A 141,257-nucleotide genomic window follows, 5' to 3' on the forward strand; every position below is an offset into this window, starting at 1 on the left:
TTCAGATACAATTTCTTCTCCAGCTGCTGGCCCTATCCAGAGAACAGCAGGACAGGAGTGACTATCGGCACCAAATTGCCTTTTAAAAGGATGGTGCCTTCAGATCAGAAGGGGCGTCTGCTGTCTGTACGGTGTACATATGTGCGTATGTATGTGCGTCCATGTAAGCGTGCAGGAGGCTGTATCAGGAGAGCTCAGAAGTGAAGCCAAGCAGAGAATCAGCTCAGGAAGCCCTTTGCACCTCTGATCCCTCATTGTTGACTGCGCTGCAGACACATTATGTGTGTTTACAGATGAAAAAGCAAAAATAAAACTGATGCCGGCTTTAAAATTCTGTTCAGCACAGCCTTCTGCACTGATCAAAATGTTTATAAACACAGAAGTTAATGTAATCAGCACTGCAGCAAATACACACCAGGTACACGGCGGAGACAGGAGTGTCAAATGTGCTCCCAGCTCAGAATGACAGGCCTCTGCTGTGGGCTCTTCATCAAACAAAAGCAGCTGAAAAAACCCACTGAGAAATGTTTTAAAGAGCAATTCCTCCCCCCCCCACTTCTTCCCTCTTTCCAATCCCCTCCGGTAATCGTAATTGTAAAAAATAATGTAAGATGTCCATTCCCGCCGAGCCTTTCAAATCGCAGGGCCTTGCCAGACCGTGTGTGTGCACAGAACCACTGGAAAGCGGCCGCTGCTGGGGAAGGGGAGCGGAGGCACAGTGGAGGAATTGGAGATCTCCAGTGTGGGGGAATTCCCGAGTGGCATTTCCTTCTCTGTGGCGGTGGTCCCCTGAGGGCTACCCGTCAGCCCAGACCCATTGTTCCTGAGGATGCGCTGTGCTCACCCCAGAGCAGACAGGAGCTGCTTTGACAAAGATTTGGCCAGAGCCACTTTGCCCTGACTGCATCCCAGCAACTGTTGAGCCCCAGGGAAGGATGTGTATCAGCTTGCCGGGGAAGACCCCGTCCAAAGGAGTTGTGCCATTGTAGAACCCTTACCAAACCCACCCCGTGTCCTCCTGCACATTGCCAAAACACCATGCTCAACCACGTTAGCCAGCGGGAAGGATTTTGGGAGGTGCGCCTGAAACGTCCTATTACAGCAGGTTGCTGCAGAGACGTTACCTCACATGTCAGCATCAGCAGAAAACTCTTGTGCTGGCTGAACAGCCAAAATGCTGGGCGGACAAAACAGAGCTCGACTACAAGCAAGCCTTTTTTTTTTTTTTTTCAGCCAAATGTTGTTTCATGCTTTAATTGCAATTTCAAGAACTATATTAGCATGACAACTTATGTAAGTGTCAGCCAAGTTACTACACCATTTCTAGTATCTGTGCCTAAAACAGATTTCACAGAGGTGTAGAGGAAGGGGCTTGTATAACTTTTGGATCTCTGTTCTGATGGCCAGTTGCCATCTAAAATGAGACTTCTACCATCCCGAAAAATCAAGAAGGGGTAAATATCACTTCTGTACATTATTAGGAGTGATTTTCCCTGGGGAATGGGGGATTCCTCACAGCCCAGTCCTGAAGCACCAGGTGGGTTGGTTTTTTCTCTCTTTCTAGTGGAATATGTTTATAGATCCATGAATGGGATTTCTGAGCCTCAGAGTGGTTCACGTGTTCCCGTACTAGGAGCGGAAAGGATGGGCAACCTTTGAAACCCCTGCCCTGTTATTGCAGGCACCATGGTATGTAAAGTAGTTAGGGCTCCTGCTTCCATCTCTCTGGCTGGGATGCGCTTCAGAAACTTTCTGCTGCGAGGGTTAGAAACAAGGAAACAATTGGCTAAGCCGGCTGATACAGCAAAGCAGAAGGCAGCCCCATCAGCCCCTCAGAGGACATGCAAACAGAGACCTCCCCAAATCAAAAAAATAAGTATGATGCAATTAAATATGTTACATATTATGATCTTCCTCCCCTAGAAATAACAAAACCTGCCAAACCAAAGTATTCTGCTCCTGCCTTTCCTGCTCATACAGAAGTCCCCTTGGGCTTCACGGAAATTTTGGACTCACAAAAAGCTGCAGAACAGGGGCCCCATGGCACTGTGTAATAAATCTAAGAAGTTAACAGCCAGAACTGTGCCAAATGTGATGGGTTTTGCTTTGCACAGGATCATGAAAATAATACATTTTGGCTCAATAAGTTAGGCCTGATGCACCAGGGCTGATGGTCTGCCGCTGCTGCTGCTGCTGCTGGATTTACATTTTCGTCTCAAATGTTTGAGTTGTGCCATTTGGGAGGCCAAGGCCCAAGGCTCTATCAAATCTCCCCATGTTCTTGAAGGGAAACCTTAATCATACCCCAGACGTAGCACTGAAATGTCACCTTGCTCAGATCAAGCTATGATTGACTCTGAGTTTTTCTTTCTGTGATTGATTTCAGCTTTGAGTTTGCAACAAGGAGGAACGGGGAGATTTCATGTGTTTGCCATGTCCATTCTGTGTCACCCGCAAGCCCCCAGGAACAGCGTTCCCCTTCCTGGCCCTCACAGCGAACAGCTCAGGCAACTTCAGTGTTTGCCAAACCATCACTGCTCCCCACAGCCCAGCAGTGCACCAAAGGGTTGCCAAGGGTGAGAGCAGACCTGCCCGGTGTACTGCATAGTCACACCTTTGGCTATTCGCTTTCCCTTCACAGAGGAAAACCTCTGGCTGCTGGGCCTGTGAAGGAAACCCCGAATGCGTGAAGTGAGGGTAACCATCCCGAGACGTCTTTGCCTGGGTTTGCAGAAAGCTTAAAGCAATAGTGCTGAGCTAGCCTGCCCCACACGTCGCAGCAGAGGCTAGCTCAGGTGCCGGCGGCAATACTTTAAAAGGGAGACGGGAGACTACCAATCACGCCGTGAAAAATGTAGGTCGGAACATCGTGTCATGTGGGGGACCCGATCACAACTTAGGGAGACCTGCCCAGGGGAGTAATGCCTCATTGGAGGTATCTCTTTAATGGAGATGGGAAAAGAAATAATGAGATTTTATGGATTAAAGGTGAAACTATCCAGATAAACACTCCAAGGACAGGAAAACCAACCACTGAAACGACTGTTGCAAGGATGCCAGGAGCTCTCCATCGCTTGCCTGTCCACGAGAACAGAGGGTTGCACTCCTAAGCTCCGGCCTGCAACTTTACAGAAGAGGCAGGATGCCGAAATCACTGGGGCGAGTTCAGCAGCCTTTGCTCCACAAGCAGGATGTCCAGAGGAATCCCAGTGGTCTTAAAGTCTCTGAATCTATTAATTAAACCTCATTACTGCGTAATAACTTTTGTTATTTTGGAACAAACCTTGTATCTAGCTAATCCGCTTTGTTACAGAGCTGCCCATCCTTCCCTCGAACAGGAATTAACTTCTAAAGGAATTAAAAGGAGGAGGAGACTGCTGAAGGGGTCCTTAGAGGTATCTTTTTATAGCTGCTGGCTGCCCCCCCCTTCCCTTCTCCACTATGTGTGGTATCCTTCCCCACTGATTCTGTCCTTTTCTGCTTGCCAGGCATTGATTTGTTCCTGTGTTGTTCTAATGGAGCTTGAAATCAACGTGACTTTGTTGTTGGTTGTTGTCATTGTTGTTCACATCTTTGTTTGGAGTTCAGCATCCTTGTTGAGGCCAGGGCAGCTCAGGAGCTGGCATTAGCAGGCTAAATACCTCCTTAGCAAAAGAGCCACAAAGGCTGCCTCTGTGTCCACATAATAAGGGCCGTTACAAAGCAGAGCAAACCAGTGCCTCCCTCCTCCAGTGCATCGGCCCTTGTGCCGATCCTCAATCCCCTCGCTTATCAGCGCACGCGGAACGTGCCCAGGACGAGCTCCCTCTTTCAGTAGGCCCCGTGAAGACGTTGTGTATTACTTAGGATCTACACGCAAAAGCATTTATGAGCGTAAATCTGGATTCCGTACGATAGCGATGTGCATTTCGCCCGCCGTTTATGTAAGGTGTTTTTATACGTGGGACCGATAGCCGGATAGGTAGCCTGCTGTCTGCCAGCAGCCACGGCCCAGGCGTTCCACCATCTCGAAGGGAATTCAGAAAACAAGCCTCAGGTCCGCAAAGCCTGGGTGCTGAGGCGCAGCCGGCGAGCACCTTAGGAGACCCACAGAGAGGCGCCCCGATTGTCCCCCGCCAGGACGCCGGACGCTCGCCGAACAAAAGGCAGCTGCCGCCAGCAGCCAGCCGGAGGGGAGAAGAGGCGAGGGGCGAGGCGGGGGCACCCCGGCCACCCGCGCCCCTCCCGCGAGCCCAGGCGGGCAGCCCCCGGAGCCAGGCGCAGCCCCGGGGAGCGGCGATCCCCGCCGTGGCGGGGCGGCTGCCCGAGAGCGGCCCGCGGCGGCGCCGAGGGGGCGGGCGGCGGCGGCGGCGGCGCCCCGGGCTGCGGGGCAGGCAAAGAGTTAACGCTGCGCCCTCCTTCCGCTGTGCACTGACATCACGCAGGAGAGGGCGAGCGCCGCCGCCGCCCCGCCCGGGAGTGTGTGCGTGTGTGCGTGTGCGAGCGGGCGGCCGTGCCTTTGCAGCCCGGGCAGCCCGCGCCCCCCGCCCCGCGGCCGGCCCGGCCCCGCGCCCCCCGCCCGGCCATGGAGCGCCGCAGCCGGCTCGCCGCCGCCGCCTGAGCGCCGCCTGAGCGCCGCCGGGCTCCCGGCGTCCCGGGAAGCGGAGGGCAGGCAGCGGGCGGGGGCTGCCGAGCCCCGCCGCCGGAGCCACGGGACCGCCGCGCTGCGAGCGGCGGCAGCAGCAGCCCGCGGAGGGCTCTCCCTCGCTTTTCTTTATTTGTTTTTCCTCCCCCCCCTCCCCGTTTCTTTTTTCTCTCCTTTTTTTTTAAGTATATTTTTCCCCTCCCCTTCTCACTCGCCCGGCTCTGCGGACGTGCTCGCTCCCGGGGGAAAGCACCGGCGCTGCCCCGACGCCCGCAGCGGCCGGAGCGCCCCACGCCCGCGGAGAGGGGCCCCGCGCCCTGCCGACTCCCCGGGCCCCTGCGGATGTGCGAAGCTCTCCTCCGGCCGCCCGTCCTCCCGCCGGCCTGCCTGCTGGGCGCAGCACCTCTTTGTCCTCCGGCACCTACATTTTTAAATTTTTTTTAAATTTTTTTTTTTTTTTTTAAAGCAGACCTGAACATCACCGGGGGCGGGGAGGGTGGGGGGCCCCAGCCACGCTGCCAGACCGACCCCTGCCCATTTCTTCTAAGGAACTCTCATGGCTTCACAGCTGCAGACAAGTTGCCGTGCATCTTGGTGGACTATCGGAGTTTGCATCCTGGCGGCCGCGCTCCTACCAGGTGAGCCGCTGCCGGCCGGTCCCCCCGGGAGGCGGTGGGCTCTGCCGGGGCGCTGCGGGGGTCGGGGTAGCCCCGGAGGAGGGCTGCGGGGTGCCCATGGGGGAAAGGGGTGCGGGAAGTGCTGCGGAGCGGCGGCGAAGGATGGGATCGGCTTTTTGGGGTGCGCGCCCGGGTCTGGAGCAGGTGTGGAAGCATCTGCGTGAGGGTGGGAGAGAGTCGGGGCCGATTTCGTCTCTGGCTTGGAGAGGAACAACACGATCGTTTGTTTTGGAAGCAGCTGCAGGCAGTGGGCTCCGGAGTCCTGGGAGCTGAGGCGGTTTGTTTGCTTTTTGGATCGAGCAACGTCTAGCGAGGCATAGCAGCCAGGCTTCCCGGGGAAGGGAGCCACAAGGCTGGGTAACGAGCACAGATGTTTCGGAAGGAGAGATGGAAGGTTTCAGCTGTCTAGCACCCCCGAAATCCCCACTCCCCTCAACGCACACGCTTCCCACGGGCTCTTTTGCGGAGAGGCTGGATTGTTCCCAGGCTTCAGACCTTCCTTTCGCTGCTTTTGCACTTGGGTGCCTGATGGCATCTGATCCATCCCTTTGGTTCTGATCCACCCCTGGAAAGGAGGAGATGGGCAAAGATTTGGATCGACTTCTCCCCCGCTCGTTCGACCTGCCCTGGCGGCTGCAGAACAGCCTGTGTGTCCCCACCTCAGGGCTTGGTCCTGCCCTGGGCTCTAGCACAGTCCTTAGAAGCGGAAGAGTGACCCACTTTGTGAAGTGCCCTGGGGGGGACCGTTTTATTCTGCTCCAGTGCAGAATGGGTTAATGCCATCCTGGAGGGCTTTCCAGAGTCGGCTGTCTCGGAGACATGGAAGGGGGACCAGCAGTCTGGGTTTACAGCGCTTGTGAGGAACTGGGAAATGCAAACAGAACCGATTTTTGCCTTTTTGAGGCTAGGTGCCTGGTGGCTGGGTCTGGAGTGCGTGGCAGTGGGCACATGTGCCACCCCCGGGCTTGTGTCCAGCCTTCTGCAGGGGTAAGAGGCAGCCTGTGCCTGCAGAAGGAGTGGGATCTGCAGCTGGAGAGAAGTTGCGGTGAAGGCAGGGTGGAATTTGCCTCTGCTCCTCCTCTCATTGGGCTGGGGCAGCATCCTAGAAGAGCAGCCAGGCTGGCTGGGCTGTGACTCTGAGATGTGGCCGCAGTTAGCAAGGTCTGGGCCAAAGGACCGGCCGTCAGAGCAAATGCCAGGGCCCAGGGTTCTCTGGTGCTAGCAAAGACGGAGATGATACCATCCAGGGCGTGGGAGATCACCAGAGCGCAGTGACTGGATGGTCCAGCTAAAATGGATGAGGACAGAGGTGAAATGGGAGGGGGTGGGGGTCTAGAAACCAGGGAGACCGTGAGAGGGGAAAGGTTAACAGAGTGATGAGAAATCAGGTCTGGGTATATCTCTGTATTCCCAGGACAAAGGGATCTGCTGTGCATTGCAAAAAGAGGTGACTGAAGGGACAGCCTCAGGCTCCCTGCACTCCTCTGTGCTTCCAGGCAGGTGCCTGGCTGAGCTCTGGCTCCTCACGAGGAGTCTCAGAACTTTCCATGCCATTCCTCACCTGGTCTTCCCTCCTTCTCATCCCTTTACTGGGCAGCCCCATGCAGGAAACCCTCCCCACAACCCCCGGGAAAGACACCGGAGGTGGAGTAATGCTGTGGTGACTGCGCTGGGTAAACCAAAGAGGGTTTACGCTCCCCCAGTCCCTCTAGGAATTGCTTTCACCAAGGAGACACGCAGGCAGTGACCCTGGGGCAGCCTGGCATCTCACCTTCCCCTGTCAAGAGAGACTTTTTTCCCTACTTATTCTGTTTTTGGCTGTTCTTGAGGCATTGCTGCCAGCAGTCAGGCAATCTCCTCTCCTGCCACTCTGCAGTAGCCCGGTAGTTTGTCTTGCACTGTCCCGCTGACAGCTCTGCCAGGATAAGCCAGTGGTGCATTTAGTGGTGCCTTGCCAAGCAAGGGGTACGGCCAGCTCTGCAATGTTCCGGGAAGACAATCCTTCCCGACCCGTTCGTGATCACCGAGTACCCTGAAGCCTGTGTGGGCGAGACTCTCGGCTGGACCAGTTTAGTGGTGGATGCACCACATTTGCAGGAATGACTGATCCTATATTACGTATTCATTCATTCATTCGTTTCATTCATTTGTGCGCTTTTTTGTACTGTGGATGCATCCCAGAGCCGCAGGGAGGGCCCAGCACAATACTGTGCTAGGTGCTGCACAAAGCCACAGCAGTAGGGACTGACAGTCCTGGCTAAACCACAAGTCTGAATGCCGTACTGAGGCAGGTAGTTCCTCAGGTTCGCAGCGCATCGTGCCAAAATCAGCTGCGGGGATAGGTGTAACAAGCCATACGTAAGCTCTGAATGCAGACAAGCTTGCTTATCAAGGAGAAGGGGTGAGGGGAACTTGGGGTCCTTTATTATAAGTGATTTAGAAGCTGTGGACTTTGTTGGAAAATGTGGTTTGGTACCTAGCACCCAAGAAGGATGAGAGGAAGGCAGGAGACACTACCTGCTTTCTGGAGAACCTTCAGGCTCATCTGATCATTTTGTTCCCATCCACGTATACTCCCTTCCCCTTCTTGACAATGTTAGCTTTTTTTCTGATGAGGAAATAAAAGTTTCCTGCTGTAAAAGCTGTAAGGAGTCCCTTATAAAAATCTGCTTTACAAATTGTCTTTAATGTGATCGGCTCAATCGTCCAGAACGGATTCAGTTCGGGGTTCCTGCAGCTTTCCGTGAAAATCTGCCTGCCTGTCCATTTGGAACCGTTAGCCAGGTATCAACTCAGGCTACGGCATTAGGGCTTCAAGGTAATGGTATGAACAGGGCTTATTGAAAAGCCGTGGGGTACTGGGGAGGAGAGATCCTAGGCGGCTGATCTTCAGGGGTTAGGAACGCTTGCAGTTAAATTTATGCTTTACAAGTCTTTAACAATCTGTCTGTTTATCCCTGCCACGAAACTCGGTGCAGCTTGAGATGCAACCACGCAGAGCAGAGGCATTCATCTCGTGCTTGGTCCTGCGTCTGCAGATCTGGGCCTCTATTTCCAAATGCTCCCCTCTGTCTGGGGACAAATTCCTGTCTGCTATCACTGGGCTACCTCTCGGGCTCCGAGTCTTTCTTTGCGAAGTGCTTTGAGATCCTCAGCAGGGGAGAGCTGGAGACGCGTTTGAAGCTTTGACACAGGGTTTTTCCATCACGGCGCTTGAAAGCGGTATCGACTGAGCTGTAGTGACCTGGAGGCCTTAGGTCAAACCTAGCTGCAGCTGGAGGGAGGGGTCCTTTTTGGGGATGTACGACACCTCTCTGGAGTGCTGGAAATAGTCAAAGTGTGTCACTGCAGGGTCTGGTCCTTTTCGTACTCTACAGAGCTGCTTTAATGTCGCAAAGCAGCTTCCAAAAGACAAAAAGTTGCTGGAGTTTTGTTCGGCCTTTGGTTTGAGGTCTTAGTTGCTATTTTTTCTTTCCCCTACCTATCTCCTCCCAAAACTTAGAAACAACAACATCAAGCTATTTCAGGAAGCAAAAGTGTGTCTTTTGCTTATATTTTCTCTTTAAACCTCGCTTGTTGCAGTGGAACCGACCCGTCGAGTTTTAACCTGGTGTGAATTGATGAGCTCCCGTATGTGTCAGTGCGGGTGAGGCGGCAGGCCGTACTGAGAGCCAGCTCAGCCCACGAGCAGGAGGGTGTCTGCCCCGTGGCCAGAGCCAGGGGACGACCGCGGTTAATGCTATTTGCTCTCTGAACCGGCAGCGTTAATCAAGCAAGAGCTCCCAGCCCGGCGCACATGGAACCATTTGCAGAGAGACGCGCAGAAAAGCAGGGGCATTGCCGCATCCAGCAGCGCATCCAGCGCGAGGCAAACGCGCGCAGTTAACTGGTGGCCGACAAGGTGCCGATGCTGGCAGAGCCTGGCACATCTCTCCTCGCGTCGCCCCTCCTCCGGGCTGCAACTGTACCAGCCACAAAGCCAAGTTTACAGGGAGGCACCAGAAGGATCCTTTGGGCACCGCTCACACCTCAGCTGAATCACGGAGGAAACCAGAAGAGCCGGTTGTCGTGACCTGCTTCCCAGGCCTGTGTTTCCACCGGCATCCCTTGCCCTCTGCTAGCGCCGCTAAGGCTGGGGACAGCGGGAGCAGCCCATCACGGAGCAGCCCATCACGAGGCGGAGGGAGAGCAGCGAGTGGCCACCACTAGCCAAGGGAAGGCTCTTTCCCACCTCCGGTGCCCTGGGGCGTTACACAGCACCACCAGCAGACAGGCGTGTGGGGGAGATGGTGGGGCAGCACCAGGGGAAAAAGATCTTTTGGAAGAGCAGAAGTCAGGCTGCCTGTGAATGCTGCAGGGATGAGTTGGTAAGTCCTCAGATGGATGGCTACGGTCCTCAGGGCCTCTGGGAAAAGGTTTGCGTCTTGCAGCTTCATTGCTCGAGGTCGCGATGGCTCTCGCTTAGTCCTTTTCGCAGGCCAGCAAGGCGTATCGGTGCAAAAAGCAGAAACAAATGAGAGAGGGACAAAGGTACTCCAATCTGAGCAAGCCCTAGAGATCATCTTGTTTTTCAAATACGTCAGATGAAATCAGGGCAGCTCTGATGCAGGGTGAGCTGGTGCCGCCAGCCACTGGAGCTGGGACCCAGTTTGCATTTGAGACACCTATTGTGTTAATTACCAGAGCACAGCCATCCCAGCACAGAGAATTCAGAGCGCTGCAGTGAGGGTTCCCTAACCCACATTATTGTTTCAGGTGAAAATTTGTTTAACTAAGGAATGAAACCTCTCGTGATACATCCCCTTGCTTTCCTCCCGGCTGCCGTTGAGTCGCAGATTTCTCCCCTTCTCTGGGGCCGATGCAGCCATTCACGCAGGCCGGCATCACAAAAGCTGCGGCAGCTCTCTGCTCTGCAGCAATCCCAAGGCAGTTGAACAGCAGCTACTGGGCGTGAGAAGGGGAGAGACAGCTTCAGCCCCTTGCTGTTTTCCCAGCCCAGGAGGACGGGGGGTCCCAGGCTGGGGAGGCTGCTTGTGCCCTGCATGGCACAGGTCTGCAGCGGCTGGGGGCAGAGGGAATCTGGCCAGCGGTCTCTCATCCCTTCAGCATCTCTGTGGGGTGCTGGGGATGGATAGGAGGAACTGACCCGACTGGATGAACCATCCTTCTCTATTGCCCCACCGTAAAGCTGTCCCTGCAGGAGGTCTGTAATCCTCCTTTGACATTATTTGGTGTGATGCAGGAGGAAAGCCTTTCTAAGCACTATCCACCCAACTCTGCTTCTCTCCTCCACTCTGCTCCAGGCCTCCCTCGCTGGCTCTGAGCCAGTCCAGTTGGAGATTGGTGTACAACACTGCTCTCCATCTTCATTCGACCTACAGGTGGGCAGGGGGGAAGAGCTTAAGGAGAAGCAGGATCTGCGTGACTCCTCCCTGAAAGAAAACACAGGGATGGGGTTTTCCGTTCCCCGTCCCAGCCTGTTTGCCTTTCTAACTGCAGGAAATAGCAAAGTGCCTCCATCTGCTCCCGACCATGCAGGGATGCTGCAGAAGGACCTGCAAATCACATCACTGCCTCGAAGCAGCGGCAGGTACCAGATGGACCACCTGGCTATGAGACAGCAGGTGCTCCCAAGCCTGGTTAGTCAAGAGGACTCTGCCTCCATCTCTCTTCTCAGCAGTTCTCTCTCTACCTGGGAAAACCCAGTCATCAGACTGATTTTCAATCTATTTTTCCTTTCCTATGGAAGACCCGTTCCTCCCCCCCGTGCTAGAGCGAGGCATCCGGAGGCACGGGCAGGCGTGACAGAGGGTGCATGCAGCTTCGCAGCCAGTGGCTAGCATCCAGCGTTTCTGCTCTGGTGACAGGCGAGAGCAGTTCCCAGCACAAAGGCCGGTCTGTGCGGGAGATGAGGGGGCTGGAGCGGAGTGCCGTGTGGCAACCTGAGAGCAAAACCAGCCTTGTTCTCTGCGTGAGGCTGAAGACATGGGATCAGAACAGGCCGCTGCAGAGGAGGGTCTGTAGCCACATCGTGCGGCTCTAGGGGGCCACTGGATTCCAGCTGGCCTTATAGGTATCTACCTTTTGCACTGAGGATACCACACTTGGCAAAATCAGGCTTCGTTTCTTATCCCCTGGCAAGATGGGGATACTGCTTGAGAAGCTTATGCCCTGGACTGGGGGGAGACAGCTTGAGAAGCTTTTCACTGACCATTTTCACTGTCCCTAGGAACAGCCCAAGGGGGCAGTCTGGGGGCAGAGTTCTGGCTATGGGCTCAGGGTCTAATGGTAATGGGTAGAAGAGGCTGGTGGGACTCAAGAGCTCAAGCAGAGGCCTATAATTAGAGGCTTCTGTGCTGAGTGTCCTAACAAAGCCAGGGGTTACAAACAGTCCATGACGGGAAGAAATCATAGACCTAGGGGAGAGTTTAACGTGATGAACAGGGTTTACTTGGAGACACATACAGAGAGCTGGATAGTTCAGGAGAAAGGTCAGAGTTTCCGTCACTGTCTTCTCCAGGTTGCTGTGTAGAGCAGCTTGATACATGACGGTTATGGTGGCCTGTGCGAGGCACTGTGGCAGTCAGGGCAGGGGAGAGCGGCGAGGGAGGAATGAACCCTGCCACGTCCTTGAACAGTCCGAACAAATGAGCTAGCTGAGCTCAGAGTCCAGGGCCAGGAGAGTTATCAGCACGCCGTGAAGTCATAACTCACCCCTCACCCGAACCCATGGCCGTGATGGAGATGCCCCCTGTCTTGAAACATCTCCTCACCCTCCCCCAGGGCCGGGAGCAGAAATAAAGAGACTGTCCCGGTGTCGTGGCATGCTACAGCCCTAGCTTTCCTAGCTAACAGCTGGAGCTACCGCCGCTGCACCAGAGAGCGACGAGTGCTATATGCCCAGCAAAGCGAACGCTGGGGTGGCCAGGAGAAGGGTGCGCATTGAGCCGGCACATTAAACATCCGTGCGAAGCCTGCGGTCTGGAGCACGCTGGTTTCACTGGACAATTACGCTGCACCGAGCTAGGTCTACTTTTTTCTTAGGGAGAGGCATCTAATAGGCTTTACTCTCTGACTTTTCCTGGGCTAGATAATCAGCACTGAGACCCCTTGTAGGCACCTTGTAGGTAAGTACCTTGTAGGTAAGCCTAGAGTCCCGTTCCCACCAGGGCAGTTGTGCCAATGGCCTCCCTAGCCAAAACTAGGGGAAATGTTAAGGACGGATAATCAAAGTTGGTTTAGGGGCTGTAAGTGCACACAAGGAAAAGATGACCCCTGTTCCGAAGAGGTTGCAGCACACACTATTTCCTTGCTGCTCTTGCCTACATCACCTTACTCACTTAGCCAAGGCCTGTGTCATTTGAGAAGCGATGGTGTTTTAAGGGCTGGAATAGAAGGCAGCGACTAGTGATTTGATGGTGTACAGTGGAGATAACTGCACAAGCCGTTCATTACTAGGCCTGTTCACGCTCTTCCCCTTGCCAGCTGCACCGGCACAGCGGCTAGGGACCGAGCTGCAGGAAGGGGTATCTTCTGGGTGCGGGGGAGAACCAAAGCTGTGCCCATTTATGGTCATTAAGGATCAGGGATGTGTTGCATAGCAGCATCCTTGCCATGCTGTAATTTGTATCAGCTGCCACAGTTTCCATTGGATACGGGACCCCTCTTGGCTCTACAGGCAGTGCTGCTGGGTGCCGTTAGTCTGTGCGTTGCACCCCACAGCTGGACACGCTGGAGCTCTGTATATTTTACTCGGGAAGGATGAGTTCATTTTTGTGTACCAAGGGGCTGAGACCTAGGTGGTAGGTGCTGAAGAATGGGCAGTCTCAGACCAGCCCAGGATCCAAATCTACAGGACACCTATCGTCATGACTTCAAAGCCAAGTGCTGTGCTTGCGTCACATTAGTAAAGCACATGGTGTCTTACGAAAGGCTTTTAAAAAGGCTTCTTCCTTTTCTCTTCAAAGGGAAGGACACGCATGTGCACCAGCATGTAAATCAACACGCGTGTACCAGAGTGCCACTTCTGTCCCGGTGTTTGTCCCTGTGCAGGCATGTCTACCTGCTGCCAGCACTCCCCTCTCCTCGGGCCTGCATTGGGTTTCTCCTGCCTCCTGGGAGAAGCAGGGAGAGGAGAGCGGTGAGAGGGGACCTGCTGCTGTTGCTGGTGACCTCTGCAGCAGCCCCTCTTGCTGCCCAGTCCGGGTGGTGCGCAGGCGGGGATGCGAGACCTAGACCCTTAGGGCAGCAGCGATGCCCTCCTTGCTGCGGGGCATGAGGGCTGGGGCGGCTCTGAGCAGCTGCTGTGCGCCGAAATGGGGTAGAGGGCTCGCGGGGGAACAGGGAGAGGCCAGGGGCTCTGCGGGTGCAACTTTTACGAAGAGACTTTGCCTAGTGATGGGGCCGAGCTTGCCAAACCTATGTCATGTGCTTGGGTTCAGCAGGAACCCAGAGAAAGTGGGGGAGGGCTTACTGGGATCTCCTTGCAGAGGGAGTGATTACAGTGTGCTCTGATCTTTAGAGGCGGCTTGTTTGGGGATTTGCTTGATGTTCTGATGCCTAATGGGTGTGCTCATGTATCCCTTTGATACAAGCTGAATAGGAGCCTTTGGGGAGGATGACAGCAGTCCTGGTAAGGGGTGGGAGGGATGGGAGGGAGAGAGGCTTGCACAGAGCTTGTAAAAGGGGGAATGTTCTCAGTGCCCGAGGACCCTGGAGGGAATGAGGAGCAGGACTGAGTCTGGCAGGAGGAAGGCTGCAGTGGTTGCAGAGGAAGGCAGCGCTCTGGCAGTTTATCTTTGGGTCCTCTAGGACACCCCTGAGAGCAAGGCAGAGAACTCTCCCCTTGTTACACCTCCTGTTGCCATGCAGCGTCCTTCAACCTGTGATCAGTCAGCCGTTGACAAGATTTCCTAAATGACTGCCAAAGAAGGAGCCCAGCTCACTCCCCACCCCCCGCAGGAAAGGAAACAGTAACCAACTGGAGGAACAATCATAGAATCATAGAATGGTTTGGGTTGGAAGGTACCTCAAAGCCCACCTAGTCCCAACCCCCTGCCATGGGCAGGGACACCCTCCACTAGCCCAGGTTGCCCAAAGCCTCATCCAGCCTGGCCTGGAACACTGCCAGGGAGCCAGGGGCAGCCACGGCTTCTCTGGGCAACCTGTGCCAGGGCCTCACCACTCTGACAGTAAAGAATTTCTTTCTAACATCTAATCTAAATCGACCCTCCTTCAGCTTAAACCCATTACCCCTTGTCCTGTCACTCCACTCCCTGATAAACAGTCCCTCACCATCTTCCCTGTAGGCCCCTTCAGGTACTGGAAGGCCGCAATTAGATCTCCCCAGAGCCGCCTTTTCTCCAGGCTGAACAACCCCAACCCTCTCAGCCTGTCCTCACAGGAGAGGTGCTCCAGCCCTCTGATCAGCTTCGTGGCCTCCTCTGGACTCGCTCCAACAGCTCCATGTCTCTCCTGTACTGGGGCCCCCGGAGCTGGACGCAGTACTCCAGGTGGGGTCTCACCAGAGCGTCAAATGCCTTGCACAAGTCCAGGTAGATGAAGTCAGTTGCCCTTCCGTTATCCACGGACGCTGTAACCCCATCATAGAAGGTCACCAAGTTTGTCAGGCATGATTTGCCCCTAGTAAAGCTGTGTTGGCTGTCACCAATCACCGCCTTGTTTTCCATGTGCCTGAGCATAGTCTCCAGGAGGGTCTGCTCCATAATCTTGCCAGGCACGGAGGTGAGACTGACCGGCCTGTAGTTCCCTGGGTCTTCCTTTTTACCCTTCTTAAAAACGGGGGTTATGTTCCCCCTCTTCCAGTCGACGGGAACTTTGCCAGACTGCCAGGACTTCTCAAATATGATGGCGAGTGGCCTGGCCACTTCATCCGCCGGTTCCCTCAAGACCCACGGATGCAACTCATCAGGTCCCATGGACTTGCGCACCTTTAGGTTCCTTAGATATTCTCGAACCTGATCTTCTCCTACAGTGGGCGGTTCTGCATTCTCCCAGTCCCTGCCTTCTGTGCCCTGGGCAGTGTGGCTCAAGCATTTGCCAGTGAAGACTGAGGAAAAGAAGTCGTTGAGTATCTCAGCCTTCTCCATATCCTGGGTAACCAGTTCACCCATTTCATTCCGGAGGGGACCCACATATTCCCTCGTCCTCCTCTTATCACTGACATACCTATAGAAGTTTTTCTTGTTGTCCTTGACCTCCCTGGCCAGACTAATTTCTATCAGGGCTTTGGCTTTCCTAACCTGCTCCCTGGCTGCTCGGACAGCTTCTCTGTATTCTGCCCAGGTTACCTGTCCTTGCTTCCACCCTCTGTAGGCTTCCTTTTTTTGTTTGACTTTGCCCAGGAGCTCCTTGTTCATCCATGGGGGCCTCTTGGTGGTTTTACTTGACTTGCACTTTGTTGGGATGCATTGCTCCTGAGCTTGGAGGAGGTGACCCTTGAATATTAGCCAGCTGTCTTGGGCCCCTCTTCCTGCCAGGGCTTTGTCCCATGGTACTCTACCAAGCAGATCCCTGAAGAGGCCAAAGTCTGCTCTGCTGAAGTCCAGGGCAGTGAGCTTGCTGTGTGCCCTCCTCACTGCCCTAAGGATCTTGAACTCCACCATTTTGTGGTCACTGCAGCCAAGGCTGCCCTTGAGCTTCACGTCCCCTAGCATGAGAAAGGAAATTTGGCCTGGCTATCCTGCACAAGCCTATGCACGGATTTCCCTGCCCCAAAGCTCAGGTGGCCTTGCCACGCAGAACGTCTGGGGCGCGCTGTTCCAGCGGGCAAAGCACCACGTGAGGCTCTGCCCTGGCTCTAAGTCCAGGGCCACGTCCTTCAGCTGACATCCACGAGCAGGTCCCTGTGCCCCGGGTTCCCTTCCCTGCTGCGTTTGGTTACGTGCTCGGGCTCCTGGCCCAGCAAATCAGACTGCTGTTCCCGTGGGGGTGCTGCTGCGTAGGGCCATGTCGTCTCATCTCCTATGGGACATTATCCCAGACAGCAAGTAAGCAGGGACAGTTCAGAAGTCACCCCTCAGGACTCAGAGGAGCTGCTTTGCATTTGCTACTGATTCAGATGGGAACTGAACTAGCAATTTGCCAGTGAAAGAACCTTTATCCCCTGACTCCCCCCAGTTCTTCTGGGAGTTTGATTTCTCAGTTTACAACAGAAGGATGGTGGTAGGAAATGAATTCTCTGGGGCTAATATTTCCAGCTATCACGCTATAGAAGGAAAATTCTTTCTTTCTTTCTTGGCATAGCAGGAACAGACTTTCAAAAATGTACCCTGATTTTTAAATACCCTTTTCGCCTGTGGTGTAAATACTAAAACGTGGTTTTTTCCTCTCCCCTCTCTCCCGGAGTTTAAAAATATCGTTAGCCTGGGGAGGTGCATCTTTCAGTGAGATTTATAACGGCTGCTCTCAAGTGATGTGGAAAATGAGCCTCCCTCTGCCCCATCCAGCCTGGCACCTTCCAAGAATTTATTTCCTTTATTTGCGTGAGCCTAAGAATACTTAGAGGCTGCATCTCCGCCCAAGCACTCTAATTATTTAAGTTTTGTTTATGGCCAGTCTCTGGGGAGCTGAGTAGGTCCAGGCTGCCAATCCTTCCCTCGTCTGGGTAATTCAGCCCTGCATTACTGCTCTTTGATAACGATCAACAAATCACAGATGCTGTATCTATTGCCCGCTCTGTATCACCCCAGCTCTGTAAATTGGCCGAGCCTTTGATGGTGTTGTGAGAAAGACATGCGTGGCCTCTTGCTCGCAGGGCTGCTGCACATAGGCAGGAAGCAGCGAGCAAGATGTAGGCAAGGGTTTGTGAGTCAGTGCAGTGGGGAGCTTGCTGGGCCAGGGACTTCCGCACAGCACCTAGCACGGCAGGGATCCTGACCTAGCTGAAGCATTTAGGTGCTGTCTCAGCTTGTACTAGGGCTGAGCAAGAAGCAGGCAGATTCCTACGTGAGCACAAAGCTTTGGCTCAGTCCTGTCCAGCGACCCGAGTCCTGGTCAGTGCCCTGTGGCATGCCCGTGCCGAGCTGCCGCATTGCTTACCCTGTGATCCCCTGCTCACTTTTGTCTCTGGCAGCTGGTGGGAACCCCCTGCCGTGGGGGTGGCTGAGCACCACTGAGTAGGCAGGAGCCGGGGATGGCAGGAGGCAGCGAGGAGGAAGCACCCTTCCCGTGCGCCTGGGCTCGGTCGGTGCAGGCACCGCGTGGCTGGGGATGGAGGCTCCTTCCTCAGCACAGCCAGGCGAGGGTTTGGGCTCTGCTGCCGGCCAGTGCCCGCTCCGCAATCAAGCTGTGGCTGCCTCTGGTCGTAGCCTGGCTCTGCACCTCCTTCCCGCAGCACCTGCTCCGCCAGCACCCCTCGGTCTCCCTGCCGTGCCCAGCCAGGTCCCTGAGGCTGACTCTCCCATTAACCTGGTTGGCCTAAGGCAGGCCGGAGTTTCGGCAGCGAGGGGCTCTTTTCCCACCCCTGTGCCAAAGCTTCCCAGCCCCAGTCGGATCCACAGGAATCTGTAGTCTCTGGAGGCCGCGTGGTTGCCAGCGTCTCTGCTCCCGTCACGCTCCATGATAAAGAGAGAGCGAGAGAGATTTTGATTACATTATGACAAGCAACAGAGAGATGGAGTGAAAGCTGCAGTCTGCCTATTGTAATTCCAATTAGCAGGGGTAACGTGGCCAAAGCCTGACAGCCGTATTGATCCCAACTTTGCATGGGGAGAACCTATAATGCAGTTTTCAAAGGTTCCTGGGGCATGGGGCCGAGCACATGTACAGCTGTGGGGCAGGAGAAGAGAAGAAAGGCCTGTTTATAATGGAGAACATGAACAGCCAACTGCACCTCACCATCTGAAATGCCAGAGCCAGCTTGGTAGCTAAGCTCTCTCTAGGGCTGGATTTGCCTCAAAATCTGTGCTGCAAAATCGCCTTGAACCCCTTAGGACTTCTTTCTACCTGCACGATGAAGCAGGTCGTCTTGGTGCGCATGTGGAATGAGTTTGTCAAGACTCAGTTTCTTCTCTAGGCGGAATGTGCCCAAGTATAAAATAAACCAGGAGTGATCTCCCTGCTGGGGAACAAAAGCCCAGGGCTGCATGGGAAGTGGGGAGGAAGGAGGAAGGGGGAGTTTCCCTCTTGCACTTCAAGGCAGCTCCTCAAGGTCAGAGCTGAGGCACACTGGCAGAGACCGTGGGCAGGCTGTTCGTGCAGATGCTGTCTCAGCTGTACCCTTTCTGCGGCTAAGGGGAGGACTCCAATTTGCAGTTTTGCTGGTATTGATCTGAGACCTTTCACTGGCTCTAAACTCACTTTGGAAATAAAAGGCTAAAATCATTCTTTTTAGGTATGTATGTATTTTTTTTGTGTTCTTGACATCCCAACTGCTGCCATGCCTGTGGAGTACCTTACGGTACCTCACTGGAAATGGGAATATCTGCTGCCTCACGCTGACTTCTACCAGGCGTGAATCAGCTTTTACTTAAAGGGAAAGAATGGCCTGGAGGTGATGGCAAAGGCAGGCTGAGCTCAGAAGGGCTGGCATCATTTCTTGGCTTTGCCACAAGCTCCCTGGAATATCCTTGGCTAGCTCACTTCACCTCTGTGTGCCTTTCCTTGTCAAAAGCTGCCGGTGGCAGTCCCTCTCTTCTCTGCTCATATTGCCCTGTGTCTGCAGGGCGCCCTGCACAACTGATCTTGCCGACGTTACTCTATACAAGCAGAAGACCATTTGCAAAGCACAGGGAAAGACGACTCCCCTTTTTCTGGTCATTTTTCATAGCAGCCAGGAGCCGACAGCTCCTTGCCCGGTGATTTTAGAAGATGAGAAATTGTTTTGCATAGATCGATGTACAAATATTCTGTCAGTGCAAACACCGGACCCAGTTTCTTACTGCTCTGAGTGCGTGATGTGTGGCTTGAAATCATGGAAGTGGGTGAGCATGGTCCATTGGCTTCCCTGCCTGGTTTAATTCAAAGGCCTCTTGATTTCTCGCTCCACCAGTTTTGCATTTGGGTCACTTCTGGTTTCCAGTCACTATCTGGGGGGGGGGGGTTGCAGGTAGGTGAGAGGTGTGGGCTGGACAGCCCTTCCAGCCCAGGGCAGCTCCCACCCACACCCTGGCTCTTTGCTGGACAATGCACTGGGCAGGACACGTGACAGGGGTTCACGTTGTGCCCCGTCTTTGGTGGATTTGCTGTGAATGCTGAGTCAGGAAGGATGGCTGCATGCTGGGGACAGTAATGTAAGTCTTCAGATACCTGCAGTGTGTTTTGCTTTTGCCACTAATTTCCTAGGTGGCTGTGAGCAAGTTTCATAGCGCCTGAGCCGCCCCACCGTGGGATGCAGATCACAGAAATACCCTGCCTGTGCCATGAGCAAGCACTTGAAAAGCTCTGTGGTCCTTCCATAGGGGGGGCAGGTAGCAATGCAAACCCCGGCCCTGTGAGCCATCCAACTTGTTTCACGTGTGAGCCATCACATGGTACTGATTACAGTTGCCTCAGACGGCAGATGGATTTAAACAAGTGTCTTTGTGCTATAAAAGCTTTCTAGTCTATCTCCTGGGTAGATTACGATTTTAGCCATATGCAAGAGTCTCTGGTATTCCAAGGCTGGGGGAAACTTCCCTAGGAAGACATGTACCACAACAAGCCACTTCTTTTTGTCCCCAAAGGAGCTGCAAGATGCATTGAAGGAAGGAAAGGAGGTTCATATCCGAGCTCCCTGGAAGCTTGGAGCTGGGACACTGCAGCTCAGTATAAAAGCAAGGAAGCAGCAGGCCTAGCAACCGCATCCCCCTCCCTACCCCTCCCACCCCGACAAACCAGGCTGGGAGTGTTTCAGACTGAATGAGTTATTACAAAATCCTGGTCAGGAGAGAGCGAGAAATGGAGGGTTTAAAGTTCGATAATTGTTAATTATTACCCAAGCTTCCCATGAGACTTTCTGGGAAAAAGACATGCCTCTCTCTTGCAAAGGTGTTTCGTGGAACATTAGTCTCTGTCCTGGCCATGCCGAGTCCTTCCCTCTGCCTTCTTTCTGCCTCCAGTGGGATTAATAAAGAGCTGCTGGAGAACTTCTTATCTAGCAGCTGAACAATGTTTGTAATACAGGGAGGGGAGGCAGCTTTGATCCGGGAAAGAGAGCAGAGGGAAGAAAAAAGACGGGCTATCGGGGCAGGGGGAGGGCATGGGCCAGGCCGGGCTGTGCTGGCGCACGGGAAGCGGGCATGGCTGCTCCTGCGCCCGACCTGTTCTGCAGAGAAAAGATGTGGCTTTCCAGGGCTGGGGAAGAAAGGGCTGAACCCAGACACCAGCGGAAAAGAAAAATCTGGGAACCCCCTCTGAAGGAGAGGAAGCAAGAAAAGGGGTGCCGCGGACAACCCCGTCCACACCGGGAGGCTCTGCAGCCTCCCACGAGCTGCCGCCCCGGCACAGATCTCCCTGGCACAGATCTCCCTGGCAGGGTGTTGCTGCCCAGCAGCTCCTGCTCCCCTTCTCTCACCAGCAAAAGCGGCCGCATCCAAGCTGGCACGAGCGCTCTTGCCGGGCGGGAGCCCAGAGGCGAAGGGCCACACCTGAGAGGCAGGACGGGCTCTCGCTCTTCTCACGGGTGCGGGCTGGGAGCCGGTTGGGCCGGGCTGGGCCCCCGAGGCCGGTATCTCTGTGAGCGTGCCAGGGCCACGGGAAAGGCAGCAGCCTGGTGCGGGAGGGTTGGCGCAGGGAGAAGCGGCTGCTCTGAGGCAGGAGGGGGTTTAGCTCCCCGCAGCGCTCCGTGCAGCCTCCCAACACGCTCGCCTCACCGTGGGACCGCCCGCCTTCTGTCCCCAGCCTCTTCTGGCCCTCGAGCCCTGAAGAATGCGGCTTCCCAGGTGGGATGAAAGCTCCCCGGGACTCTGGGCAAGAAAAGCAGCTGTCTGGCCCCCACGGATCTGGGGACAGGGCTGCAAAACTCAGCCATGATCCGCGGGGACTGAACTTGTCTGGAGCTAAGGAAGTTGCGATAATGGTGGTAACAGCTCCAAAACCGGCTCTGGAGAGTTAATGTTGCTTTGGGTTTTTCAGGAGAAAATGGGCCTGAGCAGTTGAGACAGCCTGTGCTAGGAGCTAAAGTTTCTAAAGAAAAAGACACTTTTGTTTTTTCTTTTTTGCAACAATGTTCCTTGGCATCTTTAGCCCGTGTTTCCCCATACAGAGTCCTTTGCCTTTGCAGGTCCAGACAGCTTTGTAGGCTTTGAAGTGTAGTTTCACGCTTGTTGCTTTCCCCCAAAATGCAACCATTTAGAGGCTGACCACACCAAGCCGTATCAGGTTTGAAGTTCACTCTGCAAATCCGATGAGGAGAGGTCTGTGCCCCGGAGAAACACCCTCTTCTCTCTGGGTGCCTGGGACGTGCCTGGCTGCTTCCCTCCCGTACTCTCGAGGAGTCGTGGGTATCTCCAGGATGGCTTAGAAGTTGTTTGTCTGCTCCAAAGCCCCACACCACAGCCCCACGTGGACAGGCTTGGCAGTTAATCCTCGGGGAGATTAATGGCTGAGTTTTTATCCTCACCCACCCCAGTCCTCATCCCCCGTCTGCTCAGATGAATCCGTCTGGGAGACCCAGCAAGGCTGTGCCAGCTGAGCCCTGTGTCCGCTCACTTCACAGATGAAAAAGGGCTGGCCCCCGCGCTCGCCTGCTGTGCAGTCCCCGAGGTTTGCTAAAGGGGATGCTCCGGGGAGATGCTCCGGGTGTCTGAGAAAATGCGGCTCTTCCCATAGCCAGGGAAGTCCAGGTCACGGGACGGCGGGTCTCAGGAGGGTTCATGCCCCTCGGGAGGGGAGCACGCGTGTCCCTCCCTCCTGCGAGGCCACCCCGAAGGCGGCAGCAAGTCTACGAATGTCCCACCACGGCTAGAGACGAGGGAGAGGAGTGCGAGGGGGGTGACCTCCCTGTCCCCCCAGGTGTGTGGCTGGGGCCCGCTCCTGCCCAGCCCCGCGCCCCTGCGCCGCTCCCCCTCAAACCGGGACCATCTGTTCCTTTCGGCCCGTCGCCATGGCGACGGGGTGGCTTGAGATGGGGTTTCACCAGCGGCGGCTGGGGACGCTGGGAAAATAATGCAGGCCGCGAAAAGTCTTCCTTTTTTTCCTGGGCGGAAATGAAGGGGAGAGGGAGGGATCCTGCCAGTGGAGGCTGCGTCCCTTCCTTCTTCCCTGTGCCCGCGCACAGCTGTCCTGTCCCCAGGCTCCTCCTGCTCGCCCCCCTTTCCCTTCCCATCTCTCCCTTCCCCTCCAGTTTGAGTCTCCCGTGCGTGTACGCAGCAGCAAGATGGGCCGTGGCTGTGCAGGTGTGTGCTGGGAGGTGTCCTGCCTCTGCCGGCGTGGCGGCAGGCAGCGAGCCCGCAGGGTGCTGCAAGGAGGGGCTGCGGTGCCTCCCTGAGCAGCTGCGTTGGGCTCTGCCTCTTCCCCCAGCCCCGGTGCTGTTCCTGTCTAGCACCCATCGCCAGTAGGGATGCTGCTGGAGCACACTCGCTGACCCAGGGGAGAAGCTGTTGCAGTCACCGCAGCAGCGGCCGTGTCTGTGTCTCACCACTTCCCCACTTGCTGTCTGGGCTGGTGGCTCTCAGCTGGCGGGAGCTCAAGCTGAAGCCACCTGTGCAGTGCGGAGCACAAGGACGTTCAGGACGTCTGCTGGTGGGTGGCTTGGTTTGTGCTCGTGCTCAGCCCAGACAGTGGGAGCAGGAATTTGGGTTCCTGCTTGCTGGGCCGTGGTCGGGCCCCTCCTCTCCCAATGCAAAACTTGCGGTTGCATGGGCTGGTGGGCAAGTGTGGGCTAGCAAACAGGCTGAGATCTGCTGTTGGCAGCGCAGACACGACCTGGCCTCCTGCTCTGCCTCTGCCAGCTGAGCCCAGGCTCTGCAAGGAAGCTGGGCAGATCCCCTCGCCCTGCCCGTGTAAGCGACCAAGAGGAGGCTGCGGCAGTTCGGCTGTTGGTTTTAATGCAAAGAGTCGCTTGTCAGACCAGGTTACTCCCGGTCTTTCTCACTAAATAAGCCTGGAATGGAGAGAAAGCCTGGTGAAAATGGTGCCCTGCTGGTTGTGTACGTATGCCTGCGTGTGGGTATATTTCAAGTGGAGATGGCTTTAAAAAAGGAAACAAAAGAGGCAACAATAAATAACTATCTGCTTGCAGACAGTAAGATCTGGGCTAATCTGTGACAGATGAAACTGAAAGGAACGCAAAGTGACAGATTGACAGAAAGACAGACATGTTTTTGTGCTAGTTTAGCATCCTGATAGAAACAGAAGATAATTCAGGTCGCAGAGGACCTCAGGAGGTCATCTACCTGCCTAGTGAAGCGGATGGGTGTGCTAAACACCCTCTGTCAAGAACTCGATACCCCTTCACCTTGCGGCAGACGCACTAGGAGGCTGCTCTCGGTGGCGGGGCTTTGCAGGGCCGTGGCAGACAGGAGCTGCGAGCCCGAGCCCCGGGCGGTTCCTGCACGCTGATTGCAAACTGATAGTGATGGGGCCATGAGCAGCGTGGGCCCTGAGAGGGGCGGGGGTCAACAGGCAGCGAGTAAACCAGTAGCAAGCTGGGGGAAGCCTAAACCCAGAGCTCCTTTCGGGTATGATACTTGCTGGAAAGGCAGCCTGGGGTTTTCGATGATGAGGCTTTTTGTTTGTTTCTACTAAATCTAGGGAAACGGGATCGATGAAGCGAGTTATCACTGTATACCTTTGTGTTGGAGTCCCGCTGTGCTGGCTGCAGTCCCAGACGGGAGATTTTCCCATCTGTGGCTTTACCCCTGCACCGGACATGTCTCTGGACGTGTCCGCACCCAGAGCAGTAAGGCAATAGGAGGCATTTGGGGTGAGGGCCGAGTCTGCTGCCTTGAAGATAAACCTTGGTTTCCCAGTGAGAGCTGTGGGAAACTGAGTATCAGACCTGAGGCTTCGCTGACCCGTTCTGGGAGCCAAGAGCAGAAACCAGGGGCTCGGCGTGGCCCCTGTGAGTGCAGAGCTGGCTTAAAGTCACCTTTCTCTTCCCCTTGCATCCCAGATCTGAGTGCAGCCGGACTGAATGTCACCTGTTCCCTTGTGACTAGCGATTTACAAGCGCTCATCCTGCTGCTTGTTTGCAGAGCAAATGCCCTTTTCCTGTTGGCTCTGCCCTCCCTGCAGTGGGGAATCAGCATATTCTCATCTTGAAGCTTCTCCCAGATTTATGAGCTTGCTCTTCACCTTGAGAATAAGGCTCCCTTGCCCTGAGAAAGCTTTGAAACCCAAAACACCAATTGCTGACTTAAACAAACACCATTGATCCTCCAGCAAGTAAAATTCCTTCCTTTTTCCTTTTTAGGACACACGTTGTTGAGATTTTGTTGTTGTCCTCTCTGTATTTCTCTTTTTCTCTGGAGACATGAGTCCCAAACGGTTCTGTGCAAAATCAATGTGATGTGAAAAGAACTCATCGATAACACTTATGGGGGATATTGCCTCCTTTCCAGAGATCAACAAAAACCCCACAAAGAACTCCTCTCGGTTTCCTCTCCCCTTGAAAAGCAAGGTTCTTTAATTGGCTTTTAATCTGGGGAAGACAAGAGCTGTTTGCATTGAATTGGTAATAGGGGATAATATCTTACCCTGAGTGATGGGTTATTTGATCTCTGTGCGTCAGAAACCTGAGCGTATGTCTGTGAAATCAGGCGGGGAGGGATACCAGGGCTGGCTCAGGGCCCAAATAGGAGCACAGCTGCTTTTTTATTTTCAATAATAATTAGAAATAAGATGGGGAACAATCACCTTTTGTCCTGTTGCTCCAGGGCATCAAATGATACTAGGAACCCCGGGGAAAAGCCTTCAAAGACATGCATGGGGCGTACAAGGGCTGTGAACACTACCTAGCCACTTAATGGGACAACGTGGAGCCAGTGCTGCAGGCTGCCCCACCTCAGCCTGGCTTTATCGAGGCCTCCAAGGCTGCAAATACCTGCCTGAGCACATGCAGGGCAAGGAGGGCAGCTCCGCTCCCTGCAGCCCTTCAGCACTTGCTCAACGCTGAGCACGTGAGGAGCCCTTAGCAGAGGCAGCTGCACGGGTGCTTCAGGCCGTGGGCCAGCGCCGGAGAGCTGCTGGGGGTGCAGCCGTGAGCTGCCCACCGTCACGCTGCTGGTCGGTGCATGCCGGACAGTTTGGAAATGGCCCCCGTGCCCATGCTACAGCCCTGCTGGCTGGGAGGAGGAGGAGGAGGAGGAGGAGGAAAGGTGAAGGCTGTACTGTCCAGAGAAATGTGTGATCATTTTTTTAAAAGAGACAAACCTCTGTCACAGTGTGGACAGGTGTTTAACAGGGCTGCAAGAAACGGGCAGTTTTGGCATGGGGACATAGTTTTCACCTTGGTTCCCACCGGTGTCCTACGCTCGTGCCCTAGCTGTCGCTGCACAGGGCCAAGCAGTGCAGCCACAGCAGCCTCGTTGACCTCTGCGGCTGCAGGCTCACGGTGCTGGCCCAGCACCGCTCGGAGCAGCGGTCCCGCCATGGGGGCTGCCTCTTGCACACACTCACCTCCTCCTGCGTCTCTAAATGCCATTGTTGGGCCTCTGCTGGCCCCAGTCTGGGCTTTGAAAAGGGGATGAAAGGGGGATAAATCAGGCAGTCACCAGTTTACTCTCCCAAAGTGATATTAGCTCTGCAGGCATCGCAGCGGTTGCGTAGTGAGATCCGAAGTGAAGCTCACTGACGTCATTAGCCTATGGATCGGGCCTGTCGTCAGTTCACTCATGCGGCGCAGGGAGGAGCGGTAGGTGCCGGGAGGCGTGTGGCCTGGGAGAGCAATGCACCGACAGCGCCGGGTCCCTGCGCGCTGAGCCCAGTGAAACGTGCTCTTAAATGCCTCCTGGCTTCAAGCTGATTCAAACACACATGGGAAACTTGTTGATGTGCACGACACCGTTCATTCCTGGCTGGTTTTGTTTGTTTTGTTTTGTTTCTTGCTGCAGCTGCCTTTGGAGCAATAAATAGCTGTGGATCTTGCTTGTGGTCTGTGCAAAGTAGTTAATATTTAATCAGAGGTCTGAAGCTGGATTTGTTTGGTTGGCAAAACATAAAAATTGCTTTTTCTGTTTTTAGAGCTAGGCGGATAGGGCCAGACTTTCCAAAAAGCTCATGGTCAGCTTTTAATTAATCCATTATTTTAAGATTGTAGGACATTGGTCAGTGACAGGTTTTCTGAACACCACAGCTCCCAGCAAACCACCTTAATAAATGCCAAAGCATCTGAAAGGACTGGCACCCAGCATGCCCCTGGTGAGAAGTATTATTTATAGAAAAAGTCCTTCTGCCACATGCTAGCAAAGCGTTATCTGGATCCACTGCCTCGTCTCCTTTTCCTTCTTGTGGTTTTCCTCCAGGTCTGTTCACATGGTTGGATTCTGCTGCCCAGGACACGGGTAGCCGGTGAGGGGGATATCCTTCCCGCAGAAGGATTTAGATTTCTTAGGAAGTCTTCCCTCTGGCTTTGCTGGTGTTAGGGATCCAGAGCTTTTACAACTGTTAGTGTAGAAACCGTGCTGCGAACTCCTCAGGGAGAAGGGTTGAGCTTTGATTCCCCCATTAGCAATTCTTGCTGCCTGCAGAAACGTTTCCAGCAGGTACGTATGGTTGGAGTCCATGGCCAGGCTATCTGGAGCATTGCTCCACTTCTCTTCTTCTGACTCCTTCAGGCCCAAGTCAGAGAACAGAAGAGGCGCCCAGGCTTTTGAGGGGGCTATTGCCGAACCGGAGGGTGGCAGCTGTAACATTTAGAGAGAAGCGTTCAGGAACGCTCCTTGTCCAAAGCCTTGAACCTACTGGAGTACCAGAGGCAGGATACCGCTCACCAGCTGGTCTGCAGCATCCTGCCTCTCCTGGTTCCTGCGGAGTTTTTATTGCCCCTTTTGTCCTTTCATTTGGGAAAGACACTGGCACACCAGCCTTAGAAATTTGCCGTTCCCCCTCTTCGCCTCAAAGTACGCAGTCTCTTTCCAGGGAGAGCTGAGCGACCCCTGCCCGAACCGAGAGCCCGCCAGACCCCACAGCACTGTGTTAGCAGAGAGCTCAGTCCCTGCTTGATGGATCCTGTTGCTCTGCAGAGTGCAGCTCCCGACTTGGATCCCAATTGCTCCCATTCGCAACATTTCCGCGTTGACTTTGGATTGCTGTAGGAATTTGGCAATCCATGGAGTTCTCCAGTATATTTTGCAGTGCCAGGTCTTTGGATTATTATCCCTTGAGACTAAGCAGGGACATGGCCAAGATTTAGCCAGCTGGTGTTTTCATTGTGTAAGGAGGGCATTGCTTATGTGCGAGAAGGACCAAGCACCAGCATGTCAGCTCTATTGCCCGATGATCAGAACATCATGCCTGCTAAAACCCAGCGATTGGGTCATAGAGTCCAGCAGTCCACCTCCAGGGACCGGTGCCTTGTCAGGTCTTGTTTCTGAGGGTGCAGGCTTTTGCGTGCTGGCCTGTCGGTGGGCAGTTATGCAAAGGATAGAGAGACCTTGGTTCTGACCCCGTTGATCAAAACACTCTCTGCTGGGGCTGTAGCACAGGGCTGACTGAAGCGCAGCCACCTTTGTGAGCTGCCCGAGGGACACATCTTTGCCAATCTCACCTTGCACTGCCACGTTTGTCAGCGCACACGTGATGTTCAGTGCAGGATCCAGCCCGCAGCCCTTTCTGCACAAGCGCAAGGGGATGCAAGGGTTGCAGGATGGGGTTAATGCTCTGCCAAGGCATCCTTTGTTCTGGGCAGGCTGCTGAGGTTTGGAAACGGAGTGCTGAGAACTGAACACCACAAAATATATACGTCCGCACTTTATGATGCTGATTTTCAGTTTCAACAGCTGTTCCATTTGGAACGGATGAACATGCACTCCGGCTTAGTAGGAGTCAATTAAAAATAAACCGAGGGAGAAGGATCGGCGTTGGAGCCCAGCGACGCTCATCGGACATAAAAGTTGCATCCTTTCAAGCCTGGATTTTCGCTCCAATTTGCCACAGGCGGCAGGATCTCACTCGGAGCTCTCATTAGCATAGAAATGCTGTTGGTTGCTCTGAATTCCTGGCCCCGTCGCTTTGTTCCTGCTCATGGCAGGAGCAGTGATCGAACCGCCTCCCACCCCTCCGTCCCCTCCCCCTGCACACCCGGGGCCGGTGCACAGCTGGGCCGGGAATGGCTGGTCCAGCCGCCGCGCTCCCCTTCCCCCTGATGCTCTTTGTGCGAGAGGCCGGATCCAGGGGCGGTGGATTGCCTTCGCCTCCCGCCGTGTGACACTGCTGACCGGAGCGGGGAGGGGGGCTTTGGTGCCTGGCTACCCCGAGCGGATTAGACAGCAGACAGCAGACATCTGCAGGGAGCGGGGAGGGGGCAGGGAAGGGCTGCTGTCTTTTGTTGTTGCTTTTTCACCTTATGTGGCCAGAATATGGCCATCACCTGTGGCCATCCTTGGGGTTTTTTCCCGCTGCTTCCCCCGAAGCGAGGAGGAAGGGAGACTGGCTTAGCCCTGCATCTGCACAGGTGAGCATCCTGCTGTCTCAGGTGCACAGGAGAGGACCGCTTTGAGCAGGAGAGTTTGGTTATAGAAGGGACTCCTGTAATGTCCCTGCTCTTATTCCTGGTCTGGCCATGTATTTTTTGGCAGGAAACCTCACATCCTTCTGTCTGTGTTTTTGCCAGCAAGACATTGCAAGCAAGGTGGGGAAGTACAGGGTCATTCAGGGGATGTAAGATGGGGTGCGTGCCTTCCTGATGGAAAAGACCTGATGGCCCACAGTAGGATCTTAAGTGTCCTCCCCTTCCTGTTAGTGCTAAATGGATGCTCCACTTGAGCCTGTCTCTTTGCTGCGATGGGAAACGTGGACAGGTCCTTGCAGCATCAAACTGTCAGTGCCTCCTCCCCTGCAACAAATACGTCTGGGTTACCACCGCTTCTGTCTCATAGACTGGCCGTTCAGGAGGGCAGGGAGAGGGTGGGAGAGAGAAGAGGCCAAGCATCATTTTACAAAGGCTGGATTGAGCGTTGGGCCAAAATGCATCATCTTTAAGTGATGAGTCAGAAATCTGATCCGCAGGCAGTGTCAGTTTTCACCGAGGGGTGGTTTGCAAAGGGAGAAGAACAAAGGCAAGTGCTTTGTTTCGAAATTTGGGCAAGAAGTAGTGCTGCCAAGGAGGCTCTGGAGGAGGAGGAGAGAGGTTCGGCTGATGTTCCCCTTTGTGGCTTGTCGTTTGGGCTGTCCAGGGTAAGACCCATTAAGGAGGCCAGCAATTCATAAGTCACTTCTGAAAAGAATAGGCTCTCATGAAATGGGGTCTCCAGCTAGGCAGCCCCTTTAGAAAACGCAGGCCAAGGTCTCCTGAAGAAGTGTTTTGAGCAGTTGTCGGGTAAGTCGCTGAATGAGCAGAGCCCTTTCTCTAGTCCACGTCACTGAGAAAGGCTTGATTTCACTGGTGAAAGGGTCCTGCAAGACCTTGCTTTGACATCAAATGGGAATAAGGAGCTAATCATCCAGACTCCTTCACGTCCACGGAAATAAACAGGCACTTTCAGGGTAAGATTCATCCAGCCCAATGTAGATTTCTGATGCACACTGGGTGAATTATGCGGCAGAAATTTCTCTTCATTGACTCCGCAGTTAGTGCAGACAGCCAGCTAAGATGAAGATGTCTGCGCTGTGCAGCATGAGCTGTGTTTTTCCACGAGGGGGGCTGCTTGTTGTGCAGGCAGAGTTTCTACTCCTCTCACCTTTCTGTCACTGCAACTTTAGGAGCCATTTCAGTAGCTTGGCATCATTTTCTGGCGATGCTAAACAGCTTTACAGAGCGGAAGATGGCCACTTTCTTGGAGCCTCCTTCTCCCCTTCCCTGTCTCTCTCAATCATTCCTTGTGCCTTCCAACATTTTTTAGTAGAGTGTGTGGCAGGACGAGAAAACACAGGGATGGGAAATTAAATCTGGAGAATAAATGAGAGATTTATTAATTTATTAATATGACAGAACTAATTACTGTCTCTCCAGGATTCATCTCCTTGCCTGGGTTCCCACATGCCAGTGACTTGGTCCCAAGAGATGCATTAGTGTGACAGCGAGTCTGAGAAGAGCCTCCTGAGGGGAATGAAGAGCAAAATGCACAGCCTGGACAGGCAGGGCACGGTGGCATCCCGGCACTGAGGCTGGGTGTGCACAGAAAGCTGAGGGTAGGACAGGGCGGGAGTAAGTGGGCAGAAGCTAAGCCATTGTCTCCCTTTCAGCTGCTTGTGCTCACTGGGGATAATTCCTCTGGGACAAAAGCAGTGGTGTTGCAGGGGTCAGCCCAAGCCAAGGCTGCAAACGGCTGTCCGTACTGCAGGAGTTACTCTCCATTCGTCTAAAGGAGGAGTGGGCTGTGAAAGGTGAAGTCTCGTGAGTGCACCTGGCAACAGCTTCTGTGGTACTTTCAGCTGCTGGGAGGCCTTGCACTCCTGCTTGCACTTCTGCCCCTGTTAACGTGTTATTTAACACAAGTATGGGCAGAATCCTGCAGTCCCGCGGGATGCTAGAACGTGCTGATGAATCCCCTGGCTTCAGCCTCTGGCATTATCAATGAAAAAGCCACTTGTCCTCAATGCGTGCACTGAAAAATTCTTGGTTCATTTTATTCTTCGTCACCTTCAGCGTGTGAAGGCCTGGGACTCTATTTAAAATCTATTTGAACAACAGTCCAAAGGTTTCCCAGTGTCTTGGTGAGGTTTCGTAGGCTGTGTATGCAGTCAGTGACTTCTCTGCATCCCTCAAGATCTTTTGCTCTATTTCTACCTCTTTGTGAAAAACAAAGGCAGCGGATCGAGATCAGTTTTCAAACAAGCTCACTGCAAACTGCATACTTGGGCTTGATCCTTCCTCGGCAAGCAGTAGCAAACAAAGGTAGTGTGGGCTCTTTGCTGAATTGTGGCTAGAAACTACCGTCGTGGTGCTTCCAGTTGCTGGATGTCTTTGCGTTCGTGTTTATTAAGTGCAGATGTTTCAAGGCGGGGTCGCAGGGAGAAGTTTCTGCAGTGATACAGGGTCAAGTGAGCCTCCTCAGCTCTCCCCTTCCCACACACCTGACTCCCTGTACGCCATTGCTGAGTTTTGCTGCTCTAAATTTGCCAGGTTGCTCTTTCTGGCAGAGGAGAACAATGCTGTTGTGCGCAGAGGTGCCAGAAGGGCAGAACAAAAGACAGCATGGAGAGCGGGAGAAAAGAAAAAGAAAGAGATAGTGTAAGTCAGGTGCGTTTGTGCATGCTTCTGAGCCTGCCGCTCTGCTTCCCCTTCCTCCCGGGAAGACAGGGCTGAGAGACGGAGGGGGAGCTTCGCAGCCAGCTCTTTGCCGGCTGCCCTTGACACGCGAGAGGGAAATCACCGTGCTGGCAGGGACCCCAAGGCGAGCAGTTCCAGCACAGCTTGCCTCCCCCACACGCCATCCCCAGGAGAAGGCACGGATGCTGCCAGCAGGCCCTGGCACCACAGCTACGCTGAGCGGCTCCAAAGAAAGGCCCGGGCTTTCCTTGGTGCAATGCAGCCCTGGCTGAGAGCGTGCTGAAGCTGCGACCCTGCCTCTGGAAGGCCAGCTCTGGCTCCCAGAAACGGCTGGAGAGGAGCTGGAGCTCTGCTGCTTGGTACATCAGAGCGAAGCTGCAACACAGGTTGGAGTCAGCAAACAGAGGAGCCCAGCACCTCCTCCTTTTGCGCCAGGACCTCCTGGCTCTGCGAATGCTGATATTACCCAGTGTCTCCTTCATTGCAGACATCTGTTTGCAGGAGGCAGTGGTCCGGTGACAGTGGGACAATTTTAAATGCCTGTGTGTGATCACAGCTATGGTTGTCGGTGGGGGTTGCTCACCAAGCCACCCTGCACAGCAGTCTGCATCCCAACGGGACAGCGTGAGCCGTAGGAGCTTTTTGAAGTCTCTCCTTCGTGGGATATAAAATAACTCAGCTGCTGGCAGGTGGAAGGAGTTGAGCCCCACTTCTGCAGATATTGGACCTAGGTCCCGCCTTTCGACCGAAGGAAAGCGGTCGGTGTTAGCAGCAGGAAAGAATGGACAGTAAGTAACACGCCTTGAAGGGACAGTTCCTCCATGGTGTGGCAAGCCATGATCAGCTCCTGCCCTGGAGCACAAGGGCTGAAATGCTGTGTTCTCCTCCTGAGCTGTGGCTGAGGGCCTCACGGGTGGCCTGCCTCGCGGGGCAGGAGGAACACTACCCCACCTGCCCTCGTGGGAGGGCACCCTAGAAAGAGGCTGAGGCACAGCCGTTATGGCAGAAGCCACTTCCAGCCTCGCTCTTCCCTCCTTCGCCAGGCCGGGAAGCAGGAGGGCAGAGCAGGCTGCGGGAGCAGGACCCTAGGACCTGCCAGGGGAGCATCCCTGGGCAGGGCAGCTCTTGGTTTGTGGGAGTTCAGGGGATGAGGTGGACGTGGCCAGCGGGGACAATGCGGGGACAATGTGCTATTTGCATCGTGCCCAGAGCGAAAGGGGAAGCCTGTCTGTGAGTGTAACGTGCCTGCGAGCATAACTGTTGGCCAGCTCCCCCTGCATCTGTCAAATCATCCCCTTGCTTGGTTGAGGGGTGCCTCCTGTGGAGAGGATCCTCTCCGCGTGTGATCTGCACCAGGCATGGGTCCTGTGGGGCAAGACAGGCCCACCAGGCACCGCGGGGGCTTTGCTACCAGGGCGGTTGGTACAGATGAAGGTGCCATGCCTCCTGCCATGCTCCAGCCCAAGGCAGCTCCTGCACAAATGAGGTCAGGCCGGGAGCACTGGCCCTGCTCTCCTCCTGCTCTGCCCAGCTGCTTCGTGCTGAGCTGTGTCTCTAGGAAGGTTTCTCATTTATGGGCTGGGTTTCTCTTTTGGCTGCTTTGTTTACAGGGGAATAAATGACACAATCAGGCAGCCTGATCTTATGTGTTGGGAGGGAGGAGAGGGTTGATTCAGATCTTCATTGCTGCTGCAATCAGCTTAGCCGTTCCCAGGATGAGAGTCTGTAGAGATCAGCCTTGGTAGGGAGACCGAGACGCTGCTCTGCCTGCAGGGAGGGGAGTTTTTGTGCAAGCGTGACCGACCCCAGTGTCATGCTGCTGCTGTAGCCAGATCGCTTTCCCAGCCTTCCAGCCCTCTCCCTTCTCCCCACTGCAAGGCCATCACTGTGGACAGACACAAGCCAGCTCATAATATCCTCCCCTCCTGTTCTCCGTGCATTTGTGCTGGCTTGCTCCTTGTCCCGTGTTTCTGGGTGACATCCCTTCCTATACAGCTCCTGGCGCTCTGCCTCCCCCCATATCTCGCATCTAATGTCCTTATTTGCTCAGTTGTGCTGTGGTTGGAGGGGTAAAGCAGAGGGAACAGGCGCACTGCCTGCCCACCTGCACCTGCCAGCACCTGAACGCACACGGCTGACGAGCTGCCGTGGCAGCCGTAGCCGAACGTGAGATGAAGAAGGCAGGTAGGGAGCGAGCGTGGGAGAAAAGGGCCTGAGTATGAAATATTCCAAGTGGGGAAAATTGGCATGTTTGCTAATGCTCTAAAGAAGGAGGCAGCCTTTTCTCAAGCCCTGGGGCAGATGGGGAGGCAATAAAGAAGAAAAAAACCCACTAGAAACGAGAGCTGCCAAGCTGACGGCCCAAGCAAGCTGAAACCTGCCTGGTGAGGAGGCTTGTTCCAGAGTGGGAAGGGGCAGATTCCCAGTCAGGACTGGCTCTGCACAGTCCCTTTCTCATGATAATGGAGCCCAAGGTTTCCAGTAAAAACTGGGCTTTCAATAACTGGAGGGGAACTCTGCCCCCGACCCTTAACCTTGACTTCAGGCTGCTCCAAGCTCAAGGAAGCCTGCGAACCCTGTTTATGCCCAGTTTGAAACGCAAGTCCAGCCCAACAGTTTTTGTCTGCAGTTCACAACTCGCAGAGCTTAACTGGGTCCCGTCTGAAGCCACGCTAGGGCTAATTTACAATGACATTATAAAAGCAGGCTCATTCTAGCACCACGCCAGGACCTTTCACTTGTGCTCAACCATGAAGAGCCCACCAGAATAGGAAGGAGAGAGGAAACCTTTTTGGTGGATCCTGCTGTAGCAGCTGGATTTTTCCTCTACAGAGGACTCATGCAGTCCCGAATATCACCCCACCCCCAGGCTCCACTGACCCTTCCTCTGGTTCATATGCAGTATTTGCATCTGTCCTCCATTCTCACACCAGAGCAGCTGCGTTTATCCTGCCCACCTTTACTGAGGCTGGAGAAGGGGAGCGCAATGTTTTTTCTGCACTAAGCCATCCCTTGTCATTAGGGCTGGGAGCCAGGGTACATTCCTCAACAAGCCAGCACAGACCGCCCTCCCGACACGCGCACCTCTCCCTGCTTTGCACATCCCTGGGTTGATGATGGCCCTTGCCTGATGGGTCCCAAGCGACAGGGACTGATCCCATGGCCCTTCTGCTTTCCCGCTGATGTTTCTAACTCAAGCTGCATTTCTGGGGCAAGTCAGAGCAGGCAGCCCAGTTTCTGGTTGGACAGGCTTTTTTGTGCTCTGGGAGAAACGGAGAGGTTGGCTGCAGGCCGCAGCTGGGATGGGAGTTGCACGGTTGTGGCCTGGGAGAGGGGATGTGTTGCAACTTGCTGCCCATTGCTCCCCCTCTCCCTGGTTCCCTTGCAGGGTTTTGAACTTTGGAAATGTCTGCCTGCAGAAAGGGGTGTGAAATGGTGCCAGAGGGAAGCAAAGAAGGAAAAAGGGGAACAGCAGAAACAGGTGATTCTGTCTTACGGGCGTAAACTTGCTGGAGCCTGAGCACCGAGCGCCTGTTGAGGCTGTACGATTCGGAGGCATAGGAAAGACCAGCCATCCCCCATGAGCTGATGCTCCAGACTCTGGAATTAAATGGCTTGCAGTCTCCTGTCCCCTTGGGAAATGCCACCCCAGTGGTGTACCGCTCTGGTAGCTGAGGCAGGGCCGTGTGAATTCAGGAAGGTCCTCTGAGCTCCCAGGGCCCACACAGAGCCGGATCTCTGCCTTTGGGGTTTAGGCTCCAGTGGTGGAAGCCAGCCTCCCCCTTGCCTTGTGGCTGTACTTGCCGAGAGCTCTGTGCAACTTCAAGCCGTTTCACAGATAGCTGGACGTTTGATGGACAGCTTGCAAGAAAGGCAGAGGAGTATCATGGGTCACCTTGGACAAGTGGCTGAGGGACCTGGTTTCCCTCCATCATATGAATCAGCCATGAGACAGGGCAGTGCTCATGAGAAGGAATAGCGTTGCTTCCCTTTCCCTGCTTCCCTCTCTTCTATTCAGTCCCTTCTCCATTTTAAATGTTCGGAGTTTTTTCCCCAAACCCTTTCTCTTTCCATCCCTCTCCTCTCTCTACTATCTTTTTGTCTTTCTGTTTCAACCCCCTTCCTATGTGTCTGCAGGATGCCTCTGCCCAGACACAACAGATGCTGAAGGGCAAGACTGGAACTACTCTAGATGCAATCTCTATTTTGCTCAAGGATCATTAATTACCTTGATGATTAAATACAATTAAAGATTCGTAAGACCTTTCTGATATCAGAGCCTTTAGCAAGGGCAGCTTTTAGGAACCTTCAGCAACAGTAAAACAAAAGAGCAGGAGATAGACCAGTAAATCAGGGAATCCCAATTAAAATCCGTGCTTAGCTCATTAACCTAATTACACATTGTGTCGAGCTAGCCTCAGCTCCACTGAGGGGGAAGAGAGGCAGCGGTGGGGGCAGGCTAGTTACCCGTGTGTTAACTGTACTAGGTTGTTTACGTTAGATCTCTATTGTCTCTTTGGCTGAGAAAATGGCTTTTGTAGGGGTTTTCTAGCTGGGCTGTGGAAGTTCAAAAGCATTCGTGCGAAGCCCTGAAAGGCGGCATGTGTGCATGTAATACGGCGTGTATTTCCTCTTCCCCAAAACGTCCTTTCCACATGCACTCTGTAACCCGCTTGTCAGACGGCAGCTCCAGTGCTGGGCAGGAACCTTCCCACACCGGATCCGCCCTCATCCCTTACTCTTGGAGAGGCTCCGGTAGAGCTGGTGGAAGGGGGAGAGCTCCTGAATGGGATGATAATGGAGATGGGGTCTGTGAGAAAGGGGAAAAGGGAAGCGGTCGGTGCTGAGCACGGAGAATTCTTCAGCTGAGGCAGGCTCCTTTGCTGCAGAGTCAAGGCTGAAGCATGCTAGACCTCCGTGACTTGCGGGTTGCTCTGCATGAAGCCATCTGCTCTAGTTATCTGCCGTGGCACCAGACTTCCCTGTCCTTTCTCTCCTTCCCCTTTCTCACAGCACGGACACCAGGTTGCACAAAGGCCTCCCCTTTGCCCGTCCTGGGGTCTGGGTCTGAGATCCTGCTCCCAAAGCCTGGCACAGCCTAGCAGGCAGGGGTACCCCCACCCCCTCCGGAGCTTCTGCCGGTTATTGGGGCGGGAGGCAGAAGGCACGGTGTCTTGGGAGCACGTCTGTCCCACTGAGAAGGGGAAGAGAACAGGAACATTTGCAAGCCCTGTCTCTGCTGAATCCAGGTGACTCATGGATTTGTGGCTTTTCCACATGAAAGTCTGAGGGCTGGATCCTGCGGTGTGCAGCTGCATTCAGCGTGCTGTGCTGCCTACGTGTCTGTGTTCAAAGGCACGGGGAGGAGGCAGCAGGCCCCAGCATGTCCTGCCCATAACCAGTCGAATTTGGAAAAGCAAGTCAGAGCTCGAAGAGGTCAGGGTGCGGCTTCCCACGTGGCAGGGCAAGGGAAGCGGGAGCATACTGGGGACCCCGAGTCCCGTGGGACCCAGCTGTGACTTTCCTAGTACCTGCAGACGCAGAGGGAAGGGAAGGAGGCAGGGAGCCAAGAAGGCACGCTCTTCTCAGCAGAGCAGCTCCACATGGAGTCTATGCAGCAGAGCCGTTGTCAGCTGGGAGGGCACAGGTTTACCCTGGGGAACATCACTGGGTTCCCGGGATTGGCAGGGCTTGAACTGCCCTGCCGAGGGAAGTGCTTGGGAAGGAGGCAGGGGAAGAGCAGAGAGGGCAGTTAGGCACGTGCAGGAGTTTCGACGGAGGCACAGCACAGCTTGCCAAGCAGTATGTCACACACGGACTGTTTGATCTCCTGGTGGGGAACGCTGCCATAGCCTCAGGGGACTTCACACAGGGCCAGGGCGACCCAGCTGGCAGGCAAGCGGCCATCCCTGCACTGGGAAGAGCTGCTGTTCAGCACTGGCTCCCGTCTTAGTCTCTTGGGAAAGATCTGTTCCTTCCTATCCCTCTGCCCACATGTAAACACACCCAAACACCATTTTCTTTCACAGGAGTACGCTGTGGGCATGTGACGGATACGAGGGGACTGGAAGCCATGGGGAAGTACTGGGAGCTGGGTAGGTCTGGGTAGGCTAGGGACAGATGGACTCAGATAGGCAGATGGAGCCCAGAGATGCAAGCATCATGACAGAGCGAGTCCCTTTGCGCAGCTCAGTCCCGCGTTCTCGTTTAGTCCTAGGCTGAACCACGGTGAGGGTGTTTGGCCTGGCACCGATTTACTTGAGGACAGTGTGTATGAGAAAAAAACTTCCACAGCGGGTGCCAACCTGAACCGAGACTGCAGAGGCAGCCAGGAGTCATAAAGGTGATCAGAATCCTTTGAACTTCAAGAAAACAACAAATAGAAAACAGGTTGGGAAGTTCAGGATGTGGCTTGCTTTTTTTTTTTTTTTGCTTTTTTCTGATTAATTTGTCCTGACTTTGGAAAGAAAAAAAAAACCAAAAACCAAAAACCCGCTCTCTTAACAAGCTGTGTATCAGTTTTGTGGGGTTACTGTGCTAAATCTAAGTCCACTGCCCAGCAATGGCTGTTTGCGGGCACGACACATCCCGGAGGACACACTGATCTCCTGAAGCTCTAGGGCTCTGAGAAAGTGGGATCTGCCTCTCTGCAATGATAGGAATGGAAAAGCAACAACTTTAAACCCTGCTGAAGTCACGGTTCCTGGGATTTTGCGGGGCATGTTGTAATCCAGATGGGAGGTTTGCAGTTGCACTGCTCTGGGATCACAGGCATTGCCCCAAACCAAACAACGGACTCTAGGGTGCAGGAAAGAAGTTATCCCCATTGCCATAAAACTGCGGGCCAGCTCTCACAGAAGAATTTAATCTAGCAGAAGATCAGCAGGCAGCCTTCCTGAGACATCCCAGCCCCACTGGGACAGCAGGGCTTGCTTTACACATTGACCATTCTTTGGCTGGCGCTCTGCTTCCAGGTAATTAAAATGGCTTAACCCTGCGGCCCGAACAGCTGCCTGCAGATAACTTGTCTTTATGCCCAAGGGACCCTTACCTCATTGTCTGCTCCAGAGAACCCCTTAACTGCAAGGTATGTTTGGAGGATACAAGGATTTCATTACACAGTAGGAGAGTGAAGGCAGAAACTCAAATACCTTTTTCTGGGATCAGTCAGGGCAAAAGAAAGAAGGAGGGCGTGAGAGAAGAGAAGAAACGGGATGTGAAAGAGCAGAGAATTTGTAGATCTTACAATGGGAGAATTTGGAGGCTATTTCTCAGTTATGCCAAGTATATCTGGAGTATTCCCAGAGCAAACAATGCAATTACTTTAGATTCACACTATGCCAGTGAGTTGTCAGGCCTGAGGTTCAAACTCCCAAAGGGTCCTGTGCAGACTTGCATATAAGCTGTTATGCTTTCCTAAGGGATACAGAAGCTCTGAGAGAAAAGGCCACAATAACTTTTCTGAGGACAACTGTAAACTTCCTCTTCCTCTTGGGCTTCCTGTTGCTCCCCTGTTCAAGTTCCTTCACTTGAGGAGATCCACAGCAAAAAACCCCAGTCTTTCTTAATGCTTGTTGAGCTTGTGTAGTCCACAGGGTTGAAAATAGCCTCGGGGAGAACACCGGGCTGTCCTTTCAGGTTGCCTTCAGCCCTGGAAAGAGGCAGTTATTTTCCATTTCAGGGGTGTTATTTCTTTGCGATGGGATCTCTCCTGAGGCAGGTGTGCCTCCCCCTAAAAGCAGTCCCCTCATTTCCCTTTGGGGCACATCTTTCTTATCCTCTTGTGCCCTGTTTCCTCCATCTCATTGCCCGTGTGTTTTGCTGGGTCTGGGCACAGGGTGACTTCAGATGCAGAACCCATCACCTTTGCATTCTTGCACGGGTGATTCTAGTGTGGACTGATCTGCTCGCCACATTATTGATCTGTTGAGAGTTCAAGTCCAAAGACCTGTGTCCTATGACTGTCACGGATTTGGTGCTGTGACAGCATAAGAGAGATTCTCAAGTCTGGTGCCTTTCTAGAACTAGGAAGAAACTTAGCTTTTGGTTTAATTAATGATTCTTTTGTTTCATCCAACTTGCGGGTATACTGGCAAGGCACCGGTCTGTGTCTTGCAGCAGTATTCCCCTTACTTAGATCAACCAGACTGCTTTTAGCACAAGGCTGTACCATTTTCCAGTGCCTGAGCTTACTTTCAACGAGCGAGGTAATCTATTTCTGCATGGCACTGTGCTGTGCCAGGAGGACATCTCCTGCTCTGCTGTGTTCCCACAAGGCACCAACATGCCTTAAAAACGGTGTTCTTTCTGCCCACCTCCTCTCAGTTTCTACAGACAAGCCTCTGTTGCCAGACACAGCCCCTGAGACCTCTACTCTTAACTGAAGATTGACCCTTTGAACTCTTTAACCCCCACACTAATAGGAGTTAATGACGTTTATCTACATACTTATCTTTTTTTCCCGCTGCCTACTCCATTACTCCCCACACTGAAGTATCTGGGTACCTTACTGCCAGTAACGGTTTGTGGCATCCAGATGACTCTTTTTCCATGATAGGAGAATTACTGTTCAAACAAATTAAGAAGCTCCCTTTAATATCTTTTTCCTGGTTTCTTTTTCCTTTCTTTTTTTTTTTTTTTTTTTTTTTTGCATTCATTTAATACCCATGTAGTTATTTCTGGAAGTCTTTCTCCACTCTGGTCATTTTTTACAAAATTGGAGATGGACTTTTTGTCCTCTTTTCTCTTGCTGTTAGCTATTTATATCCTTCCATCCATCTTCTTAGGTAGTCAAGCATCCAGCTGTGTTATATCTGTCACCTTGGTACCTAAGCAACAAGTAAAGATGTTTCTTAACAGCTGTTAGCTCAAGCAATGGCTGCTCTAGAGCAGGGGTGGCGATCAAGTGACACTCGAGCTGCTGTGCAGCTTGTGAGCAATTCAGGCCCAGCTGCCATGCCCAGAAGTGGTGAAGCACCGAGGGGAGCCCTGGTCAGGCTTGTCTCATCTTTCTGTGGAGCACTGGGACCCCAGGGGAGGTGTTCTTGTCTCCGAAGGATTCATTCTGCACAGCTCCTCCTTCCCTTGCTCCCTCAGCTGTATGATGGTCCTCAGCTGTTCTGGGACCTGGCACGGTAGGTCAAGAAAGTCCATCGTATCTGACCTACTAGTCTCCCTTCTCCTGCCTCCGGTGTTTTGGCTCCAGAGCCATTTCCCCCCCATCCTCGGGTGCTTCCCTGATGGGGGACAAGGGCGGCTTCTGCGGGAGCCCTGGCTGCGCAGCGCTGTGGTACTGGGGAGCGTCCGTCCTCGGTCCAGCCCTCGGGGGAGGCGGCAGAAGAGGCTTGCTGCTGCGTGAAGCGGCAGGGTGCTGTCGTGAGGAAGGTAGGGGAGCTGGATGCGGGCTGACACGGGGGCACCGCTGAGCAGGAGCTCGCGCCTGGCGAGCCGGAGGCTCTCCGCAGCGTGCGGAGGAGCGGCTGGCTGCTGCGCGCAGTAGCCAAGCACTCGCTGACTATGCAGCCAGGTGCTGAGAGATCTTGCCCAGTTGTTTTCAGCTTTCCAAGGGGAAAATATAAAAGTTCTGCTGGAAACCTGAAGGACCCTTTCTTTTCTTCATTTTTCCTCCCACCAGGGGAGCTGGCTGACATTTTTTGGGTAGAGTTTGTCTTTAAAAATGTACAACGTTCTGCAGGAACTGTGTCCGTATTGTCGTGTCTGCTAAAATATGTAATAGTCTGGTTTGTGTTATCTCTCCTTCTTTTTTTTCCCCCTAATCTGAAAAGAACACGAGTTCTCTTAAATCGCCTCCCATGTAGTTGTTAGCAAGTGGGAAGTCACAAACAGCAGACGGAGGAGGAGGAGGTGGGCACACCAGGCAGGTGGAGGGTGGGAGAAAATCCGTCTGTCGGGAAGGAGGAAGAGACAGGGAGTCCAGAGGGACAGGCGCTGGAGCAGTCCCATCCCGGGCGACATCACGCGGCTCTGCGGGTTGGCCCGAGGCCCCCGAGAACTCCTAACCCAGGGACGGGGTGGGATGAGACTCTTGCAGAATGAGTCCAGATGGGCTGGAGCTCAGAGTGGGCTGTGGAAAATGAAGGTGGGGAGATTCACAGGCAGGCGGGAGGTGCTTTCTCTTTGGGTGTGAGAGCTGTTGGAAAGGTCAGCTGTGGAGATGACTAAAACACAGAATGGGCTTGCAAATGGGGATATTGGGCGTTTCAGAATGAGTTTTCCTTCTGCTTTGAAACAAACTGGCATTGGAAAATTTCCGTGGAAATGAAATTTCAAAAGAAATCTTTGGTCTGGCGTAATCCAAAATGTCCCGTTGCATTACAACCAAAGCATTTCATTCTCTTTTCAGTTCTGGTCAGTGTTTTGCCATATACCATTTAAAAGAAATGAGAGTCCAAAAGGAGGAGTGAGAAAAACTAAAACCACGAAAGAGGAAACATTCTGTTCCAAGGTTAGCGCAGACCATTTCAACCTTATGAAGGGCTTTTTTTTTTAATTGAATTTTGTCAAAATCAGCACGTTCCAGTGGATAGTTTTGACTTGGACTAAATGGCACTTTCCATCAGAAAAACATGCCATGTTGGAAAATTTTCCACTAGCTCTAGTTTTTTTTTCCACATGCTTTCCATTTTTGTGGCATTTTCGTCAGTCCCTGGTTTGAACTAGGATGAAGCACACAGAAGTCCCGAGAGAGCAGCTGACCTCCTGGTCTTTGAAGACCGGGATGACTCACGGGAGCTCTCCCCAGTGACACAGAGGAAAATACATCTTCCCTGCTGAGCAGTCTGCTGTTCTCGTCCACATAGCCAGCCTTTTGAACCCGGCTTATTGCTATGTAAGAAGGAAACAGGGAGCCTAGTGCTGATGCAGTTTCAACAAAACTCAATGAAATAACTATGAAAGTCAATGAAATATGTCAATTAAGGCCAACTGAGCTCTTTAACCCTCAATCTCTGGGCCTAGTTTCTCCGGCACGAGGCTGGAAATGGGATGTTGACTCCCGGCTTGCTCCATCCTGTCGACTGTTAATACATCTTTATGGGGAACTGATTGCTTTTTGGTTCTGGCTTGTCTCTCATGAACCTAGACTTCGGGAACAGTTAGGTTTAGAGCAAATATGTGATTCAAGCCTGCCATAGGCATTTAGGCCTGGTAGCTACCCGCAGCTGCTGTCACAGTTGTTGGTATCCCAGCCTTCCTGCTCAGGCATCCCCAGACTGGGGCAAAAAGTGAAACGTGCTGAGAGAGGCACTGAACAGCAGCAACCCGGTGTAGATGCTTGCTGTTGCATCCATCAGACTCGGGGTGATGCGTGGCGGAAATGCCTCCTGGGATGTGTGAAGGGACATCTTTGTACCTGGGCATAAGAGGCCCAATGAGTCACTCAGCACAGCGTGTCATTCCACCTCCCGAGTGACATTTCTCATCGAATTCCCCTGAGTGTTATATCACAACCCAGCTCCTCCCTGGGGCTACCGGGAAGCACAAAGCCACCTTGTTCGAGGAGGGGATAATAAGGCGTGGAGAAGCCCTTAGTTTCTCTTCCTGGAAGTTTGCTTGCCACCCTCCTTGCACTGCAATCACTAAGTATACACAACTTGTAAGTCTAAGTCCCCAGTTACCCCTGTTTGCCCCACCAAAAAGAGCAAGCTTTGCTCCCATTGAGAGGTGTCCAGTCGGAAATGCTATGTGGTCCCTATTTTGTAAACTCCTCCCTGTAGGACAAATCATCGTCTTTTTGCAGAAGTGCCTTTGAACTCCTGCTCCTTCTGACTTGCCCTCAGCTCCGGGCTCGATGCTGTCTGTCTTTACAGTGCAGCGAGCCGTTGCTGACTGCCCTCAGCCTTCTGGGCAGGTAAGAGTGGATATCACCGTGTTGGTCTCCCTTACCGTCCCCAGAAAAGCAAAGCCGTCGCCAGACAAGGCAGGGAGCGTGACCCCCTGTGGGAGGCCTCCCTGCCAGGCTCTGACCCTCACTCATTGCCTTCCTCCTCCCCCTTCAGATGTTCATGATTGGGGCTAGCACAGGCCGCCTGTAATGGGTGGTCTTGTCACTTGTTTACAGTCCTGAGCCTTACAAGCTCAGCAGGCTCCTCTGAGCCCCCACCTCTGCAGCCGTTTTGAAGCTCAGCAATCATTCCCGAGACAGCCTTGATGGAGGCCGTGACCTTAATAGATACGAGAGCTGCATCTCCATCCAGCATGGAGGCAATCTCTCTGCCAGCCGCCCTCCGCTCAACCCCACCAGCTGCCACGAGGCCCGGAGTAAAAGGGACTCCCGTGCACCCAAATCTGCCCTATTCGGGTCTCTCTCCTCGATGAGGTGGCATTGCTACTGAGCTGTAGCAGGCCATGCCAGATCTAAACGGGGCTAGGAGGATCACAGCCGCCACTGATCTGGCAAGAGAGATGGAGTGCAAGTCAGCTCCTCGGGGCAGTCGGGACTGGAATTGTGGAGCTGGCTTTGCTCAGAGGTTGAAAGGGACACTCACCGTCAGCCCCGGTGTCTCATCATTTCTGGCACGCTCTTAACACCAAATGTCATAGATTTGGTTGCAGCCAGTTTGCTCGTTGTTGAGAAAAACACGAGCCACATTTTGGGAACCTCTAGTCTAGCTGTTGACATGGATAATGTTTAGGTTTGCTTCCAGGCTCTGTCAACAGAATAGGTTTTCCACTTCATCTCCCTATGCCTCGGTTTCCTCAGCCATAAAAATGAGGGTGACCTTTTCTATTTGCCTGCGTGATGGGTGGGACTGTGAGGCCTTACCACAGATGCCTCCATACCTGCTTCCTTAGGTGAGAATTGTCACCTTAATATGCAGATACCCACATCTAAACCAAGCCATTCAAGTGAGATTGCCAGTGATTGCCTAGGTGGCCTTGGGCACATCTCTTTGTCATTCACCACCTCTGATTTCCCCATCCCTGAAAGCAGGGGTAATAATACTTTCCTGCCTCTCAGGGTGTTGGAGGATTAATTAGTTACTGTTTGAAAAGCCTTTTGAAGATGCAAAGCTTTCCATAAATATGCAGACTTATTCCTACAGATGGGGCCCAGGTAGGACTAAAGCTTGATGTCCGTCACTCTGCAGTGATCATAAATCCAGGATGAGGTGAAATTTGTAAAATTAGTTCCCTGCACAGGGACTCGATGGTAAGAAAGCTGAGCAGCAGCAGGCTGGAAATCAGGCAGGGCACTGAGTTTTGGTTATACGTACACACTGTTCTTCACAGCCTGTTGTTCATGGGCAGGAATCGTTAAACAACTCAGATGAAGTTGGGAGGTCTGAGTCTCTTCCACTTTCCTTCAGAAATATCTCTAGGGCAAGATAAAACATATTACAAGAGAAATCCCAGGCAGTCGGCCAGTGAAGGGTGTCTGTCCATTGCATCTGTCGGGAGCCATGTTTGCATTCATGTTGTTTGCAAAGATTTTTCCTAGTTGTCAGCTCTGACACGTCGTGAGCCGCCAGAACATATATCACATTTTTCTGGTCACAAAAAATTCTGTTTCTATCTTCAAACAAATTATAGTAGAACAGAGCATGGCATTCTCACTTGCAGAAGTAGAAAACATTTTTCTTTAACATAGATAGTGAAATATCAGCAATGTGTTATATACCAAAAGGGAGGAAAGACAAGAGGAAAGCAATACCACGGTCAGAAAGCTGTAATTGGTTAGCATGCATTTAAACTACAGGAAAGTAAGAGTTTTGAACTTCTCCACAAAAACTGCAGGCCTGGCCAATACCAGCATGGTTTGGCAGGTGTGCATTTTTCACCATGTCTTGGACAGAAGACCAGCGTTTGTATCTTTTGGTAATTTCCTGTGACCCGGCATCTACCTCTCTGATAAAAGAGGCTTGATTTGAGTGAAGACAGAGAGAATTGGGGTGGTGAGGCTGGTGGGGGCAGTCAAATTAGGGCTGCCAGCTATTAACCCCGGTGCTGAAGTCACACCTGAGTCAGCAGAGTTTCGGCTTTGTCGCGTTCCCATTGTGGAGGCGAGTGAGTCATCACCGTCCGAGCCCTGACAGCTCCCTGGTTTCCTGCTCCCGCTCTGAGCTGTCAGCCCAGGGAGGGAAGGAAGGATCTGATGTTCTCTCTTTCTGTGCCATCAAGTTTATTTTGGTTTTTATTGAATCTCTTCAGTCTCAAGTTCCTCCATTTCGGAAATGAGACTCTCTATGGGTTACTATCTTGATCCCCTCTTCACAGCTCTTCATTAAATGCCTCCTCCTTAGCACCTGGAGAGCTCTAATGGTGAGAATATTTAGCCCTGAACTAGGGCTCCTTGATCAACATCCACGGTGACGTGGACGCGGAAGTCCAAGAAAGAGGCAAGGCAGAGAAAATACTCATGCACATTTGGGGACTAAGCCCATCAAGATAAGGTCTCAGGACAGTCTCAGCTTAATTAGCTTTCCGCTGCTCAGTGCTTCAGCTTCTTTCCCCTCCTCCACACTTGATTTTCCAGCTGTACTGTTCTTTTCTGCCCTCGCTTCCCCACCCAACCACCAAATAAGCATTGGCTCTGAACATGGTCCCCTTTCTCAATCTTCCCTCTTGTTTACAAGTCAGAGTTGGTAAGCAAGAAGACCCTGGCTTTTTCCTTGCTGGCAGGCAATGAGATGACTCTTGAGAGAAGGGTCTTTGATTTGTTGTTCTTTATCCACCCTTGTCTTTGCCTGGCCAGCTGCCTGCTTTTTCTAGTGCCGAATTATGATCCTACACATGTTCACTGGTGCCTTCCAGAGGAACTAGTGGCTAGGGCTGGGAAGAGGCAAGCGAGTGGTCTCGGGTGTGGTGATGATGTTGGAGAAACGCAAGAGGGGTGGGCAAGTTTGTAAGGCTAAAATAGAGGGAGGGCAGGTCAGAGAAAAAAGCATTGTACACCAAGTTGAGAGGCAATCCTCTCCCAGCTTACAGAGATGGGTAGCAGGGGCAGAAGGGAGATGTGACTTAGCTCTAAGTCGTGCAAGGCCACAGGGGAAAGGAGATGAGAGTCTTCTGAAGCCAGGCACTGGACAGGTATGAGTAAGAGCACACAGTGGGAAAAGAGCTGAGGAAGGAGCTGGAGTAAAGTCCAGTCCAAAAGGCCTGGAGGGACAGGCTGCATCGACAGGAAAGTGGGCCAAGTACTGAGCACTGGTGCACGTCAGGTAGAGGCAAGGGGCAGTTTGGTTTGCTGCTCAGGTGTGTGGGAACTGGCAGCTCTTGCAGAAGGATTAGCTGACATGCTTACGGGGCGAGGCCGGGCAACAAGAGCTGGCTCCTCTGCGGTGACTGAGGAGCCTTTGTGCTTTGTTGCTGAGCATGGGGTTTCATAGCTTTATTGCAGGAAAGGCCTTTCCCAGTGCTGCGTCAGCTCTTTCAGCAGGAGCCCTGCTCTGCCAGCCTTCCTGCTTTTGCCATGGGGCACGTTCCTCTCCCCTTGACTTGGTGGGGGGTGAGGCAAAGCAGCTGTGTGAAAGTCAGCAAAGAGTGAAAGCTGGGAGCAAAGGTAGGCATGGTTATTCTCTTCCCACTCCTGGTTTGCCACCCTTTTCCTAGAGAACTAAAAAGTTGGCTGCAGCTGAGGCTGTTTGCAAGGTTGAAGCACACATGGCAAGACCTAGCGGTCTTGTCTAGTGTTCATCTCTGCTTTTCGCTGTCTGTCTGATCTGTGGCTGGTCTCACCCTGGTGTCTGCTTTTCTTTCATCTATTTCTATGAAGAACACATAGCACAAACATGGCCTTGCTCTCGTTTAGGGCCTTTGTGTGAATCCCAGTGGTGGCTCAATGAATAGACTTCCCAAACCTTAACAGAGAACCAGTGGAGCATCGATGGATCAGGCCCTTTTCATGCAAGTGGATCCTGAGGCTGCTTTGTGCTCTATTTATCTAAAGAGGAAATACTGCATAGGCAGGAGAAGGCAACCCTGCTTTATCCCAAAGGCATATCCACTCTCCTGTCCCAGCAGACAGCCAATGAAGGGCTGGCTAGAGACCTCACTCAATACAAGCTATTGACTGCTCCTCAGATAATAACATCTCTGCTGTTGCTACTATGTGCTGGTTCTGGATATGAACCAGTGACCTAGAGCAAAAGGCCCTGCGTTTCCCATTTGCAAGCCCAAGCCAAGCCTGTTCTTTCTTTTTTGAGAGGGATTTGGATGAGAGCCAGATGGGCCATTGTACACACTGCAGCTCCCATAAAGCTCCCCGCTCTCAGCTGGGAGAAGGGACGCTTGGGCTTGCAGTTTCTCTTGCTATGCCCCCACCCAATCACAATGTTATCTCAGGCCTTTCATGTGCAGCTATAATCTCGCCACACCTCTTACTCTCTCATCTTCTTTCTAAGGCCCCCTCCCCTTGTGTTGGAAACTCAGTCTTCCTCTTCTAATTCCTCTGGCACTGAAGCTCCACACTTAAGTGGGGCAGAACTGAATCAGTGCATGACAGAGAGACCTCCAGTGAAAGTCTGCTGCTGCAGGAAGTGCATGTTGGTGAGTCACTGGAGACCACTCCTTCACCGCAGTGGCTGCAAGCCATTGACTAAGTGGGGTGAGGCAGGCGCTGTGCTCTTTTGGAAGAGTAGCAGAGTACTGATTTGAATGCCTGGCAATCAATACAAAGTCCCTCTGGAAAGAGGAAAGGTGTTAACCCCAACACCTTGGCCAAGTGCCAGCTCAAACCTTTGGTTCTTGCCACCTGAAATTCCCTTGCTGGGATTCAGGAATCTTTCCCATTTCCCACCCTGCCTACCACACCTGTGGCGTTCCTTTGGGTTGTTGGAGCTGGCTGTGTTCTGCCCCACAAGGGCTGCATCTCGGACCTTGACTTCCACTTAAAAATAGGGAAGATTTGAAAGATTAATTCAGAAGTACCAGCAGAAAAATTTATAAATGCCACCAGCTAGAAAGTTTTGAGCTCCTATTCCATCCCATTTTTCCCCTCATGGAAAGTTCTTGGAGATCTCTTCCAAAGTCTCTGTGAGGCATACGAGACCATGTACAGGACATCATTGCCCATAGTCAAGGTGCAGTGCAAGGGGCTGTCTCAAAATCAGGTGCTTTGCGTAGGGTCTTTTGTAGGTTGCAGCATGATGCATTGTTTTGTCCTTTTGTAAGCTACTGTGACCTTGTCCACATCCCCTTCAGTTTAGTTCTAAGTGATGCAAAAACTATTAGGACTGATGCCTCTGACATTTGCATCAGCCATGATATTGCCACACCAAAGGGTGGCTCATCACACTTCTGCCAAGGGCTGTTTCAATGCCCTTGGGGTGAGATAAGTATCAGGGAACAGGAGGGAGAGAAATTGGTGAGAGGCTCAGCAGAGGCAAGGTTGTGCAAAGCAGTGTGGAGTTCACATGGTTCTTGACAAAGAGGCATTGATTGGAAGCTCGCTGTTGTGACAGAGCTCACTAGTGCCCGGAGATCATTTCCAGAGCTTTCTGTATGGGGGAGCAAGAACCAGATTTGCAAGTGTGGGAGCCTCAATGTAACAGCACCTCCCAGGCTTCTAGACGAGAGGGTTTTCAGGTTCGAGAGCCACCAGCTGCCACTGGTGCTCCCTAGTCTGCTCCCTCCCCAGCGCCCCTCACACCCAGGGAGTCCAGACCTTCCTTCCCAGCCCGCTGCCTGTGCCGCAGGGCATCGTGAGTTCTGCATAGTGCCCCCAAGGCCTTGCATGACCTAGTAAATATCTGGGTTTGGGATCGTGGGGAAGGGCTTCAACACAAACCACTTCAGAGGCCAAGGTGGAGGAGTAGGATCTCAGAGGTCTCCACTAATGAGGTCTTGGCACCAACATGTCTTTGGCACGCAGCTGGGCCTTTTTTACTGCTTTTGGTCCTCACAAAAAATAACGCCAAAAAACTAATGAGTAAAACGCAACTCGGCAAGCTTCAACCTATACAGCTAATCCTTCCTCGTGTGCTGGCTGTCCTCTGGGAGGTGTCAGAGTGGATTGGTGGGCACTGGGAGTTCTGGCATAGGAACTGCAAATGGCAGGATGTATCCCAAGCCTTTTCTCTGCCATACCGACCACACACATTCAGCAAAGAAAAAACAAGGCGAACCCCAGCACTGCACATGCACACGCACATCCTGCTTAATATGTTCAAGCCTCTCCAGAGGCCGATTAGTGATTTTATTTTCTCCTCCTCTCCCGGCCTCGCACGCTCATTGCTGTCAATTATCTATGCATTTGCCCTGATGAATTATTGAGTGTGTAGCAGGGTGAGGGAAGACCCGCCATCCCATCCTTGCAAACAAACGCTCCCCAGAGCATGACAGCAGCCAGTTTGCCCTCTGGCTTCTGCTTTAGGATGAGGAGCATGGGAAAGCTGATCCAGCAACTTGCAAAACCCCTTTACTCCATCTGTTCCCCTTCCTCACCATTCGTGATGAGGTGTGGGTGCTATTGCTGTGGTACGGAGCAGAGCAATGGGTGCGTTATTTTCCTGATGAGAGGCTTGGAGGAGCGGAACATAAAGAGGTTATCCTGTCTTGCAAAAGAGCCGTGAGTTATTCAGTCACCTGGAGAGGAAACACGATTTCCGCACAATGTTTGGGGTTTTTTGGGGTAGTTTTTGTTTGGTTTGTTTTGTTATTTCTTCTGCTGTTTTTTTCCCCTTTTTCCCCTGAAGCCTCTAGAAAGTTTGGAATGTGTTTTTGTTAAAGCTGCTACATGTAGAGGCCTGAATCCCAGCATTGGCAGCATTTTGTTGTTGGCAAGCAGTCCTCAGCTGGCACTGGCTTTTTCCCTAGCCAAAAGTATGACTCTTTGCAGCTGGGCAGAGGAGGGTTCTGCTGGACAGTTCTGGGGTTTGGTTCAGGGTCAGGTTTGTCAGCACCTAAGTCTGCTTTTTCTCCAGTTTGTGTCCAAGTACAGTCTGCACTGATGCATGGATCCCATGGCAGGTGTAGGGTAGAAGAGGGAGGCTAGAGCTGAGAATTGTTACTACCACTCAAGGTCAAGAAAAATCACTTGATTTTTAAAAGGGTCATTCATTAATTTGCAGAGAAATCATTCATTAATTTGCAGAGAAATCATAGTGTAAAGAAAGGGCATAGTAACGATGAAGTGAAGGATTGGATTGATCTCTCTCTTGTGATATATACCAAATTCTCTGCCAGGTTGGCTAACAATATCTTTATTTAAGGGGCACGTCTTAGGTGCCCATCCTTGGGGCAGTGGTGGCCTTTAGCCTGGCATAGTCTCCTGCGTGCCATGCTCCTTGTCCGCACACCTCAGTAGGGAGAGACCAGGCTTTCCCCCCAGCTGCCCTGCAAGGGCAACTCCGAGGAGAAGCCGGTGGCTTTCCGTCCTCTCCTCTCCTCTCCTCTCCTCTCCTCTCCTCTCCTCTCCTCTCCTCTCCTCTCCTCTCCTCTCCTCTCCTCTCCTCTCTCCGGGGTTCGCTCATCTCTCGCTTTTCTGGCACTGCGAGGAGGCACTGGGCCACGACTTGCTGCTGTCGTGAACGGGCCCTCTTTTATTGGGATGTGGAAAGCCTGGTTCAAAGGGAACCGCTGAGGCCTGTGGGGGGTCAGGGAGCTTGTGTGGGAGCGGAGCCAGCTGTGCCATCGCCCCAGCCCCGGGCAGGCTCTGCTTGGGGGCATGGGCCCTTCATGAAAGAGGTGGGGACCAGTGCTGATGAATCCGCTCTCCTCCAGCCTTGGGAGAACGAGGGAGTGCTGAGCACACCTACAGCCAGGCAGCCGTGAGATGGGCGGCAGGTTGTTCCCAGGGCCTTTGCTACATGATTGCTTTTGCTCTCCGGCAAGCTCCCACACGCTTTGCGAGGCTCTAAAGACTTCAGAGCCAGACTGCTTGGCAAAGCTGTTGCTCACCTCTGCAGGTGTGGGCAATTCTGCAAGAGGCGCTCTCACCTCCGGGGTAGAAGGAGCAGCGTATGCTGCAAACCATGTTGGAGACATCAGCCCCCCTCCCCATCCACCCATTTTTTCCTCAGATCCCAGCATAGCGTTATCTAAACCCAGCCCTGCTCTGCACCCGGTGCCCTCATTTCATCAGGAAGGCCGCGGGGTCCCACAGGGCACGGGACAGACTGGTGTCAGAAAAGTCTCGTCACTGTGTCTTGCTGCCTGGACATCCTTCTCCAGCAGGCCCGTGCCTCTGGTTGGCATGGAGAAACATGGTCCAGCTGTGACTTTATCAGAGCAGGAACATCCCTTTCCTCTGGTTTCTGGAGGGACATGCATGGCAAAAATGGCCCTGGCTACACTGGGAGGGGGAATGAGCAACCCTGCCGGCTCAGCTGACAGCCTCTGAGGACTGGACGGCTTCAAGCGTGCAGGCACATGAGGGCACCAGTGCTTTGCTGTGGCTGTAAGCAGTGCTGAAAAACACTCCTCGGCACCCAGCCGCAATGCTAGGGCGTGGGGCAAACCGGCGCTTGACTCAGGGAAGGGGGCAAGTTCACACAAAGCGCTAGAGACTTGAGTTTCAGTCTTAACTGCTGCTGACTCTGGTCAGCTGATGGCGTCTCATGGTTGGGCTGGATTGTTGAGGCTTGTCCTCAGGGTCGTAGGCTTGACGTGGAGGGAAGGAGAAGGAGAGAAAGACGAGGCTTAGATGAGATGTGGGGACTGAGATCAGGCTGAGTGCAGCAGGCATGGAGTGAGAGGAGTGTGCCCAGAGGATGGTAGAGGCGGTGGTTGTGGTTGAGAAGACTTCTGTCTGCCTGCACTTGTGTGTATGTGAAACCGCAGGAAGGAGACTCTTGCTCAGGTTCACGTGTAGAAGTCACAGGGCACATCTGCCAGGGGTCTGTGGGGGCTAAGACTGAGGAGTTTGTTTTGGCCTTGCACGAGGAGCCCATTCATCCTCTGGAAGAACGGGGTAAGGGAGACGTTTCAGAAATGCTCTGTCCTCCCCTCAGTTAGAAGATGCTGTCCTGTTTCTCTTGCTATGCATTTTTTTTCTTTCCCCAGCCTCTCTCTTTCATTACCCTTTCATGTTCCTCACTCTTTGTACATCTTTCTTTTCTTATTACCTCTTTCTTTCCTTTACTCTCAGTCTCCCAGAATACATCCAATTTCAGATTCTGCCAGAAGCAGTGAGCAAAACCTGCTTTTCTTGTTCTTACCACCTTGCTTCTCTATTGTATTTATCATATAAATACTGGATGTATAATTACCAGAGCATTATCTCTGAACATACAGATTAGGGAAAGACACAGTGGCAGCCAAAGATTAATTTCAGGGTTGGTCTGGTGGGAGACATTTTTCTCCAGCTGTCAGGAGAGGAATCAACAGAGACCCGATAGCAGTCATGAACACCAGCCACCACTTTTCCTAAGCACCTTTCATCTTCACTCCACAGAGTCAAGGTGGAAGGTTCCTAAATGCAGCCACTTGTGTGGTTAAAAAAAGGCCCCGGAAACAGTCTAGATCATGCAGGTAGATCATGCAAGGTGTATGGGCACAGCTATAAATCTGTTCTTGTATGGGAACTATTGCTACTCTGAACTCAGGGCTGAGCCTTTGCAGCTCATTTAATTACTGATGTATTTCCAGTAGGATTAAATGGATGTCTGAGTGTGTGTTAGCATATGTTAGGATATGCTATGCTGATAAATATCTGTGCCTTCATATGCCTCCAGATAGGCATGTTCTGTATATTTACAATAACTGATTTAGCGTCATACAAAGTTGAAGACAAAAGGAAGGAAAGTACTATTGATCCAGCCTTGTGCCTTTTGGTGATCACGAACCCTAGGTTTGCTGCAGAGCATTCGGGCTGGTCATAGTGAAGAGCGAACACCAGTTGTGGGAGGGAATGAATCTGCAGGAGCTGCAGGTGGATGCAGGTAGTTGCAGAAGGTACTGAGTGACTGTAGCCATAGACTGTATCGGCCATGCCAAGAAGCAAATGGAATAAATAAAGGAGTTCATGGGCCTGATGTCCAAGAATCATTCTTTTTCTCTCTTTCTCTGTCTGAGAAGTACACTTACGTTCATGTCTTTCCACTTTATTGCAGGGCTGCAAGCTCAGACTGTCTTAGTCAATGACACAGTCTCGGGGTTTATCGGGACAGACGTGGTCCTGCACTGCAGCTTCACCAATCCACTCCCCAATGTGAAGATCACACAGGTCACGTGGCAGAAAGCCACCAACATCTCCAAGCAGAATGTGGCCATCTACAACCCTGCCATGGGGGTCTCCATCCTCTCTCCGTACAAAGAGCGGGTGACTTTCCGGAATCCTTCCTTCAAAGATGGCACCATTCAGCTCTCTCGGCTAGAGCTGGAAGATGAGGGAGTTTACATCTGTGAGTTTGCTACCTTCCCAACTGGCAACCGGGAAAGTCAACTGAACCTCACTGTGCTGGGTAAGATACTGGACAAGCTTTGTAGTGTGAACCTTTGCCTCCAGTTAAACAGATCTGGAGGAACCCGAGACTCATGTCCTAGGAACTCAGGGTGAAGGCGAATCTTGGGTGTAAATTTGACCTATGATGATCTTTCAAGTTGACTGTAAAGAGGTAAAGAGCAGGGAACCCTGGGTAGGTGGTTCACTGAACTATCTCCGGAACGCCTCTTCCTCTTTCCAGGCCTCAGTTCCCCTGTCTTGTAGTGACCTGTTCCCTAAGGGAGTGGTCAGTTTTAATGAGCTGGTGGCTGTCAAGTGAACAGAGAGAAGAGGCAACAGAGAGACCCTAAGCACAAGTAGAGCTTGTCCATGGAGTTTAGGGTTGTGAGTGAACAGACCCCACCCAAGGTCTACATGATTCATTTGCTCTCCAGTTTTGGTTTCTCATTCTAACATAGGGTTGAAAACCTATGGCAGGAAAGGACTGACTTTCCAGTGTGAATCTGTGCATCTAGGGCACCTCAAATTCTTGCCCCAGAGTAGGTTGCTGGCAATTTGCAGCAGCTCTGGATTCACCACAAGGTCTGTCACAGGCTCAGTGGTGCTAGATGTCTCTTGGGTTGTAGTAGAGAGGATAGCATTGCTTTTCTAACCACCCTTTTGTACCCTTCTCTTCTCCTCCTCCTCCTTTTTGGCAATTTCTTGCAGCCAAGCCCACAAATCGGATGGAGGGCACCAAGCGGCCACTTATCGCTAAGTCTGGCAGGACAGAAAAGATCTTGGTAGCTACCTGTACCTCCTCTAATGGAAAGCCCCCCAGCACTGTCACCTGGGACACCAAGCTCAAAGGGGAAGCGGAGTTTCAGGAGATCCGGAATAGCAATGGCACTATCACAGTGATCAGCCGGTATCGGCTGGTGCCGAGCCGGGAGGCCCACCGGCAACAGCTCATGTGTGTGGTCAATTACCAGCTGGACCGCTTCACCGACAGCATGACCCTCAATGTGCAGTGTAAGTGAGCGCGGGCAGGGCTGGAGAGCAATGCTCTGTGGTCAGGCCCTGGGGTGGGTGATAAAGTGTGGCAAAAGAGGATTTTTCTGAAGGGAAGATGTTGGTCTGATGGAGGGGTCGAAGTGGGGAACTGCTCTCTTTTTCTGGAGAGTGAAATACTGAAGCGACCCCTTGGAATAATCATATGCTTTCCCTTTTTCACACCTTTCTCTCTCTGCTTCTCCTGTGTCTCTTCATTCTTCCCCTTCTCTCTCTCCTTCATTTACCCTCTCTCATATTCCTCGTCCCACCTTGCAATGTCTCTCCTTCTCCCGTCCCTGCCTCCTCATCTCTTCCTATTTCATTTTCTCCCCCTTCCTTTCCCATAACTCTTTCCTCTCCTTTTCCGTCTTTTTTTCTATCTTTTTCATCCCCCTGCAGATGAGCCAGAAGTCACTATTGAGGGCTTTGATGGCAACTGGTTTCTCAACCGGAAGGATGTGAAGCTGATATGCAAATCTGATGCCAACCCCCCAGCTCACACCTATGAATGGAAGCTGTAAGTGCCTACGGTGCTTCGCTCTCAGCAGCACATACGATCTTTGAGCAGGGCCAAGGAGCCTCCCTGCAAACCTCAGTCACCCTCGGGGAAATCGGGGCCCGGTCCCATTACCGTCAGTGGTGTCATGCCAAAGTAAAACCCGTGCGTGTGAGGAGAGAGTTGGACACTTGTAGTTGCTGGAGTTGTGCTCCTGCGGAATGCTTGGAGCTGATTCGGGTTCCCTGGCACAGCTCTGCCAGGAGGCCTTCATTGCACGGGGACTGGAACTTACTTCTTTATTTGCAAACCAGGGAAGCTGCTGTCTTCAGCCTTGGCCGTTCTGGCTCATCCCTTCCTGCGCTGGCCATCCTCTGAAGCTGAGTTTCTCAGGTCCAAAACAAGGCTTGCTGCTTTGCCAGCCCTGTCTAGAGGGCAGCCTGTGTTTTTGAGGCAGGCAGTGCAGTGTTTGAAGCAACTAGGGCAAGAGACTTGTTTTGGGTGGCTGGGCTTTATCGGAAGTTTCATATGGCCTATGGCCCCAGCCGACACAGCGGGGACTAGCATTTTACTTGAACCACACACAGCCATCTCGCCTTGCGACAGACAGAGGTTATCCCCTGTCTTTCAGCTGGGTCTTCGCCCAGCATCTTCCAGCCGAGACTCAGGAGGGAAGGGCAGTAAGGATCACACGCACCCCCTCTCCGCCGGGCCGGGATGGAGCTCGCTACCAGCTCAGTGCAGCCGTGGTATCCAGGGTAACTTCGTATTCCCGTTCCACTGGAATAATATTCTACCCTGGTGACACGTGGGGCAGCTGAGACACGACGAGGTCAGTAATTTGCCCAGCACCACTAAGTGCTTCGATAGCAGAGCTGGAAAAGGACCCCGGATTTCCCTTCCGTAAAGGGGCACAAGTAGCACAAAATTAATCTGCGTGCAAAAAAAACCTTTCCCTGGAATCAGCCCCAGCTATAAGCAGGAGCTCCCCTTCAGAGTACTCATCCCCATGTGACTGACATTAAACAGAAGCAATTCCTTGTCCTCCAGGGTTTCAGCTTTTGGCTGAACACACTAAAGGGACTGAAAAGTGAGCAAGGGGTGTCTGGGCAGTCAGGTGGGAATTGATGCAATCTGCGGTGGTTCTCTCTCCCTCTCTTTTCTATAAACACTCATGTAGCTTTAAAAAAGAGAGATCAAATGGATCCGTTCTTCCTTTCAGCTGGCATTTGTCGTCAGGAAAGAGGCTCTCAAAATGGCTTTGCAAGGAGCTAGGCATATTCTCTCTCATTTTGATTCCCAGATCAAACTGTTCACGGTGAAAGTCTGAAGAGGATTGTTTTTCTTGCCTTTTTGCTAGTTCTCGTCCTCAGCTCTCTCCCTCTGTTGGTTCTGCCAGTTCAAGTTAAACTCCAAGGGGGCTCTCTGGGTTCCTCACAGCATTGCCAGGAAAGTGTTCGAGGCAAAGATGCCCCTTGTGGCACTCGAGGCAGAAGAGATGCCAGTTTAGGCTATCTGTGTGTAGCAGGGCTGGCAAATTGCGCTGAAGCGAGCCTTGTGAGATGGAGCTGGGGACAGGAGGCAGATTTTCTCTCTGCTTTTGGGCAATTCATTGCATCCCTTTGTTCTGCTGTTGCTCACATGCGGAGCTGAAGTCTGAGCGCTTGCTGAGCTCCTGGGCATCACGCTCGCTGTGGCAGGAGCTCTGTCGCTGTGTACAGACACAGCCAGCAGCACAAGCGGCCCCTGATCTCTGTTGGGGCAGTCTGCTCCTGCCGCGATAGCGATGCTGAAGGCGGGCTGAAAGACGAAGCACGGGGTAACCAGGTGCCGAAAGTCTCAGCCAGGTGATGTTTGTGTAGCCCAGGGCAGGAAAGAGGGTTAGTTACCAACTAGACTCAAACACTACGGGGGATGCAGGTGTCAGGGCTGAGCGTGGCACTGCATGACTGAGTCTGACTATGACGTGTCATTTGCACACCTGGTTTACACACTGCGCTGGTAATAAATTCAGCTCTGGCAGAAATGATTCTTGGGCACAGCACATCTTTGAGCCAGGCACTGAGTTGGTCCCTATGTGCTTGTGTGACTGATGATTTTTTAATTATTTTTAACACTGGAAAGAGTTGTTTTCCTATGGATTCTCTGTGAGCTATGTGTACATCCATTTTTCTGTCTTTAGCCTGAAAGGGGTTCTTGACTTACAGAGAGGCCGGGAGCATCAATACTTTGCTTTGAGAAGGAACCGTGGGGAGAAAAATGGAGAGAGAGAAAGCATAGAATTAAAGAGTGCACGTTTCTAAGCCCGATAGCACCTCAGTCCAATTCCCCAGCCTCTCCCTTTTTGCACACTCGGGTGGTCAGTTAGGACTGATTATAGGATTATTGACCTGAGAGAGGATGGAAAGGAAAGATGGAGTGCAGCCGAAGGTAAGGAGAATGGAGGCAGAAGAAGATGAAAGCGGAGAGTGAGAGAGAGCAAGTGAGACTGCAGGAAATAGAGGTGGAAAGGGAGGAGGAAGAAAAAGCTGGGGCACAGAATTGCCCCCTGGCCCTTTCAGCCCAGACTCCTGCTCTCCCACTCTTGGCTCCAGGCTGCCTGTGAGCTGGGCCCTGCGAGGAAGAGGCAGACCAAGCAGATGGGGTGAAAGCCTGAGAAATAACTGTACTGCAGCCATCCACCTAGGCGCGTAGCGCATGTGCGTATGGGGGGGTAAGGAACGGGAGTAAGTCCTATGGCCATCCCCTTCCTTCCCACAGTGCCGCTTCGGTAACATCAAACCGATTCCTCGTTTCTTTGGCTGGGCAGCCAGAGAAACAGCCACCAGCATCTTTGGTTTACCCATGTGCTCGTAGGTGCTGCTTCCCCTTCCTGGGGGCCAGGAAGCAGTTACTGCTGCTGCTGTTTTGCTCCTGCCTGGAATGTAAAAGCCAGCCATGCTTTCCTCTCCTCTTATTTGGATGGTGATGTGCAACAGTCAGGGGAGCTGCCAGAGGAAGCAATAGCCGCCTTTAGCATCCCACAGCCCAGTTTTCAGATGTGCCCTTGTCTTTGTAGACTCAGGGCCCTATAGGCAGAGGACCAACGTTAGGCTATTCTGTTCTTCCGTCAGCTTTGGGATCATTGGCTTGATGTAGCTGGGAAAGACTAAGGTGTTTGCTATGCTTGTGTGCCTATGTGTATAAGTAGACATGCAAAATATGTGCATGTGCACTTAGGCACTTCTTTACAAACCTAATTATGGCCCCATTATTCCCTTTTGTTTCTTACAAATTGCTGACAATATGTGCACATTTTTGTTGGGAGGAGGGGAAAGAATTACTTGAGTAATTTTTAATTGCCTAAGAGAAGTAATTGCTTTACTTTGCTTCAGTAATTAAGAATAACCAGGCCATGTGTGTCTTTTTCTAACACACAGGGGTTTTTTATTTTTTTATCTGCCTTTGTTCATTTATTCTGTGTATCTCTAGACTTAGTTTTGTATTATTCCAGTTTCACACTGATCTGGCTATTCTGACATGAGAGGTCATAGATGGCAGGGCTCTACATCAGCGCGGCTTTCCTCGAGCTTCAGTTGCAATTAACACCGGCTGATCAGCTGCCCAGGAGAGTTACATGGGCAGGAAACTGGAGTAAAGCAGGGTCAGGCTGGTGTCCCGTTCCTGTGTTTTCCATCAAATGGAAAGTCAGAGATGGAGGAACACTCTGAAGATGAGCTTGCTAGAGGTGAACCACCCAAAACAAAAGAGTGAGCTGGCCGTCTTACCCTAAGCTTGTACCTACTCGGGGACTGTGCTGGAAAATGAACCACTTTAAGGCTCTGAGTCTGCTTTCTGGATAGGGGGGAACATAGACTGAACGTGCTCCACAGCCCGTTAGCCAAATCCAAGGAGCTGTACGTGACCCAAATACGTCCAGTCTCCCTTGTAATCACAAAGAAGGAAAAAAACCCCAACAATCCATGTAGAGAACCTGATTCTCACCATGCATTGGATTTACCCTGGAGCCACTCTACTGACTCTTTCCTGTAGTGCTGCTGTTTGAGGGTTTGGTTTCAAGGCTGACTACATTAATGGGTATTTTCCAGCCAGCACCGCCGGGTTCTGGACCTGCCCAAGGGCAAGCGCAGAACCAACACGTCAGTGTCACCTCTGCAGTACTGCTTGACCCTACTGAGTGTCATCTCTAGGGTGAACCGTGATCTTTGTTTCCCCTAGGCCAAACGGGACTCTGCCAGGGAGTGTGGAAATCCAGAACAACACCATCTACTTTAAAGGGCCCGTCTCCTACAGCGTGGCTGGCACCTACATCTGTGAGGCCTCCAACGCCATCGGTACACGGTCGGGCTTGGTGGAAGTCAATGTCACAGGTAGGAAAACACTTGGCGTGCTTTGAAAGATAGAAGAGGAGGAGGTGGGGAGGGGAGAGCGTGAGCTGCTGACCACTACCAGTTACATCTTAATGTCTCTCTTAATCGCCAGTGTCTCCTTCTAGGGGTGGGGAGTTTCATGATGCCAAGGGAGCAGTGAAGTTCTTTGCTTTGCACTGGTTTTGCACTGGTTTGGCTTGGATTTTCTCCTTTCCTCTTGTTGTCTTTTCCTTTCTTACACCAAGATACATTCAATGTGTTTCCCCCTTATCTTCTGGTTTGGATTCAGAGAGATCATTGGACATGTTAAAAGCAAAGACATGTCAGGGAGATATTTGTTAGAAGGTAGAAGAAGGAGTAGGATGAGGATATAGACTGCCACTGAGGCAGTAAAGCGTGAGATGGACGAGTCATTTGTTGAGGATGATGTTTGGTATTTCTGATGTTAGGCAATTCTCATGATTTTTCATTTGCGCTCCTTCCAGTGCCATGCTGGTCTGGGCACTTGCTCGCCTGGCTGCCACAGATTACCGAGAGGCCGTGAGCACTTGAGTAGCTTTGTCGGGGCTCCAGCGAGGAATAACGTCACAGGATGCAGACAATGGGAAGTGATGATATGTGATGTCATATGGGACAGAAGGAATTTGACAAGTTGCAAATCAGTGTAACCACAGGAGTGAGGAAAAGACGTGGATATGCTTAGGTAGCGTCAGGGAGAGAAAGTGCTATCAAGAAACAGGTTAAACAGAAGAAATAACATATGGCAACAGCCTGATTTCAGAGAGACAAAATGATATTGCAGGGCATCACCAAAGGGTAAAAGTGGCTGTTGGTGCTTTGAGAGCAGGGAAGGGAAGTTTACCCCGTTCCTTTGGGGTAAAAGGAGCGATTCGTTTTATCGGTGGGTGAATGACAGGCAGTGACCAGCAGTTGTGGGTCTCGCGAGAGAGATGGAAGTCCCTCTCGCAGAAGTTGAGTTGGAGCGCTGCCACACCGCAACGAGCTCTGGCGTCTCAGGGGACGGAGGAGGGAGTGACCATCTGATGAAGCGGCGCTGCCTGCCTGGGAGACGTGCCTGGCAGCTGGGGCAACTTGCCGAGGCTCCCCTCTGGCCCCCCAGCTGTCCGGCAGCGCTGGGGGGGCTCAGCGCTGGTCTCCTTTGGCTGCTCCCCCTACACCCCAGCTGGGGACCGTCGCCAGGTGGGCAGGCAGCACAAACTGCGGCACACGACCGCTTTTCCAGCTGGGCTCAAAGCAGGGACTGTGGGGTGTTGTAGCTCCAGACCCGCTCTCTCTGGGGAGAGCAGTGGGACTGCGACTGCAGCCGCGGGAGCTGGAGGGCAGCTGCCTGCCTGCATCCTGCAGATGCCGCAGACGGCACAGGTACCTTGGAGCTGGACGGGCAGGGAGGCGTACCGGGGGCTCCCCAAGGGGTGGGAAATACGGGACAGGTTCCTGAGGTTGTTAGCCCTTCCTGCTGTCCAGCCTGACGGAAATCACAGCACCCGCTGTTCTGATAGCCGGCCACCTCTCTGAGCCACCCCAGTCCCGGGAGAGTTGTCTAACCTGGGAGCGATGAAACGGGCTGAGCTCCAGCCTCCTCCGCTCGCTCCCTACAGCGGTAAGTGCTGAGCAAGCGTAAAGATGAGGCCCGGGCAGCTGACCTCCTGAAATTAGCAACAGCACTGTGTTTGGCACCCTCACCACCTCGTTCCCCTCTTCTGTAACATGGGTAAACCAGGCTAATCTTCCTCTATCCAAGTGCTTGGAGGTCAATGGATGGGATGTGCTAATTAGATGCTAATTACTGAGTATTTATTTATGATCATTATCACTGCAGCAGGCCTTTAATTCACACCTCCTGTCCTGGATCCTTGCCTGCTGAGTTGTTCCTGGTGTATACTTTTCTCTGGGGGATTTTTCATTTGCCAGTGAAAGGCAGCAGCGTAACAAAGCTCTTTGTTCAGGACAGACGTGGCGCAGCACCCGCCCTGCCCGGCTCTACCCAACCACCCGAAGCCAGGAGAAGGTCATGGCCAAAATCCATTCAGCCGCTGGCCATTTTATGGGAGTTACCAGCAAAGGCACTGTGTTTCTGGGACAGTGCAGGCAACTGCCTGGTACAAACTGAGCAGACTCACTTCCCATCAGCAATAGAAAACCATCCCACGCAGTAACTAGCACCTTGGGTCACATTTGAAACAGTGATCAGAGGGAAAAAGCCTCTGAGCTCGGTCCCCAGTCACAGAGAAGGGGGTGGGATAGGTATTGCAGAAGACTTAGAGAGGAACGGGCTGTCCTCACCACGTCTCGTTTTCCATTTCTGCATAACCTGTGCGTCCATTTCTTGCTGTCATTCTGTCTCTCCAACCGCCCCGTATCCCTTGCGCTGTCAGGACGCATGTTCCCAAACACCAGATACAGCCCTCTCTTCATATTTCCTGCTGCCACCTGCCAGCGTTTTCTCTGTCTCGGCGCCACGACAGCAGCGCAGGCTGGGCGGGCTGCACCGACTCGCCTGCTTGGGCACGGGCTCCTCTAGCGACGAGGGTCGGCGGGTTCCCCCTCTGGGCTTCGGTAGTTGTGTCCCTTCCTGGCATTTTTCTGAGGAGACTGGTAGAGCATCATTCTCGTGCTCAATCAGCGCCGTGCTGGCAAGGGAAACGGGGACTGGCAGGATTTCTGGGGAATGACTTTGGGTTGGCATCTGCCTGCCTGTAATCTCGATTTGTTCCCAAAGGTCTGAATTGTGGGGTTGAGGTTAAATGAGAGGGAAGGAGGGGCACACCAGCAGCTGCCCCGCAAAGGAGGGATTAGCAGCCAAGCCGTTAGACCAGGGCTCCACCACATAAAAAACCCGCTTTTAATAATTCATGGGATCTGAATATGTTTATCCAGCTCTCCCTAAGGACCGATTAGGCCAGTGCTGGGGAGGGCTCAGCCGTTCTCGCTCAGCTATTACAGGTACATTTGTTTGGGTCTTGCAGGCAATTTAGGGATTGTCAGTGGACCACGAAACCTCTTTCAAGAGCTGCGTGCAATAAATGGAGTTCAATCTAGTGAGCAGCCAGCCTTGGGAGAAAAAAAGCCAGAAGGCTGATGCAGAGAAAACCCTGCAGCGACTTTTCCCCTCCCATCTGCCCTGGGTGCAGACGTCCCTCCTCGGGCCACCCAGCATCCTTCCTCCCAGCCCCGGCCCCAGGAGAGGAGGAGTGCAGGGCTAGTTCAGCCCTCTCACGGGGAGGGCGATTTGTTCAGGTGGAGAAGGCTGAACATCTCTATTAGAGTTATAGCGCATTAAAGAGATTGATAAGTGGAAATTTAATATTTTATTCCTGCAATCTGTTCCTATAATAGCTTCTCCTGCCTTGCAGGACCTCTGTCAGTTGCAGCCAAGCCATGTAGTGTGACATGTAACTATTTATTACAGGCGGCTGGGTGACATAATAAAAGGCTGTGGATATAGACTGCTTGGGCCTGCACGCGTGTCCCTGCATGCCCGCACGCGGGTGCGATGGGCCTGCACAGAGAGGTGGTCGTGTACGTGCACACGTATGCGTGACCCCGATCTGCATCCTGGCACACAAATAGGCCTCCCAAATCTGCATGCCTGCACAGGGACGCCCTGCTGCGCAGTCACGTGTGCATGCAGGACGCGAAAGCATCGGGGCATTAGCATGTGTGAATATGCATGTATTTGTGGAGATGTGCTTGGCTGGATGTGCCCATGTGCAGCGGGGCACATACGTACCCTGGCCCTCGCGCACGTGTGTGTGCGTATACGTTTGTGTGTGTGTGCAGGGGGACGTTCAGGCACTTCTGTACTGGCTTCGGCCAGAGGAAGCACAAGGAAAAAGATGTTAAAACATTTCATCTCCGCGGGGGCCTTCAAGCGCCAGCCAAACATCGAAACCGAATGAGAATCATGGTGCTAGAGCTGGGGGAGCAGGGAGACCAGAGCCTGTGCTGCGGCAGTGACCGTCCCGCCTGTTTCCCGAGGCCGAGGAAGGGGTCTTCTCCTGGAGGACACTGCAGGCTCCCCCGGTCGTTCGCTTGGTGTAGCCCCACCTCTGCACGCCCGTACTTCCAGGAGCCGGGACATGATGTGCAGGGAAGGGAGGGGCTGTGAGGACAGGAGGCTCTGTGCTGACCGTGCCAGCCCGTGGGCAGGTGGCTTTGCAGCCCTGGCCTTGGATGTGCTACAGGCTGCGGGGAGGAGGAGAGGCTGGCAGGGCTGACGGCCTCCCCGTTTGCTTGGCTTGCAGCAGGGAGTTATTTACACACCACTAGCGATCTCGTCCCAGCAAGGTCACTGCAAACGGCCCGTGGGGCTCGCTGGAACCCTCTGCCATGCAGCAGCAGGCCTTTGCTACAGGCTCAGAGCGCAAGAGAAAGCCCGTTCTGGGAAGTGTTAAATGCCGAGCACAGAGCAGGTGCACCCAAAGCCCAGCTGCCGGCAAGGACCGTACCATGCTGCACCAGCCCCGTGCTTGTGGCTGCCGTAGGTGGGAGGACGTAGGGCAGGGGGCTAAAGAGGAGCGAGCCGGGGAGGGGTCCGTCTGATGCTAATCTTCTGGATAGCAGGCAGGAGTGTCTGCTGCATCCTGTCTGATGGCATCTGTGCCAACGGCCTCCGCAGGAGCAGCACTTGATTGACGAGCGATAGGCGACCTGACAGAGAGATTAAAACCTAAGACACGTTTGGCATCTGGCCTAAAAGTCGTCACACTCTGAAATGCCAGTGGCAGCTGCTAAACTTCTGGATTAGCTGCCAGTGGTTTTTCTACCCCCATCTCTCCCCCCACCCTGCTCTGCACGAGGAGAGCAGAAATCCCTGGTAGGGAGAGGAAAGGCAGGATCCCTTGAAGCTAGAGACGGGCATGCGTAGAGGTGCAAGGGCTGTTGTGAAGGAAAAAGGACAGCAGTGCTACGGTCTTCTCAAATCGCAGCCCTGTCCGGGCTGAAGCAGGTCCGGAAGTATCTCCGTATCTTCACCCATGTACACGTCTGTAACAGAGCGGGTCAAAGTCCTAGGATAATTTGGCATGGGCTGTACAGGCAGGGAAATTTTGCCATCAGCAATCTGTCTCTTAAAAAAACCCCACGCTATCACCACTGTGTTTGCTGAGGCCATCTGGGAACTGGGAAGCTCCACGAGCCCATTGACTTTAAGGTTCCTGCCGCTCGCCCTGGCTAGAGCCAGCCAAAGGCCCCTCTGCTTCCTCCTGCAGCGGGTGTTTGATTTTGCAAGGCAGAAGGAAATCCAGGGCCTTCCCTTGGAGGAGCTTCATGCAAGGAGCAGCTTGGGCTGACACACGTCCGAAAGGTGATTGCTCATGGAGTTTGACATCTTCCTCAACGCCCATGGCTACAGTGAGAATCTCAGCTGGTGCTGGGTTTTCCTTGGCCCTTATGATTGAAGGGAAAAGAATGGAAATGTGACTTCAAGAAAAAATGTGTCCACAGGAAGTAGTATCTTTTAAAATATCTAAGCAGTGTGATGAGCAGAAGGGCTTTTGAAAGCTGGTTTCCTGTGGATCTGCATATCACAGAAGAATTACTTGGTGAATAAAAAAATTTTGCTTTTTCTGATCTGGGCCCTTCCTGCCCTTGGGAGCAGCCTCTTGTCCCCGTGGGTTCTCTGATGTCTAATGAGGTTTAGCTCCCACCTCTGCCAGGGATCCCACTCCAGCTCTCTCCAAGAGCTTTGTGATAGGGATAATTTTGGCTCATTCTTCTTCTGACAGATACCACTGAAATTGGCCAGCAGGTTCAAAAAGCATTAGATAAGGGATTGATGGACAGGCAGGATGATTTGCATACATCTCATTTGTATTTGAAACCGGCCATTAAAAGGAAGATGTGATTTTTACAATGTGTATTTTCGAAGCCACTCTTGTGATGGGGAAGGCCTGGTTTGTCTCTGCAGCGGCAGCAGTGCTGTGCTCCTGGGTGCAGCAGGAAGAAGGCAGGAGCCGGGGCAGGGAGATGCTTGAGCCCTCTGCCTTGCGTGGAGGGATCAAAGAGAACCCGTGGGCTCGGCCGGGCGCCAGAGCGAAGCCCGGGGCGACCGCCCGTCTCCCTGTGCTCCCAGCTGCCGCCCCAGAGGTCCGGCTCCTGGCACAGGGACAGGAAGCTGGGCTGAATACAACAGCTGGCAGAGCCGGGCAGTGGGCAGATAGTGTTGCTGCTTTAATTCCTATTCATACAGCACTCCCTCTTTTTATGAGGGCTGGGGGGTAGAAGAGGGGGGCAGGCTTTTTATGCTGGCATTAAAGCCTAGCTTGTTCCCCCTCCCTCCACTTTGCAGTCTCCTGTTTCTCCAGTCCGCTTTTCACAGCGGCTTTAATTCTCTCCAGACTCTTCCTAATGGATTTTTCACATGGGGCCCCCAGCACGCTCAGGCATCGCACCAGCTTCCAGAAATTTCACGCACCCCTCGAACACAAAAAGGGGGGATCCTTTTCCCACACTTTCCCCTCTCTCCCCAGACTGCAGTTCTGCTCTCCTTCGCACCCCAGACACGAAACTCGGCGGGCAGAGGGGTAAATCCCCCTTTGTGGGGCCGCCGGCAGTGGATCCGGGCGAGCGACACCCGCTGAGACCCGGACCTGTCCCGAGTCATTAATGAACCTGGCCGTGGCACCGTGGCAGGAGGCTGCAGGCGTGCCAGGCTGTGCCCGGCACCTGCGGGGCGCGGGGGGGTCCCCGCCAGGGCCCGGCTCTGGGGCAGGGCTGGAGGAGCCCGAAAGCCAGGGGAGCCAGCGGCGGGGGAGCCGGGCTGGGCGCAGGGTGGGACGCTGCTCCCCGCTCAGCACCTGGCCTTGCGGAGGGCACCGTGTCGGAAGGCAGAGGCCCGCCAGGGCAGAGCCGTGCCCGGGGACACACACACAAACACACACACCCCCCCACACACACACCCCCCCCGGCTCGGCCTGCCGCTCGCTGCAGCCCAGCGGCCACGGCGAGGGGCTCCGGCAGTGCCCACCCCGCTCCGGAGCCAGCGGCGGTCTGTACCGCCATCCAGCGGCGGTGTCGGGCCTGTGCCCTCCCGGCTCCGGAGCAGCCTGGCCCCCGCCGATCGGGGTCACTCATCCCGCGGTCCTGGCCGCCCCCCCCCGCCCCAGCCGGGGCTTAGCCACGTCCCCCCGCCGCATCCCCAGAGCCGCTCGCTTCTCCAGGCTCCGGGGGAGTGCGGTGGGTGGACGAGGGGGGAGGAAACTACGTGGGTAGGGAGGGGATGGTTTCGGCTGCTGGCTTGCGATCTTCCCATCTTTCTTCTCCCTCTCTTCCCACAGTTTGGTTTTGTTTTCTCTGGCATGGGAACTGGGCCACTGCGAGGAGGATGGGGATGGGATCTGAGCAGAAAATAGTTCCTTCCCTGAGCAACGTGTGAAATCCAACACAGCGGCGTGTTAGTTTTCGTGTCCGTGGCGTTGGCAGTGGCGGGGGGGTGGCATGTAGGCGAGCGCTGTCTCGGGGGCGGGCAGCACAAAGGGCAGGAAAAAAAATAATATATATGAGAAAGGTAAGCAAAACATTCCCCATTTCACTTCATGCGTCCAACCTGGGCTGTTAATGAGGCTTTTAATAGAAAAGTGGGCCAAGCTCCTCTTGAAATTGTGCAGCCTTCCCCTCTCAGATGGGTCCGTTTTCCAGAGCCGGGAGGCAGAGGGGATCAGCATGCCTTTAGGGACCCTGCACCCGGCGTGCACACCACGCCTGGGTCTCTGCAGGGTGGGCTATTGGGACCCGTGGTCCCATGCACAAAATCAGCCTTGCTGTGGGGAAAAGCGAGCTGGGAAGAGGCTTCAGACTGGAGCTGTGGGTGAGGGAAGATCAAAAATAGAGCCCCTGGGGTCTGAGCCAGCTTGCTGGTCTTTCCCTGCACCCACTCACGCTCCAGGTGGACCCCTGCTTTGTGCACGGTTTTGGGAATCGGGCTCCACAGGGTTGCAGAGACTGTGATGGCAAGGAGTGGGCCTGGGGAAGTGGCGTGGGCAGGGGTGGCAAGAGCTGCGTGGACACTTGTGTGGTTGAAGCTGAGCCCTCAGCAGCCGCGACTACCAGGGGGTGGACGTGACATTTCTTGCTGTCTCTGCAGAGCGGTTTTGCATTAACCAGATGGCTGTGACAAGTCCTCTGTTGATGCAACATGTGGTTTTGGCTTTCCAGAACCCCATCCCAGCTCCTGATGCTGAAATACATGCCCTCGCTCCTGCTCCGAAGGCTGTCTTTGGAAAGAGATGCTGGCTCCTGCCTGCACAGCGTCTTGCTCCTCGTTCTGGCTGCAGCAGGGAGCCCCTCCATCCGCCTGTTCCCCCGTTCTGCCCAGTGTGCTGCTCTGTGAGTGGTTTCAGGCTCACGAGGCTTTGCTCAAGGCAAGTCAGCACTGCAGAAACCAAGATGCTGTTGTTGGGATGATGTCTCAGGAAAGGCAGGGATGAAACAGCTCTCAGGCACAAGCAAAACATTTATGCCGCAAGGATCAGGCCAGCAACTGCTCGAATTCAGTACCCTTGCCCAAAATGTGCAGCTGTTTCAGGAACTGCCTCTGCCCAGGAGAAGCTCTTTTCTCTCCTCTTCCTCAGCGGCTGGGCTAAGCTGTGCTGCGGGGAAACCTGCTCCCTGCTCAGCTCCTGCTTGTTCAGGGCTTCCTGCCCTAATGCAGAAAGGTGGCTGCTAGCAGCAGGCAGTCCCGCAGGCGCGTGAAGACGGGGCAGGAATCAGACTCTGCCTCATATCCCTTTTGAACTTGGTGCCTTTGAGCCCCTCCCCGTCGCCCTGTCCTGGCTGCTCTGGGGTGGTGTGCTGAGATTTCTAGTTGGTCTGCACCTCTCCTCGGCTGCCGGGGTAAAAAGTGAGGGCCAGGAGGCTCCAGAGCAGCAATAATGGCTTGCATCTATGAGCAGGGCTGGCAGACAGGGCGTGGGGGTGGAAAGAGCGGTGAAAGGGTCTGAGCCTGGTGTGCAAGGGCAGGGCTGCCAGGGGGCATTAACCAGGTGCCTGCTCTCTAAATTTAGAGGCAGGTGAAGGACTGAGACAGCCGCATGGTGCTTAATGCCTCATGGCCACGGATGCTCAACAGGCAGTTTGCGAAGCTGAGTTTGGCCAGGGGCTGTAACTGTGCCCAGGGAGTGCTGGGAAGGTTGATTTAAGGCCTGGATCAAACTTTGTCTGTGCCAAAGTGTAGGTGTTGAACTGCATGAAAGAGAAGAGAGCTTCTTTCTCATTTCTTTTCTTTTTCTCTTTTGAGTTATTTATTTTTTTTAAATAGGTCAGGGTAACCGTAGGAACAAGATTAGAATAAGTAGTGGCACTACGCTGGCCAGTTACAGCAGAAGAAGAAGCAGCGGTGGGAGGTCTGCGTCCCTGCGCTGCAGAGCACAGCTGGGTCAGCAGTGGTTCAGGAGCCAGCTGTGACCCTGTGCAGCACCGTGCAGCCACAGATCACTAGTGGGGTGGGTGAGAGGGGACATCACAAGGTGCCGCTGCCTTCTGGCCCGACCTAGACTGGTTAGGGTCAGGCTGGGCTGGGATGCCAAGGAGGGGGATGCAAAGCTGGCAGGTCCGCCGTGGCATCTACAGGAGCAGTCGTGGCAGCTTGGTGCCCGCCGTTGGATGGGGTTTGGGTCTCGCTCCCCGGGAGGAGCACCCTGGGGCTGACAGTATGCTCTGGCAAACTGGACCTGAAATGTCACCCAGTAAAACAGAAGGCGTCAAGGCATTGGGCTTGCGGGATCAGAGCGCATCTGGAGAAACCAGGTGGGGTGGGGAGGGAAACACTGCTTCCAGCCTGTTGGGTTCCTGCATGAGGCTTGGCGAGCTTAGCACGGCACGCTGCGTTCCCCTTGCTAAGGCAGAGCTCCCGTGCGCTGATCCCCTGTGAAGATGCACCCTTTTCCCCTTTCCCTAGTTTTTCCCTTCCCTGTTCCTTACCCTCATCTTCCCACCCCTCCACCCCCCAAAAATGGCAGTGAAAGCATGGAGGGAGGGCGCGTTTCTGCATGGTTTGACACTGTTCCCCCTTCCATCTGTCTTTTCCTACCCAGAATTTCCCTACACCCCGTCTCCAATCGATGATCGCAAATCCATGGTGCAGCCGAACATCCCCACACCCATCCCCACACCGGTGATTGGGGGCATAGTGGGAGGAGTCTCGCTGGTCCTGGTGGTGGCCGTGGTGCTCTTTGTGGTACTCCTGCGCCGGCGTCACACCTTCAAGGGTGACTACAGCACAAAGAAGCACGTGTACGGCAATGGCTACAGCAAGGCTGGCATCCCGCAGCATCACCCCCCCATGGCCCAAAACCTCCAGTACCCTGACGACTCGGACGACGAGAAGAAGCCAGGCCCGCTGGGCGGCAGCACCTACGAAGATGAGGACGAGGATGCAGGAGGTGAGCGCAAGCTGGGTGTCCCCAACAAATACGAGGAGGATGCTAAGCGGCCTTACTTCACAGTAGACGAAGGGGAGGCGCACCCCGAACCTTATGACGAAAGGACACTCGGCTTCCAGTACGACCCCGAGCAGCTCGACATAGCGGAGAACATGGTCTCACAGAACGATGGATCTTTTATTTCCAAAAAGGAGTGGTACGTGTAGCTCGGCACCCCATTGCTACACACACACACACACACACACACACACACACACAAGTGATGCCCTCCCACTCCCCCTGCATCCCTGCTGAGCAGAGCCAAGCGGAGCCGAGTGTGCCGCGGCCGCTCGCACACACACTGCACGCACGCTCACCCCCCGCACATGCACACACAGCCCTGGCCAGCCCCGGGTGCTCGGCAGAGACTTTGGATGCTTCCAGCACTGGCAGGAAGGGCGGGCTGGGGCGAGCGGGGAGGGAGGGCAGCTTTGCTTACAAATCATTTTTGGGGCATATGGGAGGTGGGAGGTTGGGTAATTATTTTCTCGGTTTTGGTTTTGCTTTTTAATTTCTCTTGACGACTTTTGTCCCCTTCTGTGGTGTTTGTATTGGTCGGTGGCTTAGGTGTTACTATTTGCTTTAACGACTTGTTGCCCAGCCTGTATATTACACTATTTGTGTCTTCATGTCTCAGAGTGCCCTTCAGCCCCGCTCCCCCCCCAAGGTTCCTTCTCCCACTTCCGCGCCCCTGAAACACTGGAATTTGTTTGTATGTTGTCTTCTTTGTTTTTTTTTAACCTTGGGAGGGGGTCAAGTGGGCTGTCCGTAGAAGGACAGAGGCCAGGAAAGCTTATGGCAATGGAAACATAGGTGCCATTATCAGGCGAACTGATTTTTTTTTTTTTTCTCCCTAATCACTTTCTTTTCAGTAGGGTCTGGGTAGTGTCCCCATTGCCCACTGCAGCCTGGGGAGATCCACTCCCAGTTTTTCATGACTCAGTAAAAGGCAAATGAGAAGAGAGGGGGGAGAAAAAGCCCTAGAACAAACCCCAGGTGCATGGGCTGATAGCAGGGCAGGGAAACAGAGCTGCCATTTTCCTCCGACAATTTATTATTTCCTGGCTTTTCATTTTCTGTCTTTGACTGTTCTTTTAAAAGAAAGAAAAGGAGTATTTATTGCTGACATTTTTTCCCCTGTGATGGCTCAGAGAAACGCTGGCTCTTTTTGTTCTTGTTGCTGTTGTTGTTGCTAGTACCAGCCACAGAGCAGTTAACTCTGGCACAACGGTTGTGCACAGCGTGTCACGCACACAGCGTGTCATGCACACACCTTGCTGCCATTGCCTGGGGAAGGGGACCAGCCAATACCACTTCGCTTCGCCCACAAATTCACTGCCTTCAGCTCTGCTCTGCAGAGCATGGCAGGGCAGATCTCCCAGGGTACCAGCCAGTGTCTTTGCAGGCTGCAGTACAGGATCAGGCCCCTAAGGTTTATTATACCACTAAGACTTAATTGTCACGTGTTTACACTTTTTCTTTCTTTTTTTTTGGGGGGGGGGGGCGTCAGAGCATGGGGGGTGCTTCTCTCAAACTCTCCTAGCAACAACCCCAGCCCTTAGATAGATCGCTTAGTCTGCATCGATTGCCACTTTTTCAGTATCACATCTCTGTCCTAAGCAAAGGCTTGGTAGACAGGGCAGGAGTGAGCGAGCCTGGGGTATTGATCTCGTCCTCCTTCCCTTGAGCCGCTGCGTTGTGATGGGGAGGCTTGGATCGCTGCTATCGCTGCTCTCTCGGTAAATGGGGTTCCAGACTTCAGGGCCCTCTGTCTGACACTGACCGTATCCAAACTAGATTCACTGGGTTGGGGCTTATTTTTCTTCTTGTGGGTTGGTTGGTTTTGGTTGGGTTTTTTTTTTTAATTTGATGTATAAATAAATCTTTTGTTTGAAAAGAAATCCCCAGTTTTCTGAGCTGTATTATCATGCACATCTAAAAATAGCAGGACTAATTCTCCTCCTGCCTTACCCGCTGGGTTTTGTTCCATAGCATCCAGCGGTTATCCTGCTACAAAAGGGAGGGTGGCGAGTCAGACCCACGCAGATGAGTCAAGGTCAGATCTCTGATCCAGACAGCCTCCAGTGCTTTCCTTTACCTTGCGGTGCTTGGTCCAGACAACGTGAAGCTGAGCCTGAGCCGTCCGCAGTTTGTAGCTTGCTCTTATTGCGTTAGTGGTGTAGGGGAGTGGGAAATCCGATTGTTAGGTTGTAATCTTTCTGCTGTTCCTGCCAGCCCTCCCTGCTTCCTGGCTTCTGGCAGAAAAGCCAAATGCCACAGGAAGGCTGCTTTATGTCCACTTGAAGCAGGGCAGACAGAGATTCCCTTGGGATGTCTCGGGCTAACCCTTAAAAAATACGGCTAAACCTTCCTGCGTCCGTCCAGTGCAACCACGAGCACCCTGCTACCAAGCAGCCTCCCAGTAAAGGAAATGAGATCTCTAGCGTCTCGCTGATTACTAGTAGGGCCTGATTATTAGGAGTGGTTGTAAACCTGCAGAGGGAATGACTTCCCTCCAGTGCCTTGGGATAACAACATACGCAGGGCTTTAATTCCCCAGAGTCTGAACCCTGTAATCTGGATCAGGACAGAGCAGCATTGCCGAGCACTGTGCCTTAGCCACAGCCTACTGTAACGGAACGTGGGGGATGCTGCAGAGCCTGCACAGTTTGTGGTTCGGAGATAATTCTCGAATGAATAATCCTTTAGATCTGAATTTCACAACTAGGCTCTAAAAAGGGTTGTGACAATGTCTCCAACACCAAACTCTGGGTGGTCCGTGACCAAGCGCAGAGTGGAAATCGGTGGCACAGACCCTCCTCTGCAAATTTCCCCGGCACAGGTACATGCTGCGAGGAGATGGATTTGGAAGAAAACAACCTTTTATGAAATCCGCAGGGTCCAGTAGCGATTCTTTCATTTTCTGCATTAGTCACAGGCAGGGGCCACTGATCTGCTCTGGCAAATTCACATTGCACTGACTCCACGGCACTGCAAAGCGCTAGCCAAGAGTGAAGTTGTGCCTAAAGACCAAAGGTACAAAGCCCTGCAAGCAGAGCAGATGGGCCTGGGAGTAAATGGGACGGTGTGACTGTTCCTCAGTTAACGTATGGCCTGCAGGAACTATGAACAAGGAGTCCTAAGAAGTAAGCTTTTGGTAGACTTGCGTTTAGAGGTGGCATTTTTTGAGATGTAGTTTCCTTGGCTTATTCATTGCCCATTCACACAGTGTCCACATAGTTACCTGAATGGGCGCTCAAAAAACCGGTGAGACTCAGAGAAAGAAACGGAGATAACAAAGCAACATGGTATTTCCAAGCTAGAGCCTATATACAGTTCCCTTTCTGCTACATCACACTTTTTGCTTCCCAATACTGCACCGGCACAAGTCTAGGAAAGAGCTTAGCCACTTAGCTCAACGGTGTGGTTCAGAAGAGGGGTCAAATGATTATTTTTCATCCAGAACCTCGGCAAGCCTGGACTGGAAGATCCTTAGACAGTATTGCCTGGCACAGCAGTGAGGTACCCTGCAAGTTCAAGGTTCAGCAGCACATTCCTCTCATCCTTGGGCCCTTCAGCGTCACTCCATTGGTGCAATTACCCCCCCGGCCATAGACAAATGCCACTTCTGTGCAGTGATTTGCTTCTTGCCGTCCCTTACAAGGTCAGCTAATTGGCCAAGAGACTCTTGGGGTAGTAATTAGCCAAGTGATTAGCCATTAATCCATAGCAAGGTAGGAGAAAAAAGAAGTGTGGGGAAAAAAAAATCAGATTGATGTTTCATCTGAGAGCCATTTTGATCCAGTAGTAGCATCACTCCCTTCTCTGGGTTAAATTGCTCTGAGGGGACCCCTGAAGGTAATTAGATCAGGTTTTCCACCAGCATCAGGAAGAAAGCGGTACGTCTCTCTTCCTGAATGTGAGGGTGGGCTCGGTAGAGAAGCCAAACTGAAGACCGTGTGCATCCTGCTTCCTGGGAGGTGCTGCAGGGGAGCGAAGGTGCTGGAGACTGTGCAGCACTCGCCCTGCCAGGGCAATCTGCCTGGTGGCCCCGAGGGCCTCCTGGTGCCTGGGCTGCAAGAGGAGGCAGAGGGGCAATCTGTTCTTTCCCTGGGGGACGGTGTCTCTTGTCCCTCTGTGCCTCAATTTCTCGCAATGGGCCAGATTCTAGCAGGCCGGAGTCGAGCTGCTGGTTTTAAGTGGTGATGCACTTTTCACAGCTGTGTAGATGCGCTCTCAGGCTGGGCCGGCTGGGCCGCCTCTCCGAGGGATCCTCCCGCTGCCTCAAGTGAAAAATCCCCTGCTTCTCTGCCCCTCTTTCATCAGAGGTGCTAAGGAGGTGTAAAAGGTCCCAGTGGGACCCAGCAAAGAGCAAGCAGAAGCTTCCAGTTGGGAGATGGAAGCTGTTTGTTGTGGCAGAGGATGGGGACCTCCAGGCTACCCCTCGGTCAGGGTGAAGTACGTCCCCATCCTCTCTCAGTTCGCAGCACGTGCTGTGGGCACAGCGTTGGCCGTGTCTCCGCCGAGGTGCTAGGGAGCTGCTGCTCGCCGGGAAATGCCCCGGTTTCCACCGGACCTGAACTGATGTGTCGCGTTAGTTGTACCCGGTTGGCTTGCTGCCTGGGAAGAGCCGTTGCGCTGCTGGGGGACTGGGTGCCGGCAAAGTGCCTCGGAGGCACAGCCAGTTGCCGTACCTCCATTTAAAGGGATCGTTGTCCAGATCCCTTTGCTGGGTTCTTGCCAGCGAAGAGACATATCGGTGTGGTGCTTTTCCCTTCCCAAACCCTGATCCTGGATGGCAACTTGAGGCAAAACTTGTGGTACGTCAAGATAAAGATGGGCGCGTGGGAAAGCTGAACAGGTGGATGAGAGGGAGGTCAATCTGAGCCCTGTGGTACATCGTTCTGCGTCTCAACACCATCTCAGCAAAGAAAACGCAGGTGAATTTGGGCCAAACCCGCAGCTCCTTCCCTGTGTGCATTCAGGGAGCCGTGCTGAAGTAGACGCATCTGTGTCACAACCCAAAATGAGCCTGTAGTTTATGTACAAAGACACCCCAGCTGTTTTCCTGCTGGGGCTTATCTCTAGGATTATTCATTGCCATTCACCCCAGTGATGTTATTTTCCCTTATTTAATTACCAGATTTTTTTTTTCCCCCCGTTGTTAAATCATTTTCATTCAGCCAGGGGGAAACAAACAAAAAAAAAACCAAAAAACCAAACCCTGAAGATTTCTTAGTAAAAAAAATCAAACAAACGGAAATGGCAGCACCAAATTGATTGCAAAGGCATAAGGGACAAAGGGAGCCATTTTCCTGATGTTGAGTCAAAAAAGAAACACAACAACTGTTGAGCAGAAATCACTGAGGGTTAGAGAGAGAGAGATTCAAGAGATTGATCTTCAAGCAATTAGAGAAGGGAATGCAATTAGAAAGGGGGCTGCTGCTCTCCTTTGCTGTTTTTCTTTCCCATACACAAAAGCACACGCGCGTGCGCGTACGCGCGTGTGCACACACACAGATTTTCGGCGTTTCGGGCACCAGTCATTCTGCTCAAAGAGCAGAGGGGAAAACCCCATTGCCCGGCTCAGCGTGGGAGCTGGGCGAACGTATCACGCCCGCACAAAGCTCAGAGGTTTCGTGCCGTGCAGACGGGGGGGTATCCCGGGCCCATTGCGTTCTGCAAGGAGCAGCAGTGGGGCCCATTGTAGCCTTTTGCCAGCGGGTTAAAGTTCACTGTAAGGTTCCCACGTTCGCGAGCCCTCCTCTCGTAGCACCGAAGTTTTCGGGTCTGTGTTTGCCCCGCTGGGCTGTGGGCAGTGGGCTCCGGTGAGGAGACGAGGCCCAGCCAGCGCCCTGCGCGCTGACGCCTGTCCTTCATTCCGCGTGGCTTCCAGCAGTGCTTCACCCTCCCCTAGCCTGCACCTTCACCCCCCCCTTTCCCTCCTCTTTGTATTTGATGCAATCTCCCGAAACCTCTTGAGAGAGACAGGGGAAGCCATGGGCCAGGGGAGGGCGCGAAGGCCTCGGGTCCAGCGGCGCCGCACCGTTGCTCCTACAACTCCCGGCCTCTCCCCGGGGGCTGCGGCGCGGGGTGGGGGGGCCGAGGGCTGGCCCTGGCCGAGGGGCTGGGGCAGAGCACAGCCAGGGCCGGGGTGCCACGGGCCGAAGGAAGGATTCAGTCCGCCAGCAAGGGAAGGAAACCAAGCCTTAGAAAGGGGGGTGAGTTTGTACTTGGGAGCAGTGCGACTGTCCAGATGCAACGTACTTGGGGGTGAATGCAACGAGCATAGGGAGTCAGATCCTCCGCTAGCATAAACTGGTATTGGTGGAGGTACTGTCACTGAGGATCTGGTTTTTCTTTTCTTTTGCCTTTCTTTTTTTAAAACGTGATTCCTTAACTCCAGTGATTTTATCTCTCTTCTTCTCCTTCCTCTTGCTGTAATTATCATTGTGGAATAAAGACTACAGACGGACAAACGACCCCAACCCCCCTTTTTTTTTGTAATCTGTGTTGTAAGTGCTTTTGTAAAAAATACAAATTAAAAATAATAATAATGTAATGGACTTTTATGATTTTTGTTTGGTCTTTTTTGTTTTCCATCCTTTGTAACAATTTGTTTGTTTGGGGTCCGGGGGGGGCATTTTCATGATAATAATTTGTGTGGGCAGGGTGTTGCATCACCCTTCCTTTTACTTGTATAAAAAACAATAGTGGCTCAGCTGTGGAAAAAATGTACTTTTTTATAAATAAAGAATTTTAAAAAAAGATACGTTCTCCTTTTTTCTGTGCCTCTGTGACTGCGTCATTCTGCAACCTGTGACTGGTAGCTGTAAGGAGAGTCACAGCAGCCGAAATGGCATCTGCTTTCCAGCTACCTGGGTCCGTTCCCATGACGTGCAGTATTTTGTAATGGGAGATGCTTGCAGATGAAGGCTGAAGGCTAAGGGTTAAGAGATCTGCAAAACAGCAAGTGGCCCGGAGAAGGTGGACTGGGAATGACTGGTTTTGCCACTGACATAGGTGGTACGGTGTGAAATTCTTGGACAGCAGCTTGAGGATAGACAAAAGGAGGTGGGAGTGTTTCCCCTTATCAATGTAAACAGTTAAATTCCCTGTCAAAGGATGCTGCTGATGCCAAAAGTTAAGCTGTGCTAAAAATGTGACTAGAAAAGCCTAGGAAAGAAAAAATCCATCCAAAGCTATTAAAAATTATGACACCGTCTCTAGCTTAGGAGGTTCTTAAGTTGCTGTTAGCTATAGCGGATGGGACAGGCTATTGGAAAAATGTCAATACACACTTGCTCTCCTCTTACATTTTCTCTAGGCATGTGTAATTAGCTGCAGTCAGGGCCAGAACACTGGGCTGGGCCAGCCTTCGATCTGACACAGTAGGATGTTCCTATAGTGCAACGCTTGGCTACCACAACGATCGTGCATCGAAACCATCTAAACGCTGTAGGGACGCTAAGGGTCCATTGCGAGGCAAGATCAGTGAAACTACATCCCTGCATCTCCGTCACTGAGCTCTGCGCTGGGAAGAACAGTTTGCCTTTCCCCTTTCCACCAGCTTCCTGACTGTGAGTATGTGCTACAAAGAAAGCCTTGTTCCCAAAGATCGAGGCAGACAACTCCGCAAGACCCAGACTTTTGCAAGGGAGGGAGAGACAGAGCAAGCAAGCGATCAGAGAAGATGGCGCATGCTCTTCCCTGCACTGATATCAACAGGCACTTTGCCATGGCTCCAGCCTGGAGAGCGGCATACTCCCTAGCAGGGGATTTTTTGCACCCAGCGTCAGCACGCGGATGATCTGCTGGAGATCTGAACCAAAACTCAGCACTCCAGAGAGAGAGAGGGAGAGGGATCCAGACCCAGATCTGAACTTGAACTGGTCTCCGTTGGACGGAGAGGGAAGCGTTCAGGATTTGGCTGGAAAGGAGTGGTTTGGTGCAGACCGTTCATTCCCCGGTCAGCAGCAAAGCAGGCGTGGAGCATGCGCCAGAGCAGCAGGAGGCTCTTTGACACCCGGCTCGATGATCGGTGCATTGTGTGCTGCTTGGCAGACAGGCTCCCTCCAAACCCCACACCGCTAACAGAGCCAGTCCTGAATCATTCTGCTGAAAAAGGAATGTGCCGGGTACCCCACTTTGGAAGGGGTTAAAAATCGCCTTGGGGAGGCTTTCCTCAGATGCAAAGGGGGGAAAAGCCAGGAACACTCTTGTTATCAGGCTTCAACGTGGCCAAGGGAGTTGTGACCGCTATCCAGGCTGTATCTGTATGTCCGCATTTTTCACTCCTCTCATTTTCCCCTTTCTGCCAGCTCCTCTTAGTAATGACAGATGTTGGAAGTGTAGCTTTGCTTCAGCTGCAGCCGCTCGGACCAGGAGCGACCGTGACAGCGATGCAGAGGGGCAGCATCCTACAGAGCTGGATCCCCAGCAGCTGGCTCAGCCGCATCAGCCAAATTTGGGGGTCGGGAGAAGGGGGAGAAAGAAAAGGAGCTCTGGGGAGCTGGGATGGGGGTCTAGGATGGAAAGAAGGGTAGGAGGGGCTATCTTTGCCCATGGTCCTGCTGGGCTGAGCCCCTGGGAAATGCTGCGCTGATTTCCCAGGCCATGTCTTACAGTTAAGCGATGATGGATAAAACCCATTGCATGGGGCCTCTTCTCAGCAGCTCAGGTTGCAGAGCGCTGAACACAGCAGGAACTGACTCCCATGCAGTGCCCCTAAGTATTGTGTTTCTCTGGAACAAAACAGAAACACGTTGGGAGCGGGAACGCCAGCAATGCATGTGGCCCATGGAAAAATGGCAGCGTGGCTTGGATCTCTTCTCAAAGCCACATCTCTGCAGGCGAGCACTGCTGGCCCCAAAAGCAGCTTCAGAGCCCTGGCGATCAGCAGAGGTGCCAGCAGAGAGCCAGGGGAGGAGCTGGATCAGGGCAGGAGGAGATGAACAAGAGGCTCATGTTTGCTCTTAGGCTGTATGCCCACTGGTGAGCACGGTCCGGCAGCAGCGAGCCAGTCTAGACCAGCGCAAACACCATGAGATTTACCTCCCTGGAACTGGGACATATACGCAGAGTTCAGGGCTGAAATGTCCACGGTGAAGATACAGAGCCAGGTTCCCGGTTGGTGCAAGCACAACCGACTTTTCTGACTGCAATGGAGTTGCGCTTATTTCCACCCGCACGCGCGCACATGGCCTAAGCAGGATTTGCCGTGAGTGCGAGTGAGATACAGTCCAGCGTAATCAGTGAATTATCAGGCCACCTGCCCGATATCCTTGGGCACAGGCACCTGGGAAGGAGATGTCCCTCCCATGCTGGCATTACTGCCTGGCACAGCACTCGAAACCAGATGGATCTCCCGGGGATCCACATTGATGGCAGACTCAGAACTGGAAGCGCAAGAGCCAAAGGGCTCCAACAGACAGAGAAAAAGGTAGCGTAACTGGGAGCTGTTACACCAGGCTGGCTGTGAAGGGGTGGGAGCTCAAGGGCCACTGGAGACAGAGCATCGGTCCAGAAATATGTGACTCTCAATGCAAAACTGATTGTGAGGTAAGAGGCAGTCCGTGCTCGAGTTCAAGTTGGAGCCCTCGAGGTCACACATACCATTAAGTCTCCTAGAGCTGGTGCTGGAAAAATTGAACTTAGAGAAACGTGCCGGTTTAGAACAGTGCTGGGTGAATTACCTGTAGTAACAAATATATTTGATTAGGTTTTTTTCATGGCTTCAGATTATTTGCAATCTTGAGTTTGATTTGTATGAACATATTTGTTAGAGGAAATTGCTTTATGCAAATGTATTCCAGCTGGGGGACCTGTGACACCGAGAAGTGCTGTTGAGCCTCAAATGCCCTCAGTGGTGCCGGGCAGAAGGCGAGGGGGGGCTGGTTCACTCCTCCTCCAAAGAAGGCATTTCACAGCCTTCCCGGACATGTTTAGATGCTGGCGCTCTCTGTAGTATTTGTAGAACAAGGAACAGCCCGTAAAAAAAAAAACCCGGATGTGTGTTGGACTCCTAAAATTTTACATACTCGCTAGCAGAAATCAGAAAGTCAGGCATGGCGAAGCCAGGGCACAGCACGATAAACGTGTACACGTTTAAAACGTAGGTTAAAAATGTTGCATCACCCCCCATGGGGCTGAATTATTGAAAGGCAGTAATTTATGGATACCAGCCCTTGGAGTTGCTCCCGTAGCCTCAGCAGTGGAGGTAAATGTTGTGGCCTCATCTGACGAAGCCCAGCACACGGTGGGTTCGGGACTCTTCCTCCTCTGTAGATCTCACAACTGCTGAACCAAACCCAGATCCTTGTAGGGAACAGGCAGAGGTTTTTTGTTGGAGCTGTGTGGAATTTGGGGAAGAAAATGGTTTGCTTGCAAAGAGGCACTGACTGCTCTTTCTGCCTCTTTGCAGAAAACACTGTCCTGTAGTTTGCCAGTGAACTCAGGAGGAGCAGTTCAGCGCTCGCTAAATCCCAGGAGATGAATATTGATCAAATCTTAAGAGATCAAAGGGAGCACCCTTTGAGGAGCTGTGAGAGGAGGGGGTTTCCCTTTTTTGTTAGTGCCTTTTTCTAGCCTTGCACCAGAGCCCCGGTATATCTGGGGCTTTGCGAAGCGAACGCCGTTCTCTGCCTGTGAAGCGCTGCCAGCCCCGTGGAGAGAGGGTACCTGAACGTTTCCATTTCTCCCTTATCTCTCTGTTCCTCTCAAACTCCTGCCAGCCTGTTTATCTCACAGTTTTGAAAAGAAAATTGCCAACTTCACGCCTGTCAGGTTTAACTGATTGCCTGTCGCTTGGAGGGAGGGAGTCCGGCCGGCCGGCCCTGCCTGCACAGGCTCTGCTCACCGGGGGGAAATGTCTCCATCCCTTGAGGAACAAATCGCTTCATTTCCCATCTCCCGGCCTCATCTCATTGTCCTGATGTAGCTCCCAGCCCTTTCAATTACGGCTTTGCAATAATAATGAGCAGTAGCTTCCTGCTGGCACACAGTTTTGTCCACCCAAGGAGCTGATCCCATCACGAAATGCTCATCCCCCGAGGTCCATCATTTCCCCGCTGTGCAAAAGAGTGCCCTTCCCCAGGGGGGTGACACAGAGGAGTGAAATGACTTCAGCAAAGGCGTGCAGGGAACCAGGGAGAAGGCTCAGGGGTGAACCTGGGAGATCTAAATCCTCATTTTGCTTATCCGAGCGCACTGCTGCCTGGGGGTTATACACAAACACGGGCTCACTGTCGCCATCCCCAGCAGGCGCCTTTCCACGGGTCTGGCGCGTATCCCTTCCTCTGCCCACCCTGAACCTGCACAATCTGGAAGAGACTGAATTCTGGCTGTGCCCTTCCTAGTAGCTTAGCCAAGGAAGAGGTAGGAGTAGGAGCAACAAGTAGGAGGGCCACCCAGTCCAGCTGCTGCCAGCTGTGCGAGGCCCACAGCTGTTGATACAAATGCTGCAGCTGTCTGGGATTATGAATGGACACCAAAGTGGGAATGCCGAGTCTAAACGGCTCGAGTAAACACTGCAGAGCAGTCCAGAAATAATGGCATGGGGGCTTTATAATAGGGAGGAATCGTAATTAAATAGAAATTAGTTACTTAAATGGTCACTTCCTGGGGTTTCGTTGATGTCCGATTAACGTAACTTTTAATTTGCATAAGCAATAAATGTTTAATTATGTTATTAATATATTTGAGTTGAAGAGCTTATGGGGTTTTATAATTGGCATTTAACTAGATAGTTCCAGCATATTAACTAATGTTTTATAGCTCCGTGCGAGGTTTCCCAATTATAACTGACCTAAAAATTTGCTTGGAGGACCTGCCTTGAAAGCGTTACCTGAACAGAATAGGGGAACTGAAGAGGAGGATGTGCGGAGCCCATCCCCACGCGGAGAAATGTGAGCAGCCAGCTCTGCACCCTCCGCAGAGGCTTTGAGACCCCTCTCCCCTCCCTAGGACGCTCTGTCCTCAAGGCCCACAACCTTCCCTGTGTCGGCATTCAGCTGACTGCTGAGCCAAAAAGGCTGACACACAGCGGGGGATTAGGATGGGGGGAAAGAGACTTAGAGATGGGGAAGGCTTGTCCGTGGGTTACAGCATGACCTTGCGACTGGTCAGCTCTGGCAGCCTCTGGCACTGTGTGTTCAACTCCCAGCCCTCGCTCGTTCCCCTGTTCCTCTGCTGCAGGGGGGCACCAGTTTCTGTCTCGCCAGGGAGGTGTTAAGGAACACCCTTTAAGGTCCAGTTTCAACAGACCTACTGACAAGCTATACTTGGGCATCTTCTGCATTCTTCCCTTCTGGGTCCTCTTCCTTTTACAAATGCGGGCGCTTCAGCAGGGATACAGAATATTGCAATGGCTGAATTACAGTGTCCTGAGTCTGTTAAAGGCTTCTTTACAAATCCACCAACCTCTGTCTCATCCAGAGACTGCTAAGGCACTGAGGTCACCACTGTTTCCACACGCCCTATGAAAGCATCGAGTAGCATCAGGCCCACCACCTCTCCGTGCGGACTCTGCGGAAACGCGCCCACTGACAGTGGTTCCCTCTTGACGACTCCTTCTGAGACGTGTCAGTTAGCCATTCTTGATCTATTTTCTAGTCCATCTCTACACTTACTTTGACGAGATGACTGGTTTAGTAGGCAAAAAAATGACATTGTGTTTGACTGACGAGACCCATTTCCCATGAACCATGTAGACTGGCATCGATTATATTCCTGCCTTTTAATTCTTTATTAACTGGAATCTGTGTTAGCTGCTTCTTTGGTGCCAGAAAATCACCAAGTATTCAAGTCATCCTCTGTGTCCTCTTCCAGTATGCTAGAATTTAACCTTCTAGAATTTAACCATTTCAAAAAACAGTAAAAACTAACAGCAGTGAGCTAAGGATCTCCTCAGCTACGTCTTTCAACCTATTTGCTTATAGTAAGTGGAGTATCCAAGGAGATGGTGTCCAGCAAGCTCCTCAGTCTTGTCATCCTCGAACACGCAGGAATTGTTTTGTCATCTCAGAAGCCACAAACAAATGTCTGCTGGTCTCCAGAGACAGATCATGAATAGTTATTCAAATCTTCTGCCTTTTCTGAATCATTGCCACCCTCTTGACCATATCCATCTGGTGAAGTGCCTATAGAGCCTTGCAGAGATTTTGTTTATTCCTGCTGTATTCCCCAGAGTAACCTTAGCTTTTGTATCAATCGCCTGCCCTTCACAGCTTCTCTTTCACAGCGACTGATCTCTCTCTTTCCAGCTTTTCCGTTTGATCTAAACTGGAGATGGGGGAAGCTCCCCATCTGCAAGCTAACAAATACCTGGCTGAACAAGGTTACGTGGCTAAATACTGGTGGTTACATGCTAAGGCAGAGGCTGTCCCGCAGAGCTTACACGACATTCGAGAGGTTAGGAGGGAAGGTACATTAAGAGTCTTTCGTTGCCATTAACAGGAGGCAGAAAGCAGGAAAAGGGTCAGGAACATAAAGTCTGAGTTGCCTTCTGCGTCACTGTCCCCCTCCTGGAGCAGGATGGAACGGGGGCAGCCGGGGAGGTGCTGCAGGTGCTCTCGCTAAGGCAGCGCAGGCACAGGGGCCGGCCTGCCTTGGGAGAGGTGGATCTCACCCTCGGCGCTGTCAGGCAGGAGGATGCGTGTGACGAGCAGGAGAGGAGGCAGCAGCGCCAGAGCGCGGGTCAGAGCCACACGAGCATCCGACAGCTTAATTCTCGCACATCACTCCAGAATGGCTGGCAGCCGCCTCCCTGCTCCAGGAGGCCGAAGAGTCGTTCTTTTGTCTGGACTGCAGCAGGTCTCAAGGGTGTCTGGGGAGCTCTAGGAGAGGAGGGGAGGGAAGGGGGTGCGTGAAGGGGCACAGCAGCCTCGAGCGCTCCTTGCTGCTGCAGCTGCCTGCCAGGCACGCGAGGGCCCGAAGGGGTCAGCGTGCAGGTTACCGGGGGAGAACTGTAGCCTTGCTCACCTTCCCGCTTGCACAACCGGGCATGCACTTTTGGCCAGATGGCAGAGAAGCAGAGGAGCTCCTCCTCGCCCTGCCGCACGTACCCTGTGTCCGCACCTAAGTAAGTCCCAGCATTCTCTCTGCATAGATGCAAACAGGGAGCCGATCCCAGCCTTCGGGGACATCCAAGTTACAGCTGCCCTGTGCTGTAAGCACTCCGGATGCAACAGGACACAAATACGTCCCAGGGCGCATGGCCAAGCAGAGTGAGACATTCCCAGGAGTGCTGCTGAAGATTGTTGAGCAAATTAACTCTATTAACACAAATGATAGGAGTCTGAGCTGCAATCCCTGTACCTTCTATCTGACAGAATTCATCTGGTGTCTGCTTGTAATAGCATGACCTGAATGGACTCGTCAAGGGAGCAAGGCTGTATCTCCGGCTAAACGTGGATTTGGGACCACGCTGTGCTCTGGGCAGCTAGAGCAGGCTGCTAAGATCAAGAGACACACTCTGGTGTAATGGGGCTCAGGATCTGGCCCCTTCATCCCTCCAAGAGAGGCAATTTCAAGTGTCATCACCTCCTCGAAACTGTACAGCAGAAAAAATAAATTACCAAAGGGATTTGATTGTTCATTACTCTGCTGAGCTGCAAGGAAATGAAGCAGAACTAAAATTAAGGGCTGGGAGGCAGAGGAAATGTCAGATAACATTTCCTATCTTCTTCAGAGCCCATTTCCCCCAAAACAGGCTGGGGCACTCTCCATACAGCTGAACGGAGCTGTGAAGCCCCTGGTTCTAGGAAAGCAGGGGTGTCCGTGGAGTTGGCCAAGCGGGGTGCAGAGAGGGCAGGGTGAGGTTTCTGCTGGATTTGGGTAGATGGGTTAGGGGCAACAAGGTCACGTCTGGCCCCTCTTTGCTGGAGCCACTGAGGAGAGACAGGGACATCCCAGGATCTGGACTTAACACAGATGTTTCTTGGCCGTGTGCGAAAACGCGGGGACGTAGCGTGCGTGTGCACAGGCAGAGGGGCTCAGTTTCCCTGGGTGGACGCTGCTGCGTATAACCGCTTGCTGTGGCACGCCCTGAACAAACGGCTCGCTCCCTTGCACGGTAATGACTTTGCTAAGCTCTGTCCCTTCACACGGGAAAACGTTTCCTTCCTAAGCTGTCAGACCGTGTTTCCAGGTGCTGTTTAACAACTGCTACACTTTGCTCCACAGCCCAGAAAGAGGTATCTGCAGGGGAGCTCCCGCTACAACAGTGACTCTGCAGAACTCAGTCCCCATCTCTGCTGGATCCCACGGGCTTAGCAGACCGTTCCTATTGCCGTTATCCAAACCCCATCCTTGTTAGTGGCCAGTGGGAAGCATTGCAAGGGAAGGTCACTAGGGGTTAAAGCCGCATTCCAGACATGCTTTTGCTGCCAGCAGCTACTTAACCAGATGCTGCTTAACCGAGGATGACTCTGCTGCTTCCCATGCAGGAGAGGAAAGGGAGAAAGCTGGTCATTACCGGAGAGAGCCGAGATGCCTCCACCCTTGGCGAATGGCAAAGCAATTGCTTTTGCTGGAATGTGTGTAAAATCTCCACTAATACCAAGCACATCCATGTGTCCACTTGCAGTTGGGCATGCTCTTCAAAGCAGGCGCCCCAGGGAGGGCTGGATCTGCACGCCACGCTGCCAAGTTCTCCCCAAACCTCATCAGAGACAGGCGAGTGGTTTGTAAAGCCTTCAAGTGCCAGTTGGGCTAGTAAAAATTACAGAGAAAAGCAAAGTGGGCAGGGGTCTTAAAGAGCTGTTGTGATTAGTACCTAGACAGTGGGATACTCATGCTCCGAACGCACTCAGTGCCCAGGGCATACTCAGTTGTCTGATCTTCTACAGAGAGGAATCAGAGGTGGGGGGGGGGATATATCAGGTCACTCGTAGAGGGGCTTGGCAGTCGTGAGGGATTCCCACTTGTGGGAGGGAGAGGAAGGACAATGAAGAGAGCGGTTGGGAGCATTTGCTTGTTTAGCTACCCTTGGCGACACTGGTTTTGGCCCCGCTCAAAACGTGCGATGTAACCGAGACCCTCCCAGGTCCCGCTTGCTCGGAGCAGAGGCAGGGAGGTGCGGCAGCCCAGGGTGGGAGGAGAGCTCCCCACCTCCCGGGGCCCTGCGGAGCCCGCCCGTGCAGCGGGGGATTTCCAGGGGAACGAGGCTGAAGGCCAGTGCGGCGGCAGCGTCAGGCTTGCAGCCATGGCTTGGCACTCGTGCGTGTGGCGGCTAATTGTGTAAATGAGAGTTACATCAACGAACACCCTGGCGGGAGCGGCTGTGACAGCTTTTAAAATTCCTTCTGACTTATATCAGGGCATAGAGGCAGAAGAGCATCTCTGACTTCATTTCGTTGTTTAACCTTTGGCTGGCTGGCTGGATCTGCAGCTCCTGAAGTGACACAAAACCAGAAGCACCTTCTCCTGCTGGCAAGATTGGTCCTGAGCTCTTTCTGTAGCTGGAGGAGTCTCTGGGAGGCAGGGACGGGGAGGGCTGCTGGATCAGCTCTGCTCTTACTATGCTTTTGTCACCAAGTGAAGCCCAGACGCTCCTCCCGCTCCGAAAACTCTGCCAGCCACCTTTGCTAACCAAATCGCTCCTCTTCCCCACGCTGAGGTCTAGCTCCCCCCTCTTTCTCCCACCACGTGTCACCAGATGAGCAGCACTTGGTAACAGAGCTAGTTCTGGATACTGCGGGGGTTAGGCGGTGCTGCAAATCGCAAATTGACCATCAAACATTGGTTTGTGCTTGCACAGGGACAGATTCTCCTCACTGTGAGGTGTTTTCACAAGTGTTTTTTGCAGCCTGGTCGCCTCTACCCGCAGTTAGGCGAGGATCTGAGCTAGAGCAAGGTCTGAGCAGGGCTTAGGCGGGAGGAGACCGAGACGTTGTGTTCCCCTTCTCCTCCCCACTTCAGACCGGGAAAATAGGAAGGGGCATGAAGATTTTGGACCCAGCTCTGACGGATGAAGGAAATGCTGCTGCTGAGGGGGGAGGACGGCACTTCAACCTCACACACGAATGGTCCAGTGCCGCTGGTTCAGCTTTCCAAGCAGCGTCTTTCCTTTCTTAATCCCTTTTATCCTCTGGATGCTGAGCTGTCCCTGCAAGGGATTCACTGCATATACACAGTGAAGAGAAGTGCCGCCAGAGAAATCTACCCCACCTCTCCTCCCTCAGGCTTACGATCCCTTTAAAATCTCCGGTGGCTTGCATGCCCTGCTGTTTATCCTACCCTTTTGCCGTCAGCCCCACAAGCTCCAGTCTCTGGCTCTCCCGGGAAGAGCATTTCATTAACCCTTTGCAAACACGAGGCATGGTGAGGCTCTGAACCAGCTTGTGCCTGGGGGTGTGGACGCTATGGGAGCATGTCTCAAATCAGCCAATGACTCTTGTCTTTAAAAACCGAACTTGAGATGTATTTGTTCTGCCAAGCTTTTCAACTCAGTTTAATTTAGCTCTGTGAACTTGCCGTGTCTCAGGCTCCCTGGAATGTGTCAGGTGGAGTGTATTATAAATATGCATCATCTGATCTCATTGTCCTGCTCAAAGGTTCAGCAGGCAGAAAGAGTCCAGCAAATGCTAACTGCTTGCACTGGGTCAGGGTGACAATCCAGGTCACAGACAAGCTTACTTTGAGCTGGCACCGTACCGGGACAGGCTGCTTTAGACACGCAGGCTGTGTATGCCTACGAACAGGGATGCAGTCGAGCACCAAGGTGACGTTAACTCTAGCAAGGCTGGCAGCATAAAGAAAGGAGAAGAATCACGGCTCCTTCCCGCTGATTCACAGTGTGTCTGTGAGCAAGGCAGCGCATCGCTGAGCGCCTTGGCTAGCCGGCCATGAAATAGATGGGGATGTGGTTTGTGTGGGGAGGTGAGAAATGGAAAGGGAACCCTACCTTGCAGTTGGGTACAGATGCGGGCGGATCTTTGAGCAAATGGCTTATCAGAGGCGTTGTATGTTGCTATGCCGGTTTTCTGCAAAGCACTGAGGGATCAGGTTGAGGTTAGGAGGAGGCAAAGACAGGAGAAGAGCATGCAGCTCTGTTTGAGCAAACTAGCTTCACTCGGAGCTGCAGTAAATCGGGCCCAGAGCCCGCCTCAGCTTCCAGATTGGCCTGGGGGACGCAGGCTAGTGCATCAGCAGCTATGGCTCTCCCTGGGGCAGCTGAATACATGGCAGACAGGACAGAAAGACAACAGTACCAGTGTGTGACCCAGCCCTCTCATCCACATGAAGCCTGCCTGCCTGCCAGCACCTCCGTCCCACCCCACAGCTGTCTGTGCAACTCTTGCAGGACCCCATTCCACAGATCTGCTCCTCCCCACTGGCTCGGGCTGGGTGTCATTGTGCACATACTGCAGCAAGTGCAGAATTATCTGGCCGGTCCCAGTTTTTCATAAAAACTCAATCCCAGACAGGCACAGACCCTTGGTGGGGCTGCAACATCTCCCGCTCTCACGTCTTGATCCCAAGAACAGCCAGACTGCTTCATGATGCAAATGTCCCAGCCACAGAAGTAGCTTTAAGAGAAAAGACCTTACTTCCAAAAGCGTGGCAGATGCTGTCTCCTCTTTCCTTTCCTTTTGCAAAGTCCTCCACATCACTCCCCCCATACCAAGGGAAAGCGAGTCGTTCCCTCTGCTCTGGCATACCCTTCTTGGGAAGCTTCCCAGTTTATCTGTCTTTGCCTCACTTCAGGTTCCCTTTGGGAACATCTCCCTTGCTCTCCTGCAAGCTGGTTCTCCAAAGCCTTCATTGTTCCTCTGTTATTACTTACTATCGCACTCTGCAGCTGCGCTGTTTCACCCCGTGGGCACAGCACGTGTGGACAGCTCTGTCCTTTGTCTCTGTCCTTTGCAATGCTACCATGGCTCTTCGCACGGACGAGGCAGTAAATCTGAGCCACGGCTCTGTCCAGACAGACAGAGTCATCAGCCCTGCGGCTGTTTGGATAGGGGGTTTTTCACAGCCGGTGCTGTGAAACTATGTGTCGGTTGTGCGCTGTGATTGTGCCCGATGCATCTCTCCAGGACGGGCGTTCTTGTCTAGTGAACGTTCTCCACTTATTTGGGAGATGTGAACAACTGACAGCACTGGCCTGCTGGATGTGACTTCACTGAACAGTGGGACTGGTGAATTACAGTATCAGCCCCTCACAAAATGTTTTACGTGATCTACTTGGTGGAAAGATCTTCATCTGTTACTGGTTACTTTTGGAAACCCAGAGATACACACCATCAGGTGACTTGGAAGGATGCTTTACCGAGAGATAACCACTTTTCTTCCTTCCATCTCCAGAAGAGCTGTGGGAGAGCAAGGTAACGAACAAAACTGCTCTGAAACAGACTGGGGGTGGGGTGTCCTTCTCTTCTCCTTAATTGTAATACTGTGAATTAATTCCGTTTCCAGCAGGAACAAGGAGTTCCCAGGAGCCCTTAGACATCCAGAGAAGGCTGAGTTGTTCGTTCAGCCCCTTTGGGTTCTCTGGTACCCGCCTCACTGCCAACTGCTTCACACAAACTTTTTTGGAGAGTTTTAAATTATTCGAGCATGACACAGAGCGAGGGGTTTTGCATTCTTAATTGGCAAAGCCTTTTCCCACTCCAGTCCGGAGGCCCCTGAGCTGTCCTGCCAATTTATTCTGATCCTGGTTCACGAGCCTTGCAAACATCTTCCCAGGGCTGCCCAAAAGCCCTGTCAATGCAACTGAATCCTCGTCTGCCAGCTCTTACCGTCTTCTCCTGAGGCTTTCGCCATGCCCTCCTGTTTGACCTACAACAGCCCTTCTTGCAGCCACCCTGCCCTCCCGAAAAGCCCCGTTGGTGCCTCTGACTTTACCTGTTAAAGAGGCAATGCACACGGAGGAGGGAAGGAAGTAAACTGGGTTGCAGGTGGGCCCTCCAAACAGTACTAGCCACAGCTCTTCCCCAGGAAGGGGGGATTGAGGAAATAAACAGCTGCAGATGAAAGAAGGTTTTAAAAAGGAAGGGGAAAAAAAAAAAAGGGAAAAGAAAGAGGGAAGAGCCAGCAGAAAGGAAGGTGTCTCTACCTTTTCCCATTTTCTTCTCCTCCTCTCCTCTGCGCTTTCTCGCTCTCTCAGGACCTTCGTCTCTCATTTATCTTCCTTGCCTCCCGTGTTTCCTCTTGTTGTCAGCAATTACCCCTGTTGCCTTTCACAGCTCCCTAGCTGGACTCCTGCAAAGACATGACCAACGCTTTTGCAGGATGGCTCAGCCCACCCTCAAGAAAGAGACCTGCACACGTAGAGGCAGGGCTTGCTGTCACAGGATTTTGTCATTGTTTGGTACGTGACACTCTGGGGAAGCACTGCATTGCCACGCAGCTCTGTCGTAGGCAGCTGAGATGGGTACCAACACCAGGATGGGTGTTCGTACTGCGGTCTTGAGAGCTTGGCAAGAAGGAAGTACTCTGATAGACACCATAAACATCTGCATTTCTCTTCGTGCTCCTCTGTTCTCTCCCTCTCGTCACCTCCTTAACGTCTTTACCCAGTGCCCTATATTTACCCCTCTCTCTTCTGCAAACTGATGGCTGCATTTCCCCCTCTTTAAATTTTCCTGGCCCCTTTCTGCTATTACACAGCCTTGTCCGAGTTCCTGGAGATTCACTTTAGCTCGCTCTATTTATTTATTTCCCTCTCCCTCTTTCTCCTTCCGCCCCCTTCCCCCACACACATATACACACCTACAGATTTACAGCGGTAGCAGGAGGCTGATGTTCTCTGCTCGCTACCTGCCATCCAGAGAGCCATCAGGGGCCAATTCATCACCGAAATGCCCCAGCCAAAGTGACTGGAAGATTCTTTACAGCCGCCGTCCCCGCCACAATCTCGAATGCTGTCCGGGGATTTGGATGGCAACGTGTCAGCCGTCTGCCTGAGCATGGCTGTAAGTGAGCTGTCTCAGGGCAGAAATATTATTTGCAAGATAATGTGGCTTATGGAGAAGGGAAGAGAAAGAAAAGTGACTGCCACTGCCGAGGACGGTGGGGAGCGGAGCCTCGCGTTCTGATGGCTACGGCGTCCTGCCACTCGACACGTAGCTCTGAGCTCTTAATTAAGGGACAGGGGAAGGTGGGGTGCGGGGTGCTGAACAACGGAGGCTCTGGGGTGTCCTTGCGAGGCAAGAGAAAAGCAGGTTTGAATGGAAGTCCTCAGGAGAGGGATGGGGGATCAGTGTCAAGAGAATTTCCAGGGCAAATTCTTCATGGGTAGCAACGTCTCAGCATGGTGCTGGGAGCTCAAGTGTTTTGTACTGACACAGTAAACACACCGGTTCTCTGCTGTGCAATTTGTTGGTATTGACCAGAGAGGGGGTTTCCCTGGGAAATGTTTATACACCTCAGTTCACTCCTGGATGACAGCAGCAAATCTGAAAGGTGAAGAAGGCTGGCTGTGAGGTGAGATCTGGGAATAGGCTGTTGGCAACATTTCAGCGCAGTCAGTTCTGCAATTGCATCCGATACGTGGGATTTCAGGGAGCCCAGACTTTGCGCTAAGCAAGTGCTGAATCCATGGATGTGAGGTGGGAGTAAGTGGCAGATTTTCACCCTGAAAAGTCCTCTACAAGTTGTCCTGTGTGGTTTGGGAATGTGTGCATACATTTTATAACCATGCACCCGTGTAACGTGGGTATAATTTTGAGGTCTTGGGGATGGGTAGTTTAGTGGAGATACTGGCCATCACTATGATCCCCAAAGCCATGACTGTTGCAGAATAAGGTCCATATAGTCCAGTATCTAGTCTCTAAGAGCAACCAGTAGCCAGTGCATTTAGCAAAGTACAAAAATTAGGTGTGACAGACCAGTTCTAGAAAGCACCTTGTTTCCTCATCCCTGTCTTGCTCCCCTCCCCTGAATTTCTTTTCCTTCTTCTCCTCCTCCTCCTCCTTCCTCCATTCCAATTATCTCCTCCTTTCATCACTGCCGGAGCTGTAAGTACAAAGTACCAATTAGCTAGTTTTCAAGTTTAATTAGGTTGGAAGGTAGAGCAAATTAAATCCTTTTATCATACGTTTCAAAGCGCTTTCCCATCAGGCCCATGGGATAGGTTTCCTTTGAATGAGGTCCACACTAGTCACCAAGGAGCTGGCCCAAGTCACGTAGCTCTCCAGCCATGGGGCAAACAGGAGATGAAACGCAACAAACAACATATCTCCCCCTTGCCCTTAAATCCTACGCTCCGGACATCTTTTTCACAAGGTTTGGGGGTGCACATACCTCTGCTCCACCCCAATAAGGAGCATTGGTCCTTAGCTTTTCCAAGGGCTACGTTAACAGCAAAGGTCTCCGTCATTTCAGCAGCACCAGGAATTCAGTAAAGACACTGTGACAAAGCTGTGCAGAAGACTTTCAAGATAGTTAAATAACATCAAGTAGAAGGTCAGCATGAGTCCCCCTGCACCACATGGGGTGGCTGCTTGGAAGCACCTTTATGCCCTAAACCCTTCTTTCTTCGAGGACAGAACAAAGGCACAAAAAGGGATCCAGGAATAACCACCTGATTTAATGGGAGATTGTAGGATAGAGTAAGGAAGCAGTTAGCCTTTAGAGGCACAGTGGGCTGCAATTGTAGCCACAGATTTCTGTTCCTCCTGAGCTCTGACAACTGCATTTCAGTATGAGCCGTCTCCCCCCACGTGGCTGCCAGCACATGGCTACCGGAGACAGTTTCAGAGCGTGCTGGCATCTTTGCTCCCAGCGTCCCTGGTTCTACTGGTCCTTGCGCCTCACTGGTTGCGTTGTCTGATGCTCTAACCCTCTCTGCTGTGCTTCCCTGTGTGTTGCAGATAAGCCGCTACCTCAGAGTAGCCCAGGAGGCATTATTGGGATCGTGGGAGGAGTCATCGCAGCAGCTCTCATCATCGGCGTGGCTGTCACCGTAATTATTGTCTACAGGCGGCAACAGAAGAACCGCGCTGAAGCAGACAACGACCTGTAAGTAGCCCGTGCTCGCAGAAGCACGGCACACTGATGGTACAGGTCCTGTTGGATGGGGCAGCAGACACGGAGCACCGCTGGCCCTTCCGCTGCCTGCACACAAGAAAAGCCTGGCAGCAAAGCTTTTTTCCAGCCATTTCTTCCTGTCTGCCACCCTCTGGCTCACTCCTCTGACTCCCTTCCCTTCTTTGGGCCCCCCCCAGTGCTTTCCGTCCTGCCCTCTCCCATCTTTGAACTCTTATCACAAGCCTTAAGTGGAAGCTGAAGCACAACGATGTTCACCCAGATGCTGTTTTTCCTTGGACGCAGTGCAGCTGCTCAGTGCCATTCTCACCCCCCCGCGGCAGAAGGATCCTATTCTTCCTTTTTCAAAGAGGCTTCAGGCTCCTGAATTAGACTGAATCACATTCTGTCATCAGAGAAGGGTCTCTGATAGACCCTGAGCACCTCTAAATGTATCCCTAAGACCCCAGAAAGGATTCACATCCGCTCAGCATTCCACTTTTGTACCTGTGGTGCCAGCCTGAAGACAAGAACTCTGGCAACATCAGTAGGGAGAGCAGACGCCCCAGGGACTCCTCCTTGACTGGTACTTGCTTTGCTTTGCCCTACACTGTGCAGCGCAGATCCCAGGCAGGGAATTTGCTGGTGTGGAGTTCGGTCTGTGCAGCAAGAACTGAGCCCTCTAAACAGAAATGTTTACCCCAGCCTCTTGCTGAGAAGCTCTACCTTGTCGCTGCCTTTGCACGAGAGCACCTCCCCCTTCCTTCCCACCTCATAGGGAAGGCAAGGAAAGCCCAAAGGCTAGGAGTCGCTTTTATCTTCCACAGCCCTCCACCTCATTGTTGTTGCTTCTTGGCCACATTTTGTGCTCCATTTAATCCCATTTGAGAGAGGGCATTGGAGGATAGCGGGAGAGGGAGGGAAGAGAACTGGGGAAAGCAGGAAGAGGGACAGAAAGGCAGGCACGCAAACAAAAAAATAGCACCACAAGGTGAAATTGCATCAACAGCATCGGCTCTGTGATAGTGATGCATTCAGACAATTCACTTCCCACAATGGCCCTCCAGGCAGGCACAGGGAAGAGCCACTTTAGCCGAGAACAGAAACACAAAGGTGCCCCAGTCTGCAGAGGTGCTGCCAAAGCCAATAGCATTTCCTTTCTTTAGAGCCATTTAAAGTCGATGTTTTGCAGAGCCTTGGGGACCCATTTTACCCTCCCCCTCACCCATACACTCTGGTCCCACGCTGGAATCCATTGGGTTGCCAAGGAAAGTCGCACATCTCTGTCAGAAGATCTGGTGAAGTTTATACAGAGAGAAGGGAGGGGGAGCCAGCTAATTAGTGGATCAGAGTTTTAATAAGTTTTGTAAAAGGATTAGACACATCTGTGCACATGAACTGAATGTGCAGAGAGAGTCTCTAGCCCAGGATTATAATGGCTGCCAATCCTTACGCTCTGGGGCAAAAGCTGATCCCCTGACGGGGGGTCAGGGATAAATGTCCCTGCGTGGCATAGCGCGTCTATAAGATTCAGACTCCTACTGGGAAGCCTGTGGCAGGCGCTACCGTTCCAGATGAGCTCCTGAACTGGGGCTGACGTTACCTTGTTGATTTGGAGTGACCACTGCCAGGCAGTTTCTGGCACCCTGTAGCTAGAAAATAAGCCACCTCCCATGGGATCGTTTGGAGCCATTCCAAAACAGTGCCGGGAGACAGGTATCCCAGCTGCACCGTCGGGATCTGCAATCCGACACGGCGAGTTGCTTGGAATTAGGAACAGAACGCTGGGAGGGAGCTTATTTCTATTAACAATTCTAACTGGGGTGAGAAAGAGGGCACAGGAGGGTTACTGAGAATAATCTATATGATTATATTGGCAGTTCGGTGACAAACACAATCAAATCTTTGGAGCGTGCAGGATCCGGCTTGTTACAGCACATCAAAGCAAGCAGACCCCTTTTCTCTCGCTCTCTAATCAGCAACCACTTCTTTATCTGCAGAATTGACTTGCCTCCATCCCACAAACCTGCCCCTCCACCAAAGAGGAAACAGGAGATGAAAAGCCACCTGACTGCAGAAGACATCCAGGTACGTCTCCCCAGCCCAGATGCAAGTTCCTTCCTCTGGCAGGGAAAACCATTTCCAAGCACTGTCTGCAGTTTGTAAATTTTGGAAAATCACGTTTGCAAAAGCAAAGAAGCCTTTGGCCTAAGTTTGAAGGGCGGCAAGTAAGGGCTCCTCTGCCCAGAATTCTCAAAGCTGGCGCTAATTGAAAGCTGCAGTTTGGATCCCGCTTATTCCCTTTTGTGGGAATTGACTTCTAAATGAAATGGGCTCTTACGTGTGAGGACTTTTGAGCATTTCCAGCATTTTGAATGTCATGAGTGGTAGTGAGGGGTGCGAGAATGAAAGAAAGAGCAAATAACATGGTAGAAGCAAGGGAGAAGGTAAGATGCACCGTCCTGCACGGTGATATCTTGTGCTGGTGTCACCTGAAGCAGATGTTGCCCCAAGCTGTGACAGAAGGATAGTACTTGCTCTCCTCATCCCTCTTCTCTCTCCTCTGTTACAGGTTGTTCACTTAGACAACATGAAGCATGAGGAGGAAATCCAGAAACTCCCTTTGCAGACTCCATACTATGACATGGCAGCCACCGAGCCCTCTCCCTACACTGACAAACTGGTAAGGAGATCAGGGTGCTAATAGTGCTGCCTGCCTTCATCCTCGCCCCCAGCCTCACTGCCTTTTGCGCAGGATCTCTCACTCTGAAAAATGAAAGACCCTCAGCACCCACGGGAGTGAACAAGCAGCCTCCACAGTCCAGGAGCATCCTCTCCTGGAGGAAGGCAACCTCCACGCTCTAATCTCGGCCCATCTCTCAAATACCACTGAGCCTTATGCAGCACTTGCCCCTTTTGCCCTTAGTTTCCATAGGTCCTAGAGCTGTGCCTTTATGGGTCCTTCCTCAGTAGAACACCCCGCTTATTCCAGATCTTCATCAGGGGACTGTCAGAACCTGTGGTAGTCTCATCTTTACCTACATATGACAGCTAAGCCTACAAGCCAGCCATCCCACCCCAGTCACTCTTCACCTCCTGCAACTGAGCCCCTGTTAGAGTTAGCAGCTGAAGGAAGCAGCTCTTGAGCAGCGCGTGCTGCGGTGAGAGCTTCACAAAGCAATTATCTGCAGGGCAGAGCGTGCCAGCGTTTGACTCTCAATTGACAACGAGGTCTTTAAACCCCCTTTTTTTGTGCGTGGATTTGTTCAGCCTCAGACAGGGAGATGCTAATGTGAGGCAGCAGCGGCAGAGAGATGAAGGGTCAGGGAGAGATGTTAGCAGCCATGCGGGAAAGGCTGGTTTTCAAGGACTGAGGCTGAAGGAGAAAACGGTAGATTCAAAGGGCAAAGGCATAGGAAACAGAAAACAGGTAGGATTAGGGCCCTCCCATGACGAGAAAATGGAAAACCTTCCTCCTCCCAGGCCTTGGACAATATCCTTTCCCTCCCTGACTCCACGGCATGGGGCTGCTGCCCCCCATCCTCCACGGGAGACACAAGATCCCCACGTAAACGCTGCAGGTCTCTCTCAAACTCTTCCTCCTCGAGGAGTGGTTCAGACCACTGCACACCAAGCCTGGTGCTTCTTGATCTCAGCAATGTGAACCCATTTCTTTGAGAAAGCAGTATAAATATCAGGCCATACTAGAGTAATATTTTATGAACATAACTAATTATCACCCTCCCTCCGGTTCGTCCCAGTACGACCCTTTAATGCGTTTGCCTGTGCAGATAACAGAAGGACAGGGCCCGGTGACCTTTAGCTAGCAGAAGTCTGCAGTGAGACAGATGCTGAGGGCATTGGAAATAAAGAGGCACAGTTCTGTGCTGAGCTGTGTTGATGTGATCCCATTTGCTTCATCCTATCTGAACACGGCTGATGTCCCTAAAGAAAAAACTTCCCTTTGGAGCCCTCTCTCAGTCCTGGGGCTTGTCTCCAGCTCTTTCTAGTCCTTGCTGAGCGGTAGCTGAGTTTTAAATGAAACACAGGATGCTAGAGCCAGACAGGCTGCTCTGTGGAGAGCATCTGAGAGCCGAATTTCAGGCAAGCAGGAGAATGGAGGAGCTCATTTTGGGAAATAACAAGCAGTCAGTTAATTAAGTGGCAGAGTTAGTGATGTGAGATGGGGCCTGATGGGAAGCTGCTCCGTAACCATGGGAACTGAGTTTGCTGCTCTCAATCCTGGTCTGAGAAGATGCATTTCTGTGTCCCGCACTTGGCACTCGCTGCTCCTTCCCCGTGGTTTTAGCCAAGAGGTGATGGACTGTGGAGCCCTCATTTCATCTGGCCCACGAAGCAACTCCCTTTGCAGTAGGGATGCGGTATCCGGGTAACTCAACCACTGCTGCCACAGCTGTGCCTGCTCTGTGAATGGGACAGCTGTGAATTGGACTTGTCCTCTGGTCAGCTTGGCTGGCAGTCCCTGTAAACGGTATCAGGCTCCCCCATCACGCACACGCACCGTGCTTTGGCTTTTCGCCCCGGGAACGAGATGAGGCTTGCTCCCATTTCTTGCTAAATCTCTGCATCCTTTGGGCAGGCAGCAGGCTATTCAAGTTCGTGACTGGTAAGGGGAAGGAGGGCGTCGCTTTGCTGCCAAGAAGTGCTGGTTTGGCTGGATTCTTCCCAGATAAGACAGGCAGTATGTGCTGCCGCAGCCAGGTGCGCATCACGATGCCTAGCCGTGATTTGAAGGGAGCCAGCTTTCGCCCTCCTGCTGCGAGACCACTCGCAGGCATCCCTTTTTTTTGCCCCAAAGCATTGCAGAGGCCTCCTGCTCATGTCGTACACATGCACGTCCCTGCAGAGGAGATGCTGAGGAGCATGTGGCCGGGATAGCGCTTGCATAGAAACCCCCAGGGAACAGCAGCAGGGGTAGCGGCGGTTACCAAAACCAGCACGCTCGGCTCGGGCCCAGTCGCCACACTCCAACCGCACGCTAAGGGACTGACCAAGGCAAGCCACGCTTGCGCGGTCCTTCATCTGAGAGGTGGGTCGGTTGGAGGATGAGGAGGGAAGCACGTTTCCTTCAGCTTCACGGGGTCTCTGCCAACCTCGCTTTGATGCAATCCCCCTCCCACTGTGTGCAGATGTGGGCAGCTGCTCTGTTGTGTGTGCGCTTCTGGGATCCTTTAGAGGGGAAAGCACAACAGAAAGGCAGGATATTCTTGTTCTGCTTGCGCTTCATCTGGAGATTTGACTTGGGAGGGTGGTGAAGATGATGAGAGTTGAAGGGAAGGGATTCTGCAGGAAAATGGGGCGGGTGCGTTCAGCTTTAAATTAATTGTGCAAAACCTCGTAATGTGGGATAAGCTAGATTCATCACAAGGCGGCATGAAAGCCGCTGCCTGGGGTTGACAATTTCACAGCACTAGAACGGGAGTCAGAAAGTGATTAGAGATGGCAAAGAGCGAGGGAGGGGGAAATGGGAGGTGCCAGGAGAAGAGAAAAGAGGCAGGTGGAGGAGGAACCCGCAGAGAGGGTGCGCAGGTCTGCGTGTGCGGACGCGTGCAGATGCGTGCTGGCAGGGGACCAGGGGAAGGGGAGAGGCTGGGGCACGTCTGCAGGAACAGGATTCCTCAGAAGGGAGCAGGGGTGGCCCTGCGTCCGAGGCTACAAATGACCGTGTACGTCTGCATGCTGCAAACTCTGGGAAAGACGACACGAAGCTGACAGCGCAGAAATATGCAAGGACAGCGTGGGGGACAATTAGGGGTGCAGAAGTGGGCATGGGCGTCATGGACGGGCCTGCAGCATTTGAGCTCTTGTGGGGCAAAATCGTTGGTTTATGTGAGGACATCTAAGGAGGAGTGAATGGGATGAAAAGGTGAGCGTGTGTTTCGGATAACACCTGCAAAGCCTGTGCGTGTCTGAGAGCGCCAGCACCCATGCGCGTCAGCGCGCAGGGTAACGTGTGCGGGTAAAAGCGCAGGTGTGCTCCGTGTGCACGCGGCACTGCCTGGGTGTCAGGTACGTGCTGTGTGTTTGTGTGTGAGGGAGTACGAGCAAGAGAGGGGAAGGTACGAGTGCACGTAGGAGCAGAGGTATGATTAGTTGTGTGTCAGCAATACCCATTTGCACACGTAGAAGAGCAAGTTTCATTGCTGCAGACGGGAAAATAATTCCTTTCAGTTTACAGGGCAATTACCAGGGTGCCGATGATGATGATTTACACAGAGCGCTTGCGTGTGGCAGTGCTAGACCTTGTATACAAGTCACATTATTGATATTGTAATAAATTTTGCTCCAAACAAGCAGCCGGGAGCAGGAGCAAGCCCGAGAATGGCAGAAAGCAGGGGAAGTGCACAGAGAAAACACCTCCAGTGGGAAGGAACGCTGTTTTGGACAGGAGTGAGGCAAAGTAGGCGGGATAGAAACGAGGAGGTAAAGACTTAGTCTGCCTTTCTCTGGAAGAGATATCTCTAGAGGAGATACTGAGATCCAAAGCTCAGGGCAAAAGAATTCCTCAGGGCGTAGGTTTAGGTTAGAGGCTGCAGCTGGCATTACTAATTTTCCTAAATGTCCACAGACACTCAGTCTGGGTCCAGACACGAAGCAGAGAGGCCACAGGATGTGCACCTCTCACGCCAGCCGCTTGCCACTGCCATCTGGTCACGTCCCCAAGGGCAGGACGGAGCGCGACCTCAAGCCTCCTGGTCCTCCGGCGTCCAGCTTCGCTCAGCGCCACGGGGGAACCGGACACTGTTCGGTAGCCGTGTTCCCCTCTCCTCTCATCTCTGTGGCTGGGGGACACTAGCAGGGAGCCAAACCCTGCCGCAGATCAGCGCGGCAGTCAGAGATAATCGCTCACTCCATAACCCCTTCCAGCAACAGGCACTAAACCAGCTCATTACAGGGCTATAAACTTCAGAAAACGGCTCTGCCACAGCTGGTACGTGGCTGAGGACGCTTCCAAACAAAGAGAAGAAAAACATTTTCAAATTAAACACCTTTTGCATAATTGCCATGCGATGCGGCCATTTTGGAAAGGGGATAGAGCAATTGGAAAGCTATTTCATTTGGAAGAGACAACCCTCTCCTCTCAGAGAGGCTTAGCAGATGCTTGGCTAATGCTGGCCCAGAAATCAGGCCCAAAAATGAGTATGAAGGAACACTCCCCACAGGGCGAGTAGCCAGGGTACCCCTTCACGCCTCGGCCAGTGACACCGGCGCTCCTCCTGGTGATGCATTTTCCCCACTGAGCAATGAGGTTTCCAGGCCACCTTGCATTCCAAGGCTATCTGACCATTGTTATTTGCAAAGCACGAGAGATGTCTGGGTAGGAATGATCAGACAAATTGGATAATATTCCATTCATGCAGTTCTTGCTGATAAGCCTGCTTAGTAAGGGAATACCCATAAATATTTTCATGCCAAAGAAGGACGCTTTTAGCATCTATTAGACATTACTATAATGACAAAATCATGCTGCATAGTTAATCTGCGGCAGCATGCTGTGCAGTCAAGCCTCATGTTAAAACGTAGAACGTAAGAAGACTGTAGCCCCCACACTAGGGCAAAACAAGAGCATTGGCTAAGCAGTATCATTTCCCTATGGTAACGTGTCGCCCGCTACAAACCTGCCCTTGGAGCTACGGCTTTGAAGCCGCTCTCTCCAGGTATCTCCTTCCCGACACCCAAAATTCAAGCCTTCCCCGTGATTTTCACTCATGCCCCCAACCCTGCATTTGCCTCCAGTGTGCTGCAATGAACTCCAAATTCCTGGGTCAAAACCGACAGCTCGGGTATCCAATAAGGTTTGAATTCACTGAACCACCCTGGCTAAGGAAAATGCTGATCCCAGAGGGCTCGACGGGAAGATCAGAGCAGCGAGATGCTGCTGGGAGCGGCCCCAGTAGAAGGAGCAGATGGGGCAGTTGCTGGGAGTGCTGCGTCACTCAGCTCAACGGTGGATTCGGGGAGCAATGCCATTGGGACCTTCGCTTTGATTTGGGATTTTACCTGACTGATTGTTCATTACCTCCCCACCTCCCTCTTTTTAACTGTTTTTTCTTCCTCCCCCCCTCACCCTTTTCTTCTTTCTCCCTCCACCCTTCACACACTCCCTCTCCCGTCTCATTCACTCGCTCCCCACCTTCGGCACGGTTCTTGTGTTCTCACTCCCCCGCCTCCCCACTTCGACCCCAATTCCTCCCTCCTGTGTCCCCACCGCCTTGCTGCTCTCTTCTCTCCAGAACCCTGGCAACAAGGACTGTGATGTCCACTATGCAGAGCTGGACACTTCCGCTCTGGCCTCGTCACCCAGTCCTCGGACCTCCATCCATGCTGGCGGAGACCTAGTCGAGTATGCAACCATCCAGCCCAACTTACGCTAGCGCATGTCACTCTAGGCCCTTTCCCCTCAGATTCTGGCCTCAAGGTACACGATCGCACTCTGCCTTCCTCACTGCACCCCTCTGAAGTCAGTGCTCCCCGCCGCATCTCCTCCCCTTCCTGTGGAGTGGCCCCCATGCATCCAGTCTGTCCTCCTCCCCATCCCCTCCACCTCCCGCACGCTGCCCACCACGGCTGCTCTCTTTGCTACCCTTATTTCTGGGGGCGCTGACAGGAATGCCTTTGCCTTGTCTTGCCTTCCGTGCATGCTCTTTGCAGTGTTTCCTTTTGCTTTCTACAGTGAGACGAGGCATGTGGGAGGGGGGGAAGGGGTTAATGGCTTTGTTTCGGAACAGGGGCCGGCCCCCCCTGCAGTCAGTGTGGCTGGAGACACAGGGAGAACAGAGGTGGGTTTGAAGGGTACAGCTCTCGGCGTGGGATTTGGTTTGGGGAATTTTTGTAAGGCTGAGCAGCACAAAGCAAAGCAGCAATGCTAGGATGTGCAGAAGCTGAAGCCAAAGGCCTCGCGGAGATGTTAAGAGGGCCTTTCCAAGCTAGTCAGTACAAGAAGGGGAGGGAAAGAAAAGGGGACTGACTGAAAGAAAAAAAAAAAGTTTGTGTGCATGGAAGCAACTATAGATAAGATGGAGCATATGTGCATGTGTGAAAGAACAAGGTGGGAGAGTACGTGAGACAACATGGGAACACGTAAAGGTTCCTGCCTCTGAAAGAGTCAGTGAATAAGAGACAGTCAGAAAGGGACTGCATATGCAAAGATAAAAAGAGCTTGCGTTGTGCGAGGTTGGTGCAGACAGCGTGTTTGGGTGTTTGAGAGACAGGGAGAAAGCGCTCTCCTCAAATTGAGAGGCCAGACCTGACTGTTTCCCTGTTCTCATGCTTTATTAACCACTTCGTTTAAGCATCACCAAGCTCAGGTCCTGTGGCAGGGACTGATTAGGACTCAGCTTGCATTTAAACCTACAAGTAGTTAAGTTGGACCATCTCTAGCTACCCGTGACCCTTTGAAATGGAATGATCTTTGCAGTGGAAAGAGGTGTCTTCAGCTCTTCTTACATTCCCTTACCCTCTAATCATGCCCTTTTCTCGGGTATTAAAGCCACCAGGTCCCTATCTGAAAGGGAGGTAACTCTCCTTTCCCACCCCGTGGGAGACTTGCTGAATGATGACACGAGTTGTTGGCCAAGGAAACGCCGTTGGCAGTCCCCTCCTTGGCTATGACTCTCTCCCACTCCTGCGTAGTCCCCACGTTGCGGTGAGTGCAGCTTCTGCCTTACTCCTTCCCCTTCATTTCGCTGCCTTTTAAATGGGAGGAAGGGGCTGTGGGTTTAACGGAGCTACAGCCCCACAGGGGTACTCAACGAAGAGGTGCAGAGAAGGGTGTGGAGACAAGAAAGCAAAAAGTGAGAGGTGAGGTGCTTTGCAGCTCACTGAGTCCCTCCCACGTCACCCAGAGTAGATCGGAGGAGGCACGCAGAGAAGCAGTAGCTCAGGGCTGGAGAGGAGTGGTTTGAAGAAGACGACAGAGGGCAAGGGAAGTGGATCCTTGGGAAGGAGGTGAATAGCTCCATGCAGGAGGATAAGCAGGAAAAAAATTGGCATTTTTAAAGAGTCCTGCTGGACAGTCCTGTTGATGTAGCGCCTCCCTGCAGACTAGGAACATCCGTGCTAACAGGTGGGTTAAGGTGGAGCATAAAGACCTGGGTGGAAACTGTGCAATGGGTTAGTTCCGTCTGCCTTTATCCCTGTGGTCCCTGGTTTTCCTGTGTTGGAAGCAGCCCTGTAGTTCCCTTGCTGTAGCAAAAGCCTTCCTAGGTAAGTGTCTGCAGCAGGCCTGGCCCGGACCACAACGGTAACCTCTCTCTCTTGCGGTGTCTCACCCACCCCTGCTCCCAGAATGAGGATCAAGGTCTTCGTAGACGTAACGAGCGAGAGTGGACAGTAAGTTTTGGGTTGGTTTGCTTTTTCTTTTCTCCATTTCATTGTGGGGTCTGTGGCTGGAGAGCGGTGCTGATCAGCTCCCAGGCGCCTGCCTGCCGCCAACGGGCAGCAGCGCTGCCAGCCTCCAGCACGCAGAGAGGATGAAAAGGCCAGCCCAGATGAAGATGTGGTTGAAAACAGCCACCTCCCCTTATGCCTTCACCTCCAGTTCCCAACAGTTTCTTGGGCTGCACTGGAGGGCTGCTCCCACTGTACGAACAAGGCAAGTGCTCCCTAATCCATCTTGGGAGGTCTCACCTTGTCCTCCCTGGGGTGGGGGATTTTATTGTCAGCAAAAGGACAGTAATCCTCCAAATCCAAATTTGGAAATCCTCCCAGTTTCTCTGAAGTAAAAATAAAGCCAGTCATATGGTGCTTTGAAGGTGTAATCTCACCGCCAGAAAATCCACCCTGATCTGTGGTATGCCTTACCAGGGGGCTTTTTTTTTTTTTATGCTTTTTAAAATTATTTCCTCCCCCTTCACCTCCCCACATTTCTGCTCTCAGGTTTCTTTGGGAATTTCTTGTCCCTATTATAGCAAGAATAGCTCAAAACCATGAGATTTGCACCAAGATCCCAGCAAATTAACGACCAGGGTTCAGATTCCCAGCTCTGCTTTCCGAATGCCCCTGTAGAACTATTAAACCAGCACCGGTTGCCGATTTGGTGCAGACGGAGCTGTGGATATTGGAGAACCATCAAACGTAGCAGCCTTGACTCAGTTCCCAGTTGCCACATTTCCTTGCTTTCAACACCAAGGTTGCCTGAACACCCCCCGCCCCAGGTCAATAGCCCCATTTCCAATTTTCAGGAGAAATAAAGCAAATGACTAAGGTGGCTTCTCATTAGTTTCCCCATTGGTAAATGAGGATAACAGCCCAGTCCTGACACCAGAAGGGTAGAGAGAAGGACCTAGGAGAGAACCGGCATGGAGGGAAACGTTTACAATTAATAATGGTCTAAGATGCCATAGGGACACAGAACAAGTACCTACTCTAGACAGAGAGAGAAAGAGTTAAGAGCATACTGTAAGAAGGAATGCAACTTTATGAGCAAGTTTTCTGTATAAGTAATACTTGCATGTGACTGTGGGTGCATCCCTCATCACAGGTCCTTACCCCGTATTTTGGGAATTTCAGCCTTCCTCATGCTCAACCTTTTCTTTTTCTGAACCCACTTGCCCTCAGTCTTGTCCTCACAAAAGTCCACCGCTGCTAAGAGCAAGCTCAGGGCCCCAGGGGCACTGGTTCCCACCCATCCCTGAAACGTTAATCTTTGTTCTTTACTCTGGACAGTGATTATTCCAGGAACTCCCTCACAGATAGGGAGTCAGGCAGCAGGAGCACACCAGGAAATACCTAAGGTTGTGGCCGTACTTGGAAGTTGAAAAGCAGTTCAAAAATGCTGAACAGGGAGTTTAGAAATAGGGAGAAGAGGATGTGAGGCTCCCAACACCAGAATGAAATGTTCTTATTTTTGATTCCCTTTATATTTTCTATCTTCCAACACCCACAACCTCTCCGCTGATTGGGCCACGCTACGACAACAGCCCTCTGTTGCTGTCACTCAGCGAAACCGCTTCTTTCTATCCATCAGCAGTGCTGCATCCCAAAATTCAAAGCCAACTGATGGAGAGGGTCAGGGTAGTGGCAGCCCAAAGTTTGAATAGTTTTGAACAGCAGGGACTTTTCCCAGCCAGGAAACAGGCGAGCACGTCCAATACGTGCATGAACGTGCAACTGCGTTTGCCTTGAGTTCGGTCAGAGAAAACCAGCCTACTTCTATTTGTGAGCCATGCTGGAAGACTAAAGACAAGTTTAAACTGCGTGAGAGGTTATTAACTGGCTCTTGGGCTTTTAAGCAATAGCAGAAACCACAGTCCTCTGTGGCAGTATCTGTCCAACTCTCACATGCAACAGAGTCTTCGGATTTTCCAGAGAAAAATATAGCAGAGGGATTCTCAGGACCCTGAGAGGGAGTTTTTCACTTTTAAAGCATTAAGAATTCATTATTTAGGGATGATTAAAAGTATAGGATACTTTCAGATCAGAGGAAAAGCTTTCTGCAGCACACCTAGTTTCACCAAAGAGATGATCTGTAAATAAAAGAAAAGGTGGAGACAGGTGTATAGGGGATGGAGAAGGGTTGAGAGCAAGTAATGGCAGAAATGAAAGTTCTGTGATTCAATCAAATAAAGACTGTTTAAAGGTAATCTACCAGGCTGTCTGAAACAGATAAATTGCTGACATCCCCTTTAATCAAGCCCTTGAAAATAAAACTGAGAGGGGAGGATGTAACCCAGATAATGAAGAGTTGTACGGAGTCATGCTGGAAACAAAGGCAAGTGGGAGAAGGTGGCAGAATTGTGTGCCAGTTCAATTTAATTAGTTCATTATCCCTAATTTAATTTCAAACTTTGTTAAAGATAAATTAGATTTGGGAAGAGTCACAGTGGGACTGGAGAAGGAAGTCAAAGGGCACTGGCTGCTAAATATGTTAAAAACCACCAGGCTGATTTTGTTCTCTTCCCATTCACTACTTCGAAATGAGATCAGGGAACAAAGCAGGAAAGCAGGAGCAACGTGACTTCTGGCTTCACGTACTGAAGAAAGGTGAAAGGAGACAGGGAAGTCTCTTCCCTTGAGCCCGACGCTGGCATGCTCCAGCTACCCTGCTCCGGCCCCGCTCCCACCTGCGAAGAGTGAGCACAAAACACTGGCCAGAAAGGAAAGGAGAGCTTGTTCGTGTTACTCAGGCCAAACAGAAGTGCTGGCATAGGGCATTTATTTTCTCTAGCCCCACTTCACGGATGCTTGTTTCACGTCCACAGTAACTGATAGATCAACAAAGAGAAATAGGCTTTGCTGACCCAGTATATTGTCAATAGGCAGCCCACAAAATAATATCGCATGACCTCTTCTGCTTCTTTCAGTGCTAGATGCTAACAAGCAGCTCAATTTACACAAGATGTCTAGCTGTTAGCTGAGAATCCCTTTCCTATTAGGCCTTTTGCACATGCATATTAGTATGAAGTCCTATGCTTTTCTGTTGCATACTCAAAAAGCATATAAACCTGCCCTCCCATTTAATTTATAATAAATTGCTAGCCTTGCTAAGAGACCCTCATGCCTGCTATGTCTTACTAAATTTCAATTGTTGAGACAACTTCCCTTTCAGGTTAGCTTTATGCAGAAAGTTGAGCTATTGGTTAACGACTTACCTCTATAAAACAGGAGAAGAGCACGGCTAATACTTTTTTCCCCTTGCAGATATGGAGGTGTTTGAGATTTCTTGAGAGTAGATGAATACAGAGAGAGGACCTTTGTACATTCTCTGCTGACTAACACCCTCCCTAGCTGTTAGCCCTTCTTTATCCCTTTTTATCAGCTGCTGCAATCAGAAGAATAGCAATCAGCTGTTCTTTGTTCCCTGCTTCCCTTCCGGTATGGATCACTGTTTATGCTATAGTATTTGTATGAAAATAACTGTCTCTAGGCTTGAAGTACGTGTTGCCACAGCCTGCTCAGTTTTCCAGCCACAGGGTTGTGTGTGGTACGGTGTAAATCTGAGCCTTGAATTCTGTGGAGTCCTAAACTTTCTGCGTAAATATGGCTCCCACCTGGGAATGGGAGAGCTGTAAGTCAGGGCTGCCTAAAGCAGCCAGGAAGAGATTGTAGGGCTTAAGGCAGAGTTAGTGAAGCCTCCTCATGTCCCCTGGCTTGGGTTCCTCCACTTAAACAGCTGTAATGCTGCGCAGCACCTCTCCACCTTTTCAATTTGCAAATAAAAGCCTGAAGTGGACCAAAACCTCATGAGGTAGCTGTGGGAACGGCCCACCCAAATTTCAGATACCAACGCAGCAATTCTAAATAGAAAGGGCCTGGAGCCCATTATTCTTTGCTAGCTGGCCAGGTCAAGATCACTAACTTTTAGAAGCTTAAGCAGTGGGATATACCGTTTTGCCAAGGAAAGGGAAATGAAAATCAGATTGACCTTAACATTTGCTGGTGCTCAGACAAACCTTCCGTCCTCTAGCGGCCTTCATTGCCCTTAACGAGGTTGCTCCTGAAATTGCCTTAAGACTGTGCAGCCCTCCAACTTGCTTGTTGCCTTTTCTAGCAGACTGAATCATCAATAAATTATTGTCAACACTTTGTTTTCTATATGATTTTTTTAAGCATCCTGGTGAAATATTTATCCAGGGACTGGCAGCAGACAGGCAGAGTAGATTGTTCTGTTCCTTCAGGCATTTTCTCCTGAGGGTCAAGTCCTTGTCCTTTCCACTAAACCAACTGTTTCTGGTACTTTGAAAGATAACAAGGAAGAACTCGAGGGCGAGTTACTTGCTTCAACCAGCCCCAGTTCAAACCACAGGCATAAAAGGTGATTGCCAGTGCATTTGCTCTCTCACAGAGATTAGCCCTTGGTGAGAGCCCATGAGCGTGGCTTGATTTGAAAGACCGAAAGCACTGTCCTCGCTAGATGTCCCTCCTGCTTGGGCCATCTTGCAGGGCTTCCAACCAGAGGAAAGGGTCTGTGAGCGGGGAGGAATCCTTCCCATCTGCTGCCACCCTCTGGGGAGCCACAGTCCTGGGCTGTGGGAGAGCTCTGCGCTCTTCCGAGCTTACACAAGCATCCCCCGCAGGCACGCCAGGAGAACAGCGGGGTCCCTGTCCTCCGGTTGCTGCTGTTTGCCTGGAACTTCCTGGGAGAAAAAGGGTCTCTGCGATTTTTGCATTCGAAAAAGCAGTGTTTCTTCAGTATTACTTGCCACAGCTCTGCAAAATTATTCCGATAGCAATCAAAGCACTTTGGACTCCGAGGGGTTTTAATTTCATTTGGCACTTAAAGAGGAAGAATCAGATTTTGCAAAGTATCCGTAAGAAAACACTCCATCAGAGGCAGGATCATGGGACCACAGAGCAGTCTCGATCTCGCGAGTGCTTTATATTCTCTGTAGTCGATTTGACTTACGAAACTGGCCCCAAGGCTTTCTGTGGAACTGCTCACACAGGCAAAGCGTAGCACGTGCACTCCTGTCTGCTAGGGAAACATTAGGCACAAACCCCTGTTTTGCCCGCAAAGTCCCTGGTCAGACACATATGCCCTTTAAATAAAAGAGCGTGAGCCTGGCTTAGATTAATGATGCATACAAGCACTGCTTTTTCAAAACACAGGTGCAGAAGAGTTAGGAAGACCAAAAATAACCTGTCCTTTCTTGGCTGGCTGCTTATTTTATCCAGAGACGCAGAGCATTTGCGGACAAGGGGCAAAGCATATTCATCAGCAATATGGATATTTCAGGAAGTGAGACAAAAATTTTTAAATGTGAGGATTTATCACCTGGGTTTCTGTTTTTCTATTTAATTTCCCATCCTGCTTGTTATATGCGTGTCTCAGCAAGGAACTGAAGAGTTGTATGTTTTGCGGCCACCAATCCCCGAGTTTTCACCCACTGACTTTTGTCTCTACTTACAGAACTTTGGAAAGTGTCACTCAGAGATATCGAATGCGAGTGATTACCTGACCCGCTGTTACTCACATGAAGATCGATATCTGGAGAAGATCCCTCATGTCTATACCCCCTTGTCAGATCTCCCACAAGATCTTTATCCTCATCATTCTGACATCTCCTTCTGCTGCCCACCTCCCGGTTCCCGGGCTCCTTACATCTGTCCTAAGGAACAGTATGTTTAAAGTGTCAACACAGCAAAATGAAGAAGCTATTGTTTTTCACTTCTCCTGACCCCGTCGCTCAACAACCAAGGCCTTTTAGGTCCCCCCTTTGCCATCGCTTATTTTATTTATTGATTTTTAAATTTTGGTGCAATCGTAAATGACATGATTAGGTTAAGTATCTGCCTGGCTTGCTAATGCTCAAGGGAACACTCTGCCTTTGCCTACGTCTCAGTCAGTACTTGCATCTTTCTTTACTCATCCTGGCCCTCCTGTATCAAGCTGGCTCTGTGTGTGCATGTCTATGTGGGTGACAGTTGCCCTGCGTCGGATGGGATGTGCCCAACCTGATTAAATGTCCATAGGTTCCCTTGTGTCAATCTCTACACTGTTTGCACCAGATGAGCCGGGTGTGGATTCTTCACAGCCCTTGTTCTAGCTTGTGTGAAGTTTTACAGCACAGCGCTGCTCAAATCTGAGGCAGTTTTTTTCCTCCTTTGGAGAAATTTGTTTCCCCTTGGCAGTGGGGATAGGAAATCCCTGTTGTGAAGAGCTAAACAGCCAAGATTGCCGAACCAAGAAAGATGCTTATAATGAAAGATGCTCCAAACCAACCCAAGAATGGAGAAAAGGGCTTGCATTAGGGGTTTTGTTTCTGTCCTTTTTCCCTCCTGCTCCCACTCCCAATCTCTTGGATTGACTCTTTTAAATCCAGACAGCATGGGGACATATTTTGAAGCCACCACATTTGGAGAAAGCATCCTTTAAATAGCCATCTTATAACCTGAAACCCAAAGGGGAAAAAAAAATTAGAAAGGAAAACATTCTCTCTAATTTTCCTTTTCAAAGCCTAATGTGACCCCCCACTAGCTTTCTGCCCCTCTCTTCCTTGCATCTGTTGATTGGAATTTTAAAATGAACTCAGGCAGAATATAAAGAATAAATCATGATTTCAGGTAATCTTCTTGCTCTTAATGAAGGATAAAAGCCAATAGAGGAATCTGGCCTTTTAACTTTTTTAAAAGCATCTTAGTTTTGGGACTACAAATGTTTTGATATTGGAATGTGTGTGGGTGTGTAAATCCAAACGTGTACATTCCTGTGACCACAAAGTGTTTTAGAGAAGGGAATTTATCTCCACATCGCATTTGTGTTCACTTGTATTAGAGGAAAAATAAATATATCTATACACTTAAATGTATATAAAAGCAAAGAAGCGGAAGAGGAGAAAAAAGAACGAACATCCTGCATAAGAGCTTGGTTTCAAGGATAACTTTCATCTGTTTCACCCAGGTATGGCATAGAAGAGATGACGGCTGGGACGGTTCTGAACAAGGGGATGTGCCTTCTTGGCGAATGGGCATTTACTTTCCTTTGTCTTGGGTTGGGTATTTGGCATTCTGCAAACATTGCACACTTCACAGCGCTTTGGAAACCATGAGGATGTTTGAGCAAAGTGCATGTGGGAGGGAGAGATGGGGACCGCGCCATTATCCTGCTGCCCAGACACCAGACAACGTTTCAGTGCTACTTGTACAAATAAGAAGTGAAACTACCATCAAGATGGAAGTCTCCCTGTAAGAACACCATCTCGGACGCTACCAGCCCAGCTCCTGCCATGCCACATGGACCGAGGCGCCATTTTATTTTTGTGTGTCTGAATCTAAACAGCTATAGTTCAGCACTTTCTGTGTTCCAATCACCTAGAGCAGCCTCAAGACTCACCCTGCTTGTCCCTCTCCTTCCGCAGAGAAGCACATCATCTGTGTTCACACTACCTCGTGGATTCCCTGCAGGCTAATAAATACATCTGTATATGAGAGAAGTTCATACTTCAGTTAGTTAGGCAATATAGCACTGTGCGAGGATGACGCCACACGCATGGATCCCCCTGGGCCCTTGCACGGCACACAACACGCCCTTGGAGAACCAGCTCTTCCCACTCCTCTTCCCCTGCTTCCCCGGTGGCATGTTGCCACTTTGTGCTTTGTGGAGGCAGCACGGTAGCTGGTCACAAGAACAAGATTTTATGTCTGGTGGGAAATCCCTGCACGCTGTGGGGAGGTGGTTTCCTTCTGGGAGGTGGTTTCTCACTAGATTGACAGGTGGTTGTATCAGCTAGGTGACCTGGCTCTGCTTGACTGGGCGAAGTGTGGATGAAAGGGCGCTTGGCCAAGCTGAAATGGCCAGCACCTCTCACAGGCATAGCAGCTTTCTATGTGCTAGTACATGGAGCACTCTCATTCCCGGGGGATCAGAGAACTATCCAGACATAGGCTTAGGCATTAAGTGCAAGTTTTCCAACGCCATCCTTTTGTTCTTGACTGATGGAACCCTTTTTGGAGTCATTTGGATTCACATTTCCTCTGCCAGTCCCCAGAGAATTCAGCCAGTCATTTCCTTACGCCGACGGACTCAACTGCCACGTGTCTTGATTCAGATAATGTATTTCGCTCTCTTGTTTTCTTCTCGACATACCTTGCGGTACTTTCTGGTTACCACAGAGCTGGAAATTGGGTGTGCTCTGAACTGAAGCCACAGCCAACACATTCACCCCAGCAAGGGAACCATGCTTTGGAGTCTGCCGAATCTGCTTGCGGTCACTCTGTTTGGAAAGGTGACGAGGTGCTTGAAAACCCAGAGGTCTCTGACATCCTGGAATCAACCCAGCACCACCGACTATGGAGAAAAAGCAAGCCAAAGTCCGCTACACACTTCCCGATTTGCATGCTTGTAATAGCAGGATGCTGCCTGCACAGCCGCAATTAAGGTAGATTGGATTGGGAGCCTTCGCCTGATGCAGTTTCAGACAGGTCGGAGAATTTAAATGAGAAGTGGAATATGGTCAGGTCTTCAGATACATAAGGAAACAAGCTAGACAAAATGGCGGTTTGTAAGAGAAGGCAGAGAACATGTTGCAGGTGGTTTTCTCTGCTGCCTGTGGCTGGAGGGATGATGCTTTGATGGGGAAGGGGAAGGCAGCGATACAGACTGCAGCATTACATAGAAACTCCAGTTGTCTTGTGCAGCTTTGAATTTGAGCTGCCCGCAGAAGGCTGCCACAAAGGGTTTTGCTGTGCTTTTCAGCACAGTGAAAGGATTTCAATCCTCCTTAGAAAGGCGAAAAGTGAGAAGAGCCTAAATTCAAAGCAGTAGTTTCACTTATGCCAGCACATATATTAAGCTTAGGAATGTCTTGGTTTTCTTTGCCTCTTAACGTTCTCTCTTCTCCTGAAGAACTGGGCTCGTCTCAAAAAATGGCAAAAGAGAGTTTCCACACACCACCAAATCCCTTTGTACCCTAGGAAAAGGGGGGAAACCCCTGAAGAAAAACCCTGAAGGAAAGAGGTAGCGAAGCTCGAGTCCATTGTTTCGGTTTCACAAAGCTGCGTTTAGAAATGGTTCCGACTCAGGGCTGTTATTCCTCCCTGCCTGTCCATACAGCTGCGCAACGTTTGCCTGATGGGTATCTCCAAACTTCGCTGCACCTGCCACCACGGGTTTAACCCTGGCTTTGCTCCCCGATAAGGCTACCCATGCCTGCAGTGACCTCGCAGGCGCGGAAATCCTGCTGCAGCAACGCTAATGAGAGGTGTTGCCTTCCTGCCACGGTGCAGATCGATTATAAAAGATCCCTTCTCCAGGAAAAGAGCCATCCGGTAACATTGTTGGGGGCAGATTGCTGAACAAGTTGAACAGGAAGCTGGTGGAGCGTGATCATGCATCCAGTGGGCTAGCAGTACATGGGAGGAACCGGTGTTTTATTTCTGTGTCTTACTGGTGTGATACATGAAACCATTCTTGCTGTTACTGGGGTGAAATGTCATAATTTCTTTTCCATATGTTGGTGGCACTGACACAAGAACTCTTGCAGATGGAAAAGACTGATCACAGAACTGAAATAAAAGTGAACTGAAGAGTTATAACAACTCTCATAGCTGTGAAACTTGCGTGAGGTGCTTGATCTCTTCCTTTCTCCCAGTGCGGACTTCTTCCTGAGCTGTTCACTGCATCCATCATCCCCTGCACATTCACATCGCTAAATTTACACGCATACACACGCACTTCTGCCTTCGCGCTGGGACCCAGGAGTTACTGGCTGAGCTCTGCCCGTTTGCAAGGCTGTTCCCAGGACTAGATTCACCTGCATTCACGTTGCATCCTTGACTGTCTGCAGCACTGGTGGGGACGTGGGACTTGAAAGGTAAACAGAGGAGCAGTGCTGAGGCGACCTGCACGGCAATGCCTGGTGCACATCACTGCTATAGCTCTGCTCTCGGAACAATGCAAACATAACTGTGATGCCTAAGTGCTCTATGAGAGATGCCTCTCTCAGCTCATTCGTTTCACCTGTTACCTTTTTGGAAAGCCTCCTCCCAGCCTCCCCGTGCAAGTTAATGGAGCGGATTCGGAGCCACAAACAGCTGGTCCTCGGGGCCAGCAGCTCCTTAGGGAAGGTACAGGTGAAATCATCCCCGGGGCCCCCTCCTCTCTAGCCCACTTCTCCTGCAGCACTTCTGGTTCCACATGCAGGTAAACACTGAGCGTTGTTTTAAGACAACGAATGCATTGCAGCTGCCTTCGCTGTACTCTGGTGCGCTGCGTGGGAACTGCCAGAGGCCAGAGACCGCTCCTCTGCCCCAGCCATAATGCAGGGGGGAAGGAGGCTGCTCCATCTCTGCTCCTGCTTAATTACACTCTCCACTAGCACCCATGAATAACGGTGCAACGAGCAGGCGCGTGCTGATGTCCCGGATATTTCCTCACCAGCAGCACATGGTGATCGAGCGTACCTCGGTCAGGGACAGGACCAGGCCCTGCACCAGCCGGCGGAAGGCACTCCCTGGTTAACCTGGGATTAGCAATAGCTGGATTCACGCGAGAAACAAGCAACAGAATAAGAACCTGTCTTTAAAGGGGGTCCTCTGGTTAAATAAGAGAGAAGCAGGCTGTCTGATCAGAGGGTGGGGGTGAGGAGGGGAAAGCGCTCCTGTCTGGGGAGAATTCCTCCGCGGCCCCACGACTGCAGGCAGCACCCCAGGGGCAGGAGGCCAAGGTGCTGGCGGCACAGCCCAGGCCGGCCACACGCCTCCACAGTCCCAGCAGCCTGGGGCCGACAGGATCATGGCTTCCTGGCCGCGCTCCTGCCTCTCCCCGTTCCAGGCACTTCTTGCTTGAAGGGGAGGCCCCGCCGGCTGCGCAGGGTGTTACATGCCAGCCCGGCAGTCCTGCTCCCGTGGCTGAACCGGCGGGTCTGCCATCGTGCCTGCCTGCCCTGGTGAGCGTGCCGCCATCCCGCGGGCTGTGAGCACACATGCGCTCATGGCGAACAGGGCGTCACTGCAGTCCAGCTGAACATGAAGCTTGTGCTTACTTAGGAGACAAAATCAGACAGATATGATCAATACGCCATTAGAGAATTTTTAGCACAAGCCACTAACTCTGAGAATGAAAAATCCCCAGGATATTTTTTAATAAAAAAGCTCCACTGCACAAGGATAGGTCCTCTGCACATGGATAAAAACCTTTTGGAACAATTTAGCCACAGGTCTAGGCTAGCAAATGGCAGAGGGCTGGGGGGGGGGAGGTCATGAAGGAAGGGTAAAAGGGTCTGTGTCGTGCAGTCAGTGGGCTGAACGCAGCCTGCGTTAGCAGCAGCCGTAGCTGGTCATTACTGGGCAGGCATTTATTGGATTGCATGAGATAAGCTGTCATGACCACGTATCGCTGAAAACTCCGGAGTTTCTCTTGGTTCTTTCTCAGAATGGTTCAAGAAGGGCCACAACTTATCCTCAGGGACAGCGTGGCCCAGGATAGCGTGCGGATCCAAGCACTAGCGCAGGATGGTGAAAGCAGACTGCTAGCAATGCTATCCTTGCTTTGCACAAAACCAGACAAGTTTATCCTGTATTTCTGGAACCTGGCATCTCCCCCCAGGACTGTATTTACTTTCTGAATAGGGAAAAAGAACCTGGATTTACCTCCTGTGTGTCAGTTTGTAACACAGGTGCCATTTGCACGGAGGCTCCCACCGATGCCCAGCTAGAGCTTTGCTCATCTGAGTTGAAAAGGCACACAAACACTCAGGCTGGCATCAGAGACACTTTGCACAGATAAGGTAGAAAAGCCGCTCACTCCAACAGAGGTGCTGCAAAACACATCCATTCCTGCTCGTCTGTATTTCCCCACCGCTATCAGATGTGCAAGCAGGGTCAGCGCTTGAGATGAGTTTTGAGGTCTCTTTCTCCAGTGCTGAATGTACTATGAGCAGCGCCTCACAGAACAAGAGTACCTCCTGCTGGGTTGCTTTATGTGTATATAGAAATTTACATATGAATATATATATATATGTATAAAACTAAAATATCAGTATTACTGCCTCTTGGACTGAACTAAATATATAAGACATATCAAAATACTTATATAGCTGAAGACTTGCTGGTTTATCCTTGGAGCTAGTCGCCTTTATAAATAGCATTTCATATAGAAGCAAAAAATAGGCACTGTGGAGGGCAGACGATATACCACAAATATGGAGTGGAGTGGGGGAGCTGCAAATTAAAGGACAGCACAGGAAAGAGCTGCATTAAAGATTCCACATCTCTGCTGCGACCAGGGATGGCTGATCTCTTTTTTGCTGTAGAATCGTGCTCTATTTTCTTTCCCTTTATGGCAGATGGGAGGTGAGGTTTTAAAGCCTGCCAAGAATGCATCCAGCCCTGTTCCTCTGGGTGAACAGCACCATAGATGGAATGAGCCTTCTCCAAGCATCCTCCCACTCCCAGATCCTCCCCTCCCCCTTGTAATCCAGGCTCGAGTACCATCATTTTCATATCAGTACTAATTACATTAATTATTCTCCTCAGTATAAAACTCATTAAGCTGGAATTTATGGTTCATTAACTTAGAGCCAGAGTTCTTCCTCAGTGCGGTGGTGCGGGGCCAGGATTATTTCTGTCCTGGCTGGGGGCAGGTTCTAATCTGCGTCCCTTGGCCACGCTCAGCATTGCCTATTGAAGTGTGAACAAAGTTGCGTGTGCTCGTACGGGGGTGTCACACCAGGCAGGGAAGGTGTTCCTGAACCACAGGAGGACCGGAAAGGGCAACAGCGCCCGTGCAGCCCCGGTGTGAAATGCTTCCAGGGAAGATCAGGTGTGGCTAGCAGAGGCAGAGCAGCCGAGGAACGCTTGCAGGCAGGCTACACGCCAGGGTGGATCGGGACTGAAAATGACCTGTTCGGTGGTGCGGGGAAAGGTTTGTGCTAGTGCTTGGGGACATCTGGCTTCAAGTCTGGTATGGTAAAGAGTTGCCGGGAGCCTGCGGAAGCCACTCAGCACAGGACAGAGAGGATTTACGCTGCCTGACCTAAGGCAGCCTGGCTGGACGCAGTCAGAAGCGAGATGCTCCTCCGGAAAGACAGCACACCTACTTTGAGGGCAAACTCTAATCACTCCCTTAACATGCCATGCACCGGAAAGGCCATCCTGGCTTATGCCTTTGGGGCGAGAGGAATGGTATCCCAGTGGTCTCTCCTCCACGTTAGTTCTCCACGTGCCTCTCCTCTGGGCGGAGGGCTAAGGCAGCTGTAGAGTCCCGCCTAAGCTCTGCAGGGAATCCCCGCGACTCAGTGGCAAGCGGTGATGGGTACTCCCGCTCTCCCGGGGGGGTAATGGTACGAGAGGAGCCCTTGCTGTCAACATCTCTCCCAGGGACGCTCTCTAACAAACGAGCACTGCCCTTGTCTTCTTCTGAAGAGTTGTCAGGAGCGGTCTTTCACTGGGCCTGATCTTGGAGTGTAAAAGCAGTCCTGGGAACGGGAGGGAAGGAAGAAAGGTAAGCAGCTGCACGTCCCCTGCCTAGGACACGCGGTCCAGCCCAGCATGTTTCAGACAGGCTTCCCAAGCTCCCCGACTTGAGCACAGGCTGCCACAGGAGACGGAAGGGACAGGCAGGCCGACCTCCTAATGGACCCAACTGGCAGAGAATCCATTTCCTGAGCGCGGTGCCTCCTTCACACTGCGCGGGTTTCTACCACGCTCCCTAATTACTGTAATTAAGCAGTCATGCTGAGCGATGTTACGCAGAGGGTTCAGAGTCATTACAGGCCTGCAGAAGATTAAACCAGCCCCGACTTCAGTGTCTGAGCTCTTCTTGGTGGTGGTGATGACGAAGATTAGAGTAGGAGACAGAGCTTTACAACACGGGGTCGTGCCATTTGTCATGGCTGTCAGGTCTGCCCTCCTCAAATGTGCCCGGCGCAGAAGGGGACACAGCACTGGTATCCCGACCGTTCCCAGGGACCTCTGCATTCCTCCGTCTCCCAGAGATGGACGACTGTCCCCAACAGTATTCCTGATGCTCTGGAAGGGAAAGATCTTTGTGACTGGCAGAGAGGAAAATGAAGCTTGATGCCTACATGTCTGCTTTGTCATTTGTCAAGCACGAGAATAAATATGCAGTTGGATTTGTGCAAGTGAAAAGTCCTGTGGAGCAGAGAGGGGCTCAGTTTCACATTATTCCCTTGGTATCCAGCACTTTCTTTCTCTTCTGGTCCCCTGCAGCTAGGAGGTCTGAGGTTCGTCTGTAACCATGTATGTCAATACCATGGTGATACGGAGGTCCCTAAGGTTTCATACAGCAGCCTGATTAGCTGAGCAGTGTCCTTCCCTAAGGTGCTTGCTGACAATAGCAGAGGACGAAACTGGAGACAACTTTTTTAATCCCACAGCTGTACTCCCTCCCTCTTCAACCTTTTTTTCCCTTGAGGGCACTCAGTGTTTTGCAGACCTACTTCCATTCACACAGGTAGTGAGACACAACGTGTGCAAGAGACGACGGCTCAGTTCATATACATTTGGCATCTAATTAATTTCTTTGTGACTGTGAAAATCAATACTGTTCATAGAATCCACAAAGGCACTTCAATCGGTCAGTGTCCTTGTTAAGTTCGTTTCGGGCTGCCGAAAGATCCTTTCAGGAGGCGATTCTGTGAGCTGAAGAAGGAAAATAATGATCCCCATTTCTCTAATGAACTCTGAGAAGTCTCCAGGCTTCTCCCCCCAACCCCACTAGAGGGAAAGTGTTTCTTGGTGATCAGCTTCATGGGATGGACTGGCTTTTCGTGGGATTTTGCCTGGCTAGTCAAATTCTGGTGCTTGGTTTTGCTCCAATTAAGATCAAAGTGTCCTCTTACACTTGCAAGAACATGTATTTCTTCAGCGGATGTTAAATGATTTCAGTTCTACTTGCGCTTGCAAATTTTGTGGGCATAACAATAAAAGCCAAGTCTGGTCTGTCCCAGAGCATCAGAGCTCCACATTTTTCTGCAGTTTCCTATGCCTCTAATTTTATCTCTAGCAAGTGTCTTCAAAACAGCGTTTGATCTCTGCATCCTGCTCATTCTGCCTGCGCGAGGAACAAGTCCAGCCCTGCGGTCAGCTGGTCCAGCGACAGTTTCTTTCCATCTGGGGATGTTCCAGGGGCTTGCACAGCTGTTGACTGCTGTCCCATCTCCATCTGTTTATCTACTCAATGAGTCGTCAGTTCAGTCTGCAATTTCCAGTATGGCTCTTGCGATGTAGTTACAGGGCAACGCCACCCAGAGCTGTTGGACAAGGGAGTTTAGCAGACCAGGAGATCCAGGCTGAGGTCTCCAATTTGCAACCGCTCTTTTTTCAGTGTTCACCTTCTAAAACCCACAAAATTGTTACTAGTATTCCATCCCTGCTTATTGACGACAAACCAGCTGGAGTGCGATTGCTTGTTATATCTCAAAGTCTAACAATAAATGTCACTGTTAAGCTGGCCATCTTCCAGTTGTCAGGGTCTCAGTACCAGAAAACCTTTATTTTTCTCTTCCTTACCAAAAAAAAAAAAAAAAAAAAGACCCTAATACTTTAAAATTAAGATTGGTTTTACCTTTTCCTCTCTTTCCTCTACAGTCTAAATAGATGGGTGCTGGCTAGGGCAAACACAAGCCACACTTTTTACAACCGTTTCTGATGTTCTGTTTGTTTTCAACCCCATGGCTTAAACTGATGTGTAGTGCACTCCTCTGGGTTTACACCCCTTCCGAACTGGCTCGTTACGTTCTAGGAGGGTATTCAGTCACACAAAAAGAGCTCAGCTGCACCTTGCTGGGTGTTTCAGGGCTTTTCTGAATACTTTCAGCTCTTCCATAGCTGTATGGAATAGAAATGCTGCCTGGGCGAAGCCACACCATCCCTCTCTCGGAGGGTAACAGCCTCCCGGGTTAGGCGTAGCCCCAGGGCAAGGAGCCCCCCCAGGGCAAGGAGCCCGATCCGGCTTCACAGTCCCCCTTCATGAAGGAGCAGTCCGCAAAAAGAGGCAGCTGATGCTCCTCTGTGCTAGTGTGAGAGACCTGACTTGTCTTTTCGTCGCCGGGAAGGACAGAGCCCCAGGAGCACCGGCTGATCCCCAGGAGCACCGGCCGATCCCCAGGAGCACCGGCCGATCCCCAGGGACAGGCAGGGCAGTCAGCGTAACTCCGCGTCAAGCCCAAGGGCAGGGCAAACCCAAAGGAACAGGACTCCATCCCTGGCATTCGCATTGGAGTATCTCCTGGGGAGGAATTTATTTCTCTGCAGGGTATAAAAGACAGCAAAGGAACTTCATGGTGAATCCAGAGTTCAAATTAAGTCTTTTTCTGTTTGGGGTTTTTTTCTTCCCTTTTTCGAGAGCAATTTTCTTTTAAAAAAAAAAAAAAAAAAAAGCTACGAATGCAGTCACAGAACTCCACAGAATTTTTAGGGTTTTTTTTGAGCACTGGATTCTTCTGTTCCTGTTCGCTCTGCTAATTACCCTTTTAGCTTGCTTTTGCTCTATTTTCACAGATCTCTTGGTTTATTTATATCTACCTATCTATAATGATTTCAGAACCATTACTCACAGCAGCACCAGGAAACATTACATTTCCCAATTTACAATTGCAATTATGGTATCCGTCAGAAACAAATGCAGCTGCCTTTAATTTTAAGCAATATTTTGATCATCATAATTAAAAAAAGAACTTATGGCATTGCACACATTAGAGAAAATAATATAATTTCCTGGCTGCCTTAAAAGGCATGCAAAGCAGTGGTCGCTGGATGAGAGATTAGGGGGACAATTAACCCTCTTGGTTGCTTTTACCACTCTTCAGGACACACTGAAAGCCTTAATGATACTGTTTTTAAGAGTTAACTTGACTATAAAATTTAATATGTGAGTTCTTTGTCCTTCAACTTTTTTTTCCCCTACTTTTCTCCTTCTGAAATTGCTAGTTATTAAAGTATTTGTGTGCAAACAAGAACATTTTCCTGTCACTGTTCATTTCAGCTTGCATGTTTGAATGTGTGGGGACAGATGAAATCCAGTTGGTGATATTACAATCATTCCCACAATTGCGTATTACAAACTCAATAACAAACTGTGGCAGATCCTGGGTCTTGTGCGTCTCATTGTGCGTTACAAGAAAGAGTATATGCAGCGCGAGTTTGGATTAGTGACACAAAGGCATCTTTTGAGGGAAGCAAGGATTCAGATGAACAGCCGCAGAACATCCTTTTCACAAAAGCTGGGGCTCACTCAATTCATTTTAATGTGCTGTCTTAGTCATGAAAGGTGAAAGTTTGACTTCTTGTCGTCTTAATGGCAGGAGATTAATCTACGCATGACTCTTCCTGTCGCGTTATTTGCCTGCTGCTTTGCACTCCCCTCTCAGGACTCATCCTGGGTAACTGCTCAGCCCAACGCAGACATGCCATACACCCCTGAACCTTTGAAAAATCCTGGGCAACTTGATTTCTTCCCTTGGAGTACTGACTGATCGACCAACACCAGAGGCTGAAGCTTTACCGCTGTGAGGATAGCCAGAGGAGGGAGCAGATGCAGACAACTTCCCTCCTTCCTCAGCCCACAGCTCGGGCTGTCCTACCGCTGGCAGCCACCTTCCCCTCTGCCGGGTGGTAGAGCTGCACTGCGTGACCTTGCCATTACCCCCCCAGCCCCTGCACAAGTACCGACCTGGAGCAGAGGGTCGAGCTGCAGCCCAGCACTCCACCTCAAAGCTGTCGGCACTGAGTATGCTGGGACTAACTCTCTGTTTGCACCTACTCATGGGGTTCTAGGGAACGGCTCTAGATTTACTTTTACGCTGAAGGAAGATGCAGTCAGACCTAGCTTTCTCCACCAGGTGCAGGCTGATGCACACGACATATCACAGAGCGTGCAACCTTCTGGACAAGGATGGAATCTGAGCTTCCCTCTTCGCTGACTGCCCCTGCTCTGGAGACCTCCTGGTACCTGCAGTGTGCTCGTGTCTCCAGAATTCTGTGGAGCCGTGCCTCCACGATGCTCCTTTCACCACTGGATGCCTTTCTCAGCTGGGAGCTTGTTCTCCAGCAGTGAAATGTTAATAATAGGCACATGGGAATTGCCAAATTTGATCAAGCCTGGAGTTCATCCCACTTACTATCTTTTCTGAGACTTATGGCTGTGTCATGCCAAGAAAAATAAAATAGCTGGCCTTAATGTACAAAGTTGCAGTTAAACCTTGTATTAACTGCAAATTTAGCGTGATACTGAATAGACTGACCCATTGCACTGGCCTCCGGAGCGGAGGAGAGGAAGAGAGGTGTGCCCGCAGCCCTGCCGTTAGAGGACAGAATTTAATTGTCGCGTTTGATCGTCGGTCGTACCATGGCAGCCTCTGCAGGTGCTGCCTGGCTGGGTGCTGTAGCGGGTAGGAAGTGTCCCTGTTCTGAAACTCATAGAGCCTAACCAGACAAAATGTTGGGAGAAGGGAAGAGTTTTGAGCCTGGCCAGATGGGCCATGTGATCACATCGTAGTGGCATGGAACAGGACCTGCCTTTGCATCTCCTCTGTTCCAGCCCAAACCTCCAGCGCCAGAGCATTTGATCACGGTGTCTTTTGTGAGACAAAAGCGTGAATGCGTTCATAAGCTCCAGCAGTACAGTCAGAGCAAAACAAAGCAAAGAGCACGCAGTGGTGCCCAGGGGGAACAGAGCTAACGACCAGAGGGGTATAACAGAGCAGATGGCATTGAGCAGATGTCCATGGGTGTCTGCTGAGGTTTATATCCTCTCCGAAGGACCTATGCGGCTGAGCGAGGCTGGCCAGAAGGACGAGAGCACTCCTCACCCGTTCCTGGCCAGTGCACATAGCGCTAACGGGCCTTGTGCCTGGCCTGCAAATGCACCCCTGGCACGCCGCTCTGCTCCCAAACCACTCACAGCAGCCCGCCTTTTGTTCCGTGCGAACAACTCTTCTCCGGCGTTGGCAAAACAAACACACAGGCTGCGACTGCACGGAAGATGACGGGCGCTTGAGTACCACGTCAGATAAACCGGGGGAGAGCAGGCTGATACGAAACTAAACGATCTCATCAGAATTCCCTCCACTGTGCTTCCTATTTCTGCCAGGGTCTGAAATCTGATAACTCATCTGACCACAGATTTCCATCGGGTGCAAGATGATTTTGAGATAATTTGATATCTGTCAGTAACAGGTCAGGAAGAGAAGAGCCTTTTTTTCTTTTTTTTTTTGCCTTTAAGCACAAGCACATATAGCTACAATGTGGAAAGAGACAATCCTATTTCAAACAGAGAACATAAGCATGAGAGAGGAAGGACTGACTTCTTTTATGAATTTTCCTTCAGGCTGGCACCTCATATTACTGGCCACTGCGATCACATTCTTAATTTCAACCTCAAAAGGTCACTTCAGTTAAAGAAAATCAAGCCGTAGTCAGTTCTCTGCACATCAGTGCTTGGAGCACGGAGCAATAATCACTCCCTGATCAGAACTTGTTTGCCATTATCTGCCTGGTGCTGGTCTATGATATATGAAGCAATTTTGGCTGCGACAGTTCTGTTCTATGTGCATGCAGCTCCTTCCTGGTAAAAACTATACAGGATTGGGGTTTTTTTTCCTTTGTGCTTTCTTTTTTCCTTACCAAGGAGCAATATTTTAAACTAAAAGGAGTTTTCAAACTGTAGTCACCATCATTCATCTTTACAGTCTCGGGGTACGAACAATCTCTTCATTAGACACTGAATTTTTCTCCATTACAGCACTATCTGAATGCATTTATTTGGTCATTTATTAGAAGTCATTTGATGGGGTGCAGGGAAGGAGAGAACTAAATTAAAGCAAAAGGGTTGTGTGTGTACGCACGCTTGTATATTGTAAGTGGAGGAGTCTATAAAAATATCCAAACTTAATAACAACCATAACTCTGTAACTCAGACAAATAACGCAGTGGAAACGTTCCACGTGCTGCAACGATAGGGAGGGAGGTAAAGGGAGAACAGAGGGCTGCCATCAAACCTCCTCTGCCCGTGGTGAGAGCCGGTGGACTTGAGGTGGTGCTGGGGAAGAGCGATTCCTCTTTAAATGTCGCAATCAGCACCAAATGCTTTGTTCACAGACAGCACCGGCGGCTGCTCGGTCTGTCTACGGACACGGTTGTCTTACTGGCTGTGCTTTGGTTTGAAAGATCTGCAGGAAGACGGGATTGAAGTGTAACAGGGACAGACGGGCTTGATCATGCGAGCCGGTGCTTTTAGGATTCCCTAGGCCTGTCCTGCGCTTTATGTTTCAGGAATGCCTCAGGGCCAGCCGATCAGAGGCTGATTGTATAAATTCAGCACCCATTCACGGCACACATCAAGATCATATGCATGTGTAATGGGCAGACTAGACACCTCAGCTGGCCTTTCACCAAGCAATCATGCATGTGCAAGTTAAATCCCCTCCTGACTCTAAGGGAGCAGAAGTGGCTCACTAATGCAAGAAAATAAAACATGGCAATAATGTGAGGCGCTGTCAGATGGATGTCGGGAATTTCAGGCTGGTCCTTCCTGGACAGGTCTTGGTTTTTTCTCTTCTCAGAAGCCAGAGGCAGAGCAATCCTCTTGGCTGGGTGAGCTTGCTTTACAGATCAGAATGCGGTAAAGATGGAAAAGATGACCTTGTTCTCTCACAGCACAGGCACATGCAATATGCCAAATATGCATTGTTCCTTCTGCACCGTATTCACCTCCTCCAAGCCTAGTTTTCACCCACACTTCCTTCCCAGGCCTTTTGCTCCTTTTATTCCTTCTTTTGGATATAGCCTCACGCACGTGATGCCCATTTCTCCCCGTCGGATGAATTCAGCACTGTGTTGAGGGAGCTGTACTCTAAAAAAAGAGATCACACCAGGGGCTGTGTTTGACTAGACTAAGACCACTGCCTTGCTTCCCAGCATCGTCCTTGGAGCATGTCTGATGAGACAAAAAGCCTCTCCCCCATTTCTGTGCAAGTTGCACCATCGCTCCCAAGTTAGTTCTACTCAGATGCCTAGGATGCTGTTAATTTCAGCGATATAGCTGTTTCTGCATTTATTTTGTTTTCCCTTTGTCACTTTTATTAAAAAAGACAAGCCTTTCCTGCATATTCCAGAAGGCTGGAATCTCAGAGGAGATTTGTGAAAACTAAACCAAAAAAGGGACTATTTCCATCCAAATACTCTTAAAAATTTAACAAAACAGTGCAACAGCTCATAGCTCAACAGGAGCATTTGGTCTTTTGTGCTTAATTTCCACTGTGAATCTTTCCCTCAGAAGTGTACTCACGTAGCAACTGCACGGTGAAAATGCCAGACCAAAAAAAAAATGCATGCAGGCATTTGGCCTATCCAAAAGATACCAGGACATAAAGCAGGATTATGATCCCAAAATGCAATAAAAAGAGATAAAAAATTCAGAAGAGATCAAAGTAATTTCAGAACCAAATTAAACATTTACATGGGAATCGCGCGTTATAAATGGAAACACGGCAAATGGTATTAGCCTGGATTATTGACAAATTGTCGAAGGCCAGGTATGTCTCTGAAACTTATTTAGGTGTTAGGTGCATCCTGAGAGCTAAAGCAGGGGCAGGTAGAATAGGAAAACTGAGCTGTGTAGGCCACCTCAGGCCCCCAGTAAATTGTGAATGGAGCCTCGGTAAGTTACGGAACAGTTGGGAGTGGCAGGTTGCAGCTGAACCAGTATTTGCAGTTGTTCGTTTAGTTGGTCTTCAGGTGAGTAGCCATGAGAAGGCCCTTCATGGCCTAGAACTTGACAGGCGCTGGGTCAGGGAGATTTTTAGCTCTTCCTCGCTTGAAATCCTTTGCGTGATAACCACCCGAATTGGGGAATTGCCTCAGAGCTAAAGCAACACTTCTCCGTCGGACTCCGAGGTGCCACGCTGGAGAGGGGGAGCCACGGTCTGGGCTAGGAGAAAATAACATGATTTCGTGGTGTAAATTAAGGAAACAGCTGTTCAAACTACATGGGTGAACAAAGCGTAAGCAGTTGGAGATGAAAATATTAATACAGCTGTCCTTCAGCCCTTCCTTCAGGATCTCCAAGCAAATGCAAGGGCAGGCATTCTCCATCTTAGAGGTGACAAACTAATGCACAGAGGGAAAGAAAGAGCTCGGCCCTGAACCAATAGCCAAGGTAAAGGAGGAACCTGGAGTCCTGCCGCTGTGTGGAAAGAGGAAAGGAAGGCAAAATGAACACAGAGGAAAGAAACCAGGCACCCAAGTGAGAAGAAACAAACGTCCTTGGAGGCACTTTCCCAAGAGCGGCTCAGTGCTGAGGTCGTTGCTAGTCTCAAGAGAGCAGAAGGGCTGAGGGCCGGTTGCCGGGGGTTTGAGAGGTCCTCAGCAGATTGCTCACTTCGGGCTGCAGTATCCACACATAGAAAGGGCCTGCTGAAAATTGATGGATGGGGGGTCTGCTGGCAGTCGGAGCTGAGCCTGTAAAACAAAGCCCTTTGACAAAGTCTTTAATTAGATTCAGTGCCTTATCACCAGCATGGACTCTCGAGATATTTCCCCACCCGAGTTAGGAACAGCCCCAGATGAGAGACAAAGGGAAAAAAAAAATAAATCTCAACCCCAAACCAAGCTGCGATCAATGCTAATTTGCCTGGGACGTGATACATTTTTTGTCTCGCCTGACACAGGCTCAGAGAAGCAATTTTTTAATGTCACAGCTCATGACCTCCGCCTCTCCTGTCTGCTTTCGAGATTCTTCCCTGCCCAGGCCAGGAAACGAGGCTGCCGATGATGAAGGTGTAGCAGCCCTTGGGAGACGGTTTCAGTTTAATGCCCAGCGTGTTCAGCTTTGGATATTCTATTGAAATAGAAGGAATTTGTTAAGCTGATGAGGGAAGGCTGCAGTAGAGAAACACAATAGCAGAGTGGGATTAGGCCTAGAGTAAGTGTCTGTACTTTGGAGGATTAATGAGAAAACTGCAATGGATTTTACATGGTGAAAAGGATTCACTGAAGGCTTTAGGTGAAATGCAATTAGTCCCACTCATGGTCTCCAAGCCCTCAAGCAGCAGAAGAGACTGGAACTTGCCCATCACATGTAATAACCAGGTCCCCTCCAGCTGCTCTCCTTTATGGAAAATTCCAGTGCAACGCTGCTGGCCATTTATTTCCGTTTACTATGGCAACCCACACTCTCTCTCTGGGCAGCGTCTCTCCTAATGGGCCATGGGACGCTGCCAGGAGGTACCTCCGGTCCAGCCAGCTATTGATCTCCCTGCTGACTGTCAGCTGGACTCCTCTTTTTTCTCGGGCCAGCAGCACCGCGTAGGTAGGGCCCTTGCTTGGAGCCAGCAAGAGAACAAGGGCCTTCAGCAGCACTGGCCTGATCCACGCTAGAAGAATCCCAGGAGTGAAAGGATCTCCTGCCCATCTCTATCGCCTGCCATGGACTACGAGTTCCCTTGAGTGGCTTGGCTTTCCTACTGGCGTGGGGCAAGTCTAAGGAAGCAAACTCTGTGTCCTCACAGAGGCCGGGGACTCAGGAGTCCCCTGAGGAGAAATATTGGCCTCAGAAATTCCAGATGCTCAAAATACTTGCAGGAGAAAAGGCTAGGAAGGACAGACACTGAAATGAAGAGGGAAAGGCAAGAAGGAGCAAGAGTTCTTTAACACATCAATTTTTCCAGGGAACGGTAGATGGAGTAAACAAGCATGCGGACGGATGAAATCTTCCCAGGGTCACGCTGATGGGTGAGAGTTACTAGAGAAGGGCTTCCCGGCTCCCTGAGTGAGGGGAGAGCCCAAGAAAAGAGGGGTCACTGGTGCTAGAGCATTTACCTTGCATACAGCTGATGCTCCTGGATACGTAGAAGAGGCCGTTAGGAGCAGCCTAGGCTGGCTCGTGCCTCCTGTGTGTTGCCTTCCAGTCCATCATTCTTTCTAATTAGGCACCTCTGACACACAATTAATCCTATTTGCCTTCAGGCTTTTTCATCTTTCCTTCTGCTTTTATCAGACAGGGAATTAGACCCTGTTAGTATGTAAAGTGCATCGCATGGACCTGGCTTTTCAGGGGGATTTGGAGACTTTTAAGAAGGCAGTGTCTAACCCATGATCTTAAAAGTTTCTTATGAGTAATTAATTTCTTTCTCTTCTCTTCTTTTTCTAATCACAGTGCTTATTTTGCCTATGCTCATACAAGCAAAAAGGCAAAGATATGAGAGTGGGACAGAACTCAATTCAATGCTGCAACGTCCAGTTAATCCCAGCTTCCAGTCTGCTCTCCTCAGCTCATGTCAGCCGTGATCAGCAGCTATGTCAGTTCCACTGTCCCGGCCCTGAGTCTGCCCCCCATCCCAGGCTTTGCTTGCAAAGCCCAGAGACCTGCTAGTGCAGCCCTGGCCTCTGGGACAACCCCACAGCAGGTCCGGCTTCAGCTCTTCTCCTCCTCCTCCCAGCAAATACTCTCTTGCTTTAATCTTCCCCATTCACTCCCTCAGCACCGATGTCCACTCCAGATTGCCTCTCCTGAGTCCCACTCTTGCTGTCCTGGGTACGTGCCAGTGAAGGCAGCCCGGAGGAGCCACCTTGTGAACCTTCAGCTGTGTCTCTGGCTCGTCTTGTGCTCTCTCTAGTCAAAGTGCAACATGAGAGCTGATGCCTCTCATCACTGAGAAGTTAATAAAATAATGTTAATGAAATACCCACTCCACTTAATGAGTTGCAAGTGCAGGCAGCGGTGGCTGCCACGCCAACTATTTATCACTGTCAAGGTCCGCTGCAGCCTAAAACCAATTCCAGACCCAAATGAAGAAGGTTTGGCTCTACCCAGAGTGTAATCTGCCTGTCATTTCTAATACATGTTCCCTTGCGTTAAGTGATGAATTGCAGGGGCTGCCAAGGCTGAAGGGTTATGAACCACTGAGAAATTAAGTTCTCCATGTCCTGCACAGCTCGCTTCAGTCAGTGATGGTCCACATAACGTACTACTCCTCTCTTGACTCTTGCTCTGTTAAGAGACCACAGAGCTGCGCTGTCAGGCCACCGCTTCTCTACCAGGAAAGGAGGTGAGGACTGGGACTTTCGGTTGCCTCAGGCTTTTCTGCCCTTTTTCACATCCCGAAAGGATTAGCCTCACCAACTTACGAGTGAGAGAAGGAAAAAAGGAAAAAACAGCGCTGGTCTTGAACTCATGGCATGAGCTTTTTGGCAATGAGACGGGGTTAAATCTCCCTCCTTCCTGGGATTTCCCCATGAGGTGCCTTCCTTATAGCTGAGAAAGAAGGAAAGTCCTTCTGCACTGAGGCAAGGTAAAGATGAACTACAGATAAGCTCTAGTGACCAGTGAACTCAATACTTCTTCCCATGGACTAGGTCAGAGGCAGAATAAAGCCTCGACGCAGCCTACTGCCCTTATTCCAGGAATACTTTCCCTTCTCTTGGACAGTAAGTTCCCTCCCATGCAAATGCACCCTTCCTGGCCCTTTTCTCCACCAGCCTAACAGATCTTCAAATAAATGTGCAACCATGCCTTCAGCCATGTGTTTTGTTGTTCATACTGGGAACAGGGAACACAGGGGGTTAACAAGTGTTATACACTTACTTAGGAAATGGAGAAGCAGGAAAATGTCACACTGCTCACCCTCCCTGTTACCGTGTTCAGCAAGAGCTGTCTTTCCCAGTCAGCCCTCTTCCCAGCCCTCCTCACAGCCATCCTGGAGATCAGGCCTGTTAGTCCCTCTTTGCACCAATATTTGTCTGATTCCTGTCAAACAATGGTTAACAAGACTCTTCTGACTTAGCAGGTACTGCAGAAAGCTCACCTTCTTCACAAGCTTCCTAGGCCGCCTTTTACATATCAAACTGAAATGTAATTATCTTCACGGTGCAGGGTGTAAATCAGGATGCGTGTCAAGACAATTTCCTTCAGGGTTTTATTTTATTGCGTAATAATATTTGACACAGGGCTTAAAGGTGCTGTTACCTGCCTAATCGCGTGAAACAATTTCATGCGCAAACAGCTGGTAAGTGTGAAAACTACCATAAACCAGCTCCAGGGAATTCTCTGCTTCCCTTCTCTAGAAATCCTTCTTGGAAAATACCCCCTGGCCCTGAAGGTTCCCCATCAGAGAAACCAGGCTGGGAGAAACTGCCTTGCCCTCCCAGTGCCACACTCTCACATGGAGCAACCGGCCTGTCTTCACACGGGGGTGCAGTGCCTGCGTGCTCCGTGCCTCCCCTCCTTCTCCCCTGATGTGCAGGGGGAAGCGGGAAATCAGAGCCTCCCTCTGCGTTAAGCCCCTCAGGCCAGAAAGGACGAAGTTAATTTGGAAGGGTGGCTGACGGAGGGCATCCTCTAAGAGAGGGAACCATCTGTAACCAGGGATGTTTCTCCAGCCTAATCTCTCACAGTCGAGTAATCTGGGAGGAGGCTTGGAGGGTGAGTACACCAAATTCTCCCTCTGAGCTGGCTCTCAAGTCGGGTCTCTTCAAAGCATCCCCTGAAGCAGGGTCTCTCCTTAAAGAAGGCGGCAAGCAGCTTTGAGCAGGAGTCTGCAACCGGCCCATCGCTGGTTCCCCGGCGTCACACTCCCTGCCCACCAGCAGCCCAAGCAGGACTGACGGCAGCGAAGGTTTCGGGGCATGCGTGGGATGGCGTTACACCGATACCTAACACTTTTGGCTGTCACCCTGCTCAGGTACAGATTTTTGCATTCAGTCTTTCTCGACACCCGGCTTCTGGATTTGGTGCTTCGAGTCCCCTTGCCCTACGCGCACAGACATGCACGCACACACGGAGGTACCCTTTGTCCTGCGACGGCACTGAACAGCCTGGTGAGGGGATACAGAGCTCCTGAGGGCTGCAGGGCCACATGCAGGCAGCCCATGGGGGCGCGGGCGAAACCGCCGGGTGCTAGGGGTCCAGCTGAGCAGCTGGGCTGAGCTGCTCCATTCACACCTGAAGTCCGCCGGAGCTGAGGCTCTCAGTCCTTATCTACCAACCCTGCCTGGGCGCACGCTTCCCTGAATGCTAAAAAAATACTTTTGCCCTTAGGGATGTTCAGGAACATGGAGATGAATCCAATCCAGACGTGAAACCAATATGCACAAATTAAAGGGGGTAGCTGTTACGCAGGAGCGAAGCGGGCAAAGACGCACAAAGCTGAGCCCCCCTCCCCTCCTGCCTGTCGCACAAGGTGCGCTTTGGAAGGCGCGGAAACACAGCCTTGTGTCTCTGCTGCCGCAAAGCCATGTCCGCGGGAGAAAAGCACATGGAGTGCAGAGCAGAAAGGGAAGACTTGAGCAGCCCTCCTTTGCTTCTTAGCACAAATGGAGGCCTCAACATCTGCTTTAGGGAGAGGGGGAAGGAGCGAGAGGCAGAGATGGCAATCTTGGAACAATAGTGGTTATTTATAAGGCCTTTTTTTGTGCATTGCGGATCATAGCCAAGAGGCATCTGCCTGAGGTCTGAATTAGTCAGAATGGGGTTGGGAGGGGAGGTGGGCAGCTACTTGAAATCACCAGTCTCCAAGTCACTGTTTTTTTCTCCTCAGGGTAGCTGGCATTGTCAATGATGGTTTAACCTACTTACGATAATAATCCCTGTAATAAAGGCATTTTTTAAAATCTCGTAGCCCGAATGACTGCGTGGAGGGGTATGGGAGCTGCTGTGCAGGAAGGCTCTCTGCGTGGCTTGCCAGTGAAGAGTGGTGAGCCAGCTAGATGCTGTGATTTCTTTAATACACCCCCAGACCACCACCCCCCACAAGGCAAGAGAATTCCTTCCCAGGAAGGGAGTTGGCAGGGACTGTCCCTTCCCCCCAAAAAAAAAGATCTCCTTCCTGTGGATTAAAGCTTTTCACATCTGGAGCGATATTGGATCACGTAGGTTTCTGATGCATTCTGAAAAATCAAATGCCTCTAATCCTGCCTACCATCTGGCCCAAACCCCTCGCCAGCTGGTAGGTTCCCTTTTGCACACCCAGCAATCTCTGTGCCCCGATGCGTGCCCTGGTGTCGCAGGGACCGTAGCTGAGCAGAACAACGTGTCGGAGGCAGGAGCCGTTGCTTCGGGTGCCAAGGCAGGCAGATGTGGTCGCCAAGGTGTTGCGCGGGGCCTCGGGAGCCCTGGGGCCAGCTGCTCTGCAAGTTCATCGGCCAGGCCCCAAGGCAAACGTCTGAGGCGGGCAGAGATTCCTGGGCGAGCAGAAACCGCTCAGACGCTGGGACCGATTGCATCAACACGGCAGCAGCGCTAAGCCCTCTGGACAGCTACGCCGCTTTGGGACCAAAGCTGTATGAACGTACAGGCGGCTGAAGACCTTGAGCAGGTTTCTCCCAGTGCCATCCTGAGTGGAAAGAGCAAAGCCTGCAAGTCTCCCAGCTGTCTGAACTGCACAGAGATCCTTTAGAGGCCATGGACAGGGCTAGCCTTGCTATTTGTCTGTGTTTTGTTTCTACTCCTCAATACAAAGCCCTTTTCTTTCCCCCCGCCCCTCTGCTTTCAAGACTTTCAAGACTTTTCCTTCTGCAGAGCATGAATGTCCAGCGGCCTGTAGCTCACCGTCACACTCCCTAACTCCCCTTAATGAGGTGCAGACCTCACTGTTTCTCTGACTCTGGCTTTGATAGGGTCTTGGCTAAATCCTTCCCTGCTCACCCGCTTGAGGATACGTGGTTGCTGAGCTCAGCTCCGTGCGGTGGCCGGCACGTTGGCTGGCCAGGCGAGGAGGCGTCAGAACAAGTGGGCTGGAACCTGCTCTCTCTGAGCTTTTCCCCAGGCTCTGGGTAACGTGGGAGACAAGAGCTTTTTGTGTATTTACCAGATATCTGCTTACTGAGTCACTGAGAACGGCGTGACATGAGTTGTACTGGATGCGCACTGAACAGCAGGATAGAAAGACAGGGCTGGCAGCAGATAGCAAAGATAGCAAGATTGTGCATGGCTACAGGTAGGCAGTCAGGGGAAGGACTGCGGTCCGTATCGTTTCATCCATGTGCGTGCTTCCATGAGCTCCCTGTGCCTCAGCACGCCATTAATAGGGGTTTTCATGATGCGTCCTGGGTCTCACGTATAGACCTCACCCAGGGCTTGCCTCAGTTGGCAGGGAGACCCGAAAGCACTAAGGTGAAGTTGCCGTTTCCGATAAGTGATAGTGTTGCTGAATGGATTTGCCCCCTTATGCCTGGGTACCTCGTTCTGGGGACTTTGCACCCAGCGAGTTGAGAAGGACAGGGCTCCCACAGAAGCCATGAGGCTGTGAGGAAAATCTCCTTCATCCGCGTGTGCTCAGTGAAACTTTTACATACAAAACCGTCGGGAAGGCAACAGGCTTTAGACTGGGACACCAGACAGATGAGGTCCCCTCAGCCCAGAGCCAATAATGGCAGCCCAGGGGCTCTGCCCGCTCTCCTCCCCAGACAGATCATTTCCATACCGAGTAGTGTTATTCATGAGGGTGCCTGGGGGCCCCAGTAGTGCTCAGAGACTTTTATAGAGCTGCAAATCCCAGCTGCTCCAACCAGGGGATAAGCAGCTGTGAGCGAGAAAGAGATTTACCGGTGCTGGGGCTGTGCAGCAACAGTTTGCAGAGCTTCCATGGGATTAACGGAGAGGAAGGTGACTGCATCTGCACGGATGAGTCCTGGGAGGAAATGAGAACCTTCCTTTAACATCCCGTGGCTTGTCGTGATTATTGGTTCTTCCACCACGAAGAGAGGCAGGAAGGAGGGCTGAGGTGCAGGCTGGAAAATGCTCGCAGATATACGCGATGATTTAGAGCTCGTGCCCTCAGCTGGACGTACTGTGTCGGGCAGCCTGCTTGGTCAGAGAGCTGAGCTAGGTGTAGCCGACGGCTGCCTTCTCACAGGCTTCCCGAGGAATGACGGGACACTTGTCACAGACACTGCCCTGGCTGCGGAGAAGGACAGTCTAGCAGGTAACGCAGGACCTGGCAGACAGGGTCTTGGTGTGCGGTACCCACGTGGGATGGAGCATGACCTACTGGTGTGAACAGGAGAGGAGAAGCCTTCGTCTCCATCACCGGGGAGGGACGCCGAAGTACAAAGCAATTGTTTTCTTACTCTGGAGGGCCACTGAGGAAGAGGTTTGTTTACAGGCTACACGGGTGGGAAACAGTAGCTCTGGGCCAGTCCAGCTGATGGTGTCAGTCCTGTAAGCAGGGGAGAGCAGAGAGGGCAGAGTGCAGCATGTGTGCATGATAAGGAGGTGCTTTGTGAACACTGTGGAGCCTGCTCAGGCTAATGCAGGGGGGTTATTCTAAACCGTCCATGAAACGTAGCTTGAAAATTGCACTTGCTATTGCTACCTCAGCAGCTACAATCAAAGCCGAAGAAAAATGCAGCTCAGAGAGCTGTGAGAAGCAGCTAAAAATAAGGCAGGTCAAAAGGGAAAACGAGGGAGAGCAGAGCTGAGCAGCACAGCGGCTGCTCCGGCGACAGAGCAGGGCGGCGTGCCCCTGCTGCCAGCGAGGGGGTTAGGAGGTGTGAAGTGGCTCCCCAGGTCTGGGGAGCTGGAGGAGGCTAATCCCCTCCCCGATCCATCGTCTCAGCATTAAGGGGAAGGAGAGTTATTATCAAGTCCACAATAAGAGGCAAGAGCAAATATGCCTTTACTTGCATGGTGAGAGAACAACTTGGGGGATCCTGTTAATCCTGCGCAGATCGTATGAACGCCAATAAAATACTTAGACGGTCCTCTCCATAAAAATGTCAACATTTATTAAGTGCTGTAGTACAAGCAGCTGGATCTCATCATTGTCCTTTTGCCTGGGATTTTGGAGGGGAGAGGAGTGGCGTTTGCTTTTAATGCTATTTTGCAGACACGATCGTGTCAAAAAAGGGTGAGATATGGTGACCCTAGAAACGTCTAGACCAGTGAAGGGATCTTCCACATGCTTTTGTCACCTGAATTTCTTGCAGCCAGGAGGTTTTATATCCAGGCTGAGCTCTCAGCTTTGCCGTGTGTCTCTCCTCACTCCCCTTCTTTTCTTCCCAGTCAGTATAGCTGCTGTGTGCACTGCTGAGCTACCGTGAGCAGGGTCTGTCTCCTCTCTTGGTCTGCGCAGGGACCGAGGAGTTCATACCTCTGCCTCCTGGCTGCACTGTGCCAGACCCAGTGTCTGTGGGGAGGGCCATGGAGAACGAACAGCCTCAGAGACAAACTCCCTGGCCTTGCATCCGCAGGGAGAGTTGTCGGGTTCAGATCTGAAGCCAGCTGCTGTAAGATGGTTGCAGGATGAATTACTCCCAGCTCTGCCCTCAGTCTGGAGAGAGAGATAACAGACTGGGTTTATATCATGGACCACACGGCCTGCCTTTCCGTCATTTGCATCCCTAGATTCCTTCTACTTATACAAACTCATTGGCTGCCCGGGCAGATCTGAGGTATTAAAAAAAAGAGTACCCTAAAGAAATCCAGCAAAGTCTTTGCTATCTCAGACTCACAGCAGAACAAGATATGAAGCTGAAGGAGCATCTATCAACGCACGCAGGACCCAAAGCGTTCCGCCAAAGAGCAGTGCGCTGCGGAGCATCTCACGAGCAGCAGCCACGGCCATAGCTACCCTCTGCTGAGACTTAGCTAAGGTGAAGTAAAACATCCATGGCAAAGCAAGAACGTTGTGTGTCTTTCACCCACTTTCCACACGCTGGGCTACAGCCTTCTCTTCATAGGATGGCCCAACTAACAGCATACAGCTACAAGGGCTTCTGAAAAATACAGGTGACGTAGATACGGTGGTCATATACCCCAGCACCTATGGGGTGCAGATATGATGGGTGTCGTTGATCTTCCTGTGCAACACTGAATTGCCTTTTTAGATGGGAGTTATCAATTTTGCTGCCATAGCAACCCCCAAAGTCACCTAGAGGACAGCCTGTCTGGGAAAGCAGAGATGGTTTATGTATAAGATTGGGGGGATTCAGGGTTTCTGGGACTGTGGGCCCAGGCTGGAGGGTGCGAGACCCGGGGACCATAGCAGGGGCAGGCTGGCTTTCCCCAGGCAGTGGGGACTACCCGTGCCACTGACCCCAAGGCTCCTTCCTCATCAGAACAGGGTAGTCAGCCCTGAAAACGTGTGCTGATGTTTCGTGTCACAACCTAGCTGCTTCCTCAACGTCTTTGCTACATGCCTCCATCTTGCGCAAACCTGTATCAAATTTAATAACACTGAGGCCCGCTATCCCTTTGTCAAATTTGGCTGAAGCCTGTCAAAGGGTTCAAGAGCTGTAGGAGGCTATAGAAAAGCAATTGCCTTTTCTCACGCGTACCATATGTGGTGTGATCTCATAAGCTCCCTTTCCTTAGAAAACCAGGCTAAAACTGATATGTTTCAACTATTTCAATTCTTTTCTGTAAATGTTTTCGAAACCAGAAGTTTAGCAAAACTGCCCTTTTCAATGCAAAGGGCTTCAATTTAGCTAAATTGTTATTTTCCCACCAACCATTTCACTGAAAAATTTCCAGACGGCTGTATTCAGCAGCTCAGAGAAACCAGGTTCCTTCCTTCGTTCTAACATTCATATGCAATACTGTACATTTGAAGCATGTTTCTGTATGGCCCTAAGCTGATGTTGGCTGCTGAGTGTTTAAGTATATTAATTTTATTGAAAGACATTGTCAAACCTGCATCTGTGTTTGCATCTAGGATTCGAGCTCTGAAAAGCACATTTTCTTTTCAATCTGACCCACTGAACACTGATTGCAAGCAACGATTTCTTCTGCTTTCCCATCGTCTCCGCGACGCCCTCCTTTTTGTTTGGAGTTTATGGTCACTGACTCTGGATTGTGTCATTATTTGTCTTTGTTCCATGTTTTAACCTTTGTTAGAGACTCAGCCATTGTGCAATTTCTGTTCAGTGACCTATAATACCCTAATTTAGTTGGCATTTTGATCTTGGATTCCTGGCGAACAATCCATCATATGCAATGCTTCTTTCCCTTTCTGTTTTCATCACTTCCTCACTCTTTCATTCCCTCCTACCTTTAAAAAGGTCTCCTGTGTGGTTCCTCCCTCTCTTCACACTCCACTTTCCCTCTCTTTAGGTTGTCTTTCACCCATTCTTTCTCTCTCGCTTTCCTTCTTTCAAATCAGCTTCCCCTTCCAGCCCTGCTTCTCTCTCAGTCCCTGCACCACGTCATGTCACCAGGAGGCATCCGTTCAGCCTCTCCGGATGAGTCCGATAAGGAAACTGCTCTTCTGCTGGCGCTGCAAATTTTGCCAGAGCAAGAAATGTTGGTGAACGAGATAATGGCCATAAAAACAAGCTCTGGGGAGTAAAGCCCATCCATCTGCTGAGGACCAGCAGCAAGTGCACGCACGTGGTCTTCACCGTCACAAGAGGGAGTTGCTACTGCTCCTTCGCATTTTGTTACCGGAGACCGACACAAAGGAGACTGATGCAAAGGAGACACGGACTAAGCAGCATTCTGGCCAGCTCCTGGCACCAGAGCCCTTCTCTGGATTGCCACTTGATAGCAGTAAGGGGAGGAACCTGCATAGTGCATCACATCTTTCCAAGCAGGCTTCAGGATCCTCTCCCAGCAGAGCCTGGAGGGAGCAAACTCAGCCGTGCTGTGCTCAGCTAGTGTTCCTCACGGAGCGCCCCTAAGGACAAAGAGCTGGAGCTCTTCATTTCCTCGCCTGCCTTTCCCAGGATCCCCAGTGGCTGAGAGCAGCTGTGATGTTCGACAGCCATGACAACAGCCGAGCGGTGCTGTTTTGGAGTCTGAATGCTCAGGGCAGAATTTCTCCCAGTTTGCCTCCCCCCGTCCCCCTTGGCTTTGATTCACCACTCTCTGATGTGTTCCCCTGTCAGGAGACCCCAGCTGGGAGCTGCTCACGGGAGAACACGCTGTTTCCTCTGGCTGTGGGGACATGAATACTGCAAGGCCCGGGAGACAGCAGCCGAACCAGGAGGGCTGTCTCTGCCGATTTCCCTCTGTAACACAATGCCTAACAACACCAGGCTCCTTGTCTCCGGTGCACACGAGTCACAAAATGCTGGTCTTGCTCAGGCAGCATGGAAAACACCTTAACCATAGGACAGCACCAGGTCAAGGTGGGCGGATGGACGGAAACTCAGTGCCTTGCTTTTTCAGTCTGGCAAAAGCAAGAGGAACCAGCGTTGTTCATCTTCTGCAACATGGCCTGAGATCTGCTGTGTAATTGCCTGAGATAATTAGTTGGTGGAGGAGGTAAAAAAACAGGTACCTAAGTTACAAATGGGTGGAGTCCTCTAATCATGATAGCTGTCTACTTGTCTTTGTACGGTTAGGGCCGTGCTCACCAATCCTAATGGGACGGCACGCCTGCACATGCCCGTGCAGGGTTTGCCGTGGCTCAGCTGGTTGGCAGCCCCGTGTCTGTGCAGCCCTCTTGTTGCTCCCCTACTTGCACCCAGGCACTCCGTTGAAATAACGAGCCTGGGGAGTCACGCTCGGCTGCGGTGTGAGCCCGGGAGTGCTCCGGTTCCGCAGGAGCCACATTTTGTCCAGCGCGCGCACGCTCGGCGGACAGGCACACGCAGAAAAAGGGCCGGTGGCTCTTTTGGCAGTTCCTGAATCTCTCCTTTTCTATCACCATGGTGGCATTGTAATGAGAACATGAAAGAGGAAGATAACACTGAAAGGAGGAAAACAAGGCCTGCTTTTCTCTCTCTCTCCTGTTTAGAAGGAAAGGCAAACCGTGGCACGCAGGCCTATCAGATCTGTCAGCACGACAACTGGCAACGGGAGGGAAGGGGGAAACGCTATTGTACGCACCATTCTGCTTGGCGGACTGCTCTCGCTGGCTTGAGGAAGGAGACAGAAAACAGAGGGAAAACAAGATGCGGGTGTTCAACGGGGAGCCAGAGACATTTGTTATCAGAATGGAAATGCGCCTCTCTGTTGATGAAGGTGTATCTGCTTCCCATTGTCTCTCGTGCCAGCCATCCTTTGATGGCTCCGTGTTTGTGCACCGGCTATGAAATTGCTTTAGAAGACAAAGGGAGTGTGTGCTTATTGGTAATGAAAGGAGGTGAGGGCTACGTTTCTCTAACCCAGGCTCACCACACGAGTGCAATTTCCCCGGGAGCAGCTGTCAAAGGCTTGCAGAGAAAATTGGAAGGCTGAGGCTGGATGGGGGGCAATGATGAACAGGGAGAGTTGCTGCTCTTTTGCAGGGCTAATGTGGCCATCTGGTCTGATTTAACGGGTCTGCTCCAGACCAAACGTTTTGAAGCCCTCTGGGCCACTCGCTCCCTCCTCCCCAGTACACTGGCTTCCATTAGCAGTGTGGACAGGGTGAGGGGCACACCGCTGCCTGCCCCACAGTGCCATAACATGGCCACTGTCCAGGCACTGAGATGGGACCTTCCCTGGCTGGGGAATGGAGAGGAGGAATCCATAGCTGGAAGAGCCCTAGGGCTGTACATCTCTCCGCTTTCTACTCACCCTACTGATCGCCAGTGATCTTAGCTGGGGAATGCACCAGGGATAGAGATGCACGTAAAGCAGCATCAAGAGTGCAGGGATAACACCCCCAGGAAACACACCAGGCAGCGTAACGCCACCCAGCAAAGCCATCGGAGCTTTAGCACACAAAGCACGGAACCCTCATGGCCGAGCTCAGACAGACGCTCCATCAGGCAGCAGCAACACTGCGCTGTTATCCAGCTGCTGCACGGTCCGCTTCCCCAGCACTGCCGCACACCCATCCTGACAAACACAGCTGACTGCGCCAAGATGTGGTTTGCACCTGGACTGCTCCCTGTTTACCTGCTTCTCACACGCAGCTCCTTGCACGCATCTCCAAGCCCACCTGTGTCGCACGATGCTCGCACTGCCCCTACTCCTTCCCCTGCCTGCCCTGCCTTTCCACCCCCGTTCTGCTCTGCCCTCACGCACAACCCGCGACCAGGTGTCTCTGCGTGTGCAAATACCGTATCATTGCACACATGCACGCTTGCTCATTAACTAATAGCGGCCTTAATAGGAACGCGTTTCTTTCTTCACCTCGCCTTCCTCGGATGGAAAGTTTAATCGCACAGTCATGCTCAGCCAGCCTCGCTCCTTTATCTGTGCAATAAAGAACTGGTTTATGGCAGATAGATGCCTCAGACCGAGCTGACAATTTCACACAGGGGCTTATCAGCGCTCACACATGGTGTAAGGCCGTCGGAAATTAGACGTGGGATTCGCATGTCTAACAAGCGGGGTTAAACGCTTTTTCTTTCCCCCCCTGCTTTTCCCCTCGACTGCTCCTTCTTCTCCCCTCCCTGCTCCTTCTCACTGGTTACAACACCGACAATGGCTGTAAAAGGACAGTCTTGCCTGGCTCCTGGTAAAAGATGTTAATTTATTGTAGTCTGTTCTTTATTTGATTATCGGTTTATTAAAACTGCCCGAGGCGATAGCATTTCTTCTAGAACAAATCCTCTGCTCTCTCCTTTAATCTGTTGCCAGCTCTATCAGCAAGAGAAAGGCAGGTGGCTGTGGCTTGTTTGGGGGAGCATGCCCCCTTTCAGCAGGAGGAGAGGCAGGAGGCTATGGGAGCAGAGCTGGGTTTCGGTGGTGTAGCCAAGCCACTGTCCCATGCCCTCCAACGCAAAGGAGCTGTCTGCCAGGAAGGGGTGTCCCTGAAAGCAGATGCAGTTGTCAGATTCTCTTCTGTCTTGGACATGCTCGGTTTCCATTCGTTGAGCTCACCTGCACCCTGAAGAGCTCTTCTGTGGTTTGTCCCGAGTCCCTGCACTCTATTGCAGCCTGGACTCTCTCAGCCCTGCCTGGCAGCGACCCTCCGCCTGCCACACAACGAAGGGCCACTGCACCCCTATTGCACTCTCCTTTTCTCTAGCTCTTTCAGTCCAATCTCAACGCACTCCCAGCACCGCCACCCTGCTCCAAGAAGCCTCTCCTGTATTCTGAGTCCCCTAGAATAGGACTCCTCCTCGACGCTGCTCTCTCCTTCCCTCTGGCAGCATTCCCTCAGTCCTTAAAATCAAGTGCCCAACACCCAGTCACACTCCCTAATCCAGAATTTCACTGGGAGTCACCACAGATATACTACTGCTGTCCAACTGCAAGAAAAGACGTGACTGATTTTTCTCAGGCCGTTCACACAGCAACAAAGTCCATTTGTATTCAGAAAGCCAACCCTCCTGTGTTTGCACTCGGGGATGGAGTTATTGCAGCAAACCGTAACTCCTGCTGGAAGCACTGCCTGGTGCAGCCCCCGCCCTACCAAGCTGCATCCAGCCATGCCTCTTCCGACGCCCGCAAAGCACCAGCCCCCTTCACCCCTCTCAGCAGCTGCAAACGCTTATTCCCTTTCTCCTGATCTGCCCTCCAGCTCAGCCACAAATGTACAGGAATATTTTTACAGTGACAGTAGCTTGTTATAGACTGCAGCGCCTGCCACATAAAAGTCAGCAGCAACATAGAGGAGCGATTAATGATAATGGTTGACATTTTATACAGTGCCTTCCAGTCTAAGTGTTGCAGGGCACTTAGCAGGTTGTATCAAAATACAGCCCCTTGTTTCCTCCAGAGCCAGGAAAATACCCCCCTGGGGAGTGCAACATAAAAGCT

At 51.8% G+C, this 141,257-nt stretch overlaps 1 protein-coding gene across 4 annotated transcripts; it reads left to right on the forward strand.

Annotated features, from left to right (window-relative positions):
* Positions 1-4,457: 4,457 nt before the first annotated feature.
* Positions 4,458-113,267, forward strand: NECTIN1 (nectin cell adhesion molecule 1). 4 transcript variants are annotated; one of them, XM_054803156.1, is made up of 10 exons: positions 4,458-5,262; positions 53,623-53,973; positions 54,663-54,965; positions 55,386-55,503; positions 59,701-59,852; positions 93,109-93,256; positions 95,263-95,350; positions 95,835-95,945; positions 101,518-101,627; positions 109,134-109,325. In XM_054803156.1, the coding sequence occupies exons 1-10, from the start codon at positions 5,181-5,183 to the stop codon at positions 109,180-109,182; spliced, it is 1,512 nt and encodes a 503-aa protein (XP_054659131.1). In that variant the 5' UTR covers positions 4,458-5,180; the 3' UTR covers positions 109,183-109,325. The 4 variants fall into 4 exon arrangements, with proteins under 4 accessions (XP_054659131.1, XP_054659132.1, XP_054659128.1 ...); XM_054803157.1 differs by having other exon boundaries at positions 101,518-101,702; positions 109,134-109,245; XM_054803153.1 differs by lacking the exon at positions 101,518-101,627 and having other exon boundaries at positions 109,134-113,267.
* Positions 113,268-141,257: the final 27,990 nt, after the last annotated feature.

The sequence above is a fragment of the Grus americana genome, chromosome 24, assembly GCF_028858705.1.
Source record: "Grus americana isolate bGruAme1 chromosome 24, bGruAme1.mat, whole genome shotgun sequence".
NCBI classification, from domain to species: Eukaryota; Metazoa; Chordata; class Aves; order Gruiformes; family Gruidae; genus Grus; species Grus americana.

Coding starts and splice junctions, on each gene's coding strand:
- NECTIN1 (XM_054803153.1), top strand. CDS start 5,181: ATGGCTTCACAGCTGCAGACAAGTTGCCGTGCATCTTGGTGGACTATC. Junction 5,263..53,622: donor GGCGGCCGCGCTCCTACCAG/GTGAGCCGCTGC, acceptor ACTTTATTGCAG/GGCTGCAAGCTCAGACTGTC. Junction 53,974..54,662: donor ACTGAACCTCACTGTGCTGG/GTAAGATACTGG, acceptor AATTTCTTGCAG/CCAAGCCCACAAATCGGATG.